General features: G+C 38.3%; 2 protein-coding genes across 16 annotated transcripts; one reads left to right on the top strand and one right to left on the bottom strand.

Annotated features, from left to right (window-relative positions):
- Positions 1-12253: 12253 nt before the first annotated feature.
- On the bottom strand, positions 12254-34091 carry DDX24 (DEAD-box helicase 24). Of its 13 annotated transcripts, XM_087872774.1 has the most exons (12): positions 33923-34079; positions 28916-29030; positions 28248-28387; positions 27086-27792; positions 25800-26165; positions 23657-23810; positions 21570-22085; positions 19079-19154; positions 17574-17762; positions 14940-15069; positions 12968-13036; positions 12254-12626 (listed from the first exon to the last, which is right to left on the bottom strand). In XM_087872774.1, exons 4-11 carry the CDS (start codon positions 27783-27785, stop codon positions 13008-13010), a joined length of 2160 nt encoding a protein of 719 aa, XP_087728900.1. In that variant the 5' UTR covers positions 27786-27792; positions 28248-28387; positions 28916-29030; positions 33923-34079; the 3' UTR covers positions 12254-12626; positions 12968-13007. The 13 variants fall into 13 exon arrangements, with proteins under 13 accessions (XP_087728900.1, XP_034274283.2, XP_087728869.1 ...); XM_034418392.3 differs by lacking the exon at positions 12968-13036 and having other exon boundaries at positions 33956-34091; XM_087872743.1 differs by lacking the exon at positions 12968-13036.
- Positions 34092-53257: 19166 nt separating this feature from the next.
- PPP4R4 (protein phosphatase 4 regulatory subunit 4) lies at positions 53258-125392 on the top strand. 3 transcript variants are annotated; one of them, XM_060687334.2, is made up of 25 exons: positions 53258-54909; positions 55893-55966; positions 86064-86166; positions 89024-89171; positions 89973-90046; positions 92848-92954; positions 94815-94922; positions 96082-96203; positions 96320-96442; positions 100289-100458; positions 100802-100921; positions 103863-103940; positions 105228-105311; positions 106980-107162; positions 109230-109335; positions 109955-110102; positions 112052-112196; positions 112615-112656; positions 112742-112816; positions 113915-113990; positions 114786-114866; positions 116486-116579; positions 117950-118017; positions 118317-118459; positions 125196-125392. In XM_060687334.2, exons 1-25 carry the CDS (start codon positions 54790-54792, stop codon positions 125271-125273), a joined length of 2670 nt encoding a protein of 889 aa, XP_060543317.1. In that variant the 5' UTR covers positions 53258-54789; the 3' UTR covers positions 125274-125392. The 3 variants fall into 3 exon arrangements, with proteins under 3 accessions (XP_060543317.1, XP_034274290.1, XP_087728761.1); XM_034418399.3 differs by having other exon boundaries at positions 118317-118467; XM_087872635.1 differs by lacking the exons at positions 53258-54909; positions 55893-55966 and having other exon boundaries at positions 86094-86166; positions 118317-118467.
- Positions 125393-127839: the final 2447 nt, after the last annotated feature.

The following is a 127839-nucleotide window of genomic DNA, read 5'->3' as shown; positions in this document are numbered from 1 at the left end:
TAGCTTTACTCCTACTTAATCATCTAGATGTAAGGAAAGGATTTATGTAATAAATTGTCATTATACCATCCACTCCCAGACTGAAGTGATGATGGGGTGATTATTCTTTGACAGGTAAATCTTTGATCATCTTAGAGACTCAGTGTAGCTGCTTATCCCCATGATGCTGCTCCCTTTCAGAACTCTTATCTGCGCCCTCAAAATGCTTGAATAAAACTTATTCCAATCTAAGCCACTGTCCCATACATCCTAGTCAGTGGAAATTAGTCAATTCATTTAAGATTTTTCAGCCAACATTATTCTAAACAGAAACCAACAGACCACAGACCACTTTCAACAATACTGTATTTTTAACATGGGATCACTAACTGCCTGACAGTTTCTCCATTACACTGTTCAATTCTCAACTTTTTTCAGTTAACTGTTTTATGTGTGGAAAATTATTTTATGAGATTTTAAAATGTGATAAATAAAATAAATGGTCCATAATGAAGCGGGTTACTTATGTTCAAACATGTTGCTTATAAATAATCTAAACCTGTATATTTTAAAGTATTTCAGTAAGTGTACATTAATAGCAAAATTTAATAGAGAATAAAAAATAATATACCTGGTACTTGTATTAGCTACCAAGATGTTACTGGATGATAATGATATAAATATTAATAAAAACAAGGAAAAGTGTTTTTTTTTATAAAAAAACCGATCAGATCTTTATCCTTTCTTGTGTACTACAGTAATGCCTACATCTGTTATTCTGTTTTGCACAGGGAATATCTATGGGAAGACCATGTACAGTTGCAAATACTGATAGAATTGCTATACATTTATTAATTATAAAGAAGGGCAAATATCAGGAGATGCATCTTTCTTGACCAGTTCTAGCTATTACAATTCTATATTTTAACCAACTCTCAAAGCTGCAGAAATATATTGCATCTGGCCACCTTACATATGGATGGTGTTTCCGCTCCGAAATGAATTCTGCCGGATTAAACACAAATTTAAAACTTTAAATTAAGTAGCCTAAAAATCAGATTATATATGAAATTATAATCCATGGCCATTCAGAATTCTCTTGTCTTCACACATACACTTCACCCAGGGGTGGGTTCTACTTACCTTTACTACCGGTTTGCAGGGGGGCTGCAAGCACAGAAGCTTCTGTGCATGTACAGAAGCGTTTTGATGATGTCGGGGTCGGTGGGCGGAGTCTCCCACCGGTTTTACTACCAGTTCTATAGAACTGGTGCGAACCGGGGGCTTCACCCCATACCTGATTATAAGAAATGTCTGGATTGTTTTTAAACCACAAATACAAATGTAATTTTTTTTATGATACCGTTTTTTAAAATACCAACTTAAAATTCATGGAATTACTTTGCAAATGTCTATATCGTTTCTCAGTAATGAAATGAAATAATATATCGGTGAAACGTCTATATCATTTCTCAGTAATGAAATGAAATAATATATCGGTGAGATGTTCGGGATCAGTGACTGAAATGTCATAGAGAAATATCACTTCAAGATAGCTGATTATGCCATACCTTCACAAATGGCCTTGCATTTGCCCCAAGGTACTCAATTATGTTGCAGGAAGTGGTGAATAAAGAGCAAACATAATGAACAGGAAGTGTAATACCAAACAATGTAAAGCAATGAGGTCAAATGTCTATTTGAGGAGTGCTTTAAAAAAAATAATAGTGTTTATACGCTTGCAGCAAACTGGTGAGATTAATGTTCTGTATTTACTGCTGTACATATTGCTTTTCCACACTTAGTGCATTGCAAATAGATATGTATGGTAACTTCTCTGCAAAAAGATAATTCTTACTTAGGGAAACCTTGAATAAATGCCTGCTTTATTATAAAGATGCATTGAGTTCTGTCTTCTCAGAATGACAGGTCAACCTTGAAGGGCAAGCTTCTCCCAAATGAAATGGACAGTATAAAAGTATAATAGCCAGGATACATTTGCCATATACAGACATACAAGAGTTATAGAGATTTCTCAGTCTTACTGTCACTAGAAGGCATCGGATATAGCTGTGATGTCAAACCTATGGCACATGTGCCACAGGTGGCATGCATAGCCATATCAGTGGGCACACGAGCTCAGCTAGGAGTCTCTGGGGACAGCAAAAAACATCACTTCCTGTCCAACCAGAAGTTGGGGAACAGGCCGTTTCTGGCCTCCGGAGGGCCTCCGGGGGGGATTCACCCTCCCCAGACTCATAGAGAGGCTCTGGAGCCAGGTGAGAGAGAAAAATAGGCCTACCAGGCCAATGCGGGCCAGGAGCGGGGGGAGAGCACGCAGGGGTGGGGCACATAGAATTATGGGTGTGGGCACCCACGCACATGACCCCCCCCCACCTGCCCCCATCCTGGCACACGATGGCAAAAAGATTGGCCATCACTGGGATATAGTGTTGCTCTTCTTCTCCCAACATATTTAACTGGATCAATTAGAAGCTTAATACATTGGAGAAATGTCAAAAGGGGATTGATTCATACACTTAACTGATTCCAATGGGATGGAATTGAACCCTAAATATACTCAGTCATGCACAGGGTTAAACTAATGCTACTTGGTCCTGTTGTGGAATGACCTAAACCAGGAGTTTCAAACTCATATTATCATGTGGACTGCTTTATTCACTAAAAGGCTGCAAACACTAAAGTCTTTTTCATCATCTGATGCACTCTTCATTTTTTACTCTAGTGTATGTTTACTATATATAAAGTATGCTTACTTTACTGGTGTAAACATAAAATGCAATTAAATAAAGCAATCTTGTTAAAGGCTAAATATCTATTGAATAAATACAATCTGTCACTGAGAAAAAACGCTTGCTGCTATTGGATGTTTTCCACTTATAATCAGTGGGACGCACAGAGATTTCAGATCATTTTAAGATTTGAGTATAAGCCTTGCCTATCTTGCAGGGCTATCATGAATAGAAAGTGGCCAGTTAAATGTGGAACTTTGGATTAGCAGCTTTGTGATGCATGGGAGTAAAAGGATGGTAATTCAATATCAAGAAGAGGATAGGCAGTCCTGTCTGAACACAGCTTCTGGGTGACAAGCGAAAGAGGGTTATGAAAGATCAGCAGATATATAATCTCAGCCTTCACCTGGCAAAGTTGGATGTTTAGGGCTGTGCCAGAAAACATCTTGTTCCTGCCATTTGGGCTGAGATGACCTTCCATCATCCACAGATGATAGAAGGCAGCAGGGTAGGGCTGGTGTCACTCTGTACTTGCCTTCTGCAGCTACTAGTTGGTGCCTGAATGGGAAGTAGTGGTGATGGGGCATCTCTTAGCAATTTAGCCAGGAAAGGTGTATGCCTCTTGGTACAAGGGTACCAGGCAGGGTTGCAGAACACTGTCCCTGCCCAAATGATAAGAATAAAGATGTGTTCCTGCTCTATCCTCTGCAAGCTGTAGCTATAGTGAGTTGATAGTCCTTGATCTGAGCTATGACAGCTTCTTGATGTGGTTATGGGCTGTGCAAAAAAATCCAGGAGGCTGTATGCACCCTTCCACAAGTTTGAGATTCCTGATTTACACCCTACGCTTCCAAAGGAATTATTAAGTCAGAAGCTCTGATTTAATTTCTTCTAAGTCAGGGGTCTGCAAACATGGAAACTTTAAGACGTGTGGACTTCAATTTCCAGAATTCCTCCATGTTGGCTGAGGAATTCTGGGAGTTGAAATCCACACGTCTTAAAGTTGCCAAGTTTGGAGACGCCCTGTTCTAAGTAAATAAAATGACTTGTTGAAGGCTTATTGAATATTGTATTCTAGTAGTAAAGGAACAAGTTAAATATTTGGGGGCGCAAATAAGTAAAACCAGTAAATAGGCAGCTCCCAATAACTGATAAAAGGAGGAATACAGACAACAACAAAAATCACTTCATAAGTGCATGGCACAACTCAGGTGAACAAACACATTATGACTAGATTTAGCAGTCGACAGATTAAAATACACAGATCACTCTTTTGAAGACAACAAAGTCCACATTTTGGACAGAGAGGACGGCTGGTTTGAAAGAGGGGTCAAAGAGGCCATCTATGTCAAAATTGAACAGCCTTCTCTTAACAGAGGGGGAGGGATATGGCATCATTTATCTCCAATCTACAACACAGTCCTTTCAACAGTTCCAAGAAGGCTCCACACCCATTTACACCACTCAGGTGACCCTGATAACACAGATAAACCTCCAGATGACATTTACGACTCGCTAAAAGAATGCAAATGACCAGCTGTCTGCAAGGAGTATAAATCCTTCCATTTCCCATCATCCAGTCAGAACTGAAGAAGTTTCTTGGATGAGAAGTGAAACATCTTTAAAGAAAAAAACCAGAAAGTCCAGTTGCCTCTTGAAAAAACACCTTTGGGACAACCATAACCTGGATGACTGAGAATCTCCATAGATATATATAGACCACACCACTCTTCTCACCAGGTGCTAGACAAAGCAGCCTCCTGAATGAACCTCCATCCTTGGCCCAATGCTTGGGGAAAGATCCAGATCTTCATGACTTCTGGAAGGCTAAAAGAGTAGGCATCCCTTGAATCTCAGGTGGGAGACTATTCCAAAAGACTGGGGTGGCTACAGATTAGATGTGCCTTCAAGGTTCTATCAGTTAACAATTAAGTGATGAGACTTGTAATGGAAAGAAGGAAAAACCTTTGAACAGGAGGAAAAGCTGTAATCAAAACAACAGGTAGATAAAAGATATTTGAATCTGGGGAAATATGTAATTTGAGAAAGTGCTTCATGTTTGCCCCTCCCAAGTTCTCACAGTAATAAAGAGAGGGAAGAGGAAACATATTCACACTTACAAGATTCTGTTATTGTTATCTTGTAATAAAAATAGAATTAGCATTCATAATTTCATTTTCCTGTCTGTCTTCTTTGAAGGGTGACAGGACATCCACCATTTCTGACCTAGTGGAATGGGCAGAAATCCTTGGAGAAAGGCAGACCTGCAAATAACCTAGTCCTCTTGCACCTTTGAGATTCAGTATTTACAAATGTTTGACACAGATAAAATGTCTGGCATGTCTACTAGGAACAGAATACAAAGCTGAAATTTTGTACCATATTTCCCCCCTTTTAAAAAAACTGAAAATGAAATTTGATGGGAGAAGTCCATTCCACGAGAAAGACCAACAATGATTCACTTTCAATTTTTGTTTTAAGCATTATGTGAATAGCTCTGTAAATATTTTCTACCCTGTTTCTCCCAAAATAAGACATCCTCTGATAATAAGCCCAATCGGGCTTTTGAGTGCATGGCAATAAATAAGGCCAAGCGCTTATTTCAGGGTTCAAAAAAATATAGGACAGTGTCTTATTTTCGGAGAAACACTGTAGTGATCTATTATGAAAGCTGTAGATGCTAACTGTTTGCTCATATGTTTCAGGAGTGTGCAACCTTACAAGGTTAAGGCTGAATTAAACCTTGATTAGGGATTCATTCCAGATAATTGGTAGGATTAAGACAGAGATGTAGTACAGCACAAACCACACCTGATTTCATTCATCCACACATCTGATAAATTTTTAAAATGTAATTATATCTATATATTTGAAACACAACACATAATTTTAAAAACTGTTTTCTCTCATAATCATAGTCTGAGATAAGTTTTGAAGAGTCTCTGAAAGAAGAACTTAAGGTTCTTTAGTGGCCTGAGGATTCATAGTTATGCATCTCTGTTTTAGCAATGATTTTAGTAACTTTCCTCCAGTTGGATTTGTAATTAAAAACAAATGCCATAGAATGTGCCACAGAAGCTCTGAATTATCTCTTTCCAAGAAAAACTGAATCTGGATAGATATTGCACAGATAGAAGTAATCACTAATGGATTTGAATAATGGTATATTTGTTTTCCTTTTTTCTTCCTTAACTCTGCAAATATTCACACCCTCAAATACTTCATTTGTTTCTGCATTTGTGTGAATCTTTATAGTCCTAAATTGGTTTGGATAATTCTGATGCTCTGCACCCCACATTTCTATCTCCTAAAATTATAGACTATGGTTCTTTCCTCATTACTGAGTGAAAGTGCTCCCACTCCTTGAATTGAAAAAAATTATACCAGCCCAATATATGCTGTTCCCATTGAGAATCTTTCTCTTGGCTTCATTGCCTTTGTTTCAAGTCACTGCAATTTCCTGATATTCCTATAAGGCAGTGGCTCTTTAAGCTGTATAGACAGTCAATAAAATGGCTGAGGAATTCTGGGAATTGAAGTCCACACATCTTAAAGATGCTGAAGTTGAGAAACACTGCTTTAAGGCAACTGATAACAAAGTCAAATATACTTTGCACTTGAAACCTCCTTGAACTTTGTCAGAATAGGAGGAAACTACTACTGTAACATTAACCCAGTTAAGATTGATGTAAGCCTGTCTGACTCATGGCCTGGAATGCGAGGAAGTCAGCATTGGGGAGCCCAGCAGAATTATTTGTGGCTATATTGGGGGCATGATAGGGCAAGGTCTTAAAACAGGATTCTTTCAAATTTTCTTTTATAAAAACATGACTCCAAACCGGAAGTGGAAGTTAATATTAATAAAGCTCATGATGCCATAAAGCCTTGTACTTAATAATAAAGCAGACAAGCCAGAAAGGCCTTATTAAATATATTTAAAAAGATACCAATGGAAAGTTTTTCAAATGCAGCTGAGGATTTAAATGCATTGACCTAATCTCACAAGTTATTCGGTGAGAAAGGCTGTTAAGATTGTTTTTCTGATGATAAATAGAAGAGATAAGGGAAACCTGCTATTGGAAACATAAATCTAGAAGCCAATTTATGTTGTGGTCAGCAGATTTTTCTTCCATTTTTTTTAACTGGAGGAAAATATAGAGATTCACAAAGAGAAGAGATACAATGAGATGGTCAGAAGGGAGGCCAAATCCTCTATTGGCCCTGAAACTCTCTGAAAATCTTGGGCCAAATCCTCCCTATCACCAGATGGTCTCGTTATTACAGAGAGCTCAAACAGAAATTTGATATGCAATTATATATAACATGTTATTAAAACAGATTGTTATAATTACATAATTACAAAATTGAAAGGCAGCTGGGTGACCTTAGGCCAGTCATCAACTCACCTCACTAGGTTGTCATTGTGGGGAAAATAGAAGAGAGGATTAAATGTTTGTCCAACATCAGTTTTTTCATGAGTATCAGAAATGTAATGCTTTGATGCCATCTAGTGTTGATTACATCACAGATATCAAAATATATTGATATGTAGAGCAGACAATCAGTATGGCATAGTGTTTTAAGGAGTTGGACTAGGACAGGGGTCAGCAACCCGTGGCTCTGGAGCCGCATGTGGCTCTTTCATCCCTCTGCTGTGGCTCCCTGTTGCTAGTCAGCTCCACAATTGATAGGGCTTTCGGTTAGGACTGGTAGAGGAAAAAGGATGCAGCGCTAGGAGGAGACTATGTTGGGGGAGCCGGACTTCTGGTTGGCTCCAGAATTGAACAGGGGCTTCTGGTTAGGACCTTTATGACTCTTTGAGTGTTTAAGGTTGCCAACCTCTGGACTAGGAGCAGGAATCAGGTTTTAGCCCTCCTTTAGGTATGGAAGCTGTTGGGATAGTTTTGGACCAATCATTGGGATGTTGAAAAACACATATATCTAAGAATCTGTAATGGATAGTGGGTTAGAGTATGGTTCATAATCTTAAATGTTATGGTAGGTTGATTTAGGCTCATACTACAGTAGATATACAGTAAGGTTATGCAAAATCTTCTGTGGATGTACTGTCTTGGGGACAGAACAACTGGTTTATAGGAATCTCTGCCTGAATTGAAGGAATATTTTGAGGTGTTTTGGATTGTTCATGGAAGCCGTTTTCTTCTGAACAGAAGTAATTCATGGGAGGAAGTTGGAAGGGGTGTGGGGAGGGAGATAGGGATAGCTTACTGGAACCAGAGAATGTTCTGGGAAGTTGTATAATTGGCCAGTCAGTAGGATAAGCTAAACTGAGACATCTGTGAAAGAAGGGAGGAAAGCTTTGTGAAGAATAGGAGGCTGGTGAGCCAATGGAATATGCTGAATTGGGACATTGTGGCCGTAACTGGGGAAGGGAAGGAACTTGAAATGCTAAAGACAGGGGGGCGTGATAGCTGAAGGGGGAGGGAAAGCAAGACACCAGCAAAATGGTTGGTTGATTGGTTGGTATATGCCATCCTGGGAGCCGCTGGCGGGAGGACGGGAGAAGGTGACATGGATTAGGTAACAGGAGTTGAAGTCCAGAAATCTGACATTTGCCAAGGTTGAGAAGCACCAGGTTAAATCAAGTCTGGGAAACACTGTGCGATCTGAAAAATATTAGACAAAAGGTTGCTATCCCACCAGACTAGATTGTAGGGAAAAGGTTACTTTTTAATAAAAAGAGCTACCTTCTCACCAATTTTCAGATAAAGCTTACCAATCATGAATAATAAAAAGCACCTTATGTGGGACACTTAGGACATCTGTTTGGGAATTAAGGATATTTTTCATTCCTTAATGTAAGTTGATGGAACTACTGTTACATGTAAAGAAATAGGCTTCAAAAGAAATATTGGGTTGTAACATTCTAATTCCATTCACTGCCAGAAATTGAATGGCTGTTAGAGCAGCTGTTATTGCTGTGCTTGAGTCTTTTGCTGTTCTACTGCTCTTATAAACCCTTGAGTACTACTGGTAATTCTATATCGGTAACAATATTCATTAGAAAGTATAAGCGGCCTAGAAAATAGTACCTTCCATAAGTAATTTGCAGTCTCAGGGGCTCAACGGCTGCTTTACATAAGGGCAATGTTAACTTTAGTGTACATTGTGTTCACCCAACACTCTTAACCAAGTCACTTAAGATCTATAAGCTGTATTTATACAACACGCTAAGCTTGAATGATTTTAAACTTGGTTATTTTTTTCCCTTTGGCCAGTCTATTTCATTTATGATGCAAATTACAGTGCAAACCACAAAGCTGGAGTAAATCAGAACTTAAATATATTGTCTGTATAGACAGACTATAATAGAGAAGGATAAATGATAAAATAAATAACAGAGTTGAAGATTTGCAGAATTAATTTTACATTGATATTAAAAGACAAGAAATTTCTGGGCTGGAAATAATAACAATGTTATGTCACAATTAATTTCAGCTATCAAAGGAGCAGGGTCCCGTTCAGGAAAGAGGTAGCAACACTTTTAGTGAGGATGGGCATAGATCAAGAAGTGCAAGACTTCGAATCGGTCAGTATTATGAGATTCAGGGATTTGAATGTTCAAGACTGAAAGATGTGGTGTCAAATTCTCCAAAATGATACAGGAAAGAATCAAAGGGTTAGGACTTTATGCGCATGTGGTTCTCTTGCATTATCAATTTATCTTTAATCTGCTTTATAAAGGGTTTGCAGCATTTCTGGTTCAAAAGCAAAAAAAAAAAAGCAAGGTCAAGGTCCAAAGCATGTGTGACCTCAAATATAAATTGATGCATAGCTCTATTTGATATAATCAGTGTCATCTTGGGTATGAAATGTTACAAATTTAACTGATATCCTAATGAAGAATTACTGTATTTTTCAGAGTATAAGACGCACCTACCTTTTTTGGTGAGGAAAAATAAATCTCCCCCTATCTCTGCTTCTGAGCAATTTTGCCTTGTTGCAGCAAACAGCAGAGCCCTGCCCAAAACAGCTGAGAGCAAATCAGCTGAGTCGGGAGGCCGATCTAATCAACTTGTGCTAATTAGGCTGTGCTGAAGCTGAAAGGAGCTGTTTTTGCTTGCTGTTTGCTTGCAAGGAGGTAACTGCTGCGAGGCAGAGGCCAAAGGGTGGGGGTGCCAGTGGGTGGGTGGGGCTACATTCAGCGTATAAGACGCACCTAAATTTTCACCCCCTTTTAGGGGGGAAAAAGGTGTGTCTTATACTTTGAAAAACATGGTATTCTGCATGAATTAAAACTGCAAATACCTTTTCTGCTTTTACTTCAGCAGAACTCAGATTATTTATTTAATTAAATTTATATACTGCCCTTCTCAGTACCCAAAATGACTCTTGGAGGCTTACAATGGCATAAAAGCATAAATATAAAAGCTATAAACAGCACGAACTGGTTGGGTGGGCTTTGTCTCCCACTGTCAGGCACAAAGAATCAGGACCATCAAGTTCCAGTTAAAATTTATTGCTCAGGCCTAAATACAGGAATCTGGTCAACTAACAGCACTAAACTGGTGTTAGATAGAGTCAGATGGGCTGGACTTGAGAGTGTTTGCAGACTCCTAGTGATTCTAGGCTGAGTCCATTCCACCTCTAAGCTTTGCCTCTTCTTCTACACTCAATGAGCCCACTACAGCCAGCCTAACGCTCCCCTATTGAGGCCCAACAGGCAGAGCTAGGTTTTAAGACTCTTCCGGAAGGCCAAAGGCAGATCTCACCTCCAGTGGCAAGATGTTCCAGAGGGAAGGAGTCCAGGTAGAGTTGTGAGAGCTCCAGGCACAGCATCTGCCTGGGGTAGTGTAAACCCATCCAGGACCAAAGATGATAAATCCTCAGATCCTAAGGCTCCACATATTCACAGCTACTCTATTTTACCAGTTTACCTAAAGCCTGTTGTCCCACATCCAGATACCCAGTCTCCAGGCACCACAAAAGAGCAGACACAACACTTGGGTTATCTGGGATGGAAATGTAAAGTTGAGTATATCAGCATACTGATGATACCTCATCTGGTGGTGTTGGATAATTTCACCCAGCTCCATGCTGGTGTTAAAAAGGAATGCAGAGTATTGAACCCTGTGGCATACCACAAAGCAACAGCTATGGTATATAATGTAATATACACGAAATGAATTGTAGCACCTTACAAAGGAATGTAACCTACTGATGTTTCCTCTGTCCAGTCATGTCTTACTCTAGGAGGCAATGCTCATTTTCATTTCTTAGCCAAGGAAGCCAGCATTGTCCGAAGACATTTTCGTAGACATGTGGCCAGAATGACTATACGCTGAGGTCAGGGGTGAAATTTACTTACCTTCCCTACCAGTTCACCAATCTGTGCGCGCACTTGTCTACACACGCGCAAAGCCAACATCATGACGTCCGCACGAGTGGGCGGAGCCTTCCACAGCTGCCGCTACTGGTTTGCCCGAGCCGGATAGAACCAGTTGGATTTCACCCCTGGCTGAGGTGCACAGAACGTTGTTACCTTCCGAACCTGGGCTGTCAGCTTTCCAGCTGACAAACTCAGTGTCTTTAACTGCTGAGCCATCACGTCTCCATTACCACAAAACCTAAAGTATTTTGTGGAAATCTGTGCCTCAACATATCCAAAGAACTTGTTCACCCTGCATTTCTAGGGCTAGTGCAGAAGATACAGTACTACTGCTGCTGTTACAGTAGTAGTATCTAACTATTTTCTAGATTTACCCATATTCTGAAATGCTTTATTTCACTACTTTCGTTTATGAGGCTGCCTTTAATAAGTAAAATATCTAATTAATATAATTGATAATGGCATCACAGGTATATGTATACTTCTTTGGAGAATCCAGGTTTAATATTCCTTCCACAAACAGTGCATAGAAAGAGATGGAAGGTTATCCACAGGAAGATTATCCCAGCTTTCCACGGCATGGTAACCTATAAATACGTTTGGAGTGCAACCTTAAGAATTCTCCTTAAGAATGGCCAACAATTTTGGGTTGAAACTCTGGGAGAGTCTTTCCTAATGTAACTGATGGACACCAAACTGGAAAAAGATGGATTATATTTTGTGTTTACCATCATTACTGCTTCTACATCAAAATGTATCACATGTAAATACTATTAATTAATGATGTTTTCTTTTGTGTGTGCTAAACACACAACTGTCTGATCAGGTGGGTGGAAATCTTTATGCCAAGGATCAAAAACATGGCAATTGCGAGTCCTCTAGATCAGCACTGATAAGTCCCATTATTTTTCCAATTAAGTGCTTTAAAATGCCTAAAGCTTCAATCAAGTATGCTAATATCTCATGAGATTTCAATCTTCTTGCCCGAGATCTTGAAAGATAAGACCAAAATCTTTCAAGCTTTCACAATCTTCGAAGATCTGAGCATTTTTATATGAATGTTTATACATATCCTTGGGATACTGTACTAGATCTTTCGATGGTGCCCAGGGCATGAAAAAATTACCAACTCCTGTTTTATGTATCTCCAGATGATATGGCAATAACAGTAGCAGATTATCATAATCATTTATTCAAGATAGATATGTGCATGAAATGAACTCTGAGTAAGTCATGTCTACAAAAGGGGGAAAGAAACATTTTCTATCTTTCATCTTCATATGTCCTGTCAATTGTTTAATAGACATGTGTCTATTATTGTTTCTTCTTTACCTTCTTCACTTGTACTTTTGATACAGCACTCAAGGCAGACTGAGAAGGCTGGCCTATGTAGTCAGATAGAACTAATTTCCCCGACTGGGTTGGGTATTTGGTTTTCATAAGACCTTTAAATACTGGCTGACTGAGCAAGTGCTTAAGCTGCTTCTTCATCCCCTTCAGCATCCTGTGCTTCTCGCTCTCTTCTTGCTCAGTGAACCGGCCTCCTATAATTTAAAAAAAAAAAATCCAGAATAACACATAAAAAGAAAAGGCCAAGTTCATTACTGAAGTCATTATTTTATGATTAAAAATATCCCGGCCCTCAAGTAGAAACACACAATGTCCTTTGTAGTTATATATAACCCATATAAATTAGCAAGGCTGTAACTCAGGACTCAGGACTCAGGTGTATAATGATCTAATTTGACATCCCAGTTTCAATGTTCTCCATTCCTATTTAAAACAATCAGTAATGTTACTTCTAAGTATTTTCTATCTATCTATCTATCCGATGTTACTTCTAAGTATTTTCCTCACTTAACTATAGGATAGACAAAATACGTACAATGGCAGGGCACATATTTTTCATGGAGAGGGCCTCTGGTTCAATCAAGCTTCTCTTTCACAAAGATCTCTGATAATGGAGTTGGAAAACAACAGTGTCTCAGATCTGGTGCCAACCGCAGAAGACAATGTTAGATGTGATTTATTTATTTATTTATTTGTCCAATTTATATGCCGCCCTTCTCCGTAGACTCAGGGCGGTTTACAATGCATTATAGAAATAGCCTGCATACTTTTTTGTATATACCTACTTATTAGGGCTTTTGCCCCCCCCCCCCCAAAGTGGTGTTTTTCTATACAAAGTTGGTTTATTGCCCCCACAATCTGGGTCCTCGTGATGGCAGATGAACTTGTACAAGTCAATAAACTGTATTAACATTCATGTATCCTTTGCATCTATTCATTTGGGAAGGATCCAGAGCAAAGTATGCCTATCTATCTTAAAAGGCAGAACATTATGTTTGAGAGATTGTGGGGGGAGAGGCATCTCTCAGCTTCCAAGAGAGCTGCAAGAGACTTCCAACTTTCCAGAAGATTGATGGCAATAGCAGTATCAGTGGAATGACAGAAATGGACCAAAAATGGGGTGCACGGAGGCCGAAAATGGGGCACACGGAGATGGCGATAGACAGCAGTGGTGATGGGCAGAGACGGTGGCAATGGGCGGTGGAGATCCCCACGGCCTGGAACAGCTGATAGGTGGTATTCCAGGAGGCCGATCCAACCACCAATCAGCTGCTTCTGCTAAATCAGGCTGTGCTGAAGCTGACCAGGCTGTTTGTGGTTTGCTGCAAGGAGGCAAATTGGTGGGAGGCAGAGACCGAAGGGTGGGGGCTGGCGGCTGGGCAGGGCTTTGGCAACATTTGCTGTATAAGACGCACACACATTTCCACTCACTTTTGGGGGAGGGGGAAAATGCGTCTTATACACCGAAAAGTTAGATTTCGGTAACATAATTTCCATCCATTTCTTTCTCTCTCTCTCTGTATTAACAGTACAAATAGAAGTAGTTTGCCTCCTAGAAACCTCCTGCTCCTATTAGCACCTTTAAGTTTGGAGAAAAAAGGATAAAATATTGCACTACTGAATATGAGTAGTTTTGCCATTGAATATTGGTGATATTAATGCTCTCTGAGCTTGGTTGTTTTCTTACAAATGTTTTATTAACCAAACTAGATTGGGTAATGGAACATCTGCAAGAAAACAACCAAACTTAGAAAACACCAAAAACCCTTCATTTCAACCCAGAGCTGCAAATATTCTCCTTTAGTGTTGATGATATGAGTTAAGTGCTCTGAAGGGGTTTTAAATTAGGGAGCAGGGTCTTGTGTATTTCAATATCAGTCGTCTACCCATCATAAGAGAATTTCCCCATTATAAGAGCAATTTCTGCCCTTCAGTCACAATAATAATTTTGCTGGTATTGCTGGAGCTGCTGTCTGAAATGCAGTGATGCCACTTCTTGTCGTTTTAAGATAGGAAATGTATGGACATTTTAGTTTAAGTTCTAAAATAGCATGGCATTGTATTCGCACATAGCTTTCCCTACCCCAAATCTCTTTCTAAAAGAACATGGACAGGGAAAGAAAATGTGGATCCTGGCTAACTGCAAACTTGCAATTATGGTTGCACTAACTGCAACATCTTAACTCCAGGATACAATCGCCAAAAAGCTGCTCATCTCATGAATACCTAAATCGCTCTTACCAAGTTAGAATGAAGCCTGCAGCTGGAAACTTCGTCCTTGCCCCCAAACAGCTACATTGATTTTAGATCAAAAGAGAGACCATAACCACATGGGCACCCCCTAGAACAGGAGCAAATGATATCACAGATTTTGTATAATTTGTGAGACGATATCATGTTACAACCAGGACTTTCGGGCATATGGCCATTCCTTATGACTGCATCCTGGCTGAGAGAGAAGACATCATTTGGAGACCTCCACAGCCTGCACACTCATTCCTACTTGCCTGTTAGCTCATCATCGTCCAGATCAAGTTCAAGTGCTTCTGCAGCTTGCTGGAGCCATGAGTTTTGGTGCTTGGCTCGGCTGTTGAAATACTCAATCTTCTCAATCTGTCTTGCCAAATTCACACGCTCCTGAAACAAAGGAAAGAGGATAACTAAGCTATCAGGTTATGTACGTGTGTGAATCATACAGGGACAGAAATCGGGCACATGAGAAAAGCATCCTAAAGCCAGGTAAAGGTGACTGAAATGGCAGAATCGAAAAGCTAGGCAGCACAACCTGCATAATGTGTAGCTTTTCTGCACTGTTATATAAAAGCAGTAACATAGTAGCTTGCTTAGCTTTGTGGGTCCCAATTGTGTACAGGTAGTCCTCGACTTACGACCACAATTGAGCCCAACGTTTCTGTTGTTAAGTGAAACATTTGTTAATAAGTAAGTTTTGCCCCATTTTACAATTTTTCATGCCACAGTTGTTAAGTGAATCTGGCTTCCCCATTGATTCTGCTTGTCAAAAGGTGGCAAAAGGTGATCACGTGACCTTGGGACACCGCAACATTCATAAGTATGAACCAATTGTCAAGCATTTGAATTTTGATCACATGATCATGGGGATGCTACAAAATTCATAAATGTGAAATGTGCCTGTAATGACCTACATTATGGGTGAAAGAACTAGCAAGGTGGAATATGGGACAGTCTGATATACCTGAATTTTACAGCTACAGATCTATTATAAGGCAGTCTTATATAAGGCATTATAGTATGCCTTATAATAGATCTGTAGTTGTAAAATTAAGATATACGAGACTGTCCCATATTCCACTTTCCTAGTTCATATATAACAGAACCCTATAAAATATCATTGAAGGATGAACGTCTATATTTTTGTTTCAAAAGATAAATGGTAATAGTTGTAAAAGTATATGAAAAGCAGGGAGATTTAGACCCAATGAAGCTGTCTGCCAATCAATGCAGAATAGACTAAAAAGCTTCTTTATATCTTGATTGAGTAACGAAAGACAATGACGATTTCTAGCTTAGAAAGCTTTTACTTGATACTTACATCAATTTGTGCTGAGCATCACTCTTCAGTGACTATGTGTTGCAATACTTAACTGGAATCACCAGAAACAAGATATTCTGATTAATTGTTCTAACTGTCAGGAAATTTCTCCTTAGTTCAAGGTTGCTTCTCAAAATAAGGAGAAATTTCCTGACAGTTAAAACAAGTAATCAATGGAACCACTTACCTCCAGAACTTGCTCCAACCCTGGAACTTTTTAAGAATATATTGGACAACCATTTGTCTGAATGATTGTCCAATAGAATGGTTGTCCAAAAATAGTTCCTTATCAAACTGAAATGAGGCACTGAGTAGGGTGTCACAAGATTCAACCCCATGGTCTCTACTCTTCAACTTTTTTAAGGTAAAGGTACAAGTTCCCCTCGCACCTATGTGCTAATTGTTCCCGACTTTAGGGGGTGGTGCCCATCTCCGTTTTAAAGCTGAAGAGCCAGCACTGTCCAAAGAAGTCTCCGTGGTCATGTGGCGAGCATGAGTAAACGCCAAAGGCGCACAGAACACTGCTACCTTCCCACCTCAACTTTTTTACTAATTAGTTTAAAAAAAACATGGGGAAACGGCTTATCAGATTTGCAGAGGATACAAAATTGGTTGGATAACTAATATTCCAGAAAAGAAAGATTAAACTATCGTGGCAGGGGTCTGACAATGATATATTGAGATGTAACTGTGACAATATGCATTTTTTTCACTTAAGAATATTAATTAAATGTGCAATATAAAATGTGAAATTTTTCGAATAGTAATTGTATTTCTGAAAAAGATCTTAGTCCAGAAGCTGAGTACAAACTGAATATGAGTCTGCAGAAGTAGTCCTCTACTTATAACTATTCATTTAGTGATTGTTCAAAGTTACAACAGCACTGAAAAAAGTTACTTATGACTGTTTTTCACATTTACAACTGTTGCAGCATCCCCAGGGTCATGTGATCAAGATTTGGGCGCTTGGCAACTGGCACATATTCAGAACCGTTGTACTGTCTCAGGATCATGGGATCACCATGTAGAACCTTCCATGGAGGCTTCTGACAAGCCAGGTCAATGAAAGAAGACAGATTTGCTTAACATTTGCAAGATTCATTTAAAAACTGCAGTGATTTGCTTAACAATCATGGCAAAAAAAGGCCGTAAAATGGGGTGCAATTCATTTAACAAATGCCTTGCTTAGAAACAGAAATTTTGGGCTCAGTTGTGGTGGTTAAGTCGAGGACTAACTGTAGTGTAATGAGAGGGCGGGTGAGCCAAGAAGACAAAGGCATCTTTGGTGTAGTATTTTAACAGATTTGTACAACAAAGAATGAATCCAATGGTCTGAGTTCCAGATTCTCTCTTATTACCTTAGGAGCAGATTCAGGGCCTTAGGCCATAGTCACCTCATGGAAGAATTCACAAAAATAAATGCCAAAACTATGTAACTGTTCCTATACACAGGTTCTCCAATTAAGTTCCCAAATTAAATTGAAATTACCTTTTGTTTTAAGATCTCCATGAGCAAGAAAAGTTATGCAGTTAAAAGCATAGTTAATTCTGAAATAAAGTTAAATTTTACCTTGATTGCTGTCATGTATTTTGCCTCAACTGGAAAGAAAGGAAGCTCTTCGTCCTTCTTCAGCGTTTTATAAATCTTTTTAAAATTAATCAAGTCATGGGGGCCAATCAGTAGCAAGCTCAGGCCCTCATTGGCAGCTCTGGCAGTCCTGCCACTTCTGTGAACGTAAAGCTCGGAAGTACGAGGAACCTGGAACAGCACAAGAGATGCAACAGTTCCACAGAGACAGGACAAAGTTTATATAAAAAGACAATCCTTTCTAGCAGGGTTGGATGGATTACAGTGTTGTAATGTGACAGCCGGAGTAAATTCACAGAGATGCAAAGAGCATGCAAGGTCAAAACTTCTGACTCTAGAACTTCTCTACAATTCTAAGTAACCACTGAAAAGTCACAGACGTTAACGCTCTGGTACCAGTGACTAGAATGACAGAGATCATTTTCTTTTTTAGGAAGACTTGTTTCTGGAAAATGGCTGGACCACTCCTGGAATGCCACATTGAGATGGATTAGTAAAGATCACTCTTCCTCAGAATGTTCCTTTTGGAGACAGAATATTTTATGTATAATGAAGCTCTTCTTTCCTTATGAAGAAGGTTAGAGTTAGGAAGCTATTATCAAGATTATGTGAAATGTTAATACCACTTTATAATGCCTTGGTAAGGCCACACTTGGAATACTGCATTCAGTTTTGGTCACTACGATGTAAAAAAGATGTTGAGACTCTAGAAAGAGTGCATAGAAGAGTGACAAAGATGATTAGGGGGCTGGAGGCTAAAACATATGAAGAACCGTTGCAGGAACTGGGTATGTCTAGTTTAATGAAAAGAAGGACAAGGGGAGACATGATAGCAGTGTTCCAATATCTCAGGGGCTGCCACAAAGAAGAGGGAGTCAAGCTATTCTCCAAAGCATCTGACGGTAGTACAAGAAGCAATGGGTGGAAACTAATCGAGGAGAGAAGCAACTTAGAACTAAGGAGAAATTTCCTGACAGTTAGAACCATTAATCAGTGGAACAACTTGCCTCCAGAAGTCGTGAATGCTCCAACACTGGAAATTTGGATAATCGTTTGTCTGAAGTGATGTAGGGTTTCCTGCCTAAGCAGGGGGTTGGACTAGAAGACCTCCGAGGTCCCTTCCAACTCTGTAATTCTATTCTATTATGGCAATGGAAAAGAATGGATGGGAAAGGGCAAGGGAATACAAAGTGGCTAAGTCTACCACCTGAAGATGCTTGAACCTTTAAAAAATGTATGTGAAGAGAAAATGTTATGGACAGCAACATCAAACTTCACTGCCTGTCTTTCTACATGACAATGCCTCAACTCTCAGAGATGTATATTTCTCCTCTGTCAAGTAATAGTCTAACTTATGCATCAAATTCTCTTCCTTTTGCCATTTTAAAACTCACAAAGAGACCATAAAATCCACCTGGTGTTTTAAAAATTGCATAAACCATAACTTGCAAACAGTAGCTGGAGAGATACACATTTTGTTTTGGTACCTGGTAATGTATGACATGCTGTACATAAGGAATATCAAGACCACGAGCAGCTACATCTGTTGTCAACAGGGGACAGCTGAAATTACAGAAGGACAGCAGCAGTTTATTAAACAGAACAGGGTGGGGGAAAAAAAAACTCTCTTTACAAATGTTCTCATCCGCACTCTACCAGATGGCCAGGTGGGTTAACCCAGCAAAATAGAATCTGTGAGTATGTCACAATGAAGATAAATAGATTAAGTTAGAGCATAGTGGACCAAGACAAACAGAAGATAATCTTATAATATATGAATTGTTTTTAAAAAACTTTGGCTGGGTTCTTCTAAAATTTCACATTAAAACTTATTTCCTTAGTTTTCATGCTTGAATGCACATGCTGATTTCTAATGTTTTTTGAATCACAATTATACTCAGAGAGATAATGCAAAACCCTTCAAAAAACCCGGTCTCTTGTACCTTGCCCTCCCTCAACCACACATAGCCTGGCAGTTAGATCCTTGCTAGCTGTTCCAAATTACAACTCCCATTCTCCCTAGTCACTATGCCTATTGAAAAGAATTAGAATTCAATGCATCTAGATGTGACCATATTAGGAAAAGTTGATCTATTTTTTTTTTTTTACCCTGACCCATTTCACAATAAAGACAGGTCTAAACATGCACATTATCCATTAACCTCCAGACAGTGACAACTTTCAATAAGAGCAGATAATTGTACAGAGATGTGATAAAGACAGAGAAATGATCAAATTGGAAAACTCGCTGGGCACAGGCTTGCTTGTGTATCAGGACGGGACAAATGCTGGGAATGGGAAATCTGAAAATAGTAAATAAAAAACAAATAATAAACAAACCCTAGAGTAGGCTGGAAATCTGGATCCTGGTCCCCCCACCCACCCACCGAGTTTCCATTGTACTAGTATCACATACAAAAACACTGGAGGGTTTGTTAGATGAACAAGAAGTCTTGTGTTTAACAAATAAGCCAATTTCTGCTATCAAGTTACCTAAACAAAATATTTGTGAATAAATTAAAATTTATTGGCTCAACACTATAGCTCCTAATACTGAAACTACTCTAGGCTGTGAAGATGAATTTCAAAGTATATGAGAAAGGAAGATTCTCTGTCAGTTTACACAATAGATTAAAATAGTTTGCTATCTTAATAGAAGAAGCAGAATAAAGCAAATAAATCAGTCAATTGTGACTAATGGATATAATTCATTCACACTGTAGTAGATAAATACAGCTTTAGAAAGGTAAGGCCTTTGTTGAGTTAAGTACAATTCCTGGTTATTCCACAGGGACATTTATGTAGTTTCCACAGCAACAGAACAAAATAGGTTTTGCCGCTGCCTCCTTTTGGGATGGTGTTCAATTTCCCATTCTAGCCCACAGCCAGGGTATTTCCTGGTGATCTCCCAGCCAAAATTTGATCAGCTAAGGTTGGCTACTGATTCTATTGGCATGGATGAAGCCAGCATTTCTTAAAACAAAAATAAGAATTATTTTAAAAAGTAATATAAGGTTATTCGAGAGAGAGAGAGATTCTAGCAGCTTTTGACACTATAGCTGAATTTTCATATCCTCTTTTTATTCTATTTACTTCATTTGTTTGTGGAGAAGTCCTGAACTTTCTTGTTCTCTCTATGCTTGCTTTTATTGGACCTAACACAAAAGTGATCCATTTTGGACAATTCATATTTACCAAAGAAACAAGCATATAAACTAAATTTAGCATGTGTGTGTTCATGCATGCATACTCACACATATTTATTTATATTGCATAGAATACATAATTATATTGTTTATTCTTTATCAGGGTGGATTTGATTTAAATCGAGTTGATTTAAATCACAATTTAAATCATGATTTAAATCAATAGTAAAAAGGCTTGATTTAAATCAACTCGATTTAAATCATAATTTTTAAAGAGCAACTGTCATCTCTGCTACTCCTTTGACCCACTGTTGACTCACCGATAGTCCCACTGTTGCAGAATATACAGCTCATGCTACATAATTAAGTTCCATTTCATGCTGAATAAACTAAATTATTTATGTATCTTAAATAGAAAACTATCTTACAATAGAGTTTTACCCCAAAAGTTTTTTATTAAAATCGATAAAAATCAAAAAAATCCGATTTAAATCAAAAAAATCTGATTTTTTTTTATTTTTTAAAAAAAATCATTGATTTTTATCCACCCTGTTCTTTATTGAATTATTGGTTTAGTTTACATTTAGAGAGCCACTTCGGTGTAGGGGTTAAGGTGCTGACCTAGGAACCACGAGACTGTAAGTCCTAGATTTGTCTTGTGCATGAACACCAGTTGTGTGACTTTGGGCCAGTCACTCTCCCTCAGCCCAACTTACCTCATAGAGTTGTTGTGGGGAAAACAGGAGAAGGTATATTGGTATGTTCATGACCTTGAGCTGTATATGAAAAGAAAGCTGGGATAAAAATCTAAAAAAAAGAATTAGATGCTGACCTGTTCCGTTCGGCAAATCTCTCCAGATTTTTTAACCTTTGCTTCTGGTGCATGTTTGCATGAAGAGGCAGTGGATTGCAGTCCATAATGGTCAAGAGGGCAGTGAGTCGTTTGATACAATCTATGCTGTTTGCAAAAACCATGCTTCTGCCTGGATGTTGCAGCAGAAAATAATAGAGATAGTAATCTTTCTCTTCTGTATCACAATGGATTCTGGTCTCTGTGAGAGTCTCCACAGTTGCCTCTTTTCTGGTCAAATCTATCACTTTGGGCTTTCCCTTGATGCCCACTTTTTGCATCAACATTTCCAGCTTGGTCTTCCTGTCGATTTTGACAGCATTTTTCTTCTGCAGAACTCTAGTGGGAGCTTGATGGATTAAAGTCAGGGTGGCAGAGAAGACAAATGTCTGACGTTTTGGGTTATACTGTGAGTCGCTCAGCATTTCCAGCAACTGAGACAGCTCTAAGTAATGTCCCCTCTCCACCATCCGGTCTGCTTCATCAATCACCAGGCATCTGTCAGATGGATTGCAAGACAGTTTGAAAGTTTTTATACAAGATATCTGGAAATGAAACAGGGTTCAGAAAAGCCTTTTTTTTTTTTTTTTTTTTTGCCATAGCAGCTACAGCAGGTCCTTAGCTTGATCCATCAAGACATTTTCAATGTTACACTGATTATGTGCTCACACTTATTTAAAATACTCTCAAAACAGGATCTTCCCATCAGATTTTATGATTATATATATCTTCTTTGCACCTATCAGCAGCTGTCAGATTATAAATGGGTTATCAATTTTTGTTGATGTACAACAAGTTAAGGGAATGTCCTAGAAAAGCACAGATATATAATACAAGAATGTGCAGGTAGTCCCTGACTTATGACCACAATTAGGTCCAGAACTTGTGTTGCTGAACAATGAATTCATTAAGTGAGTCACATCTAATTTTATGACCTTATGTTTCCCAAGGTCGTTAAGCAAATCTACCAGTCATTAAGTGAACCACGTGGCTGTTTAGCAAGTCTATTAAGACTAGATTTATGCAATATACTGTACTGTGCCATAAACCATACCAGCTGAGTTTATTTATTATGCTAAACAACAATCAGACCCATTGCACAACTCATTGTAACTCCAATTATAGTTAATAGCAGGACAGAAAAATATTTAAGACCCTAAGGACAGGAATAAGGAACCTGTGATTGCTGAACCAACTAGCATGATCAATAATAAAAAAACACTGTGTACCTTGATACAATTAAGATTAGCTTATCAGCTATTACTTTCTGAGTAGATCAATACTTTAATTGCCACCAATGGATTACTATAAGGCATCCGGTGTGGGCTTCTCTTAAAAAGCAATTGGAAGTTGCAATGGATGCACAATGCAGCAGCCGAACTGTTAACAAGCATATTTATTTGTTTATTAAATTTAAGTGCTGCCCATCTCACTCTAAAAAGCAATTCTGGCCAGTTTATTCTGGGCAGTGTTTATGTTTATCATTTAAATATAATCATTATATTTAAATCATAAATATGAAAGACATTAAAACATTAAATATGATCATAGTATCATAGAATAGCCAAGTGCTTGCAGGGATAATTTAAGCTGCGATTAGCTCAGAGAGATCTGATTTATCAGAAGGATTGCTGCTTTTTCAGAATAATTTTCTGATTACTACAATCAATAAGAATAGCTCTGGGAAGATGTCAGAAAGCTTGAAGGATTTTTTTTTTTAAAAAATCAACAGAGCAATAGAAATAATTTAACCTAAACTCTCCCAACATTCACAAAGGAAAAAGCAAATTTTCATAATCAAGGATAAAACAATTAAGCATTTTTAAAATCACAAACGTACTTCTGCAGCTGTTAATGATACAAATGCTATGAAATCACAGAGACCAATCTCCTAGTTTGATTGCAATATTACTTCATACTTCCTTTAAAAAGCACCTCAATTGTTAACGTGACAAGTTTGACAGGGGCAGGGAAGAGTTTCAACGATTCAGCATAAACCATATTTTCTTAAGACCCGGAAATATGTAAGTACGTCAAGAGTTTCAGCCTTGAAGAGACCCCTGTAATACCTGAGCTGCCGTAGTTTGGAAAGATGGGGCTGCTTTTCCTGGATTAGCTCCCACAGGCGCCCTGGGGTTGCGATGACAATCTCTGGCTTCCTCTTCAGCATCCTTTGCTGCTTTTGAGGAGCCATTCCTCCAACAAGAATGGCTGTTTTAATATCTGAAGCAAAGAAATGAACATTTAAATGTATGAATCACTGCTCTTGCTATCTTACATTCAACTCCAGGATATTTCTAGCAGAGGAATAATGGCCTTTACTTTGTGAGAAGCCACTGGGTGATGGACAAGTAACTTTCTTGCAGCCAGTTCAGTGTCTGAAGGATATGGGGCACATCACTGGGAATGTCACCTTGTCTTTTGCAAACGCTTTGCTCTTTAACTTCCCCATGATGAAAAAAAATCAAGCTCTCATCACATATACAACTGAAATTAGGGGATTCTGAGCCAATCTATATTACTTTACTTTTAAACTGAATTTCCTTTGCCGTAGTTTGACTATTGATATCTTCTAAACAGATCTTTCTAGAAAACATTTTGGTTTTAGCTGTGTAAACTTGATAAGCCCACTTTTTACCTCTAAATCATGACTTTTTAAGAAAAAGTTTAAAAATAGAATTCTCTACATAGGGCTGTAGAAAGTCAGCTTTTAACTTCCTCCATTGACAAAGCTGATTATTTACCCCTACTCTTTGCTTCCTTATTTTTAACCATTTAGCAATTCATAAAAATTCATCTAATCCCATGGTCATTAGTTATTCAAGAGCCTTTGATGAAGAACGTTGTCAATAATTTTTTAAAAATCTATGTATACAACACTGAGTCATTTCTATGAGATCAGTAGCCCTATGCGTGTGATAAAAAAGTAAATAAACATTGTGTCCAAGTTGATATCCTCAGTAAAAATGAGGAAGACCAAATCTAGTTTTGATTGTTAATCTATGTATAAATTCAATTTATCATTGTGTTAACTTATTCAAACATTCAATAAAAAGCTACAATATGATATGCATGTTTAAAAGATTATTTGTCAGAAAGTGTGACTACTCTCAAATCATTTAGATAATCATCGATCAGAGTTTAAAAATATGGCACTGTCAATTTATTGCTATGTTTCTGAATATGTGATTGAAAACATATAATAATATTTCATGGAGCAAGACAAGAGGTTTTAGATACTGCATTAACAGGCAGAACTATTTATAGGGATTGCCACTAGTATTCCCTTGCAAATACTTCTAATTATACTGCTCATAAATAAATCAAGGAGATAATAGCTCAATTGTAGGCCAGGGTGCTTTGACTTGTAGACAATTATGGACTAATTGGAAAAATACTCTGACCCGGCATGATAGTTACCTATATTCCTCCCTGATTTAACAAGGATCAAGCTACTATACACTACTTTGTCATAGGAAAAAAGAAGAAAAAAGACCTATTAACAAATCTTTACAGGTAATCAGAGGTAGAATTAAAATGAAAAATCATATAAACCCAACTCCTGTCAATGCAGAAAATATACCCAACTATGTCAGATAACTGCTCATCCAACTTCCGTTTAAAATTCCTCACAAAGAGAAGACTCCACATCTGGGAGCTTGCAGCTTGCAGTGTCAGAAAGTTCCTCCTGCCATTTAAATGGACTTTCTTGTAATTTAAATCCATTCTTTCACATTCTGTCTTTAAGAGCAGCAACAACAAAAAACTAATCTGTTTCATTACGTGTGAATGGGCTTTACACAGAATATAGACTGCATCCATATCTCAATAAATTCATAAATAAATTAATAATCTTCTGTGTTCTGAACATGCTTTGCTTTTTTTGCTACTCGGGGTCAGGAAAAGAAGCTAGCAAGGCAGCAAAAACTTGGCTCTAGTATTGAAAGCTTTAGTTTGCTATATTTTTAGAGACTAAAAAGAGCAAATTGACCAAATTCCCAGCATGTTCACAGCAAAAATGAAAATTAGAATTTTTTAAAAAAAACAACCAAAGATCATCTCTCAGAAAGCTGGAACTGCATTCTGTATTATATTCTATACTTTCCCTGGAGGGAAGGGAAAAAAGTTCTGCAGAAAAATTAAATATTAGGATAGGAAACCTGAAGCAATATTCTTACATTATGCACAATGCAACCCTGGGAAAAGACGTACCTGTGAACTTGGCCACTGCATCAATATGATGCTTTACTTGGACAGCCAGTTCCCTTGTAGGGGTCAAGACCAATCCCAGAAGAGGATTATCTTTAAAAGAATTCTGTTTTGGGGAGCCCATATCAAATTCTGAATCCTGCAACAACTCCATGGAGTTTACTGCCACAGACTCATTATCATCTGCAGAAGCATTAGTTTCATCCATATCTGAATTTAGTCTTGTTTCTTCACTTGTGTGCTGCTTTGCCATTTCATCTTCACTGTCCGCTGTTTCTTCAAACGTGCCGCTTGTCGTGTTTTTTGAGCTGTACCACTGTAGAATGGAATGGATCATTGGAATGGCAAAAGCAAGTGTCTTTCCACTCCCTAAAATGCACACAAACACCAATGTTAGGACATACGGGAAGTCAATGTTATGCCATAAATTGTCCCTCTGAACCACAATTGCTACTACACAATTCACCCAAGGGATCTTTCTGATCTTTTTAGTTATTGAAGATATTATAAAAGGAAGGGTCTACTTTTGAGTGGCCAATGACCAGACTGTGAGATGCCATGTTTTCAGGGCTGTGCTCAAAAAGTAGATGAAGCTAGGAAAATAACAGGATGTAAAGTAATATTTAATTCATTAAATACATTAATAAAGTACATGTCATTTGTTGAATAATGGCCATTCAACTAGTCTATCAAGGTTAAAAAAACTTAAATGAACAATCTTTTTTTTTTTTTTAAAAAAAGCAAGCTCCACGCTGTAGGTCCCTAGGCTGTGAAAGGCAGCATGAATGAAAGGAGACTATATTAATTTCACTTAACTCCTTAGACAACTAATCAGTCACAGCAGGAAATAGAATAGTATCAGTTTGATTAGTTTGTACTGATTGGCAATTATTTCCAGAATTTTAGAAACTTCCTTTTGATCAATAATGAAGCACATCAGAGAAACTACCTTGCATTGTTCCCAAGCAACCCAAATTTTCTTCTGCGGGCTAAATTCAGTTATTTCAATAAGGTTATACACTACACCTATTTTGCCAGTGATGGAAATGAATAAAGTCAATCACTGCAGTCCTTACCACTGATTTCACCCTCTCTAGTTTCTCCAGGCCCTGTTCAAATATTTTCAAAGTTAACTCTGCATTCTCAAACAAAAAAGGAATGAGTCTTCACACTTTTGCTGTGCATTTGTCAATTCAGCAAATACAAAATCTAGAACAGTAGAATCGAGTACACACAAAACCAGTATTTTTACTATTTGTATTTCCATGTTTTAGGGTATGGGGGCATACCTGTTTCAGCAGCACCAAGGATATCCATGCTATCTCGAATTGCAGATGGTAGAGTTAGTGCTTGGATGGGAGTTGGTGTACTGAACCCCAATTCACTCAATGCCGAAAGGACAGGCTTAGGAACAAAGAGGCTCTTCCACGCAGTAACATCCGTTTTGTGATCTGATTTTGTGGATAAGACTTTGGCTGCCCAGTTATTAGCTTTTTTGGAAGCTCCAGTTGGTTCAAGAACATTTTGGGGAGAACATTTCTTCTTTTTCCTTCTCTTCTTTATCTTTGTGGGTTTTCTTTCCAGGCTTGTCACCTCCGTTGGCTCATAATCATGTTGCTCATACTTAACAAGGGCTTTTTTGCAACTGGCATCCTGTTCAATTACTTTTTCCTCTACTTCAAGTTCCTCTTTCTTCCTTTCTCCATGTTCTAATTTTTTCCCTTTTTTTCTCTTTTTGGGGAGAGTGGCTGGACATACTTTTTCAAGCTCGTCATCATTACATTTTCTTTTTGCAGCTTTTTCTTCTCCTTCTTTCAAGGAAGACACCAGTTTGTAATTGGTAAGCTCTTCAAAACATATTATGCCTCCAAGCTCTTCATCTGCAAAGAGATTTGGGTCGATCTCAATGGGTTTCCATGGCCCTGTAACTTTGATGCCTTTTTGTTTTGGTTTAGATGATGCTTTAAACTTGTTTCTTTTAGGCTTCATAATGGACCTTTAAATAAAGAAAAAAAGAAACACTGAAAGTAAGGCTAGGAGTTTATAAAACCAAGCCAGACAGCTGAAGATGATTGAATTACTGCCCCATCAATATGGCATTTTCATTCAAGAGTCTTTAGCCTATCTGTCAGACTGCCACATCTCAATCTGTCAGAAATTACTCAACATGGCAAGGATAGATGAATATTTACTACGTTAAGATGAAACCAGTGAGCTAAACTGCTCCCTATCAATGTGGAGACCCTCCTTATACTCATAGTAATTAATTATTAATTATAACAGATATTTAGTTTTTTTGCTTTTCAGTTTTGGAGTTATATGACTGTTGGTTGCAGCCAGCATTTCTACTTTAAGAAATGCAACCTCCCTGTATAATCACGACACTTTCCCATTTAAGAGTGCTCCTTACTAAAGGATTAGTTTAAAAAGTAAGGAATTAAAATTACTCACTAGTAACATCTAGTCGATTTCTCCTTCTACATGGAAGTGGAATTTAAGACATAAAACCTTTTTTTTTTTTCTCCAGAGAAGTTTTATTTGTCCTCAGAAACTCTTGCACTCATGCTGGGATCAGATAAGGAACAATGATGCTGGAAAAATATTCACAGATGGCAGCTTTGATTAAAATCTATCTTAGCTATGCAGTATGATTTGTCTTAATTAAGCAATTCATGTCTTCAATTATAAATGCAGGGCTAAATATGATGAGGTTGAAGTACAAATATTCATTCTCCTAGTTCATTTTGGAAAAATAGCAAAATTTGAGTTCCCATCTTAGGTTTCCATAATAGGAGACTGTTTAAAACTTACAAGCTTTAAAAAATAACTCATTTTTCTGGTTAACTATACAGTGTGATTCCCATTTCCTCAGCAACCTTCAGACTCTTTTCCTGCCTAGGTACAAAACTGCCACCTGAATACACATTAGAAGTTGACTTGTTGAAAAAGCCATGGATGCACCTTGTTCATTATTGTTTTCTCTAAATTACATATTTCACATGTAATCCCTCACATCATTCTTCACCATTGGGTATGCATTCCCAATGAGAACTTCAGCTTTTCCATTTCTGTGTGAACCCAAGTACAGAGAGGAGTTTGTCAGCTCTATTTTAAAATACCTTGGTTTTAACTGAGGATTTTCTACATGCAGCCATGTCCAGTTCTTGACTTATGGTCCTGCCTTATAATAACCGTTATCCTCTTCATGAACTGCAATTTCTAGATACACAGATACTGGGAACAGGTAAAAACGTAATGGCTTAAAGTTATTTTTGAGCTTCTCATTGACATCTCAATAGCCATTATTAAAAACAGAATATTAGATGTGTAGTCTGGTACAACCAAGTACAGATATTCCTTGACTTACAACCACAATTGAGCTCAAAATTTCTATTGCTAAGCAAGACAGCTGTTAAGTGGGTTTTGTACCATTTTGCAACTGTTCTTGCACAGTTGTTAAGTGAATCACTGCAACTGTTAATAAAATGGTTGGTAAGTAAATTTGGCTTTCCCATTGACTTTGCTTGTCAGAAGTTTGCAAAAGATGATCACATGACCCTGGGACACTGCAACCGTCATAAATGAGTCAACTGCTAAGCATCTGAATTTTGATCATGTGACCATGGGGATGCTGTAACTATCGTAAATGTGAAAAGCAGTCATCTCATTGTTTTTCAGTGCCGTTTTAAGTTCAAACGGTCACTAAACAAATTACTGTAAGTCAAGGACAACCTCTAGTTCCCTCACAAGAAAAGAACTATCATCATCCAAAACTATTTTCATCTAAAAAAATAAAGCATAGCTCAAATATATTTATATGTCCCTGCATATAGTATAGCCCAGTGGTGAAATGTAAAATTTGTTACTACCAGTTCTGTGGGCGTGACTTGGTGGGAGGGTAATGTGACTGGGTAGGCGTGGCCAACTTTTTTTTTTTTTACTTTTAAAACCATTTTTTCTGAAACCTCTTTGGCTGAAGAGGTTGTAAAAAAATACTTTTAAAAGCCTCTGACGATCCCAGCTCAGCCGCACGATCATCAAAGGCTTTTTTAAAAACTTTTTACTTTTTTGGCCCAAGAGGTTGTAGAAAAAATGCTTTTAAAAATTTTAAAAAAAGCCTCTGATAATTGCGCAGCTCAGCTGGGCGGGAGGGGGGGCGGGTGCAGGGATTTTGCTACTGGTTCTCCGAACCATCCGCTGCCACTGCTACCTGATTGCGCGATCCGGTCTGAACTGGGAGCATTGCACCCCTGGTATAGCCTAGAAGGTAGAATTCTTTATTGGCTACGTGTGATTGGACACACAAGGAATTTGTCTTTGGTGAATATGCTCTCAGTGTATATATAAAGAAAAGATACATTCGTCAAGAATCATAAGGTACAACACTTAATGATAGTCATAGGGTACAAATAAGCAATCAAATCATACTAGGAAACAATCAATATAAATCGTACGAACAACAAAGTTACAGTCATGCAGTCGTAAGTGGGAGGAGATGGGTGATAGGAACAATGAGAAGATTAATAGTAATAGTAATGCAGACTTAGTAACTAGTTTGACAGTGTTGAGGGAACTATTTGTTTAGCAGAGTGATGGCGTTCAGGAAAAAACTGTTCTTGTGTCTAGTTGTTCTGGTGTGCAGTGCTCTATATTGCTGTTTTGAGGCTAGGAGTTGAAACAGTTTATGTCCAGGATGCAAGGGGTTAATTCTACACTACAGTACTACCGATAGAAGTGCCAGTCTGTATTTAAAGTGGTTGACAAAAGAAAGATTGCAAACTACAGTCTTTTTTCCCCTACTTTAACTTTAGTGCCAACGCTTAAAGAGATGTTAAATGTTATGTAAGGCACCAATCTAGAAAACTGGGAGATTGATTTCTAGTGCTGCCTCAGGCATGAAGCCATCCAGTTGGGTGACCTTGGCCTAGTCATTCCCTCTTAGTCGTAGAAAGGAGGCAATGGCAAACTATTTCCCAAAAATCTTGCCAAGAAGAATGCAAGAAGTAGGCCAGGCAGTTCCCAGCAGTCAGCACTGACTTGAAGGCAACAACAACAACAAATTCTAGAGCCAATTTGGTGCAGTGATTAAGACATTAGGCTAGAAACCCAGAGACCATGAGTTCTAATCCCACCTTAGCCATGAAAGCCAGCTGGGTGACCTTGGGCCAGTCACTCTTTCTTAGTCCAACCCAACAGGGCTGTTGTTGTGGGGCAAGGGGGAGGAGGAAGATAAATGGGATATGTTCACCACCTTGAGTAAAATTTGTAAAAATAATAAAGATGGGAAAGGAATAAACAAACAGCAAGAGATCTTGAGTTCTAATCCTACCTTAAGCACAATATCAGCTGGGTGACCTTCACTCACTCTCAGCCCTAAGAAGCAGGCCGTGGCAGACCACTTCTAAAACCTTTCCAAGAAAACTGCAGAGACTTGCCCAGGTAGTTAACTAGGAGTCAACACTGACTTGCAGGCACACATACTACAGAGAAATCCTAATGCAGGCTAGGCAATCTACAAGATGAAGGACTATGTGCAAACTTAAAAGACACTTAGAGTTGAATAATTAATGTGGCATTAAAATATTTGAAATATATGGATAAATAAATAAAACCCCAGAACATTGTTTGTCTGCGCAACTGTGGGTTTCAAATTTTAATGGTGGAATGCCTCCAAATCAGTGGCACATTGTTTGCCAATTTGAAATGGTAAATATAGAAACCATAGTATCAACTCTAAAACAGACTTAACACAGGATGTTTTCTTTTTCCACAAAGACAACTCCTCTCCCAGGACAGGAGAAGTAAATGCCACAGTTGTTGAATGAATCACTGCAGTTAAGTGAATCATATGATCCCAGGATCCTCATCTGTCATAAATTCTTGGCAGTTGCCACCTGTCTGAATCCCCATGACGATGGGGATGCCGCAACAACTGTAGGTGTGAAAACTGGTCATAAGTTACTTTTCTCAGTGCTGTTGTAATTGTAACAGTCACTAAACGAATAGTTGTAAGTCAAGGAGTACCTGTACACATTATGAGCAGAAATTATAGTTTATCTTTAATAGTACTGAAAGTCCATTTTTTAAAAACGTAATAACTACTGGAGCTTTATTGTTAATAATTCTCTTAGGAAGAAGAAAAAAAATCTGTCCTATGAATACTCCTACTTCAACAGGCCTCAATATGGCCTTCATATGCCTATGTTCTCTTCTTTGTTTTTGAACATTTGGTTCTGCATATTTTGTTCTGTACAGCAATCTCCTCAATTTTGGTCTCAGTTGTAGATTTTTAATTGCAGGCATTATTCACATACAATTTATATAATTACTGGCAACTGTACCCTGGTCTAAGGATTTAAAAAGTTGGTGGGAAACAATGAACTGAGATAAAAAAAAACAGAGTAGAAAAGGAAAACTTTTAAAGTATGCATATCAATTACACAGATAGAAGTGGAAGAAATATGTTTGGAATGAATTCCCTTATAAAAGGGATTTTATATACCAGTTTAAATATACCAATATACTAAATACCAATCAAATATTAGTGAAAATTAAAAAGGGATTCATAACAAGTATGACAATATTAATTTTATAGCTAGATAAAATAATGATTTAGGTTGGTAAAACTATAAAACTGACAGGATTTCTCCAGTATGCCAAGCGATGATTTGTCTAACTATGGTTGACTGAATAATGCATAATTGGCTAGCTTCACCAAGCTAAGCCATAAATCAAAATGAGTGGTTATATAACTTACCAAACCTCATCATACTTAATATATGTATATTCAGTCATTAACTTCTTAATTTTTAATATGTTATTCATTTTCATTTTTATTCTGCCTTTTCTCTCCAGAACACCCAGTATTATGCATTGCCACTTCCAACCTTATTTTCACAACATCGTTGTAAGAAGATGGTGTATGTATGGTTATCCCAACAATTTATTAAATATCATGGCTGAGTGAAGAGTTGAATTTAGGTCTCCCACACTGATAATGTCCTCATCAGGAAGTGGCTTTTAACATTTGAGATTGCTGTGTTCTTGATTGCCTGCAGTTACAACATGTTATGAATAAAAGAAACTCTAACACCTGAAAAGTAAAGGTCTAACTCTTGCCACTGTAAACAATGAAATGTATCTTGACATTTTTTTAAAGGCTGTGCTTTTTGGGAATACATCAATATCCTTCCCTGACTAAGGTGGCTAATCATAACTATACCCTTTAGATATTTTACAACTTCAAAGTTCTATTGTAAAAAATAGAACTATTTTTCTATTGTAAAAATTGAAACTGATCTACTTTAATCCAGGATTCATTTGTCACAATAATTTTTAAAAATGCCTCTGGAGTCCTCAGAAGCAGGAGGTGGAGGCACATCCTTCCTCTCCTGTTGCTTCCTTAAAAGTGATAAAAATTAAATGATAGCCTTTAATCAACCTTTCTCTCTCCCCTCCCCCCATTAGACTTATCCAATCTTCTTTTAAAACTGACCATATTAGTGGATGTTACTGACTGCATGGTACTGCACATATTGTGTAAAGAAACCCGTTCTTTTTACCTATTCTAATCCTCTTCCAATCAGTTTTAGAGGGGTTTTTCTCGTCCCAGAGAGGGAGACAATTTTTCCCCCTGTCCATTTTCTTCATGCCACGCAGAGTTTTTATAAATTTATAAAGCAGAGTTTTCAAGCTAAACTGTCCCAAATCAAATTAGAATTTCCACCACCACCACCCCTCCAAAACCCCCCGCTATCATTTTGGTCACCTGTGTAAATCTCCCTGGGCGATTTTGAGCCAGTTACAATACCTTAGCTTAGCCTAACTTCCGAAAATGCCTACTGATGGGATAGTAGTATACGAGATGGGCGTGCGTAAGGCTAAGTGTGAATTCCATCCCGAGGCTTCTAAAAGATCGGTATTTTAAGTAGAAATAAATGTGTTTTAGGGAGGAAGCCTTACAACGCGGCTTCATGACACGTGGAAAGCAGCTTTAGTAACATGATCAGGAAAAGGAAAAACGGTTCTATTGCTCTATCCGCCGCCACGTTTGTAGCTGCTTTTTTTCCTTATCCTTTTAACTACCTCTCATCGGATGACAACCCTTCTCCCCCGTGTTCCTTTACCCGTTCAGACGGTAGTTCAGATCGCTTACGGACCTAAAAGCCGCTCAAAACGCATTTACACCGTCCGGAAAACTCTCTATCGAAGCAGCCTCTGCCGAACTCTACTCCGGGGCTTCCCGGAAACTGTACCACGTGGAGGCTCCTCGGGAGCGTCCATGACAGTGACGTCATTATCCGGCGCCCACAGGTTCCAAAGCCTGATTAAAAGCGGTGCTCATTTCCTTTGCAAATAAAGGCTGCAACATCTTGATATTTTTTAAAAAAATATTATTATTATCGTCATCATCATTATTACCATTACTATTATTATTCCCACCTATCACCACCAGTTCCCTGCATTGGTAATACGCCCTGAGTCTTCGGAGAGGGGCGGCATACAAATTGAATTAATAATAATAATAATAATAATAATAATAATAATAATAATAATAATAATAATAATAATAATAATAATAATAGCGATCAACGAGAGATTCTAAAACGCGAATTGAGAAGGAAGGAATCTTGAGTTGGATGAGTTTGTCTGTTTTGTTTTGTTTTTTAAATTTTTTACAGCGCTTATAACGACTGTTAACACGCAATGGATGCAGTGGTGGGATTCAGCCAGTTCGCACCACTTCGGGAGAACTGGTTGTTAACTTTCTGAGCAGTTTGGCAAACTGGTTGTTGGAAGAAATCATTAGGGCAGAAAATCGGTTGTTAAATTACTTGAATCCCACCACTAGATGGATGTTACAGCCAAAACAGAAATGGGTTTTTCGCTGAGGTTAATTTGTATTTGGGACTGGATGGGACAAGATTTTCAGCAAGTAATGAGATGTTTTCCCCATACGTTCCTTTACTATACTACTAATGAAGAAGGAAAATTTGGCATTATCGGTTGATGGCTACTAATAGTAACTATATCGACTGTGTTTAGGTGACTAGAGCTATAGCCTATAAGGTAAAGATAAAGGTTCCCCTCGCACATATTTGCTAGTTGTTCCCGACTCTAGGGGGCGGTGCTTATCTCCGTTTCAAAGCCGAAGAGCCAGCACTGTCTGAAGACGTCTCCATGATCATGTGCCCGGCATGTCTCAACGCCAAAGATGCACAGAACGCTTGTTACCTTCCCACCAAAGGTGGTCCCTATTTTTCTACTTGCATTTTTTACGTGCTTTTGAACTGCTAGGTTGGCAGAAGCTGGGACAAGTAACGGGAGCTCACCCCCTTATGCAGCACTAGGGATTCGAACCGCTGAACTGCCGACCTTTCCATCGACAAGCTCAGCGTTTTAGCCACTGAGCCTATATGTAACCTAAAAAAATTAGAACAACCAGTAGATGAAAGCAAGGAAGTTTTTGCTAGCATCTTTTGTCCATCTGAATCTTCGCATATTCATAATTAAATTAAGAATAGTTTATGCTTTTAAACTGATGTTAAGGTGTTTAGCTAACATAGGCTAATCTGTAAAGGATTATGAAGGAGCATCTGGGAATGCTTGAGCAAGAATAGAAAATTTTAAAAAATCATGGAAGAATGCAGTGGCAACCTATTTCCCTACAATGTCAAGAAACTAGGATACTGACCAAAAATTGAGAGTGAATTTGAGGGCATCTTTATTTAAATGTAAACACAGTACCCCCTATGCTAATTCTAAGATTGGAAATGAAATAGCATCTGGAAAAAGAAGAAAAATTGGCCTAAGTGCTTGTAATAAAACACTTTCAGTAAGATTTATTAAAAAAGAAACCACAACTGTCTTCCAGCAATCTAAAAGCCAATTTTACAAAAGCATATTATTCAACAGATATTTCCAGCAAGATGGAAAAGCTCTTTTCAATTAATAAAACCAGAATTAGTTCCCATTGCAATTCAGATCCCAAACTCCTTGCAAAATGTTACTTAATTGCAGATAACAATATAATAATACCATGAACTCAACAGTATTCTATTTGATTTTGTAGTGAAAATATGGATTTAATGGATTAAATTTCATAAATAGAGCTGTGGACTCAAATTTATGTGATTATCACAGGATACAAAACATCCCAAAATATAAAAAGCAAAAGACAGTAAAATACTTTCTGTTCACATGTTGATAACAGCTGAAGAAAGGACTCCTGCGGAAGCAATGGCAAACTAAAGACAGCTCCGTAAAAAGCGGAGTTGACAACCATGGTGAAAAGGAAATGGGTGAAGGAATCAGCTGCTTGGATTTCTCTTGGGATAAAGGAGCACTTGGGCCTGCTCACAGGGCTCCATATAGTTAGTCCTCGACTTACAACCACAATTGAATCCAAAATGTCTGTTGTTAAGTGAGACATTTGTTAAGTGAATTTTGCCCAATTTTACGACATTTCTTGCCACAGGTGTTCAGTGAATCACTGCAGTTGATAAGTTAGTAACCTGGTTGTTAAGTGAACCTGGCTTCCCTATTGACTTTGCTTGTCAGAAAGTTGCAAAAAGTAATCACATGACCCTGTGACACTGCAATGGTCATAAATATGAACCAGTTGCCAAGCATCTGAATTTTGATCACATCAGCATGGGGATACTGCAAAGGTCGTAACTCTGAAAAATGGTCACAAGTCACTTTTTTCAGTACTGTTGTAAATCGAGGACTACCTGTATAGGTTATGACCATGACAGGAACATAAATTTAGCAATCTCTCCCAGGTTTCAGAGCTCTGGGAGCCAGGAGAATCAGCTTTGCTAAAGGTGCAGTTTGGAGCTTTCAAAGACGCACTGGATTTGTCCACTTCATTTCTTATCACTTTTATTGGAAAATGGCTCGTACAGATAGTCCTCAATTTATATGCACAATTGGGACTGGAATCTGTCTCTGAGCAAAAGTGGTTGTTAACTGAGACATCACGTTGAGTACCCACATGACTGCTTTGCTCAACAACCACAATCCTGGCACTCCTTTTTGTGTTCATTAAGCAATTATGTGGGTTAAGTGGATGGGGGCCTAGGTAAGGAGCATGGGGTGCCTCAGGAGGGTGAGGGAGGATCTGGGAGGCTCTACTCAGGAGCTGAAAATCCCCTCTGCTGAAATCTTTGCAAGTTTTCAGTCTGAACAGAGAGACACACTCAAGTGTGGCTGCACCAGGTCTTCCATCCTCCTGAGATACCTCATGTTTCTTTTCTTACTGCATTGCCTCCCTGTTCAGGAGCTGAAAATCCTCCCAGCCAAAATTCAAACAAGTTTTTCAACCCCTGAGCAAAGAGAAAGTTGTGTGCAGCCTGCACCTGGCTTCCCTCACTTGCCTGATGCAAAGCACCCCACTTTTCTTACCTTACTACCAATTCTTCCATCTAGGATTTCAGCCCCATTTGTGCAATCTACTGCTATGGACTGTGTTTATAGTCCGATGCAGTTACTAAAATGCCCTTTTCGGCCCAACTATACTAGGCAGTAAGTGCATGTCTGCCTTCCATTGATGCTTAATTACCCTAAAATAAAACTTTTGATTAACACCTAGTTTGAATTATTGAAAGGTTGCACACTGCACACCGCAACACATATCATTTCTCCTTTACATTTTTCCTATTCTGGCCCAGAAATATGAATTTAAATGCTACCTCAAGTGGTTTCCTTTCCTTAGCTATATTGCTTTCTCCTTCATGTTTTTTTATCGAGAGAAGTACTTTGCTTGGAGTAGCCCTGCACTGTAAGGAGATAAAGCATGTCATTTTCTCTTCTGTGATTGAAGGCTCTTGAGAATGGATCTTGGCAAAGAAAAGATGATGGTGGTTTTTGAGTTATGTATGAAGACAGACAGATGGCTGAAACAGCTTCTCTTGCAATGTGACACCCAGGCAGAGACTGCAAACGAGATTTTTGGCAAAGGGAAGGTGGGGCCAAAATTACTGCAATAATACAGTTGATTATTTCTTTTATCTTACTAAATGGCTGCCCATCTCCCAGACAAGTGACTCTGGATGGCGTACAAGAAAGCTAAAAACAATGCAATATGTACAAATACAATATTATTTTTATTAAAAATGAAGAATTAGAAAAGGCATAAAACAAAAAATATATATTGAGTGAAGAGCACGTGTTAATGACACTGGAGCCATCTCATTATTTCACCAATTCCCTAGGATCTTCAGGCCTAATGACACAACCAGGTCTTAAGGGGCTTCTAGAAAATTAAAAGGAACGAGGCCATCCTCACTTCAGAGAGAAGGATGTTCCATAAAGCCGGGGCAACAGCAGAAAAGGCCCATCGCCTTGGACCTGCAAAGTGAAGCTCCCTAACTGACAGGACTCACAATATGCCCTCTCTGCTAGATCTGGCAGATGTAAGCAGGAGAGGAGACAGTCCCTTAAATAACCAGGTCCTTTGCCACTTAGGGCTTTAAAGGTCAAAAGCAGCACCTTGAATTGGATCCAAAAGAGACTGCTAACCAATGCAGCCTTGGAGCAGAGGGATAACATGTTCTTTTGGAAACACACAACTGCCTGTGCTGTTGCATTCAGTACCAGTTGTACAAGCTTCTACATTCTTTTCAAGAGCAGTTCCATTTAGAATTTATTATATTAGGATGCATTACAGTATTCCAACTGGAGGTGACTCTTGAGTAAAGGCCACCGAATGGGTGTAAATTAACACACAATACAATATTGAGTAAAAGCCCCCCTAGACACAACTGCTGTTTGCTCTTTGAGCAGGAGTTGTGAGTCTAAGGGAACCAAATTGTATAAAGAGTGTGGGGCATCACTAGAGATGGTATAGTCCTAGAACCAGTGGGCTCCAAAGCCACTCAGGGTTCAGTTGAAGCCTATTGTTTTTCTTCCAGAGTCTCACAGCATCCACAAGATGTCCACAGCATCACTTAATTGCAAGGGGCAAAGATGAACATTTGGGCACTATCTAACAAAATAAAATTCAATGGTGAAAATGGGTATGTCTAGTTTAATGAAAAGAAGGACTAGGGGAGACATGATAGCAGTGTTCCAATATCTCAGGGACTGCCACAAAGAAGAGGGAGTCAAGCTATTCTCCAAACCACCTGAGGGTAAGACAAGAAGCAATGGGTGAAAACTAATCAAGGGACATGGTAGCTCAGTGGCTAAGACGCTAAGCTTGTCAATCGGAAGGTTGGCAATCCAACAGTTGAATTCCTAGTGCCGCGTAATGGGGTGAGCTCCCGTTACTTGTCCCAGCTTCTGCCAACCTAGCCATTTGAAAGCACGTAAAAAATGCAAGTAGAAAAACAGAGACCACTTTGGTGGGAAGGTAACAGCGTTCCCTGCGCCTTTGGCATTTAGTCATGCCGGCCACATGACAATGGAGACATCTTCGGACTGCGCTGGCTCTTTGGCTTTGAAAAAGTGATAAGCACCGCCCCCTAGTTGGGAATCATAGTACATATGTGCGAGGGGAACTTTTACCTTAATCAAGGAGAGAAGCAACTTAGAACTAAGGAGAAATTTCCTGACAGTTAGAACAATTAATGAACGGAACAACTTGCCTCCAGAAGTTGTGAATGCTCCAACACTGAAAGTTTTTAAGAAGATGTTGGATAACCATTTGTCTGAAGTGGCTCCGTTGCAAACCGGTAGTAAAGATAGGTAGAACCCACCCCTGCTCTGCACCCCATTTATCACATGAAACAGGTCTGCAAAATGGCTATCCATAGATGCCATAAGGGTGGGGAAGTACTAATTCTTTGCTGCCTTTACTGCTACCATAGCTCTAAGCTATGTCTGGTCAAATTTGTTCTTTGTAGAACACAAGCAATATCCTGAATGTTTCTCTGATTTCATCAGTTTTAACTGCTTCATAAACATAGGGAGTGGTGGGATCCACATCCAATCCAAAGCCTCCGCTACCTTCTTATTTCAAGTTGTGACCAAGTGGTCATCAAGTGGTGATGAACATGCAGCAGACCAGAAGGAACAATCTCCAACTCCCTCTGAAACCCATTAAGGTGTGTCAGTTGCCAGGGCAGGTTAATATAATGTGTTCGGCCTCTCTGTAATGGATGGTGGTGCCACAGAATCTCATAGTGATCAGGGCATGATCTGACCACGACATCAAAAACTCCCCCCGTTTCAGATTATATGGCCACTGTTCCAACAGGAATACCAGATCCAGTTTGTGTGACCACTGTCCTGTGTCAGGCTCCAGATGATTTCGGATAGGCCTATGGCCATCATGGTAGCCATGAGCTCCTTAGCATATCTCAGACTCTACTTACAGATAAGGCAAATTGAACTCCATAAGTCTGGAGAATTCCACTGCCAACCCAGAGTTGGAGTCATCTGAGGCAGGAAGTTGGTATGTAGCAGGAAGGCTGGTACAACAGCAACAATCCCAACCTACAGCCCAAGTTAATGAATAGGGTCACCTCCAGTGAACTGTAAATAGAGCAAGAGCTATAGTAGATGGTGATAATGAGGCAAAAGGGGACTCATCCAGATCCAGATTTTGTTGCTGGTTTTCTTGTTTGTTTTTTGGAAAGAATGATAGGTTTTATTTTTTTTATTCTTGTTTTCTAAATGGTGTTAAATTCATTTTAGAAATTGCACAATTTTCATGTTTTTTTTTAGAAAGTTGGAGAACAATGCTGATAATTTGTAACAACTGCAGTAGATGAAGCCCTGTGGGCCACAGGAAACCTTAGGTGCACCTCCTTGGATTTTTAATACATAAAACCTTTTGCTGGCCAATCCAGAAATATCAGAATTAAACCTAGGAATTGGTTTGATAAGAAACTGCATATAAGCCATGTGTTCTATCACTAGACCATAGTCATTCCTAAAATGTATAATCACATGCCACAGATTAAGTTGTTACAGACATAGTTGCAGTGTGTGCAGTGTATAAACATAGCATACAGTATGTGAACATGGGAAAATTTGAGATTTGTGATGGCAAAATGGAAATGATGAACCATCCATGATTCTGGTTTATTATTTCTTTGGTTTGAACGTGGTGCTGTTCTATATCATTCACTGGCTGATAATGACTCAGATAAAAATAATTAAAAAAATAAAATCAATATCCTAAAGATGATTTAAAAAAAAAAAAACAGCCATAAATGTCTATTCAACAGAACAATTTTCTTCTGGCTAAAACAAGCTATCAATTACTCTCAACTGCATGAAAGAATGAATGTGTCTTTACAGCCCACTTAAATCCATAAGGAGATGAATTGCTTGTGACAAAGAATTTCATCACTGTAGTGTAATAGCTCAAATGACATTTTTTTTTCTACATTGGCACACATTTTATTTCTCAGATGGGGGGAGGTATAGGTTCTGCAGCTAACCATGCTAGAATGACGGATAAGTAATGATGTCATGATAGAAACCAGACGTAGGTGCAAGTGAATTAAATTTTATTTGCTTCTGCCCCTCATGTCTGATTATAGTGTGTGTGTGTGTGTGTGTGTGTGTGTGTGTGTGTTATTCCTTTAATATGGTTCACCATATAATGATTCAGGAGATTTGCTAGGTATACATGTATGCTTTGCTGTGGTTGGGTTTTGTTACGTTTTCTCTTCTTTCATTCTCTAATACATATTCTCTTACAAAATTTGGATTGTGCTATCTATGGCTTGCTGTAGATCAGCGGTTCTCAACCTGGGGGTTGCGACCCCTTTGGGGGTCGAACGGCCATTTCACAGGGGTCGCCAAAGCCCTCTCTCGCCCCCCCTGCCTTCACTCACCCTCACTCTCTGCTCTGTTGGATCGACGGCCGTTTGTTTACCCCGCCCACTCCCAATCTATTGCTGCCTCCGATGGCTAGAGGAAAAAAAACTGTTTAAATTTTTGCCGCGGGGCTTCAAAGGGCCGCCCTAGAGCCAGTGGTGCAGCCGAACCCTTTGTTAAATTGCTGACTTGCCCCGCCCCTCCGCACCACTATTTATTGCCAATAAATAGTGGTGGGCGAGGGGCGGGGGAGCCAGCAATTTAACATAGGGTTCGGTGTTTTTTTGTAATCTTATTGGCCCGGGGAGCTTCAGCATAGGCTAATTAGCCCTTGCTTAGATTGGCTCCCGACCCCCAGCTGATTTGCTCTCAGCTGTTTTGCTCAGGGCTCTGCTGCTTGCTTGGAAAGAGTGCAGATTTTTTTCCCCCTATCTATGCTTAAAAACGAAACTGAAACTGCTTTGCTGTTGCTGCAAGGTTGGATAATTAGGCAGGCAGATTTCTCTTCTTTTTCCTCACAAAAAAAGATAGGTGTGTTGGAAGAAACTTCCTTCTAGGTTCTGCTCCAAGTGGGGAAAACAGACACTGGAAACATGGAGACTGCTTGGAAAGATGGTTTAATGGTGGACAGGATCACATGGTTTGAGTTCCTGAACAGAAAAGGGCAGATACAGCGAGTTTTTCAGGTTTTATGCTCTCTCTGGCTTTGAACTTCCTGGGGCCCAGAAAGAGTATCCTGATTGGTTGTCAGACTCCCAGGGGGTGGGGGCCTTGCTGGCTGATGGTCACATGTGCTTCCCAGGTCACATGTGGTGAGTTTCTGCTGCTATTGTGTAGAGGGCTAATCCTATCTTTGGCAATTCCTACTATGGCTCTGCCTGAAGGAGGTAGATCTTTGTTATGTAGAGTAGACTGGCCCAGGCCTTAATGGCCCATTGACAAAGAGTGGGGGCAGGAAGGTGGGAGCTGCTTTGTCTGTAAAATATGCTTCTCATATTTCTCATCCAGGGAAATATAATATTCTGCCTTTTTCATATTTCCTAAAATATTTCCCTCTTCCAGGAAAGGGGTGGGTGCTAACTTCCTACAGGTGCAAACAACGGAAAATTTAGGGAAAAAGAGGAGATTTTAAAACACAAAAGAAAAAAAGCTCTATTTAACTAGGGAATTGTAATAATTGAGATACTATTAATTGTATATTGTGTTGAAAGCAGAAATGGTTAAATTGTGGTTTGGAGGAATATATGGGGGAAATTATTTGGTTTATTATTATTGGTAAATATAATTAATTGATTTGTAAGAAATTGGATTGTATGGAAATAATTGGAATATTCATGTTCATATTGATTAATATACAAAAAAGATAGTTATATATCTAATTGATTTATATTAAAATAATATTGAATTTATATTAAACAACTGTAATATTACATAATTAACCAATGTGAGGATGGATATAAAAATAGATGACAATGAGAAGTGGTATAATATAGAATAGAAGGGAAAAATTGAATTTGATTAAGATTAGAGATGAGGATGAAGGGTAATATTGTTTTTTTTTTAAAAATAGATGAGGAATAAATATGGCAAAAAGGAAATATAGAAATTGTAAATTTAATTGAAATGACTAAACACTATTTAAATTTGTGAACTGGCCAAATACTCTGTTCAAAGAAAATACATTGTATGTTTGTATGTGTGTTTCTAATTACTGCTATTTATTCATATTTATTCTCTTTTATTCTTTAAAGTTTAACAATTCATTCTTTATCTTAATATCTTTATATTTGTTTGGGGTTGCCTTTCTTCCATTTCATCTTTTTTACTGTACAGCAATCTTTCTCCTCAAACCTACCACCTCTCTCTTTTCTTTCCTTCTTACTTTCTCTTCCCCCCTCTTCTCCTCCTCCTCTCTTCCTCCCTCTCTTACCCTCACTCCTACTCTAATTTCCCTTCCCTTCCTTCATCCCTCTCTATTGCTGTATCCTTTTATGCATTGGACTACTCAGAGGGCTGTAAAAGTTATTTCTGACTGGTCCTCGCACTTTTGACCAGTCTTCGAACTTACGACTGTCCTCACATTTTACGTATCTTGTCACCATGGTGAAGAGAAGCAGTTGTGAAATGAGTGACACATTGTTAAGAATGCTACAATGGGCATTAATGATGACCAGTCATAAGTGCGAAGACCGGTCAAAAGTGCGAGGACCTGTCAGAAATCACTTTTTTCAGCCCTCTGGGTAGTCCTTTTGTGCATATAGACTACTCAGAGGGCTGAAAAAGTTATTTTTGACTGGTCCTCGCACTTTTGACCAGTCCTCGAACTTACGACTGTCCTCACATTTTACGTTTTTGCCCTATCTTGTCACCATGGTGAAGAGAAGCAGTTGTGAAATGAGTGACATGGTTGTTAAGAATGCTGCACGGGCATAAATGTGAGGATGGTCATAAGTGTGAGGACCAGTCAAAAGTGCGAGGACCTGTCAGAAATGACTTTTTTCAGCCCTCTTGAGTAGTCCCTATACACATAGCCATGGCCACCCGGTCACATGACCAGCTAGCCACGCCCACCCAGTCACATGACCTCCAAGCCATGCCCACAAAATAAGCCACGCCCACAGAACCGGTAATAAAAAAATTTAGAACCCACCCCTAGTTGGGGGTCACCACAACATGAGGAACTGTATTAAAGGGTCGCGGCATTAGGAAGGTTGAGAACCACTGCTCTAGATAGATACAACATAGATGAAGGGACAGAAAGCTTCCCCACATGATTTCCTGTTTGTTTGATGTTTGAATTTGAACTCTCTATTAATTATTTTTTTTAGGACCAAATTAACAGAAACAAAAAGTAAGGCATTGGCACCCGCTCAACTGAAGATCTCTTAAAGGCAGGCCTTTTCTCTGGCCATACCTATTCAACAGAATGCCTTGAGAGATTTGAAAAACAACACTTCTGTTCCTTTGCCAATGAGTTGAAAAATGCCTTTCTCTCCAATATTACCACAGTATGCAGTTCGAAAAGAGGCAACCTCCTAATTTCCTCATAGAATTAATAGAAGAATGTATAGCGATTGCCACTTGCATTTGTTTCCATTACACCCTATTTGTCTGTTTCTCAAATGAAGTTCCCCTATAAGGCCTGGGGTCATCTTTTGCCTGTTCTATGTCTCTATGGTTAAGAGGAAATTAACATAATAGTGTTGCTTCTTGTATATCAGACTGCTCAGAGAAATTCATCATTTTGTCTTGAGAATGTCCAACAGTAATGTTTGTATTTACTATAAAGATCCAAGCTTCTCTCCAGTTGAATGCTGCAGTTTCCTTCTACGAATGGAGGAGAACTGCCTGATCCCCTTTAACAGGTAGTTCTGCCTGTTTTATGACCCTTTCTGCTACTTAACAACCACACATGGGAAAACCAGAATGCGGTCATAAAATTAGGTCAGGTCACATGCTGAACCTATTTACACCTGCTATGAGTCATGTCCATAATTCTGGGCTCAATCGTGGCTGTAAGTCAAGGACTACCTGTAATATAAAATAGTAATAGCAATAGCACTTAGATTTATATACCACTTTACAGTGCTTTACAGCCCTCTCTAAGCGGTTTTACAGTCAGCATATTGCCCCCAACAATTTGGGTCCTTATTTTACCTGCCTCAGGAGAATGGAAGGATGAGTCAACCTTGAGCCTGGTGAGATTTGAACTGCCAAATTGCAGGCAGCCCCGACAGTCAGCAGAAGTAGCCTGTGGTACTGCACTCTAACTACTGTGCCACCATGGTAAAATGGTCTTCATTTCTGGCTGCTCATTGTAATACCTGTCATCAGGTTATCAACTCTCACTGAATTTGGTCACGATTGTCTTCACTTTGGGGTCATTGGTATTTAATTGAAAGTATTTAGAATGCTTCTAATTTTATACTAGGACTTAATATGTATAATAACTAGTGGAATTTAAGGTGCATATTTTTGATATACACCAAATAACTAGGACGTTTCTTTAAAAAAATTGAATCACATAATGCTGCATCATAAAGACACAATTCTTCGCAGATATGTACATTCCCATAGAGCATGGGTGTCAAACTCACTGTGTCACGTAGCTGTCACATGATGTTTTGCAATGTTTTTTCCCTTCGTGGACCTGGAGTGGGTGTGGCCTGTGTGTGAGACGCATCCAGCCCACGAGCCACCAGTTTGACACCTCTGCCATAGAGCTTAATGGCATTTACCTGCCCAATTGTGATCGTTTTCCAAGTGTGGAATCATCTAGATGTGCTGGAAAAAATTCCTAGCTGTGAAAGAAAAATATTAATGCCAAACCTCTGAAGTTACCAGGTTGTGGCAAGTGACATTAAAACTTTCCTGTAGTATCTAGAAATAAATTCAGGTTGCTCTTGGTTTGGGTTTTGCACCATCAGCTTAATTTCTTCTGTGACAGAATAATTTCAATATTTAGTAATTTCTATTGTACATACAGAGTTAATAATTGCAAAATGGCGTTACCTACTTGGTGCACCTGTCTGCTGAGTCCATTGAAACGCATTGACTATGTTTACCTACACACTGTCACATCATGCTTAGATAACCAAGATTGACTCTATATGAAGCTACTCTAGAAGTCCATCTGGAAATTGTAATATCTCTGTTGCAGGTGATGCATTGGCCAGCACATGTCAACTCAAAGGGCTAGTAGTTACCAATAAAGTCTTACAGACTTCGATCCTAGGTATTTCTGAGACTGTCTACTCAGAATAAAATCTGCTCACCAATGCAAAGGAACAGACGGGGCATGCTGCAAATACCCATGTTAAGGAAAATGGAGAGGTAAAGTTTAAGAAATGAGCCTTTGCTCTGCCCTTTTGCATTTGCAGCAGCTTGCCTCATATCAGGGTGGCTTTGCCTTACTAATATCCAGGGAGGCAGTGAAAATACTACTTTTTAAGAACTTTTCAGGCATGTTTATGGTGCAGGTGGTTGTGTTAACTGGTGGTTATATGGAGTTTGATTATTATGCTGATGCTAATTGTGAATTAATTGGGGAGCACATGCTTGATTTCAACTTCTCTTTACAGTACATGATGATAATGACAGATTACATTTATAGATCACTGATTCCCTAAGGACTCTCAGGGGTATATAAATACAAATAATTATACATAAGAAAAATAAAGAGTAAACAATATTAATGAAAGACAGTGAAGGATGTTAAATTAACCAAACCAAATAACTATGGGGTCAATCCCCCTCCGTCAATTGGATCCCTCCTATTTTTTTTTCTGGACAGATTGGACTGATTTAATCTAGAGAATGCATTGCTGCAGATAAGTAAGCAGCAAGCTATGTAAAACTAGTTTGAGATTGTAGATTAGAATCAGTACTATAAAGGCACTCAAAACCATATGGTTACTAATATAAACCCTGCAGCATTGGAGTAATGTGCTCCTATTGGTGAATGTCAGTCAGCATATGGGCCATTGCATTCTGAATCTACTGTACCTGAGTGAACTTAAAGCAACCCCATAGGTGTGGGGGCACCTACCCTCTGGAATCAGCTGCCTCCAGAGATAAGGAGAATCCAAGACCGTGCCTTCCACCGTGCCCTTAAAACCTTCTTTTTCCAGCAAGCTGGGCTGGCCTAACACTTTTAAAAATGTTTTTAATTGTTTGTTATTGTTTTTAATCATGGGGCCAAATTTATATATATATATTTAATTGTATTTTAATGTTTGTAGTTTATGTTTTTATTTGGCTGTTCACCGCCCTGAGTCCGCAGGGAGAAGGGCGGTATACAAATTTAAAAATAAATATATAGATAGATAGATAGATAGATAGATAGATAGATAGATAGATAGATAGACCTGGCCAAGAAATCAACTCCACAAGAAATCTAAATCTGATTGAGCTGTTTCTCCTCCTCCTCCTCCTCCTCCTCCTCCTCCTCCTCCTTATAATTCAGTGAATTAGAGGCATCTCCCTGAGCAACTCCCAAATGGTAACTCTTTGTTGTGGTCTTAAAACATGCTTCAGTGTCCTTTTCCTGGATTACAATTCTTGCATATTTCCATCAAGGTCATCTTCCTTAATGTCTACATCAGGTGTTGATGAGAGCATGAATCATCACAGCAAGATCATCCTGCTCTATGTAGAGGTGCAACTGGTGCATTAGCCAAAGCTGTTTGCCATAGGCTCTACCTGCTGTTCTAGCAAGAGCTGTGAGTCTAGAAGAGTTGCCAAGTCACAAATCTGCTCCTTCATTAGTGCTACTGTAGGATATATTTATAAAAATTTCCTTCATCATTCTGGCACATGTGTCTTCTCTATTTCTGGGCATCTATCAGAGGCCTGGGAGTTTGATGTTCTGTATAGTATCTTGGCCGTTCCTATCACTGCTCTCTACTGGTCATAGAGTTCTGATGTCATTCCTGGATTCTGTTGGAGCCACTTTCCCAGTTGAGAAGGCACAGCCTCAAGTGCTTCTAGCACCACCAGGACCACTTTCACAACGTCTCTAGTTCCTCCTTCAGGCTCTGGTTCTTCTCCAGCTTCTCATAATCCTTCTTTCTAATGTTACTGTCACTTGGCACTACAACATCCATCACCACTGCCATCTTCTGGTCCTTGTCTACTACAAGGTCTGGATGATTGCCTAGTACCTGCCTGCCTGTCTGTCTGTCCTACAGGATGCTAGCCCTCCTGTTTCCCATGACCTATGTAATCTCCCTTCTGGAGATGACCTGGGTCTAGTCAATATACAGTATTGTGCAGATCTTCCTGTACATAATGTCAGCTACTTGGTTGTGCCGTTTAATGTATGCTGTTCTTGCCTATATCCAGGGCCGGATTTTCCTATAGGCTAACTAGGCTTCAGCCTAGGGCCTCAAGATCAAGAGGGGCCTACACAGTGGTGGGATTCTGGGGGTTCTAGGGGGTTCGGCCGAACCCTTTGTTAAATTGCTGGCTCGCCCACCCCTCGCCTCCCACCCGCGCGGTGCCAGCCTACCGTAGCCAGGGGTAGGCAATTGTGGCTCTTTTACAACCTGTGGACTTCAACTTCCAGAATTCCTGAGACAGCTTGGCTGTCTCAGGAATTCTGGGAGTTGAAGGCCACAGGTTGTAAAAGAGCCACAATTGCCCACCCCTTCCCTAGCCTGAGTTCCGCTGCCTGGGATCCACGTGGGCTCCGGACGCAAGAGAGCAGGATGGAGAAAGCAGCTTCCCCGCCTTCACTCACCCTCACTCTCTGCTCTGTTGGATCGCCGGCCGTTCGCTTACCCTGCCCACTCCCCATCTATTGCTGCCTCCGATGGCTAGAGGAAAACAAAACTTCAAATTCTTGCCGCGGGGCTTCAAAGGGCCGCCCTACAGCCAGTGCTGCAGCGGAACCCTTTGTTAAATTGCTGGCTTGCCCCACCCCTCCGCACCACTATTTATTGCCAATAAATAGTGGTGGGCAAGGGGCGGGGGAGCCAGCAATTTAACAAAGGGTTTGGTGGTTTTTTTGTAATTTTATTGGCCCACGGAGCTTCAGCATAGGCTAATTAGCCCTTGCTTAGATCGGCTCCCGACCCCCAGCTGATTTGCTCTCAGCTGTTTTGCTCAGAGCTCTGCTGCTTGCTTGGAAAGAGTGCAGATTTTTCCCCCCTAGTTATACTGAAAAACGAAAGAGAAAGTAAAGCAGGCTGTTGGCTTTGCACGTTTGAAAATTAGGCAGGCAGATTTCTTTTTCCTCGCCAAAAAAGGTAGGTGCAAACAACATGAAATTTAGGGAAAAAGAGGAGATTTTAAAACACAAAAGAAAAAAAGCTCTATTTAACTAGGGAATTGTAATAATTGAGATACTATTCATTGTATATTGTATTGAAAGCAGAAATGGTTAAGTTGTGGTTTGGAGGAATATATGGGGGAAATTATTTGGTTTATTATTATTGGTAAATATAATTAATTGATTTGTAAGAAATTGGATTGCATGGAAATAATTGGAATATTCATGTTCATATTGATTAATATACAAAAAAGGTAGTTATATAACTAATTGATTTATATTAAAATGTTGAATTCATATTAAACAACTGTAATATTACATAATTAACCAATGTGAGGATGGATATAAAAATAGATGACAATGGGAAGGGGTATAATATAGAATAGAAGAGAAAAATTGAATTTGATTAAGATTAGAGATGAGGATGAAGGGTAATATTGGTTTTTTACAAAAATAGATGAGGACTAAATATGGCAAAAAGGAAATATAGAAATTGTAAATTTAATTGAAATGACTAAACACTGTTTAAATTTATGAACCGGCCAAATACTCTGTTCAAAGAAAATACACTGTATGTTTGTATGTGTGTTTCTAATTATTGCTATTTATTCATATTTGTTCTCTTTTATTCTTTAAAGTTTAACAATTCATTCTTTATCTTAATATCTTTATATTTGTTTGGGGTTGCCTTTCTTCCCTTTCATCTTTTTTTATTGTACAGCAATCTTTCTCCTCAAACCTACCACCTCTCTCTTTTCTTTCCTTCTTATTTTCTCTTCCTCCCCCTCTTCTTCTCCTCCCTACTTCCTCTTCCTTTCTCCTTCTCCTCCTCCCTTCCTCCCTCTCTTACCCTCACTCCTACTCTAATTTCCCTTCCCTTCCTTCATCCCTCTCTAATGCTGTATCCTTTTATGCATATGGACTACTCAGAGGGCTGAAAAAGTTATTTCTGACTGGTCCTCGCACTTTTGACCAGTCCTCGAACTTACGACTGTCCTCACATTTTATGTTTTTGCCCTATCCTGTTGTTAAAAAAATTGAATCCCACCACTGGTGAAAGGGCCTCATAAGTGGAATAGCCTAGGGCCTCTTTTCATCTAAATCCGGCCCTGCCTATATCATATAGCCTGCCACTATGTGCCAGTCTGTGAGGCCTCTACATACTCTCTACCCCAAGTCCTATCTAGTGTGGTAGACTTCTGCTTCTATAGAACAGGCACCTAGTGCTATAATTTTGTTGCTATGATGAATGCCTCCATGATATCTTTTAGTCCAGCCCTTTCCAATATCGGCCACCTCATCTATCTGTTGATGGCCCATCCTAGGCAGGCTCTGGTTTAATCATGGTGTTTCCTCTGCTTAATCTTCCTCTCATGTCTGTTCCTGCTCAGGTATTCTCTCAGCAGTTCTTCTTTGGGTGCCATCTTATTGATATACTCTTGGATACTCTGGGTTTCATTCAGACCAGTGCTTTTGACACTCATCACCCCTTGCCTGCCCTCTTTCTGGTTGGTGCATAGTCTCTGAGTATTGAACTTGGGATGAAAATTTCCATAGATGGTGAGGATTTGTAAAACAGGTGGTAAAGAAGGATGATTAAAGAGAGCTACTGTATCCTCTAAATCTAATATATTCCTTCAAATTGCTTTATTCCTTTTGGGAGATGGGGATGATTATATTTAAATCCATGCACATGTTTTTGACCAAATAATACAACAAAATAATTTGTGCTCTTAAAAAAAAAAGGTATTTTGAGGATTTTTTCCATTAGTTTAACTGAAATTCCTATTTAAATATGTTGTATAAGACTGCTAGTTTTTCTTGAAGAGTAGAATATTTATCTTGAAAAGCAACACAACTAAAAGCAGTATCAAGTTTTGATCTATAAGAACATCTCCTATAAATAAATACCTAGAATACAGATGCCAAACTGTCAATTTCACAATCTTTGATTAAAAATATGACTACTACTTAATACGGCTTTCAGTTTGTTGCTAAGAAACTGCTGCTTCATAGTTTCATTATTATCATTTGCAGAAATGTTTTTGCTTCCTTGTATCTTAGTGACTTCTCATTATGAAAGGGTAATATGAACAAACATGGAATCAAATAACAAACCACTTTATTTAATTTATACCTCAATCTTGGTTCTGCTATTAGATTTTTTTTCTAGGACAACATACAAGAGGAAAAGAGATACAGAAGCAGTGTTCTTATCCTGAAAATAACTGAACTTCTAAGAAATACAATAATGACAGACAATCTTTACTGGAAGATACCATCAGCATTGGAAGGCTGGGCTTAACTGAGATTAGATAACGTATTTAAGGTTCAATATAGTATATAGTTATTATTGTTATATTTTAACTCCAAACAGCTTTAAATGTAGTATATTCTCCATGTTATTCTCACAGCAACCACACACGAAATAGATTAGTCTGAGAAATGACAGATTCATTTGGTAAGTTTAATTGAATATCATCATGTAAAAGACAGGGTCCTAATCAAACTGTATATCACTTGTGACCAGCTGCAAGATGAGGGCATATACCGGTCCTGATTTTTTTCACAAAAACGATACTGTGCTTCAATGGTTAGATAGCCTAGACATTGTATCTGAATATAGAACTTTTTAACATTTATATTTTACTGTGTTTCTAATCAAGGTGAAATATTAATATATATTGCAAGTCCATGTATGATATGCCATATGCTAAAATAAATAAATCAATGTAAAAGGAATGTAAGAGAAACATTTTTCATGACTTAAAGGGAACAGGTTTTCTTTACCTATTTGTTAGTACTGAAATCCACATCTCCAGTGGAGCTGTATGATGGAAGAACTATAATATGAACCACATGCTAGAAGCCTCAGAAAATATAATGATGTCCACCACCGAGGCAGATTTGAAACAGCTACCAATTGCAATGTCTATATATTGCTTACACATTTAGAATGTGCTGTTACTGAAGAACAAGAGTGTTACTCTGTTCATTCCAAGAGGCTCCCCATTGGGCTGTGATTGACTACTGTGGGAAAGGAATGTTATACCACATGGAACTTTTGTCTCTTTCAATTGATGATACTTTTATTATTAAAACCTACCTGAAATAAATAAAATTACTAACAAAGCATGGTCAAAATGGGGCAATGTGATAGATTTCTATATACTAAGCTGCAGAAGGACTCAGAAACCAAGCAAGGTCAAAGCAGGCTACGGCTTGGAAGGGACCTAACTAGCAATCTTAAGAGCTACCCTTATAAGGTCCTTTGGGAAATAAGTTGCAACATATATAAATGAAAAACCATTTCTATATGTTGCCAGGAAAACTAAATGGATGTGCCCATGAATCATTTAGGAACTGAGCTCTGCTGGAAAGAAACATAACCTTTACTTTTTGGGGTGGCTGTTTTTTGGCAGGTTGAGAAACAGCCTGTATTCATGCATTTGCGTCATGCCATGATGTTAACTGGATTGGTTTTGGCTTAAGGTGTGAATCCAGTCATTTTATGTTTAATAAGCTAAACTATGTCTAAGCAAGGCTGTACTTGGCTGTATATGAATCCTGCTATAAAGAACCTGGCCCAAAGGCATCAAGCAAAAACCGCAGCCCCCCCCCCCCCCCCCCAATCTCAGCAGCAGGACTCAGAAAAACGGCAGCAAATAATCAGAGTAGATTACTACTCTGCAGTCAAAACCACAGGGAAAAATCGACATTTTAAAAAACTCTTGACTAATAACCGCAGGGGTAGAGTTAATGCGTGGGCCTGCAAAATGACCCCGGGGCTGGACTAAACGGGGAGAGGGGGGGGGGTGAAAGAGACGGGACACCCCGGGCCGCGGCAGCCCTCGTCCTCGCTTAAAGGCGTTCACATTCGGAGAGTCCTTTTTGCCCCGCCGCGGCCCCGGTAGCTGCTTGTTACCCTGGCGACGGGCTCTGCGCAGCCACTACCAGCAAGAGGCGAAGGCGGCTCCTACTCTTTCCGATCTCCGCACGGCGGCTTTGGGCCTCGCGAGTCGTGCGGGGGTTGGTGGGGGGAGCAAGGAGTCTGCCCGGAGGGCCCGCTCGTTTTGGCCGCGGAGCGAGAATAAGCTTCCAGGGCCCATGAAGCCGGACCACTACAGCGGGCCCTAAGTGGCCCCATTGCTAACGCTCCCTCTTTCTCTCTCTCTCTCTCTTTCCCTACGCCTCAGCTGGGGCTCAGCCGGTCGGTGAACAGATTGGCTCGCAAGTCCCTCCCGCCCGTCGTCCCCTCGCCTTCTCGGGGAGGACAGCGGGCCGTCTTGGGGACGAAGAGGAGTAGAACCTAATACACACACAGACACACATGTAGCAGCTACTCTTAGCACGAACTATCGCAGAGAAACCTCTAGAAAGCTTATCTTGGCGCCACGCACCCGATACAACGTCTGTTCTCCATCAGAAATTCTTGCCCAGAAGATTCGTCCCCCGTTTTCTCCTCCGACGTCCTCTTTCCCCGCCAAAGTTCCCCCTCCTGCCTGGGAATCTACGAATAGCTCCTCTCCTCGTAACTAAGCTGCTTTCTACATTTTCTCCCCCTCTTTCGATCCACCACACCGTAAAATGACTGGCTAACTGTACGTCCTTCCCTTTTCAAAAGACCCCCCCCCTCTTTTTTTTTTTTAAGATTTAAAGTTTTTGGGTTTTTTTTTTAAGGATACGGAATTGCTCTTTGCCTCGCATGTCCTCTCCATCCCTATTTTTGGCTTCCTGTAGGATTTTGCCGGCCGCCTCCTCTTCCCACTACTACTACCACCATCATCATCACCGCCTTTGAATTGGACTTGAACGCCTAAAGCTGCCTCCGATTTCATAACCAGGAGAAAAGAAAGAAAGAAAAAAAGAAAGAAAAGTTGCCACCTCGGACCAGAGCCTTCCCCTCCTCCCTCTTTTTTTTTTCTTTTTTTTTCTCTTTTTGCTTCTCATCCGCCCACCCCTCCACCCCCAACCCGCCGGCCGACGAGAGCAAAAGGGAGAAGAGGGCGTGTGTATGCGCGCGCGCGTGTGCGGAGGTGGGGAAATGTTGGTGTCTCCTTCTCCCTGGAAACGGCGGAGGAACTGAGGCGAAAGTCAAGCAGCGGGAGAGAAAGTTTCCTTGCCGAAACCTGGGCCGGGTAGCGAGGGATGCTTTCAGAGCCGAACGAGCATCGGCGGAGAGCTGTGGTGCTGCCGCATTGTGTTTGCTGAGGATCTTCCCGCCTGGTGGGGGCTCAGCTTCCTACGAGGAGGAGGGAGCAGCTGGAGCGAAGCAGCTTCTATCGCCCACCTTCGCTAGTACATCTTTTAGAGGAGAGAGGTCCTCCGGGTTTTGTTTTGTTTTATTTTGGGGTGGGTTTTTTTTGCTCTTTTTCGGGCCTCAGTGCAATGTGAAGCGTGCCCACTAAAAACCCTGATTTGCCAAGGATTGGAGCGTCAACCTAGTACATGCATCCGATAATCATCTTCTCATACAAAATGGATTTTAGCCAAAACAATCTGTTTGGTTATATAGAAGATCTGCAGGAACTTACTATCATTGAAAGGCCGGTGCGCAGGAGTTTAAAGGTATTTATATATGTGCTGTATGAATCTATCGGGTTTTTTTTTTTTAAAAAAAAGAAAAATAGATAAATCAAATCACAGTTATTTCAGACCCGAACCTCTTAAACAAGGTGATGGCATCTTTTTCTGCAGGCTTAGCATATTTTAAATTGGAAAGATGTTTTGCATAGATAAGGTAATGAATCTCAGCAGTGGTTGTAATGCTTTCAGAAATGGCATTTGAGATGTGGGGGAGAGAAATCCTAGATAGCAACTGCTTTGATTTCAGCAACTTTTATGGTTATATAATTTTTATCTTCTATTATAGTGACTGATTTAAAATGTTAATTGCCTCATTTTTGGAATGCTATCAGATTATGAGAATTAAAATTAAAGGCCTTAAAACTATATCTGAAACCTGTCATAGGCTTCCAGGAGACTGTTCCAGAGAAAGTGGCTTAAAAATTACTGGCTGTCATTCTGGTTCAAAAATTGAGGAGGAGGACAAGTGGTAACTCATATTTGTCTCTGGTTCTTTTCTTTCTATTTGTAGTTTATCAAATAGCAGAGCAAAGGCCCTTATTTAAGGCCTTGGAGAGCAGTTGCCAATTAAAATAGATAACACTGGAGAAAATAGTCAGCAATCTGACTCATAGAAGTCAAATACATGACCAATTTGAAGCTAGCACACTTTTATCTTCCATTAGTATTTCTTTTAATTACATTTATTTTCATTTAATTTCTTGTGTTTCAGGCAGAATTCATACTTACTCTGGAATAAGTAAAAGTGGCCCTGGTGATGAATAGTACAATCCTATGCATGCCTACTCAGAAGTAAGCCCCTTTGAATTCATCGGGACTTACTTGCAGGTAAGTGTGTGTGGGATTGTAGTATAAATATACTTGTGGCATTGAACGTTCAAATTTGAAAGTGGAGATAGTTGTTAACAAATTGAAGTATGGAGCTGAGATGTCAATAATGTTAATTTCTGTATCATGTCTGACAGACACCAGAAGAAATAGAGAGACTGACAGTTGATGAAGAACTCAATGATATTGAAAGGGCTGTGTATCTACTCAGGTATAGTTTAGATACTATCATTTTAGTACCTTTTATTTAAATGTTTCCTTCTCCACATTCTTAGTAATTTTATTTCTTGAGTTCTGAGTTGTAATGATACTGTAAAAGGAAGATTAAAATAATGTGTGACAGTAAGACTCTGTTAAACCTACATGGCAATATAGTCTTATACGAGAATGGTTGCTAAGCTATTTTTGGGCCTTATACTTTAACCTTGCTCTTGTTTGAAAGTTACAAAACTGAATGATGATATTAATAAGACTGATACTGATTCACTTTATATTTATAGAACAGTTTTTACTATGATTATGCAGGAATTCAGATTTTTGTCTCCTTCAAAAGCTATGTAGTAATGGAAACTTTTAAAGGGTACGTTTTTAGGATGAGAAATATTTAAATCTGTATTGGCTTTTAATCATAGTTTAATTTTTTATCTGTATTTCCTTATAAAATGTATAGTTGCTTTTGCCTTTTAAAATGCATACTTAAGCACCATTTAATTGCCTAGAGCACTATTTGCCTAAAAGTCAGATTTTTGACTTTTTGGAGAAGGTACAATGCTGAATGATTTTGATATAGGCTGGCCCCTTTACACAGTGTTAACTGAAAGAGGTGCCAGCTGTAAAGTTTCTTTAAATTTGAGCAGTTATATTTAGTGCTTTTGAGAGTCATGTTTTTTTTGAAAATGAAGCTTTTACTTTGCTAATAGCTACCACTTTTTTCAACCTTTTATATATTTTATAATTGTCCTATCTATTAAATACCTTCATCTTTCATTGGTTCTTTTAAATATCTTATAGTAAACAAAATGTTATTGTAGAATACTTGTTTGGAGTCATTATGTCCTTTTTCAGTGTTAATATATACTATTTGTTCAAATGTTGAATAATTACAAGGAATTTATTGAGGTGGGTAGAATGGGTAAAATAGAATTTCAGCCCTTCTAAACCTAGACACAATCTAGCAACCTATTCTAGCAGCAAACCAATATTTTATTTAAAAAAAGTTATAAAGTTCTTTCTGACCCTACAAAATCCATTTCCAATATCTTCATTAAGTAGGCATAGGTTGGAAGAATGTCGGCTTGCTCGACAGAGTAACAGAGGCCATACTCATCGTCATTGGTGACTCATTTGATAACACCTACCTTTTTCTTAGTATGTGGTTGCTATAAAGATGCAAGGCAGGTTTGTGCTACTTTATTTCTCATAAGAATAAATTTGGTAGCTGGCAAGGGTGGATAATATATTTTCACTGGATGCATGTAAACCTTAGATGCTTTTATAAAATTCAAAAATTTCATGATATGAGGTAATAATAACAAATGTGGATAAGGATCATTAGATTGATTTTTATGGTTTTGTGTTTTCAGGGTTAGGGTTTATTTTTATTCATTGATTTTTTAAAAAAATATAATTATAGTTGTTACTCTTTGAACAAATTGCATATGAGTATGAATGAAAAGCAAGTTCATTCAGCCCTTGTTAAAAACAGATAATAAAATACAATGCTCTGTAAAATGTCATCTAAAAACCCTTGTGTTACCAATATGCAGGTACAAGCTTTTCTTTTTTACAGTTTAGAAAATAAGTTACTGTGCATTGCCGGTTTCTTGGAAGTGATCCTGGTCTCAGATTCTCTTTGGGTGTTTCTTATACATTCCTGGGCTTAGAGAGTATTTCTTCCAGACTAGATTGTATAACTTCTGATGCAAAGTAGAAATTATTTATTTAATTTATATACAACCCATCTCATTCTGAAGAGCGACTTTGGGCAGCTTATAATTAAAATCATAAATATTAAAAATATTAAAAACATTAACTTCAAAGATAATAATTTGAATGAAGGCAAATGAAATATAGCTGTGTGTTTATTTTTAAAGCTTATGAACATAATAGCATGACATCAGCTTAAGTTTCCTTATATATTGTCCTTTCCATGTTAAACTCCAAATAACCTTCTGTTGGAGGTTACACTTTAGTACAGAATCACAAAGTGAAGAGCAAGTAATATCCATATTTTTGTTATTCTGTTATCATATTTGTCGCCATATATTACCAGTAACCAGGATGTTACTGATTTGACTGGAGCCTATTCTTTGCTGTAATATCATCTCCTTTAGTTGTTTTTAAATTGTGGGCTGGTTTGGTCTAAAAATATATTGTATGTAGTGTGCCTTGTCCCTCCCATGTACATTTTATAGTGTGCCTTGTTCCTGCCGTAGAGTTTTTGAACAAATTAAGCTCTATCTTGTGATAGTGTGCACAAATAAATCTTGCTTTATTGTAGATATTACAGCAATGAGGCCTACTTGATTATGTATATAAATGTAAGATATGTAAATTTAAGGCTGCTGCTATGTTTCCAGTATAAGTGTACTCCTGAAGGGAATGTGAAGTGATCCAATATAAAGAACTTGTTTCTATATATATTTGTTCCATACCAAAACTATGCAATACTTTAGGTCAGTGGTGACGAACCTTTTTGGCACCGAGTGCTGAAACGGGAGCGTGCCCACGCCTGTGTGCCAAAAACCAAAAGATCAGACTGGCCACCTGGTCTTCTGGTTTCTGGTGTGCATGCACACGTGAAGACCACCTGTCCGGTGTACTATGCACTATTTTGGGAGCTATGACGAATTGAATGAGTTCTCGGTGGCGCTCCATCTCCAGTCTGGAGCTATTCTGTTAGCAGTGGCAGGGGGCTCTGCCTATCAATGTCCCATCGACCTGTTCAAAATGGATGGGGCGTGCTAGGGGTCTTGTGCCTATCCCTAGCTGTTGGACTATGGGGAGGCTGATAAGACATCTGGTACAGCTTGTGTCTATGACAGCTTCTACCTCCCCTTGGGTTCCTTTTTCTGGCACTACAGCCTGGGTTTTAATAGTGAAGGGGTGGATGGCTTCACTTACCATAGGGTCGTCTTTGCTGCTGCTGTCTTCGGCAGAACCCAGAAGGGTTTCTCTGGCTGGAGTGTTTCTCTGGCTGGAGTTTCCTCATCCCCAGTTGGAAGGAGAGGAACCTCAACAGCCTGTTGGCAATTCTCCCCTTGTCCTGTGGCTTCCTCGGGGTTCTTTTCCCTCAGGGTGCAGAGGGGGTCCGGACCTGAGGAACTGGCGCTGGGGCCAGGCACTCTTACACCCTGTGTCCATGCTGACTGCATTGGTAGCACTTGATCGTCCCAGGCAGCGTGGGCTGCGGCACGTTGGTTAGCTTGACTGGAGTTCAGCGGCCTAGAGTTCTTTTTGCTGGTTTCTCAGCAATTGGCTTCTGATGGGGATGGATTTCCAGATCCATGGCCACTGCTGTGTTGTACCAGGCTTGTATACGCTCTGGAACTCCCCTGACGCCACAGGCTTGTCTGAGGTCCGGATCTAGGGCCTCTTTGAAGTGGTAGATGAGAAAGCATTCAGGCCAGTCTCTCAATTTTCCAGCCAGTCTCCAGAATTCCCACACTAATTCTTTGGGGGCCGGCCTGCTTGCTTCAGCACTTTGATCTGGCCTTCGGCTTCTATCCAGTGGGCTGTACCATCAAACCGGCCTCGGAGCAGTTGGATGAACTCATCCGCATCTTCTAGCTCTGGGGCTCCTTTATCAGGTAGTTCAGCTATCCATTCTGCTGCTTCTCCTTCATTCATGCCATCTGCAATTGGTGAAATCATGTCCCGATCGGTATGATATTGGTCCCCATAGTGATCAATGTGGGACCAGACCTGATTGAGGAAGTAGGCCAGTTTCCCTGGGGTCCTGTCGAACGTTGCTCTAAAAACTGTGGAGGTGGAGTGGCTGGCAGGGCTGGTAGCGGGGCCGGTGCTGGCTGTGGGACAGGCGCCTGTGGCAGGGCCGGAGCTGGCGTCCATTGATATTGAACTCACCCCTGGCCAGGGTAGAAGGCCCAGCCAGGGGGGATCTGGTCAGCTGGAGGCAATCTGAAGACTAGCGGCTGAGGGGAGGTGTTAGGCCTAGGCCCGTGATGGCAAACCTATGACACACGTGCCACAGGTGGCACACGGAGCCCTCTGCGGGCACGCGAGCCATTGCCTAGCTCAACTCCACTGCACATGCGCATCCTGCCGGCCAGCTGATTTTCAGGTCTGCCCTGCAAGTGGCAGGCGTGGGGAGACCTACCTTTCTCCTCACTTTCTGCTGCCTGTGCCTTCCCAGATCTCCAGAGATTCCCCTCCCAGTGATGTTTTGGGAGGCGAGGCTTTTTTTCCTCCTCCCAGCCGTTTTGGAAGCTAACCATGGCTCAGGGCAAGGTTATCTTCGAGACCGCCTTCTACCGCATAGCTCCCAGCAACCGGTAAGATCCCACAGAGTTGGTCTCTTCTGGGTCCTGTCAGCTAAATAATGCCGGCTGGCAGGCCCATGGGGGAGGGCCTTCTCTGTGGCTGCCTCAGCTCTCTGGAACCAGTTACGTCCTGAGGTCCGGACCATCCCCACCCTATTGGCTTTCCGAGAAGCGGTGAAGACCTGGCTTTTCCGGCAGGCCTGGGGCCGTTGATCTCGCTCTTGCGATCCGGCGAGATCCGGCCATGAATGGTATGAATGAGTTTTAATGTTTTTAATGTTTTTAATTTTAAAATGTTTTTTATTAGGATTTTAAATGTATTGTGAGCCACCCTGACTCTTTGGAGAGGAGTGGCATATAAATTGAATTAAATTGAAATTGAAATTTTTTCCTCCTCCCAGTCGTTTTGGAAGCTTCCCCCCCCCCACTCCCAGCCATTTTGGGAGGCAAAGGCTTTTTTCCCTCCCCCCCAGCCGTTTTGGGAGACAAAGGCTTTTCCCCCCCTCCGAGCCATTTTGGAAGCTTTCCCCCCCAGCCCAGCCGTTTTGGGAGGTAAAGGCTTCCCCCCCCTGTGCTGTTTTGGGATGTGAGGCCAAAAGGGCGGGTTGTGCGCACATGCAGGGGTCACGCGTGCATGCCGGGGGGTTGCGCGCATGTGCAGAGGGGTGGGGCATGTGGGAGAGTCATTGCATTATGGGTGTGGACACGTGCATGTGCACAATAGCGTGCGCGTGCATGCTTTTGGCACCCGAAGGAAAAAAGGTTAGCCATCATTGGCCTGGGTAGTCCCAACGATGGTCCTTGTAGTGCTGGATTGGATTGGGCCAACGGACCCTGCTGCTGCCCTGTTCCTACTCCAGCAGGAGCTGTCATCCCGGTAGACCGGGCCCGATGAGGAAGGCTCAGTTTGGTGCCGACTGGAACAAGGCTGATACCTGCTGGGCATCACTGTGATCCCCTGGCCTAGAAAGGTGAATGTGGGCTGAGTCAGAATCCAGCTGGGTGGGCCGGTACTAGGAGGTTGCGCGAAGCCCCCCCGCTGAGCTGGTTGAACTGCTAGCGACTGGCTTCTTATTAGCTGCAGCAAGCTCCACTCTCTGGAGTCACTGAGATCAGCCGGTTCTGGTGCTCTCCACTCGAGGGCCTGGGTCTGCTCCACTCTGCTCACCCCCATCTGCTGTTCCTGCAGCATCGCCCCGGTCATCAACTCTTGAGGTGGCGTGGGCTTGCAGCTTCACCCCACAGAGAGGGATCTAGTTGAGTAGCTTGCCAGGGCACTGGCTCTTCGGGCTGGGTGTCCTGTCGGTGTTCTGCTTCAGCAGCCTCCACTGCCTTCACTACAGATTCGGAAGGGGAGTAGAGGGTCTTGATGTGGACCATTGAACTAGTCCCAATGGTTCCCTCTGTGGTCGCCGTTTTCTCCTCCATCATCCCTGAGTCTTGACGCTGCCCAGTATTGGGTCGGTGCTCAGGGCTCAGGATCCCGGACAGCACCCCGGAGATCAGGGAGCTGGTTGAAGTTTTAATGCAGATTCGGGTTAATGTCAGGGTTCCAAGTAACGCCCTCAACGAAAGAAGACTTTGAGTTCCTCAAAGTTCCATTTTATTAGAGATATCATATTGGCACATCTGGGAAAATCCGAATCTGAAAGCTTCCAGGTTTTCCCCACCCAAAAGAAAGTCCAAGTTCCTTCCCCCTGCACCCACATGTCCATCACATGGTCCAATCAATGCACCATCCCAACTGGAGATGTCTCCCAGTCATGTCATTCCAGGTGCAGGCTGGATTTCCTTGACTCTCAGAAAAATAAATGTTATTACGGCTAGATATCTCTGCTACTCCATGCAATCCCCCCTCCTAGTTTTCCACAGCACTAAGTGTGGAAGCCCTGAAGGTCCAAAGAAAAAGATGGCCTCCGGAGCCGACAACCACCTGGCTGGCATGCCAGAAGAGCAACCGACGACGGCTCACGTGCCCGGAGAGATGGCTCTGTGTGCCACATCCGGCACGTGTGGCATAGGTTCACTATCACGGCCTTAGGTAGCCTCATCTGAAAATTTGATCTCTAAATTTTGTTAATATTCAATAATGAAATGTTTTGATGTGTTTTTAAAGTTTGCTTTCTGGACTATTTTATACTATATAAAATTTATATTGAAAGTAATCTCGTTTACAATTTTTAAACTGCCCACAGTTGGGTGGCATATACATTTAATAATTAATGTAATGTACATCTAATAAGTAAATAAACATTTAAAAATTATTTGGTAACTCTGCTATCTGATTGCATGAGAATGCTCAATCTGTGATCTTTAATTTTCTTTTTATTATTCTAATCGTCCTAAATCCTCTGTATGCTCTCAATTAAATGAGTGATTACTACCTCCTGTTGATAGAAGTATTTTCAATAGTAGAAGGCCTTAAATTGATTACTATGATTACTATCACAAGATAGTAGATCCACTTATATTGGAAACAATTTTTATTCATACTCAGATTGTTAAATAAATAACATATAGTTATTAGATTAAAATATCCAATTTTTTATTTAAAAAATAGCACTTTAACTAGTGAGAATTATCCTTGATGGAGTACAGAAATTAAAGAAACTGCACAAAATGTATCCTGTTATTAGTTATAGATAAATTTTCAAATCTTTAAAGATACAAAGAATTCAATTAAAATGTCACAAATGTTAATCATCCCCCCTAACAAGGAATCATCCCCAGTTTTCAGAGCAATGGTGAAATAGATACATAGTTAAAAAAAAAGGGCAAAGATGCTTTTGGGGGGGGGGTCCCATGTTATGCCATTGTTTTCACCCAAGTTGGGTTTTTTGTTTGCTTGCTCTTTTGTTTTTACTTTTCAGTCAGGCCAGCATTCCCGGAGTTTCCATCCAAATACTGATTATAGGAAACCTTAGTTACCTTTTGTGATCAGCCAAGATTGCCCAAATATTGCCACCTGCTGAAATGTAAATATAGTATTGTAAATCTGCTTCTGAGAAGAGATTAGGATCAAATGAGTTTCTTGGAGAGTGTTCCATAAATTCTGGACCCCTGTAAAAAATACCTTTGCTCTTCTTAAATGATATTTTACTTAGTGAAGGACTGGACATAAATGCCATTATGCAATGATAGGATCTTGAGTTTGTGACTATGTAATGTTATGGATTTCTTTATAAGAATGACTTAAAGTATTGTAAGGAGAATATGAAGATCTGAAGCCTAAATAAAGTTGATTTAGCTTTCAAAATAATTATTTCAATTTTGATCAGATTTCCTTGCAGAGAGGACTTCAGTCTACAAAAGCTTCTGCTCAGTGTATTAGTTGTTAGTGTGCAAAGACTTTGGAAGTGCTATAACACAGCATTGCTACCTTTTACTTCATTGTTGTGTTATGTTATCAAAGTCTACCTTTCTAAGCAAGCCAGGAAAAGAAGTTTTGCTTTTAATAATTGAAAGCCCTTTTTTAAAGCTGCAGTATGTAATTTAGGGAGCCAATTATTATCAGGGGATGTCTTATTTTGGGGGAAACAGGGTATGAATAAATAAAGTATTGTCATTGTAGTCCTGGTGTCAGTAAAACTCCATTAAGGGCTGCCAGGAATAAGCCTAACCCAATTGTAACCTTGATCAAATAAACCAACTTTATATTTCTTCCTTTTACTTATAACAATCTTAATTTTAGTCTGTTCAAATAATGTTATAGAACTTGATTTTTTTTCATTTCTTCTTTGTCCCTTATAAATGAGCTTTAATGATTCTCTTTTGTAAATACAATTTAAAAATATATATACCCTACTCTCTTAGTTTATTGTTTGTATGTCCCTTTAATTATTATTAATCAGACTCCTCATGCGGAGCAATTACCTGGAATACTACAGTAATGGGTGATCTATGATAGTCTACTTTATCTGGAGAGGTTTGAAGAGCTAGTCTAGTTGCTGGTACTTCATTCTTCACCATAGTCATCAGTTCTACTTTTTGCAGAGCTAATCTTCAGTTTTGGGTTTCTTCTTCCAGAAGTCACATTCAATAATGAGAGATTCTGAGAAAATGAGGAGATAAAGGTCATAGTGAGGGAAGCCCAACTGTTGTAAATGGTTGTAAATACAATACACTATTAGGCCTGAGTTAGAGAGGAGCTATCTTATTTGGGTTATCTAGTTTTGGAAATTTAGTTATTGAACTTTGATATTGTTAAATTTTAATGTCATATACCATATATTTTTACACTGTTATTTCTGTAACTGTTTGTTTTATCTTTCCCTTTTTTTTTCTTGAAAAGGCCTTAGGGCTATTCAATAAAAATACACACTACACTGTTAGGATTTGTAGATAAATTACATTGGCTGCAATAAGCAAAGAAAAATAAAACAGAAATGTTCCACAAATGAGAATAATTGTCATATAGAAAAATGTGTGGACAGAGATAACATATGGACATTTTCTCTTAAAAAGTCAGTCATTTGAACTCTTAAACTAAATATCTTGAACATGAAACAGTTTATTAAAACTATTTGACATTATCTGGAACCCTAGTAAGTAAACCTATTGTTGGAAGAAAATTTCCTGAGTTTGTTCCCAGCTAAGTAGTCACCGATGCTGAGAAGAAATAGACAGGAAAGTCAGCTGCCAGAAAAGGGATCCTTTAATTCAGGAAGGCAAGTAAAGTAGTGACTCAAGAGTTCCTGGCTTGCAAGCAAACTTGGAAGTGTGACTCTGAGCCTTTTATGCTTAATTCCCCTTTGAAGCTCCTGCAGTTTGATGGGTTTCTGATTGTCCTGGATTTTGTTTTACTGGGTTAATCTTGGTCTCAGGTCTTTTGTTTTTCCTGTCCTAGGAGTTAATCCTGCCAGGGAGGCAGGAAAAAGGGAGTTTCAGTTTACCTTGGAGAGTTTATTTTTAGCCTATTCCTCTTATCTTAATGGCTCTACTTAAGTGTTCCTTTCAGCTGGTGCTTCTGCCTGGATTTTTCTTAAAAGGGGGAAGGGCTGGCTTGAGTCTTTTGGCTGTTTGACTGTTTTCTGAGGTTTCTGGTGCTGTGAGGTTTCTGGTACTGTCCTTTTGGGGTATACTTCCCACATTTATAAAAGCAAATAATTCTGTAGCAGCTTGTCAATGTCAGTATGTAAGTTTATTTCACTCATATTCCAAAGATGTAATAAATTCAGAAGAGCCTTATATTTTTACCTCATTGTGTTTAATCATTAGGGGAAAAATGCTGTATAGCAGTATAAGAAAAGTGATTTTGTTCACTTTAATTTTTAGTGTTCACACTAAAGATTAATTATTGCTTCAGAAAAAATATACTAGAACAGGGAAAGAAGGAGGAGAACTAAAGTGCTCATTTCTGCGATGTATATACATTGAAAGTATTACTTAAATTGTCATGCTGGCATGAAGACAATATAATTGGCTTTAGGGAAAAAAAGGGAAGGGAAACGCTGCTGATGTTGATAAGCTTTTGAATCAAGGAGCTTTGCACTAATATCCAGCAATGGATGAATACAGATTTTTTTTGATAGTTGCAAACAATTTTAATATGCTATTTTGATTTAAGAGTTTGGGTGCATAATTAAGAAGTTCTGTGAAATACAGTATGTTTATTCTAGTTGAATTGTGTGTTAAAATATGTCGGGATGTACCCAACAAAAATCAGCAGTACACTGTTTCAAGATGGAATATTGTGCTATGAACAAAGCTGTTTTCAAGGATACTCTAGTGCAGAGGTATCAAACTTGAGGCCCAGGGATCCGGATCTGGCCCGTGGGGTGCTTAGATCTGTCCCTCGGGGCTGCCCTGGAAACAGTGAAGGAGCGGCCCTCAGTGCCTCTGCCAGTGAAAATGGAGCTCAGGAGGGTCGCCCACTCTGTTTTTGCTGGCAGAGGTTTGCAGGAGGCCGTCGCAGCCAAAAATGGAGCTTGGGAGCCCATTTTCGCTGGCAGAGTGCTTGGGCCACCACAGGCGCCCCCAACACAAGTGACATTCAGCTGGCCATGACCATCCTGGACTCCCAAGATCAAATACAACCCTAATGTGGCCCTCAATGAAATTGAGTTTGACACCTGCTCTAGTGTGTTATTCTTTTCTTGGGTTTTCTATTCTTGTTTTTGATTTGCTTTGTTTCATTCACCCAACAAAAGTCTGTATCTTTTGGGGATGCTATTTTGTGACTTTACAAAATTCCTTTGTAATTTTGTAAATCATGGAATTCTTTCAAATCTGTGTTACCTAAAAATTATACTGTTCCAGCAACTAGGAATAATTTATTATTAGAAGTTATATATTATTTATATCAAAAGAAGGAAATATTGAGTAGGGAAAAATAAAAGAATATAAATAAAAATTTCTTACATGTATTATACATTTAAATTAACATTTTCATTGTTATTATTCCCAATTTTAAATATTATAACCAATTTATAAGTACCTTAAGTATTTTTGGTGATATCTGAGCTCCGTTGTGAAATCTTATTTTTTAATGAACATTTTATTATTGTAAATTATAATTTTGTTTTTAAAATTTATTTATGGATTTATATGACCATACTGGTCAAGTAGCCACTTTTAATGCTTTTTACATTGTTTCTTACTCTAAGGGGTCACAGTATTATCTGATTATTAAATCACTAGCTTAAGCTTTGTACAATGGACAGAGATTTAATACAAACACTATGATCAGTCACTATGATCAATTTTTGTTCATAACTGTAGATAGATAGCTGTATATAATTATAGACTTAATTTTCATTTCATTTAATGTTTCATGTTTTTTAATTTGGGTATTTATCTTTCGAATAAACATGCAATTGCAATATTTAACTTTTTTCCCATTACTGCTTTTTTCTTAAGGCTCTGATAAACTCAGTTTTAATCTTAGTTTTATTCAGTTTATTAAGAGAGGTAAAAACCACAAATGTTGCTTTGAATGTACCATTGAACCAATATTAGATGCTTCCTTATTTAGCTGCACCAACAAGCAGGAGAAGTTAATTGGCTAACAGGCCTTGCTCAAGAGAGTTTTGTATTATCGTTTTGTCTTATTGTTATATCTGAAGTCAACTGATATCTTTATAGTACTACAGTGGGGGATTTCGTGGGTGCCTACCAGGGGTAGTTTCTACTTACCTTTACTACCGGCTCGCAATGGGGCCGTGCGCGCGCGCGCTCTTCTGCGCATTTGCAGAAGCGTTCTGATGACGTTGGGGTCGGTGGGTAGAGCCTCCCGCTGGTTTTACTACCGGTTCTATAGAACTGGTGCGAACCAGTGAAAACCCACCACTGGTGCCTACATCTGTCATATGCTTGTAGTTCTGAGTAAATGGAAACATTTTACTTTTTTGATAGGTAAAACTCACTGTCAATTTTGTGCTTTAGAAGATAGTTTTATATTATTTCCCCCCTTTGAAAGAAATGAATATAAATACTGCAGAATCTATAAGTACACAATTCTCTCCCTCCCCCCCCCCCCCGCCTCTCTCTCTCTCAGGGTAATAGTGATTTAAAGCTGACCAACTCCTTTAAGACTGAGGATGAGTCAGCAGGGTTATTGCCCTTTAAGAAGCTGCCTATATAAGGGAGGCCATTAGAGGGCATCTCTCTCTCCTTGTGTATCTCTCTCATGTTCTATCTCCATTGTAGTTCTCCGTATATTATCTATCTGTGTGTGCTTCGTGTTATAGTTTGAAGATTGATTGATCGATTGCCTGGCTTTGCTTAGCACATGTATGTATATATATATATATAACTTGTAGATAAACCACTGTTTGAAAAACCTCTGTGTACTGTATTTTGCTCCTGGGTTGTCTCAAAATAGTAGTCACACTGTGCACACTCTGACAATATTTATTATTTATTTATTTATTAGTTCGATTTATATGTCGCCCTTCTCTGGAGACTCAGGGCGGCTTACAATGCATTAAGCAATAGCCTTCATACTTTTGTATATACCTGCTTAGTAGGGCTTTTTGGGGGCCCCTGAGCGGTGTTCTATTTTATACAAAGTCAGCTTATTGCCCCCACAAACCGGGTTTTCATTTTACTTACCTCAAAAGGATGGAAGGCTGAGTCAACCTTGAGATATATATACATATACCCAGACATTCAAGTTACGATGGAGAAAGAGACCAATAACATGCTGGCCTTTCTGGATGTGCTGGTCAACCACAACCCAGACGGGAGCCTTGATACAGGTGTATATCGAAAAACCACGGACCACATTTTACATAATGAGAGCAATCACCCCATTGCACATAAAGTCAGTTGTATTCGGGCACTGCTCAATAGAATAGATACTCATTGTAGTACACCAACAGCTAAAGCCAAAGAGCGGGCATATCTTTATCAGGTATGTAAGCTCAACGGTTATTCAATGGACTTTACCCGAAGGTGTACTACACCTAGGGTTTGACAGCCTATTGAAGGTGCCAGTGGAACTGCTACGTGGAGGGTGCTCCCATATATATGGGGGGGGGGTATCTGAAACTGCCGCATGCGTCCTCTCAGCACATGGAATCAAAGTGGCGCATAAGCCGGACCAAACTCTGAGAATAAGAGTGATGCGCCCAAAAGCCTTGGTAGCACAGTGGTCTAAGGCACCCTGTTATTAAGCTGGTTATTAAGACCAGTTGCCTGCAATTACTGCAGGTTCGAATCTCGCCAAGGCTCAAGGTTGACTCAGCCTTCCATCCTTTCTAAGGTAGGTAAATTGAGGACCCAGTTGTGGGGGCAATAAGCTGACTTTGTATAAATATACAAAAGTATGAAGGCTATTGCTTAGCGCATTGTAAGCCGCCCTGAGTCTCCGGAGAAGGGCGGCATATAAATCAAAATTAAAAAAAAAAAAAAAAGAAACATTACCTAAGGAGGAGGCATCTTCGATAATTTACCACATCAACTGTAGTAACTATGCAAGCAATTACATAGGGGAAATGGCCAAGCAGCTACAGACCAGAGTACACAAACATGAACTGGCTGTCCGACGCAAGGAACAGCGCTCCCAGATCTGGACTCGTATGAAGGAGTACAATCACACATTCAATTTTCAAGAAGCTGAAGTTATTGCCCACGATAGGACTAAAGGAGGATGCCTACTAAAAAGTTCTCCAATAACAATTCCATCAATAGGCATATCGAACTGCCACCGGCCTACCAGGCGTTGAGACACCAGGAAAGACCCTGCAGAAACTGCTTCCCATCGGGGAGCAGAGACCAATGGCACCCTCCCCCCACCCCTGAGCATGCAGATTCAGCCCATGAAGGCATAGTCAGTCCTGACCAAATACAAAGCAACCCGGCAGAGTTGTCTCAAGCTATAACAGACAGGATTAATGAGAAACAAACCGCACCGACCACAAGGTCACAGACAAGACAGCAAATTGCAATGGTTGACAGGCTAACATCATCCCCACAGACAAGCAAGCTAGGAGGGAGGAAACAGTAGGAATTAAACCTCCATCAAACAGCATTACAACAGCAAAAACAACACAGCTAATACAAGTGGGAGATGATTGGAAGGGCCTATTACACGCATAATGGCCAAATTGACTAATGATATATAAAGGCCAAGATCTCTGTAATGGTAGTTTAATACTCTGACGATGTCAGCAGATGGCTGACGAAAGCTTAGTAGAATAAAATTTTAATTATTTTAGTTCCAGAGTTCGCAGAATGTCTGTTTCTTTCTTTACAAGTATACCTGGAACTCGTATTTTTAGAATAGTTTGATATGTACATACACCTACACATACATACATACATACATACATACATACATATATACATACATATTGTGTGTGAACAGAGTTGGTTCTGGGTATCATTCATATTAATCTAATTTGTAGTAACAATGTTAGTAATCTCTATCACATTTATCAAATTTAAGCAATCCTCATTATATTGTTTAAACATACATAAACAAAAAATGCCCAATTCCTCATTTTTATCTCTATCTTCATCTCTCTTTCTTGTTCAATCTGAACATTTCTCTATTGTGTATAGGCAAAGTTGTTTCTGCGTATCATTCATATTAATCCAATTCTCGCTAAAAATGTTAGTAATCTCTCACATTTATCAAATTTAAGTAATTCTCATATTATTTAAACATACACGAGGGAAAAAAACCTAACATCTGTAAACTTCTAATCTTTCTGTCTATTATTTGTATTCATTCTATAAAAATTATATTCTAATATTTCCCCTAATTTTATTTTTGCCTCTTTTAGCTTACAACCAGGCTTCTTTAATATTTACTGGGCAGTTCTTTCTATCTCTTCTCCTTTGTAATGCTTTAATTCTTATCCATTTTTTAATTTGCCTCCCACACTCCTCATCTTTATCTCTATCTGCCTCTATATCTTTCTTGTTCGATTTAAACATTTCTCCTAGTACAATCTTGTACTGCTCATTCTCCCAGATTTCTGCCCATGCCCCAGTCTCTTATCAAAAACATCTTCCTGTCTCTCTGATTATCAGTTGGTCTGTTTTATTTTCTTCGGTCTTTCTTCCTTCAACAGCTGATATGTCAGTCCTATTTTTTAGCTCCAGTCCTTGATTTATTTGTTGATGTGGTCAATCCATCTGTTCTTTCTGCTCCTTTTGCTTGCCTTTTATCTGGTCTTCCTCTTCATCGAGCTGTTGCTTCATTTGCCGATTTTTATGATCCGTATTTTTTTCCCTGTTCGTATTCAATTTGCTTGCTTAAGTAGTCAATTTCATCTAGTCTTTCTGTTAGTTCCACCAGTTCATGGGCAGTTTGATCTTTATTCATTGTTCTTTGCAAAATGTTTTCCATTTTCTCAACTAAACCATCAATTGAATCCATAATACTTTGGAGCAACGAAGTCATTTCATTAAAGAGTCCTCTTATTTCCACAGCTGTTCCTTCAACTCCAGTCATAATAGCAATAAATGTGAAATAAACAATAAAAGCCACAATCTAGTTCAGAAAGAGTCCAAATTTCCAATTATTAGTAGATGGACCTCTCCTCTCAAATTTTCATGCTGCCTTTTTTCCAGCAGGTATTTATTTAACTCAAAATCCATTCCTTTCAGAACAAAGTCAATTATTTAAGTGAGCCAGTTTACTTAATACCCTGATGGTTCAAGGTATTTTCCAAGTTCTTTAAGTCTGCTCTGTGGTTTTAATCTTTTATTCTAGCTTCCCAGAGTCTCTTTTATAAAAATGTGTTTCTTATTTCCACTTTTGGTAAGCATAGGACAATAAACAATTAAAAGTCACAGCCACCAAATTTCCAGGAGTCTAGGAGTCACTTCCCTTTCATCAGGAGATGGTGCTCTCAACTTACTCTTCAGCATGGATCTCTTTATCAAAAATGTTTTCTTTCGCCACTTAAACAGTTATATTTTTAGAACCTTTTCTCTAGGATTTTTTTCCCCATGGGGTAATTTTTAAAGAAAAGAAAAATCATCTCATCCAGAAACAATCTCTATTCACTATTCTCTTTGCTCCTGCACTTTCTTAGGTACTCTGACTGTCCCCAGCTTCATGGCAGCCATGTTGACTGCCGCTGCTCCTCATCTTCGGATGAGGGGGATTTTCCAAGTCAGGGAGGAGAGATGTGGCTCTCCTTGACTTGCAAGGTGCCCCCCTTTGCTTCACCACCCCTAGAGGGTGGCTATGGCTCCTTTCAGAGCCCTCCAATGGAGAGAGCTCAGAGTGGGGCCATGGAGTTCACTGTCCTTGCCTCAAATGCTACCGGAAGTACAGCTGGAAGTCGTCATAAACTCAACTTTTATTCAGTTAAATGTAATTTGGATTTTCTGTGCTTGACAGTAGAGATTTATCTGTGTTCCTGAATTTAATTCATATATAAATATATACTGTAGTTAGATTTGTAAATTGGAAACATAAATTAAATGATTTCTCACATCAGATCCTCTTCTGTTGCCTATATTATATCAGAATGCCATGATTTGATGCCAGTCAAAATATAGTATGTTCAACATTACTATAAGTTTAACTGTTTTTTTATTTATATACATATTAATTACACAAATCAAGCCATGTCTCAACTCATGAAACTTACAAAAGGAGAATTAGTTTTCTTTCATATAATAACCTCCCAATTTGTGTGCATTCTGTGCTGTACCTTCCAAGGCTTCCCACCTCCCTGCAATAGTCCTGCACTCTTTACCAGGGATTCCCTTCTTTTCCAACATAACAACCCAAATGTCTGAGATTACAAAACAACCAGGACTGCTTGTCTTGCTGTCTCTAAGCAATGTGGCCATGTGACGTGCTTTACAACCACATTGTGTGCCTATGGAAATTCCAGTGCCAGTTACAGATGTAACTCAAGGACTACCTGTAATCCAATGAGCAGTTAAGGACAATTTATACCTATCAACTTGATCTCCCTTTTAAAAACCTCAGATAGCTTGTAGCTATTTCATCATTTGGTATACAACAGTTCTATTAAAATATAAATCCAGTTGGTTATAATAATATATTTTCATAAATCTATATCAGTGGCATGATTTAAATAAAACTTTTTCAAGGATTTAAACAATTTCTTTCTTCTGCCACTTTGTTCATGTGAAAAACAACTAGTGTCCTCTGTTGAAGCATTTTTTAAAAGTTAAATATTAATTAGTTTTTATAAGAAACCCAAATTGTTTCCATCATGGTATCCATCTGTACTGACATTAGGAGTGGGTGGCACAATGTTGTGCTGATCCTCCTGTTTTTTCCGTGGTCATTTCATTCAGTGTGGACAAGAGGGAGAGGTTGAGCCTGAAGTCCCTGGTTTTCAGGGTGGGTCATAGGCTTTGACACTGTTAACACATATAGGAATCTACTGGGTGAGGTCAACCATTAACATGGTCAAGTATCATAACTGTGCAGATGACACTGAATTGTATACCTAGGAGACAAGACATTTCTGCCTTGGCACCTATCTCCTGGAACATCATGCCTCCCAAAATCCTAATCCTTATGGCCTTCCAGAAAGCCCTCAGAAATATTTTTTCTGCAAGCTTGGGGAATCCCTTAGTAATTAGGGATCCTGTATATTGGCTGCATTATATATAATAACTTTCATCTCATGGTCTTATTTTATTCATGTTTATTATTTTTAGTAGTTTTTGTACAATGTTTTAATTGTTGGTTTTGTTGTGTGCCACCCTGAGTATGACATGAGTGGCAGTGGTAGGGTTTTACTGGTTCACCCCAGTTCGGGCGAACCGGTAGTGGCAGCAGCAGGAGGCTCCGCCCATCTGCCCAGACATCAGCACGGATACTCTGTGCATGCGCAGAAGGTTCTGATTCCGAACCGGTAGCGAAGGTAAGTGGAACCCACTACTGATGAGTGGCCATATAAATTTGGCAAATAAATAAACATTTGGAGTGCACAATTTAGGTCTTCCTGGATTACAGCACCTTCATAAAGAGCAGATGGCAGTTGTGTACAGGAAGGCATTGCACAGATCTACTTGGTGCATCATTTCTGAAATGTGAGTCTCTCATCACTGTCATTCACACCGTAATCACTCTGCAAACAGATATTGCAATGTACCACATGTGAGGCTGCATTTGAAGACAAATTAGAAGACAATTTAGAAGCTACAGTTGATCCAGAATGCAGCAGAATAAATAAACAATTATGGCTATGACTTGGCACAACCACATTAACACCTCTTCTATATAGGCTGTATTTCTTGCCAGTGAGCTTTCAGGTGCAATTTGTCATCTACAAAGCCAATCATGCTGTAATTATCTGAGGGACAGTTTTTATTCCATTGTTTCTGCCCAACCCTTAAAATTGATAGGGCTCATTTCTTACCCCTTTTCACAAGCAAGACCATCTGACAGTGTTTAGGAAATGGGCAATATCTGTTGTAGCACCTTATCCTTCACACCAGAAATTTGAACAGCTGCAAGGCTTTGAAGACCAGAACTTATGTTGGGTCAGTTGAAGTGTTAGTTTTCACATTATAACGTTTTCTCTCTTTTCTGGTTTAATGTGATGTTGTATCCAACATCTAGTAAATAAACAAATACTGGTGAGTTCATAGACCTCTATGAGAGTCCAGACCTCAATAATAAAGCCCAAGTACATAACAAATATATAAAGGCTTTTCTTCTACTGATATTCATGCTAAACAAGCAAAAATCAATAAACTGTTAATACCATTTGTCTTGAAAGTAGGTTTCTATAAAACTCAGAAAATAGGGAATGAAAGTATGATCTTTCGTACCATATATTCACAGGTTTTTTAAAAAAATGTTTTTGCCATATCTGAGCATAAGAGAGAAAACCTGCATGTTGTTACTTTTCTCATTTTCAGAGATGCTGCAATTCAAAGCTTTTAGCATGTCAGCTTGCTGTTAGGAAAGTAATCCTCTGTATGTTGAATTCATCCTGGCGGGCTCCTCATGTATGGTCCAGATTAGAGAAGACACAAGGACAGGTGTTTCTCGGGATGAGAGAGCAGCAAACAAAAAGCTACAATCTCTTTTATTAGTTACCCAAATACAGCGTCATCAGAAGGCGTTATTATGGCCTCACATCTCATATTACATACGAGAGATAGGAAAACAATGGTAAAGATAAAAAGCAAAACCTAACTCTGGCTGCTTGGTACCAGATACTACCAGGCGAGAGGCCCATCTCTGTTATCTGATTCTCAGGAATGTGTTTACAAAGAGATAAGAGATGTGTCTGCTTTGTTTCTCAAGAATGTTTATACAAGGAGATATCTTTACTTTTGCAGGCACATCCTATGTTATAAACAAAGAGAGAATGAATAGGGCCCTTCAGAGAGTATCCATATGAACCCGCTTTTCATAGTTTGATTATTTCGATGCTAAGCTCCATACAAGTGTCCAACCAGTTAAACTGGTCTATACATGTACTATGGCTACTGCATTCCCACATCTGTTACTGTATATTTTTTATAAAGAGTATAGGGTTAGGGATGTATATGTTTTTTTGCTAAGCTACTATATGGTTTGTCCGTAGCTTTGTTGTGTGAACCAAGTCGTTTGTGATTTAGTCAAGTAAACAGTGTTTAAATAAATCATGACTTAACATGTGTGAGCCAGGGATTTACTTACAGTTGTGACATTTTCTTTAATATTTGTTTTGTTACAAAAGAAGAAGTGATGCTTAAACTTGGTTAACATAAGCTATGAAAAAGAGGGGAAAAAAAGATACACCCAATTGAATACTGTCGCCCTGCCTATTTAACTTATATGCAGAACGCATCATGAGAAAGGTGGGGCTAAATGAATCAAAAGTTGGAGTTAAGATTGCCAGGAGAAATATCAACAACCTCAGATATGCAGATGATACCACTCTAATGGCAGAAAGTGAAGAGGAACTCTTGATGCCATGGTGGGCCCGGTAGGCCCGTTTTTCACTTTCCCCAGGCTGCAGAGCCTTTCTAGGAGCCTTGGGAGGGTGAAAATGGCCTCTCCCCCCCCCCCAGAGGCCCTCCGGAGGCAGGAAACAGTGTGTTTCCTGACTTCCGGTGGGCCTAGAAGGCCCAAAAATCAGCTGGCTGGAGCTGAGCTCGTGTGCCCACCAATATGGCTCCACGTGCCACCTGTGGCACCCGTGCCATAGGTTCGCCATCATGGGTATAGAGTGTCTTTGTTTTTATTCCAGTGAAATAGACTTTTGAGATCTTTTAATCTGAAAGTCTATTGGCTTTCAAAATGATTTTCTGATTCAGGTATGCAGAATTGCCAGAAGGATCATGGATTTCTTTTTAAAGTTCCTTTTGAGTATTTAAAAGTCACCTTTGGCACATGCATTTTTAAGCTGTGTTAATTGTTTTAAACTGCTGAAGTTTAGATGAAAACAAGAGAGCATTAGTCTGAAGGACTAATACTCTAACTTTTTATCTGTCTCTGGAAGATGTTACTTCAGATAGGCAAGTTGGCTTGCTGGGGGAAAGGCAAAATTTTACAGTAAATATGCTTCTAAAGAAAAATAAGAAATTATTTTCTTCAGTGACTAGCTTAAGTCAAGTAAAAGATACCGACATAGTAAATTCTGTTATTGTTCCTTGTCTTTATAGGATTAATTTACTGTAGTATATCAATATATAAGCTGTGTTATTGTCTAATAGAAATAAGTAGGTTCATACTTAAGGTGACCAGATTTTAACATTGGTAAAGAGGGACATTGTGGGCGTGGCTTATTTTGTGGGCGTGGCTAGCTGGTCATGTGACTGGGTGGGCGTGGCTAGCTGGTCATGTGACCAGGTGGCCATGGCTATGTCTATAGGGTAAGGTGAACAGATTTTAACATTGGTAAGAAGGACACCATTCTGGGCGTGGCTTATTGTGTGGGCGTGGCTTGGAGGCCATGTGACTGGGTGGGCGTGGCTACCTGGTCATGTGACCGGGTGGCCATGGCTATGTGTATAGGGACTACTCAGAGGGCTGAAAAGTCATTTCTGACAGGTCCTCACACTTTTGACTGGTCCTCACACTTATGACCATCCTCACATTTATGCCCGTGCAGCATTCTTAACAACCATGTCACTCATTTCACAACTGCTTCTCTTCAACAAGGTGACAAGATAGGGCAAAAATGTAAAATGTGAGGACAGTCATAAGTTCGAGGACTGGTCAAAAGTGTGAGGACCAGTCAAAAATAACTTTTTCAGCCCTCTGAGTAGTCCATATGCATTAAAGGATTACAGCAATAGAGAGGGATGAAGGAATGGAAATTAGAGTAGGAGTGAGGGTAAGAGAGGGAGGAAGAGAGGAGGAGAAGGAGAAAGAAAGAGGAAGTAGGGAGGAGAAAAAGAGGGTGGGGGGAAGAGAAAGTAAGAAGGAAAGAAAAGAGAGAGGTGGTAGGTTTGAGGAGAAAGATTGCTGTACAATAAAAAAGATGAAAGGGAAGAAAGCCAACCCCAAGCAAATATAAAGATATTAAGATAAAGAATGAATTGTTAAACTTTAAAGAATAAAAGAGAACAAATATGAATAAATAGCAATAATTAGAAACACACATACAAACATACAATGTATTTTCTTTGAACAGAATATTTGGCTGGTTCACAAATTTAAACAGCGTTTAGTCATTTCAATTAAATTTACAATTTCTATATTTCCTTTTTGCCATATTTATTCCTCATCTATTTTTTAAAAAAACCAATATTACCCTTCATCCTCATCTCTAATCTTAATCAAATTCAATTTTTCCCTTCTATTCTATATTATACCCCTTCCCATTGTCATCTATTTTTATATCCATCCTCACATTGTTTAATTATGTAATTATATAATACAGTTGTTTAATACAAATTCAACATTTTAATATAAATCAATTAGTTATAAAACTATCTTTTTTGTATATTAATCAATATGAACATGAATATTCCAATTATTTCCATGCAATCCAATTTCTTACAAATCAATTAATTATATTTACCAATAATAATAAACCAAATAATTTCTCCCATATATTCCTCCGAACCACAACTTAACCATTTCTGCTTTCAACACAATATACAATTAATAGTATCTCAATTATTACAATTCCCTAGTTAAATACAGCTTTTTTTTCTTTTGTGTTTTAAAATCTTGAACTCTCCTCCTAAATTTCCCATTGTTTGCAGTTTTTCACCTACCTTTTTTGGGGAGGAAAAATAAAAATAAAAATAAATCTCTCTCTGCCTCATTTTGTCACGCTGCACCAAAGACCCTGGTTTCGGTTTCGTTTCTGAAGCTTAGCTAGGGGGAAAAAAAACTGCTTTACACTGATTGCCTGTAGGGCGGCCCTTTGAAGCCCCGGGCAAGAGTTTAAACAGTTTTTTTTTCTTCTAGCCATCAGCTGGGGCTCAAGAAAAATCGGGACTTTTTTGAAACGCCGCGGGACGCGGGACAAATTGCTCAAAAGCGGGACTGTCCCGCCAAAAGCGGGACGTCTGGTCACCTTATTCATACTTCAACAATTTCTAATTAGAAGGGGAGAAAAAATTAGGGAAAAAATAACAGGAGGAATTTGTACGAATATGGTTAAATATACCCTGGGAAGTATACCCCAGGGGGATAGTGCCAGGGACCTCATAGCACCAGAAACCTCAGAAAACAGTGCCAAGAGACTCATGCAAGCCCTTCCCCTTTAAGAAAACCAAGAAGCACCAGCTGAAAGAAAAATACAGGGCAGCCCTGCTAACAGAGCTAACAATAGAAATAAGTAGAGATAAGGGGAATCAGGATAAAAATAACTCACCCGGAGCTCCCCTTTTCCTCTTTCCTGGCAGAATTTACCCCCAGGATAGGAAAGACAAAGCCCCCAGAACAGGATTAACCCATTAAGGAAGGAATACAGGATCCAGGGCAATCACATTAACTAGAGGCACACAAATAAACCCTTCAAACTGCAGGAGCTTCAAAGGGGAATTAAGAATAAGAGGCTCAGAGTCATACTTCCAAGTCTGCTTGCAAGCCAGGAATGCTTAAGCTGTCACTACTTTTCTTGCTTTCCTGAATTAAAGGATCCCTTTTCTGGCAGCTGCTTCCTCTTTCTTCTCAGCATCGGTGAATGCTTCCAAGTGGGAATGAACCAGGGAAATTTCTTCCAACAATACAAAACTGCAATTCTACCCTTACTCAAGTATTTTTAAATACAGGACCAGTTCCTGAGATGGATTGGCTGATAGAATTTGAACAGATGGGTCAGTGAAAGCCTTGAAAAAAATTAAAACAGATTTGAAAGAAGAAAGACAGCACTGTAGTATTTATACTTATTTATTTGTATTTGTATATTTATACTTATTTATTTGTATATCGCCTGTGTTATTTTTATAAATAACTAAAAGCAATGAACATATCCAACATACCTTTCTCCTATTTTCCCCAGAACAACAACCCTGTGAGGTGAGTTGGAGTGGGAGAGAGTGGACTGGCCCAAGGTCATCAGCTGGGTTTCATGGCTATGATGGCACTTGAACTCATAGTCTCCTGTTTTCTACTGTGGTATCTTAACCACTAGGCCAAATCTGGCTTTCTTTATGTAACTGTTCTATGATAGAATTAATTAATTGCATTATACTGAGTAGATTTTTATTTTTATTGGATGAAGATTTCAGTTTTAACTTTAGGTATCTATAATATGAAGAGCAATTCCATGAGTTATTTCTGCACAATTATTTTGGTTGCTGCTAGCCAATCAATTCTTTGTGATGAATTTCTTAAGTATACATGCAGATAAACCAAGCTAGATTCTTTCCCTTTAAAAGATAATAGAAAAACCTCCAGAGAATCTGGATTCGAAGGAAGACAGGGCCTTTCTTCATATGGCAATCATAGATTATTTTATTAATTGCATTTATAGTCTGTCTTTTTTCTCTGACATCAAGCTTTAATTAGGGGCTTTCCTAATTTTATTTCCTACAGCAACAAAGTAGTTGTAGTTGTAGTTGCAAAGTAGTTTGAGCTACAAGAATGAATGATCCAGAGTCACCTATTGATCTCTGTGATTGAATGGGACTTGGATCTGGTTTTCCCCAGCACATTGGATACATGGTTCGCCTGAATTTAAATTGCAGAAAGAAATACTCAGATTTAGTATTAGAGGGGAAAACATGTTAAAAAATTAGAAAAACTTCATAACAGTAGGAATTAAGAAGCTTCCAGGTAAAAGTTAAGAAGAGAATAATAAGTTAACAATGGAACCAGAGAGCTGTTGGTGTTCTTTTCACTGGATGCATTGAAGAAGCTATTAGATAACTAGTTCTTTTGATGCATTAAATTGCATTCCTCTACTAAGCAGTTGGACTGGTTCAGTGGTCTAAATTAGCTCTTCAGAGTGGATATAATTTTGTTTGAGTTTCAGGTTGTCCTTAAAATTGAACCAAGTCCTTTATTTTCAAACTGTTTCTGAAATTGTTGTATCAGTAGAATACACAGGTAGAGAGTGAACCCTCATACCTAGCTTAGTAAGGCAATAGGATTATATTTTCAATAATGCTTTGTTATGCTGATTTTGGTTGGATGTTAATTGACCTGTGGACCTTGTACCTGTTGATTCAATTGTGCTTGCTGTAGTGCTTTCAGAGTGCATTTAAAATGGAAGCTTTTAGTGAAGGTTGTTTCTTTACTTTTTGGATGAGGTGTATAGGCTCTATTTATTTCTCTTCTATCTTGTAGATGTTTGACCTGCATAGATTTAAAAACCTGAAATATCTACCTGTGTTTGTTTTGGTTCTGCTTAGCACAATGGTTGTGCTTAAGGTATTGACTCTGTGTTTCACTGTTCAGCTATGAATGCTGATATTGTTGGCAGAGCCTGTCAAAATAGTAATAGTGGGAGTGGGTGGTGTTGATTTCTTTCGTTTTGCCTTTGTAATGTTAATTAATGTTATTCATGAAGTTAATCAGAATCAGCTTTTTTTTTGTAGGTAGCATAGCCACCCCACTGCAATTTTTGGAAACATTTTAAAAAGTCATATAGGATAAAAATGCAGAGGTGCCTGTTTCAGGAATTTCTTTCAATTTTTCAGTATATTTGGTTTAAAGAGATGTTAACATGCATGCTGTTTGTACCTCCATGAATTCCAAAATACTTTTGGAGATGTTGGGAAACATTCAGCCAGGCAAGGAAGAGGACTCAAGTGGGGAATTAGCCTAGAATTGTTGCACAATCGCAAGAGGTCATACTAATCTTGTTTATGCATTTGTGTATTGTTTAAGTAAGATATAAGGACAGTAGACATCCTTAAAAAATCATAGGGTTGAAGGGACCGCATATTGAGAATTTTTATACAATTGGGGAATATGCATATATGAAGAATGCATACCAAGAGATACTGTCTCTTAGTAGCTGCTCCATGCTTGTGAAAGTGTTTCACCCTAGAATTAATTATTGCTTAATTCCTTCTAATGTTCTGGAAGCTATTCAAAATGGAACTTCTAAAGAATGTTTGGTTGAATAGTTCATTATCATAGTCTTTAGTTTATTTTACATTGAATTATTTATAATTTATTTTTTTCATTATCACTATTGTAATTTATTGTAACTTTCATTAGTTACTGATAGTTTGTAATTTGGGGGTCCTTCTTGACTGACAATTCCTATTCACTGAAGAAATGGCAGCTCTAGCTAGAAGGGTTTTTACACATTACATCTTGTGTACCAATTGTAGGCATTCCTGGATTGTGAGGCATTCCCCATCACCATGTGCTGTACCTTGAAGAACATTTGGAATTTATAGTTGATACAGAATGAAGGTGCCTGAGCAGTGTTAGGTATATCCTAATATATGTGAGTTGCCTGACTGGTTATGGTTACGCTGGCTGCCATTTGGCTTCTAGGTGTGATTCAAAGTACTAGTTATAATTCTTAAAGTCGTAATGACTCCAGATGTGCAGGGGTGAAATCTAAAAATTTTTCCTACTGGTTCTGTGGGTGTGGCTTGGTGGGGGGGTGTCCTGTGTCTGAGTGGGCATGGCCAACTCAATGTCACTCCCAACCATGCCCACTCAGTCAAGACCCCGTCCCACCAAGCCACACCCACAGAACCCGGTAGGAAAACTTATTAAATTTCTATTCTGCCGGCGTGTCCTTAACTTTCTTCCGCGGCTTTGCCCACCGCCCCATTCCCCAGAGTCGGGGAATGCACCATTCCCTGACTCCGTCCTTGCCGCGGAGCCCCTGCCTGCTCGCCCTTCGCCACGCGGCTCTGCCCACCCGCCCCATTCCCTGGAGTTGGGGAATGCACCATTCCCCGACTCCTACTGCTCACCTTTCTCCCGCGGCTGGCTGTCAGGGAAGGCAAGCGGCCGAAAGTTACCGGAGTTGCTCATTCTCCTTGAATGAGCCGCTCTGGTCCACGCGCTGGCTGTGCAAGCGCACACCCAACCTGCCGCTGATGAGTGAATTAAATAAACGGTGTGCGCTTGCGCAGCCGGCGCATGGACCAGAGTGGCTCATTCAAGAAGGAGAGTGAGTGACTCCGGTAACTTTTGGCTGCTTGCCTTCCCTGACAGCCAGCCGCGGGAGAAAGGTGAGCAGTAGGATACACAGCGTGGCGAAGGGCGAGCAGGCTGCAGCTCCACGGCGAGGCCGGAGTCGGGGAATGGGGCGGGTGGGCAGATGGGCGGAGCCTCCAGCTGCCATTGCTACCGGTTGTCCGAATCATCGGCCATCATCGCTACCTACTCGCCCGAGCCAGTCAGAACCGGGAGCATTTCACCCCGCAGATGTGCCTACAGATGGTCTTTGAGTTATGACAGTAATGGTCTTTGAGTTATGACAGTAATGGAGCCCAGAATTACGATTGTAATTCATGCTGGTCATTAATCAGATTATCACTTGACTTTTTGTGGTGGTTGTTAAGCAAATACACAGTTGTGGATTGCCATGGTGAATGCCATGGTCATTAAGTAAACCCATTGTCCACAATGAGCATTTTATGCTAGAAATCAGAAGTGGTGCGGTACATAGGGGCTGGTTGTCAAGCATCCAAAAAGTGTTCACATGACCACAGGGGGCATCAGAATGTCAAAACTGATCATAAGTTCCTTGTTTTGGGTCCTTCGTAACTCCAAACAATTTTAAAGTGACAGTTAAATTGAGGACCACCTGTATCTGTGGGACTGCTTTCTACTCTGTTCATCAGACAGACTGATCTGAGTAAGGTCAACTCTTTCCCCTTCATAATTTGATGGGGTTTTATAAGCTAACTTTCTCAATAGACACACCCACACTTTGAAATTCCCTTCCTGCACAGTTTTGGTTGTCTATGTTTCTTCTAAGCTTTAGGAAAGCTGCTAAAAACTGCCAATTCCATGTGGCACAGGAGGAGAGAATGCTTTGATTAGAAAGGAGATTGCAAGTATACGATTGCTATAACTTTCTGGTTTTATTTTTTATTTTTTTTACTTTGAACAGTTTTTGTTTCTAGGTTTTGGGGTTTTTTTTGTAATCAGAGTCTTATTTTATGATGAGATTAGTTTATAGTTAGTTAGTTTATGGTTTATTTGATTTGTATACCGCCCTACTCCCAAAGGACTCAGGGCGGTGAACAGCCAAACAATAAAATACATAGATACAAAAAATTTAAAAACCAGATAAAATCGAATTAAATCATTTTGGCCCAGACAGATTAAAACACCCCAATAATTTAAAAACAGATTAAAATTTACATATTAAAAAGAGGGAAAAGATTAGGCCAAGCCCGCCTGGTGGAATAAAAAGGTCTTCATAGCGCGGCGGAAGGTGCGCAGATCTGGGATCCTCCGTATCTCCGGGGGGAGCTCATTCCAGACGGTAGGTGCCCCCACCATTAGGTTTATTTACTTAGAGCTTTTTGGGATTGAGTACTATACAAATAAGTAAAGTAAAGTAAATAAATCTCATACGTTTTATGACAATTTTGTAAGCCACTATTAGTCTATATTTGTTTGGCAGTATATTTAAGTATACTAAGTATACTATACTATACTAATATACTAATATTTAAGTATACTAAGTATGAAATAAGTAGTGAGACATCAGAATTGGATTTTCAGAAACAATTTCTGCATTCAGCATTCAGTTATCCTGAATGCTGAATGCAGAATTTTTTCCTGAAAATCCAGTACTGATGTCTCACTACTTATTTCATACTTAGTATGAGGGCAGAAAATTAGTTTTGGACCCATGTTATGTTCTTTGATAAATGTTCATTTTTTGTAGAAGAAGGTATCTTCATTCCTATCTCATTTGCCAGCATTTTAAAACAGAAGCAACCTTTTATCAAGCAAGTAATTACAGCTTGTCATGCAACTGACTCAGTAGGCAAATTTGAGTTCTATTAATTTCACATAGTTACCATATAGATTTCTGTTTAGCCATATACCAAACTGGCATTTTCACTGTCCACAGTGTAACATCAGCCCGGTATCATCTTCCTATCTTCCTTCCCTTCCTTTCCTACTTGGTTTATATGCTGTCCTAGTTGAAATGAATTGGAAGCAGCTTGCATACCTAAATACATATTAAGATCAAAACAGTTAAACAAAAATAACAGCATAACAATATATCCCACAATTTGTCAGGGAAATATCAATCACATATATAATCCTACTTCTTTGTAATTCAGATCTTTCTTTGGTTTTGCTCATACATACGGACTCATCATGCTGTTGCTGTTTGAAAACAACATTATACACAGTGGTAATATTCTAAAGAAACTAAAGGCAAGAAATAAACGATAAATAATAAATAAAATAAAAGGAAACTTACGCAGATCTAGTTTACTTTATCAACATTCACTGTGTCTCCTTATATTTTTGTCCTTGCAAACTGTCTTTGTTTCTATCACATCTAAATACTACTTCATACACTATCCTTGGTTTTTTAAACTTATGACCTCTCTGTTTTTGAGAGGTCAAAGGATAATGAGGACTTCATTATCTTCATCCAGACAGCTTTTCTCTGTCTTCCCCTTCTTTATTAATTCTTTCTTTATATATTTGTTTTGCAATTCAGTTCTCATTCTATTTATAAACTATATACTTTTTGCATACTTGTTTCTGTTCTGTATCTGACCATCTTACCAAAATATTATTTTTGTGTCTTCTATCTCAATGCATTCCTTACCACTGGTACCTCCCCTTCTAAACTCTGCATCTAAGATACTTGGTTCAGAATTCAGAACATTATTTCATCTGTTGGATGACCACCATCCTTTCATTTTTCATACAGAACTGTGCAGTATCATTTTTAGCATCAATTGGGGGGGGGGAATAGCTTTCAAGGCCCATTTAAAGGATATGTTCTTTCCAGATTTCTTCAAATGGATAGCACCCATCATTATATTTGTATTTACTGAGCAAACAGCCTACTCCATTCCAATTTGTACTGTAGTCATTCCAATATTCTCCCAACCAAAATTAATTTCCCAATTTAATCCCGTACTATAAACTGGATCTCCACTCCCAGAAAGACACAACCATTAGAAAGGCTGTCATCTCTTTCATTCCCCTTCTCCAGATCCCCCTCCAGATAAATAATTTGCTGCTGAAACTTGTATATGAAGAGATCATGATGAAGAAGAGCTGGATATTTACTTCTAACTGCATCCTTTGAGTGGTCAACTATGAATTCACACAGCCCACTCCTCTACTTTGCTTGGTCTCAGGTGATCTTATTTTTCCTTCAGATCTGCTGTGTTAATTTTAAAATCTGAAAAGGTTCAGCTAATCACATTATATACATGGGAGGGCAGGACATCCTATCAAATCTTTTAAGTTCTGTAAGGTTTTGAATAGGACTTTGTGCAAGCACATTACCCATGTGTGTGAATTCAGGGAACCACTCAAAGAACTGCACTAATGGATACAAAATCATTTTTCTCAAGTCTATTCACATTAGATTATTATGTTCTAAAATATAATGATGTCAAAATATGTTTCTTATTCAAATAATAATTTGGAAATGAAAAATATTCCAAAACTTGTGAACTTGGGTGACTAAATCTACATTGTTATAAGCTGAAAATTTAGCTCAGTTGTCTGTCTAGAAACATGTTGTGTAAATCAATTAAATGATACTCTGAGGAAGGTCTGATAGTAAAAGTTGAAATATTTTCAATTCATTTAAAGCAAATCATAATGGTTGGTTATGTTTTACTGAGTTCCTTTTATTGTGTTATCTTAATAGTATGTGTAAATAATTATTTTTTACACGTGTTTTTATTTTCAAAATTGATTTATATGGTTTATGTATTTTTATGATATGAGGTTTCATTTCCTAGCAATTTTTCTTTTCTTTTTATTAAACTTGATCTCATAGAAAATGTATTTTAAAAATTGTTCTTTTTTAAAAAAATAAGTTCTGGTCAAGACATCCAAGGGACAAGTGTGGTTGCAAATCTTCCAGTCCTGATGCGACAGAATCCTACAGAGACACTGAGGAGAGTCTTGCCAAAAGTTCGAGTAGGTATAGCATGATTTCCTATTAAAGTATTGTATGCATTCCAGTTATACAAAGAACAAAACTCCAACTGATTTTAATAGCTGTGAATATTTTATTTTTAAAAAAATTATGTACAGGTAGTCAACTTACAACCATTCATTTAGTGACTGTTAGAAATTACAACAGCCCTGAAAAAAGTGATTTATGACTGTTTTTCACAGTTCTGTCTATTGCAGCATCCCCATGGTCACATGATCAAGATCTGGACACTTGGCAACTGCCTCATATTTGTGACTGTTACAGTGTCCTAGGGCCATATCATCACCTTTTGTGACCGTCTATCAATAGGAAAGCCAGGTTCACTTAACAGCTGTGTTATAATTTAACAATTATACTGATTCACTTAACTGTGGCAAGAAAAGTTATAAAATAGGGAAAAATTCACTTAGCAACTATCTTGCTTAATAACAGAAATGTTGGGCTTAATTGTGATCATAAGTCGAGGACTACCTGTATAGTCTTCGATTTACAACAGTTTGTTTAGTAACTCTTCAAACTTACAATGGCATTGAAAAAAGTGACTTATGATCATTGCAACATCCCCATGGTCATGTGATCAAAATTCAGACACTTGCCAACTGACTTATATGTATGACGGTTGCAGTATTCCAGCATCATGTGTCCCCGGGTCATGTGATCCCTTTTTGTAAGCTTCTGACGAGCAAAGTCAATGGGAAAGCCGGATTCACATTCACATATTACTAAATTAACTAAGGTTGTAAAATGGGGCAAAACTCACTTCACAAATGTCTCACTTAGCAACAGAGGTTTCGGGCTCAGTTGTGGTTGTAAATCGAGGACTACCTGTACTTTATTCAGATTAAATTTAATCTTCCCTTGCCCCCAAATATTCTTGGATAAGATACTCTGTAAAAATAATAATATTTTCTATGAAATTTAATCCCTCTCTCGTATATTGACCAAAACTAGTAATATTCCATATCATATTATAAAATTAATTTACTTATATTTAAGTCAGTTTATCTATCAATGTAATTGCTAAGTGCTGACACAGACAGTGGCACATGACTTGATTCTTGAACAACAAGAAAAAACTGGGAAATCAGATATCTATAAATAGAATATATTTTTAATTAACAGAAAAATATATATTCTATGTGTCCCAAATCCCTAAATAAGCCTCTGATCAAGTTCCAGTTGATAAAATATTCCCTCCTGAGATTCTGTTATTATAGCTGAATTAATAAAAGTAGCTTTAGGTCCATACTATATTTGTTTCCTAGTCTGGTCTAATTTATAAGGCTGGCATTGAGATTGAGCTGAAATTAGGAGAAAAAATTAGCTGGAATATATAGTCAGATTGTATGATCTAGGAAAAAGAAATGAAACAAGTTTATACCAATCCAAAGATTTATTCTGCTAAAATATTCATCAAACAAGCAAAATAATGTCAGAATGGGACAATTGAACATTGCTGCCTTAACACGCCCACTTCTTCCCGGGCACTCCATCGCAACTGATCTAACATGGGCATTCTTACTTGGCTGGCTGTTCACTGGCGCTTCTCTCCCGCCACTGCTCCGCCAGCGTTCTTCCCCTGCCTCTTTATCCTGGGCATTTCACGGAGGGATACTTTTCCATCCGGGCAACCAATCCGCGCATCGAGTGAGCGACCTTAAGCAGGGGGAAGTGGGGGACGGTGCTTTCTTGTGCATGCAAGGAGAGGGGGGGAAAGTGGCCCATTTGGGGAGGGGGATAGTTGGAGGCAGGGTCTTTCCCTTCCCAGCCTTTCAGGAGACTGCATCCCCCCATGCTGGTATAATGACAAGGTTAATAACGAGCTGATATGGCTTTACCGCTTAGCTGCAAAATACTGCAAAGCCAATATTTTCTTCCAAATATTAATGAGAAACAGCAATGCTGAAACAATTGTTGCTGATTCCCAGTTTCTTCAAATGGCAGACTTTAAAGGGAGAATCTTGAAATCACAGGAAGACAGAAGAGCAGGCAAAAAAGTCTGGCTAGTTTTGAGTGAAGGGTTAGAGCCTAACCCGCCCTCCCCCCTTCCAAACTGGCTCTCTCAACAGCCTCACACACAGACAGAAACCCATGTGAAGACTCTTAAGACCTTCACACCCAAAAACGTCAGCATGGGGGAGATGCGATAGGTGAGGAAAAGTGAGTATTTTTGCCTCATGGTGAGAAATTTGAATCTGGTCCTTGAAAGGAAGAGGTGAGTTCATCCCAAAACTGAAAGAACACAAGGGAGATCCCCGTTTCCTCCCTTCTCTTTTTTTTAACCTCCTCCAACTCTGTCCAGGTGCTGCTGGAGGAAAGAGTGAGAAGGGGGGAATGCAAAGAGGGTTTTTTGTACAGGCTGCTTTTTTCCCCTCTCCTTGCCTGCACATCAAAGCAATGTCCCCCACCTCCCCGTGCCCGAGGCCGCCCACCTCTTGGCATGCAGATTGGCTGCCCAAATGCACATTTATATGTCCCACACAGCCATATGGCTATGGAAAAATATCCTTCTGTGAAACACCATTGATGAAGGGGCGGGGAAAGAACGCTGGTGGATCAATGGCAGGAGAGGACCGCTGGTGCAGAGCCAGCCGAGTAAGAATCCTTGTTTTTGGTCAATCACAGTGGAGTGCCTAAGAAGAAGTGGGCATGTTAAGGCAGCCATGTTCAATTGTCTTAAAAGTGTGAGAAAGCAAAACTACAATAAAACACAATAATTATAAATTAGATTAAGATGTGATAAATTTTACAAACAATAAGCTGTACTCTTTATACCTGTTGTATTTGCTTAATGTATGTATATCTTTTGCTTAGGTATTATTTTTTCTGATTATATAGGAAGTTCTACCTGTTGCAGGTGTGGAAATGCAATTAACAGCAGCTGTTTCTCTTTTGACAATTCTTCAAGAGGAGTCAATATCCATCCATACTTACTCTCACTCATTCTTACAACTCATTCTACAGAATCTGGAGCATAGAGATGCAGGTCAGAGGAATGCCATGTTGCTGATTTCTTAGTTTGCTCTGCTTTTTCTTTTGATAATTTACTATTTAAAGCATTACGTGCAGGAATAAAATAAAATAAGTAATTACAGAATAGATTTGCTAGTGCTATATCATGTAGTTGATTAGCTTTTATTTTATTTCACCCTTTTTATTAAAAGAAACCCCTTTTAATAAAATTATAAAAAAAAGAGGAGGGAATTACAAGAAACTAAGCCGGCACACAATGGGGAAGACACCTCAAAAGGAATGAGGTGGTGCTGGCAATCCCAATAATGCTCAGGGATATTAAAACCGTGAGGGTGCTATACAAACAATCCAATGTATTCCCGCTTTGTGCCTACGTACTCACTTGTGATCCCTTCTTCTCCAATCTCTCATCTTTGCAAGGGGAAAACAAAAATAAAAACAGATCAGGCAAAAGACAATATGTATTGACTGTAATGGTAATCACATGACTGAGAGACACTACAAAGGTTGTTAATGTGGACATAGGTCTTAAAGTTACTTTTTCAACACTCAAAACTTCATATGATCACTGAACAATACAGTCAGTAAACTCCAAGGTAAGAGTCTAGGCTTTTATTTGGTGGGACTTAATTCCAGCCAAATTCCTATTTGATCTGTTAAATTATATTTTAACATATTAACTTCTATAACGTATACATTATATATTTATTTTAGGGTTACTGTTGTCATAATGATGTTAATTGAAATCATTGTCTAAAAGAATTTTACAGAGCTGGTTTGTGGTGCTTATATCTAGTTTATTTGTACTTCACAGGTGTCAGTAATGCTTGGCTGGACACACTTCTTGCTGCAATAGAAGCTCTTCCAAAAGAAACTATTAGACATGAGGTAATATTGTTTTCCCACAATATTAGTGGGAAGAAATAATATTGGTTCAGGGATGTATGCAGATCATGCTCTAATTGTAATATCCTGGTTTCAGAAATTATCTTCAGATGGAGGATGAATGATAGGTGTTACTTAAAAAAATACCAATCATATAGTGTTGCTTAAAAATTATAGAAATAAGAATTATTGTTTGTAAAATATGTCACAAGAGACAACTATATGGGAGACAAGTAAAACGTATATGAGAGGAATCTTAATAAGGCTTGCAGCAAATAAAAAAAGAACATAATAGAAATGATAATTAGAAGAGAGAATAAAAGACAGGATAGATTCATAAAACTAGTCTCAATCAACAAGCACTGAAAGAGTTCAATAAATTAACAACTAGATTTATTGGAAGTGATAAAATTTCAAAAGATAAAAAAGCAAACAAAATCATTTTGAAAATGCAAACAAACCAAGGAAACTTCTAACATGAAATCAGAAGAAAGAAAGAAGGCTGATACAGCTATGAAGAAAAAAAAACAAATTATTATATATAAGATTGGTAATAACAAAATAATATTTTGTGTGGAATTATATTCCAGGCATAAAATTACAGGAGTCATTCAAAAACATTTCTTGAAAACTCATCTTAAAGAATTTACTAAAGAATGTAGACAAATCTTAAGCAAATTAATATGAATGTAAAAGATTAGTTTAATTTAGTTTACTGTCATTGCACATGGTACAACGAAATTAAATGCCATCTTCAGTATATATTATAACTATAAAAATAAAAACACAAACATAAATTCTTTACATTCTATATAATTGAAATTGAAAACCCAATATTGCACTATATCGTAGAATTCAATATGGTTATTGCCCTGGGATAGAAGCTGTTTTTCAGCCTATTTGTCTTTGTTTTTATTATCCTGTACCATCTGCCAGATGGTAATAGTTCCAAAAAAGGGTGCCCAGGATGAGATGGATCTTTAAGAATGTTTTGAGCTTTTTTAAGGCAGCAGGAGCTATAAAGCTCTTCCAAAGAGGGGAGAGGGCAACCTCTGGGCAATGATGTTGACCCTCTGGAGTGCTGTCCTATCTGCCACTGTGCAATTTGCTAACCATACACAGATGCAGTAAGTTAAAATACTCTTTATGGTGCAGCGGTAGAAGGCCACCAGCAGTTTTTCATTCAATTGTTGTTTCTTGAGAAGTCTCAGATAGTATAATCTCTGCTGGACCCTTTTGACCAGTGCTGCAATGTGAGTGCCCCAGGTCAGGTCCTCTTTTATGATAACACCCAGAAACTTAAAACTGGCCACTTGCTCCACTCAGTCTCCATCGATAAGCAAGGGCTGGATGTCTGATCTATTCCTTCTATAGTCGACTATAAGCTCCTTGGTCTTATTTGTGTTAAGGACCAAGTTATTGTCCCCACACCATGAAAGCAACTGTTCCACCTCATCTCAATAGGCAGACTCATCCCCCCTGAAGATCAGTCCCACCACTATTGTATCATATGCCAATTTAGTAATAGTATTACTAGCGTGAGTGGAAATGCAGTCATGCACATAAAGAGTATAGAGTAAGGGACTCAACATGCAGCCCTGTGGTGTACCAGTGTTAAAAATAAGGGCTGAAGAGATATGATTACCTAATCTGACCCTCTGAGAGCGGCCAGACAGGAAATTCATAATCCAAAGGCAGATTGAATAAAAAGATGTATATACGGTTAATACATAATAACACAAATCTCAGGCATATGGCCATTTTCCTCCCTCGCTGCTCAGATATTCCACCGATTGGGATAATATCCACTGCCACTGGACTGACTGGGTGCCATTCAAACTTCCTCTACAGCCTGGTCACGCCCCTTTCTTCTGCGCAAAACTGTATATGTAAATCAGACATTTTTATTTCAAAAAGGAAAATAAAAGGTAACATTTGTTATAAATAGACTAAAATTTGTCAACATTAATAAAAAGAGGGCAGCTGTAATATTTTTAGACATGGACAAAAGCCTTTGATAAGTCAGAATGGACTTTTGTTTGCTAGAGACATTAATCCAAATGAAACCTGGAGCAGTGGTGGGTTCCAACTGGTGTTACCACTGGTTCCTTTCGCGCACGCGCTTTGTGTGTGATCACCGCGCGCTTGCTCACTTCACTCGCATGTGCGCTGAACTTGCGCTCCATGCAAGTGCATTACATTTCTGCCTAGCTGAGGCGTAGCAATCCACTCTGCTGCGCCTATCAGTTGGCCTAAAAAATGACAAATAAAGGTAGGTATAACGCGGGGGCGGGCAGGAGGGCCCAGCTCACAGTCATAGAGAACCGGTTCGCTAACGTCACATCATTACCACTACCGGCTCACCTGAACCGGGAGCAACCCATCACTGACCTGGAGTATTAAAAACTTGGCTCAACAACATATATTAACAGCAAAGATTAGTGAATGTTTAAGATTTATATGGAATGGGAAAAACCAAGAGTTATGTTTAAAATTGTACAAAATTTAAAAGACATTTATATTTTTCTAGATCCGAGAGTATAAACTTCAAGTTTATCTTAGTTGTTTTACTAACTTGGCCATTATGCCACAGGTTATATTTCTTATACAGAATTTTTAAAATAAATTTTATCAAATGTAGCCTATAATTTCAAGTATGTTAACTTGCTGCAAGGATGATTTGGAAAGCTGATATTAATAAAGATTTTAGTTTGTGAAATAGTTCTTAATGCATATTTTTGCTGCTTGACTTTTATTTATCTAATTCTGCATTTGTTACCTGAATATCTTCTTCTGTCCTATAGATCCTGAATCCTCTTGTTTCCAAGGCACAGCTTTCCCAAACACTTCAGTCTCGCCTGGTTAGTTGTAAAATCTTGGGGAAATTAGCTAACAAGTTTGAAGCTCATATGTGAGTAGCTTGTGTGTGTTTTAGATGTCCTAATGAATAAATGGTCTACAAAGGAAACAAGGTGACCTCATTTTGTTGCAATAGAAAAGAATACTACTTTCGAATATTGACAAACTGTATATTACACAATGATCCTAAGACACAATCCATAAAGCTCTGGTGAGCATCATCTTTTTTATCTAAATGGGAATAATTGAGTCTACATAGCAATTGTAGGTCCTGAATTGTATCCTCTATAAAAGGATAAATATTTCCTACAACTTACAATTATCATCTTTGTCCTGCACAGTGCCATTTCAGCAAATTTTATTCTTATTTCCATGATTTGCCCTACTAGTTGCCATTTTAGATTTTATGTTATTTTGTTTGGAAGTGTTTTTAAATTCGTTGTCATGACTGGTATGCCATATTGAAGGATATACAATAATTGCATGCCATCCAGCATGAAAGCAATTTCAGAAACAGTCAACCTCATTTTTGTTCAGAAATACCACCTTGTTTGCTCTTATAAAGGTATTGGATTTGTCTGCCTGTCTTTTAGTTTCAAAGAATATGATAGTGTAACTCAGAATAGAGTTTATATAAGAGTTGAGATTTATGAACGTTCAAGGTAGGTTCATTTTGATTTGCTTAATTTTCTTCAGACCTTGCATTGCCGTGTTGATAGGCTTAAAGCATGTTGGATATTTTATGTGGGTGTGGAACCCATTATCTTCTTTTTAGCTACATATGAATTCATTTTATTTTTTATCTTGCTATAGAGACAACCCCGCCCCCCTCTTGAGAATTTTCTGGTCAGGAAGTAAAGGCACCCACCATATTTTAACAATGATAGCCTGCATAACATATATGGGTCAGGGGTGGTTTTTTCTTACCTTTACTACTGGTTCGCAATAGGATTGCGCGCGCGCTCGCTTCACTCGCACACGCACCTTCTGCACATGCGCAGATCGCTTCTGATGACATCAGGGTCAGTGGGCGGAGCCTCCCATCGGTTTTACTACTGGTTCTATAGAACCAGTCCGAACCGGGGGCAGCCCACCACTGATATGGGTAGCTTTCTTGACTTGTCCCTTTTTTTCCTTTGTGCCCAAGGGAAAGAAGAAAGCATTGATCAAAATATGATTTGACTTCAGGATGATGCCAAGTAGTCAGTCAGATTTTGTTCTGTGATGATTCTATGAAAGCAAAGTCCAAAGAATGCTTGCCTTCATCCTGATGCCAATCAAAAGACTCCCATGAACAAATGAGGGAACAAAATGAGCAAATGAGAGAGAACAAAATGACCCATAAAGAAACAGATTTTCAAAATAAATTTTGTCTTCTCAAGAACCTTCTGTTGTTTCCAAAGTAAATTGTGAGTTTTAAAGCATTTGGTTCAACTCTAATAATATCTTGATTTTCTAGAAGATTTTTTCAGATCAGCCTGGTCTGAACAGAGATGAAATTCATGCTGTATCATTTACGTTGCCTGTTCAGAAATTTAGAATTTTTGATACATTTCCCAATTATGTATCTACTTACATATCTTTAATACTGATAAAGTAGTTAGAGTTTACAGTTCTATTTATTTGCTAACATTTGTGCTTCTAGTATTTCACTATTAAATATTGTTATGATGTTATAGTGGCCTATATGTTCTTAACATTTGAGAAGTGTAAATTATCTTTTATATGTATTGTAGTGTTGTTGTTCAGTCATTGAAAAAACATAAATACAGTTATTACATACAGTATTGTAACAATTATATAAATTATAATTATCAGGGTTTTTTACTCTTATTACAGTTTTGAAATATATGTGACAAAATTATGAGAATATTTTTTTCTATTACAATTTAAGTAACTGTTTCCTTTTTAGCATTAAAAGAGAAATCCTTCCCCTGGTAAAATCTCTTTGCCAGGATGTAGAATATGAAGTTCGTTCCTACATGTGCCGGCAGCTAGAACTAATTGCTCAAGGAATAGGGTGAGCAAAGCTTGATAATTCATAATTGATAAATCAGTGAAAATAATTCCAGTTAATATTTGTATTAATTTTTAAAAGATCACACAGTTTCTAAATTGGATTGATTTAATATGTTAAGTTGAATTCATACAATATAAGTTTCCAAATTACTTACTCCAATTATAAGTGATTTTCTTTTATGAACAACCAAGATATATTAGATATGTTAGGCAAAAATTTTCTTATTGCTGCCAAGCATGCTTTTCTTAAATTGCAATTGTTAATAAATTCATCTTTGAATCCTGGGCTATTTCTCTCACAGCCAATGTGATATAAAGATTAGAATATCTGAAAAAAAAATCCAAATTCAGATTATCACTAAAATGATCTTGGTCAATTAATAAAGCATGACTATGCTGCCATTAGGTGAATCCAGATTTAGTTAAAAAGTCATAACCCCAAATCAGTATATCAGTGGTTCTGCATTATGTTTAGTGCTTGAGTGCACTGAGTGACATACTGTAGCCCACTGTTCTAGTTTCTATGTTTTTCAACATATTTGTAAAAAATTTGGATGTGTTTTGAGTTTTCAAAATTAGAATTTCATTTTTCTATCGTCCTGTTTATTCTCTTGACTTTCCAGGTGATGCCATAATAGTCATGATTTTCAGTGAGCTTTGGACTAGACACACACACACACACACACACACACACACACACACACACGGTTCTGTCATAAAAGGACGGATGGAGTTATTTCAAGGGTTAGGGTAGAGATAGAGAAGCATCTTTTTCATGTGCTCTTGTGTGTAGCAGTTTACTGCTCCCACTGGAATGCCAACAATTCTTTGACTCAACTGATGACAAATTAGAACAAATCTCTACTGAAAGCATTTCAGCATTCAAATTCTAACACATAAATTTTGCTGTAAATTATACTGTTCTTGTGTGTGAAATTTTACTGTGTATACGACTGAGAAATTAAATGTAATAAACACTCTACTTAGTAGTTAGTCCCATTGATTTTAATAAACTAATTCGTTTAAATATATTTTTCTGTACAAATAGATTAAGAAAATATGCACATTGAAAGCCATCTCTTATTTCCAATGTATGGATACTATAGTAGCTGACAATTATGAGTAAACTCATAAACGGTTGTTTTTGTATTTTTTTGTAGAACGGAACTAACAAAAAATGTAGTGCTTCCAGAACTAGTAGAATTGGCAAGGGATGAAGGCAGCAGTGTACGTCTTGCAGCTTTTGAAACATTGGTAAATCTGTTAGAAATGTTTGATGCAGGTAAGATTCATTAGCTCTGCAGCTATTTTTCTACCTGTTATGATCTGTTTCTAATATGCTAATAATCATATGTTGATTATTCATCCCTTTCTAATCATATCTTTTCTGTTTTTCAGATGATAGAAGTCAAACTGTTCTCCCATTAGTGAAATCATTCTGTGAAAAATCCTTTAAAGCAGATGAATCTATTCTGGTTTCATTATCTTTTCATTTAGGGAAGCTTTGTAATGGACTATATGGTATGACTAAAAAGTTCTCAATACAATTTTAAGGGTGCTGCATTTGTTTATATTTGGTTGGAAACATTTAACACTGCAATCCTGATTGTGCTTACTTCTGGAATAAAGAACACTTAATATTCAATTAAATATAATAAGGAAATATATAATTAAATGACAAAATCTGCCACTTTTCCCCCAGATAATGTTTGATATGATAGTATTGGTATGAATTTTTAATCAACATTTACTTAAATAAAGGAGAGAAGCAACCTAGAACTAAGGAGATTCCTGACAGTTAGAACAATTAATCAGTGGAACACCTTGCCTCCAGAAGTTGTAAATGCTCCAACACTGGAAGTTTTTAAGAAAAGATTGGATACCCATTTGTCTGAAATGTTATAGGGCAGTGATGGCGAACCTATGGCACGCGTGCTAGAAGTGGCACACAGAGTCATCTCTCCGGGCATGCCAGCCATCGCCCCTTGCTCTTCTGGGTTCCAGCACGCACATGCCAGCTAGTCTTCACATGTGCAGGAGTGCTGGAAACTGGAAGAGCAGCTCCCTGGCGCGCACGTGTGTGCCTGGAAGCTGAGCTTCCTGTTTCCGGTGCACGCATGCACGCTGGCCAGCTAGTCAGAAACTGGAAGACCAGGTGGCTGGTGCGCATGCACACACTGGAAACTAGAAGTTCACTCAGTGCCGAAAAGGTTTGCCAACACTGTTGCATGCGCGTGCAACCCTCCCCTCCTACCCGCTCTCTAGGAGTCTCTGGAGGCTGGGGACAGCAAAAAACGTCACTTCCTGTCCAACTGGGAGTTGGGAAATGGGCCGTTTCAGGCCTCTGGAGGGCCTCCAAGGGAGGGGGGGAGGCTGTTTTCACCCTCCCCAGATGCTTAGAGACGATCTGGACCCAGGTGAGAAAGAAAAACGGGCCTTCCCCACCCCCCCAGGCCCTCCGGAGGCAGGAAACAGCCTGTTTCCCTACTTCTGGTGGGCCCAGAAGGCCCTAAAATCAGTTGGCCAGCATGTGCATGCGTGCCACAGCTGAGCTGGCGTGCCCACTGATATGGCTATGCGTGCCACCTGTGGCACGTGTGCCATAGGTTTGCCATCACGGTATATACTAGTATATAGTATATAGTATATAGCAGGGGTGAAATGCTCCCGGTTTGGACCAGATTGGACCAGATTGCCCGATCCGATAGCGATGGCGGCGGGTGGTTCGGAGAACCGGTAGCAAAAATCCCTGCGGGCCCCCCCCCCATGCCCAGCTGAGCCGCAGGATCATCGGAGGCTTTTTTTTTCTTTTAAAAGCATTTTTTCTACAACCTCTTCTGACAAAAAAATGCTTTTAAAAGTAAAAAAAAAAAAAGCCTCTGATGATCATGCGGCTCAGCTGAGATAGTCAGAGGCTTTTCAAAGCATTTTTTTCTGCAACCTCTTGGCCGAAGAGTCATTGGTAAAAAAAATGCTTTGAAAAGTCTTTGACGATTCCAGCTGAGTTTCCTGATCGGCAGAGAGATATTTTTTAAAATGCCTCTCTGACGATCCAAGTTGAGTTTCCTGATCGGCAGAGGCTTTTCAAAGCATTAGAAAAAATGCTTTGAAAAGTTAAAAAAAAAAATAGTTGGCCATGCCTACCCAGTCACATTACCCCCACCCCAACCAAGCCACACCCACAGAACCGGTAGTAACAAATTTTACATTTCACCCCTGATATATAGTATATAGTATATAGTATAAATACTTAGTATAATTTAGAAAATATACGATTTATCAACATTCACTTAAAAGTCATCCAAATAATTGAATACCAAATAAAATAGTGTCAAACGAACAGTTATTTCCTAGATACTTTTGAAAAAAAATTCTATTGCCAGTACCCAAACCAAAATGGATTTCTAAGGCGTTTAATTCACATCCTGCAAATTTTACATGGAGGGGGAATGAGCTGAAAGGAAAAGAAACTTGTTCTCAACAGGTAGAACTGTTCAGTGGATGTAAGAAAACCTGGTGCTGCACCATAGTTATTTACAAACACTTTGAATTGGGTCCAGAAGCTTACTGACAACCTACAGATAGTCCTCAACTTAACTACCATTTGTTTAACTCTTCAAAGTTACAATAGCATTGAAAATAGTAACTTACAACATATCTGTCAGTCAGAGCCATGTATAGTTTTGACTAACAGAACAGTTTGTCCATACTTGCTTGCAAAATACATAGACAGTTTCATGTTGGCGTAGTCTCTCTGATAATGACCATGTGTTAGGTTGTCTTTTAAATTATTGGAAGAAACCCTGAATATTTGTAATATTCTCTTAGCCTGTCTTTTGCTTCATTAGTAAGATGTGATTTTTTTGTGTTGCGTTGACACAGTGTTACAAGTTACTTTTGAACTTTTCTGCTCCTTCTAAAAGTAAGGTTGGAGTTTGGACTTGGATCATGATAATATTGGCTTGCCCTGAATTCAAATAGAGACAATTCTATCATGGGTATCCAAGTATTGACTCTGGCTCCTTTTTGTTAATAAGGTTGACTTTTCTTCTATGGTATTCTTGTTCATAATAGAAGCTTTGATGTCCTCTCATGTGAAATTGTCTATTTCAGTATTCATTCTTATGATAGACTTCATCAAGTTTGCCTTGGATCATGAGTCCAACATTCACTATACATTTTTTGCAGCATCAATTTATCCTTTTGATAATGATATCAGCAGCTGACTGTCCTTTCATCTTTAATTCAGCCACATCACAAAGACCAGTACAACTCAAATATTTGGTGTCTGCTTTTCCCCCAATAGCTTGCTATATACTTTGCAACCTGTAGAACTAATGTTCAGATGATATGCTTAATCAGATTTCTTGGTAAACACTGAAGGGGGTTACTATTTCCTTCGCCAGTGTATTTGTCCCTTCATGTATGACCGTGCCCATCATGGGTTAATATTTTGGAAATGTGTAACTCCCACAGAAGAGAATATACATAGCTCAGGGTTGAACTGTAGAATCCTTGGTGTTCTCTGAAGTTGCTTGTTTGCTTGCAGATGTTTCATTATCAAACCCGATAACATTTTCTGAAGATACACCTAATCTGGTAATGAAATATCTGCAAGCAAACAAACAAGCTTGGACTCCATGTAACTCCCAACAATGTACAGTAAATTGTATCATTGGCATGTGCAAACCTCTTCAGCAATGCAAGGTAACAATTCATGAAATGGGGAAATAGTTAGCTTTAAGGTTTTATCTAAAAGCAAATTAGAATGTGTTCTGTCAGGGCTTTTCCCCTCAGAGATCAATAATACATTGGTGATTACATACTTCTAGTATATTATAGAAAAGCCCTAAAGCAGGAGTTCATATATACTTTTAGAATGTAAGCCTCGTATGTTTGGAAATATGCAGGTGAAATCACATAAAATACAGCCACTCTTATCTTGATATTTTGGAGAAGTATTAGGTTGCTGTTAGTACTACAAATTGTGGATTTGATCAGTGCAGAGAGGAAAGCCTCAGCATATTAGAAGTTCATGGGGATTATTTTGTTATGGTTCTTTGATCGGCAAATGCTATATTTCAAAGTAATAGAAAATAAAATATTTAGTTTAATCAAATCTGTGTTTCTTCATATTAACATAGAAAGTGTTTTCAGATGTTATATTTCGAGTCTGTAAAGTTTACAGTTGTGTGAGACAACTAGGGAAAGAGGAGATGAGATTTGCCAGTATTGTCAATGAACTGCCTGGCATGGCAGAGATTTAAAGTGTTGAATTTATTATGTCTGCTACTATAAGCACAATGATTTGATAGGCTGTCAATTCATGAAAATATAATATTGAACAAGCATTTTATTTGTTTAAAGGAATTTTTACACCAGAGCAGCATTTGCGATTTTTGGAGTTCTATAAGAAGCTTTGTACACTGGGATTAGAACAGGAAAATGGGCACAATGACAACCAGATTCAGCTGCAAACCCTAGAACAGGAAAAGAAATACATATCAGTGAGGAAGAACTGTGCTTACAATTTACCTGTGAGTGAAACGCTCTTTTGTTTATATATCTGTAATTTGCGTGAAAGATAGACTTGTGAAACTCTTTCTGATTTTAAAGAGAGATTATTTGCTCTGAAACACATTTTCTCCTAAATCAGAGATCAGTAAGGTTAATGGGGCTGAACGTACTTTAACAAAGGATAGATTAAAAGGAGGAGGAAGGGTTGCCTGATTCGATGGCCATTGTCTCTTACTCCAGCTAAATGGACAAATTATAATTTCTATTTCTGCCAGTTATTTTTTGAGAGGATATAGGAAAGAGGAGGAGAGTAGACATATGTGTGCTAACCTTTATTATCTATTACATCCTTTATATTTCTAGGCCATGATGATTTTTGTGGATCCCAAAAATTTCAATTTGGAACTGTATTCTACATTCTTCTGTTTCTGTCATGATCCTGAAGTACCAGTTAGACATACTATGGCTGGTAGCTTCTATGAAGTAAGTCAGGAAATGTATGTTATGGAAACACTGTTTGACTTAATGTTAATAAATATTTTAAATATTAAATCTTATTTTGACATGTTTATAATTATCTAAAACATCACATTTTAACCTATTAAAAGTACTTCTTAAAAGATTGCCTCCCCTTAGAACCATGAGCCACAGTGGGGCAGTGGTTAGAGTGCAGTACTGCAGGCTACTTCTGCTGGCTGCCTGCAATTTGGCAGTTCGAATCTCACCAGGCTCAAGGTTGACTCATCCTTCCATCCTTCCGAGGTGGGTAAAATGAGGAGCCAAATTGTTAGGGGCAATATGCTGACTCTGTAAACCACTTAGAGAGGGCTGTAAAGTGGTATATAAGTCTTAAGTGCTATTGCTATTGAGTATGCAGCCTAAGATCAGTTTCAATGCCTTACCTAGGGTCCTTTTGATAGAGTTGCTTCATGTTGTGATTGTTGAGAGTAGGCCATCTTATTTTATTTATTTATTTAAAACATTTCAATAGCTGCAGTAATACAGTAGCAGTATCTCAGTTATGGAACTCTCTCCCAGGAGATGCTTGCCTAATTGCCTCTCTTCCAGGAATGCCCTGATTGCTATCTAAAAACAACAATCAATATAGAATGCAACAGCACATAGTGATGGATGAGAGCCATTGCAGCCATGTGACTGTATATTGTAGGTGCTGCATTGGTTTCCAGTAAATTGCAAAATACATTGTACAAGATGTTTGGTTTTGATTTTTAAAGAAATAGCTTCTAGCCACTTGCAGAACCTTTTCCTCTGTTTAGAACCAACTGATAGCAGTGTTCCAATATTTGAGTTCTGTTCTGTATTTAGTTTGCTCATTCCTGTTGAAATGTTGAAGGAAACTCACTTACAAAAGGTGAGATTGAGAATGGCAATGGTTCCACTTTCTATAACAATCCCTTACTGCAACTCTGATTTCTTTTCAAAAAGCCATTAATACAAGAGTTATTTCATGGAACATTTGGAAGCTGAAGTTGTCCAATGATGCCCTAGCATTGTCAGACCTGTATTATGATCATTGTTTGTTATTTGGATTCTTCTTTTTGGATTATGCTGGTGTTTTAATTGTCTGTTTTTAATATTTTTAATTAATATAAACTGCCCTCAGTGGTATGTAAATAAAAAAGTAACTATCAGCACCTTGAATAACATTTTTCAAAGTCAATGCAGCATCCATAATATGTATCATACTGCTAAACTGACTTTCTGAACCAACTGCAGTTTCCAGATAATCTTCAGGGGCAGTCCCAGGTAGAGTGCATTGCAGTGATCCAATGTAGAGGTAGAAGAATGTAGAAGAATACGAATTACAAAATTTTCTCTTTTTTAATCTCTTATTGTTTGTAATATATACTTTATTCCAGTGCTTTCAAGCCCGTATTCTGTAATAATACTTTAGCCCCTTGATTAATTTGTTAAAGGTTTATAACTCTGAATAAGCATACCTACAGCCATATAATAAATTCTGTTAATTTCACCTAATGATAAAATAGAGTCTCCATATTTTATTGATATCAGACCATTTTAACTGAATTTTCTGAAAGGGCTTTACTAGCCCATTTACCTGTGTATAAAAATTAGGTTTTTTTTTCATTGTATTATGGTAATTGAAAATATATCTTTAGGAGAATCCTTAGCACTCCACCCACTATCCTCTCAATGTATATCAATTGTCTATTGGCTTACTTATACACAGGGCCGGATTTAGATGAAAAGAGGCCCTAGGCTATTCCACTTATGAGGCCCTTTCACCTATAGTGAAAGTGTAATTTTAATTTTGCTAACAATTTGAATGTAGGCCCCTCTTGATCTTGAGGCCCCCTCTTGATCTTGAGGCCCTAGGCTGAAGCCTAGTTAGCCTATAGGAAAATCCGGCCCTGCTTATACAGTACCTGTGAAGAAAATAGCCCCTTGGGAAGATTTAATCACACTTCCCCTGTCAATAAAATTGCAGAACTGCAGTTTGCTGACTTCAGAAACCTGTCCAGAATTTTTACTACCTTTCACCCTCTGAGAAAGAATTAGCCTATTGATGACAACATACTCCAGATATATCCCCACAGTTCACTTAAGTTTTAAATTGTATAGGAGGTCATATTGGACTCAAAATGTTGCAGAACCTCGGTTTTACTACTGAAAAGTATCTACTAAAAATAAATAAAACCATATAGATCAATCCAACATGATGATATGGACATTAATGTTGAAAACTGTTAAAATGTCTAGGCGAGTTAGCAGAATTTCATTTATACAATTCTCCTGTCAAGCATTTTGATAAGTTAGTGCAGTAATTGATCTGAAATGGGTGTAAGTATGTCAGTCTTGTTGCTTACTTAAACACTTTACCCAGTGAAGAAAGGTTTGTTATTATACAATAGCATAATACAAAATGCCTTCTTTAATAATTTTTCCGCAGACTACTACCTTCAAGACGGATAAGACTGTTCTTTCTCTTAATGAACTTTTGGACTCCTAGAAAACATGGATAATGTTCATTTTTTCTCTATTTTGTCAATATCAGAAGACAGAATAATACTTAATACACCTGGGATTTATAATCTGATTAACTGTGTTTTACATTAGTAGGAAGTACATGGCAAAATGTATGCAAAATTTCTTTTTCAAAATATGTTTGGATTATATAAACTAGCAAACTATTTCTAAGAGTTTATTGTCATAGCACACAGTTGCTAGTATGTTCCTTTTTCTATGTTTATATCAACATAATATTACATTGCAAATAGTAAGGAAAGGACATGACCTCAATAGCCTTAAAGTATGGGTATTGGCATTTTAGGTTTTGTCTATGCCTTAGTTTCCTGTTTAAGGTACTATTCAAACTTTGTTTTAAAACATAAAACATAGGTTAAAAGGACTAATATCTGTATATTGTCTTGTAATTTTCCAGGTTGCCAAGCTTTTAAATACTGATGTGTATATAATACATAAAGAAATGATAGCCCTGTTGCAGGATGAATCAGTAGAGGTAATGACCTATTTGTTGTTTATATTTGATAATTCACAATTATTCCAAGTTATATTTATTAAAGGAAGAAATTCTTGATGTCTCAAAACGTAGGATGAATCATAGCTGTTTGTCTCATGATCCTAGACATAAAGGACAGAGAATGATGTCACTGTAAAGTCATCTGAAAGTGATAAGGGGTAACTAATGTCTAAAGTTGAATTTGCAAAAGAAATCACTCTTCAAAGGCATATGTAACATTTTGATCTCATTCCAGTTTGCTATGTCTTAGGTTGAATTAGTCTGATTAGTGCTAAGTAAGATTCCCTTTAGTCTGATAGGTTCAGTTTTGCTGCAGAAATCATATTGTTAAATGAGAATGTATGGGGTGAGAGAATAGAAGACAAAGTTATGCAAGGAAGGCATAAGGTATTCAGACTAGGAAATGGACTGGGAATATTCTGACTAGGAAAACAAAAGGGAAGTAATCTCTAATATTTTTTAAATGCTGGAAAGCAGAACAACTATATTAAGAGTACTATAGTATTTCCTCTTAAACTTATCTTCTCTGATGAATATTGCAGAAGTGTGGCTTAAATCAGAAAAGGATTAGATGAAGCGCTGAATAGATAAGTCACTCTGTGTGTTTATGCAACTAGGTTTCATGGAAGATTCTCCCCCAGTTTTAAGTGGGAATATATGATAAATAAGGACTCTTGACTAGTGGTGATTGGTAAGCTGATCCAATAGTTGAAACTGTATGCCACTGCTGCGAGGCATTTTAGAGGTGAACTGACACCTAAATTCATATGATAGTACATGAACCATCTCCATCGCTTCCTGGTATTTTACAGATAAGAATGGGTATTTCTGCAGCAATGGATGGTTCCAAATACCCTTTGTCAGCCCTGTTATGGAAGCAGACCAGGCCAAGAAATAGGCTCCATGGAAGACTAAGAAATAATTTTGTTTCAATTGGCTATAGTACCATGTTTGTGTTTCCCCTCCTCCCTTTTTTATATTCATGTAATCTAGGAGAGTGTCTGTCTGAGTTGTTTTCATGGTCCTCTTCTGTCATTTGGACTAAAGCAATAGTTTCCTTTTTATTGCTTTGTTAACTGATCTACTCTTTCTCCATCAAATTCATACTCTTTGCTATCTGCACCCTGCTTCTTCATACGACATTAACATTGCCTTATGCAGGCTGTTAGATCAGGATACTTTCCTCTGTCTGCAGTTCTGCACTCAAAACAGCTAGCTAGGTAGATAAGTTTTGGAAATGTAAGTAATATATTGTCTTTTAATTAGGTGATAGATGCATTAATAAATCACCTTCCTGAAATTCTTGAACTTCTGTCTACTGGAGGAGAAAACAGTGGATCAGAGAACAAGGTAAAGTAGATGAGTCTGCCAGCAGAATCATATTTTAAACAACAAGAATGTCCACTATTTATTTATTAAAATTATATGTCACCCATCTTGCCAAGGCGACTTTAGATGATTTACAATCAATCAGGAAAAATACCAATATAAAATATCAAAACAAATGTTTATAGACATCAAATTAGAATTAAAATTAACCAAAATGGTGAGGAAGCATGGAAGACATGCTCAAGGTAGGGGTGGGCTTTTATCTAATCCTATTTTATAATCTTAGTTTTATTTAAGCACTATCATTTTTCTTACCTTGAAAGCACCTGAAAGTTGTTACTATTCTGCTTTCATTTGTGAAGCTGTGATTAGGTTAATGTAGAGGGAGAGTAAACAGTGAGTACCCTATTTTCAATGTTGTGGGGAAAGCTTTGATAGTCTGTATGTCTCCCAGGACAGGTAATATCCTTGGGGGATTAGAGAAAACAAAATATAATTTAGAGCAATTAACGTGGGAAGGGATAGAAATAAACAAGTGTCAGAAGAAGTAATCCCAAATGCTAGTAGTTTTTTTATTGGTACTCCCTTGATAATTATAAATAAATGAATGATGAACTAAAAAAAGCTATACAGCAATATCTGAATGGACTAGTTCCTGAGGTTTTGAGGCTCTGGCATTCTCCTGCATGTTACAGATAGTAATAGCGACTGGAAACCCCAGTTTACAGTTTAGGATTAGTAACTCACATATTAGTTAAATCAGATGGGGGGCCTTCTATCAGGTCCGCCTGATACGCCAGTTGTGCCCCTTTCTGGATCGGGACTCCCTACGCACGGTCACTTAGGCACTCGTCACCTCTCGTCTGGACTATTGTAACGCTCTCTACATGGGGCTCCCCTTGGGGTGCACCCGGAGGCTCCAACTGGTGCAGAATGCGGCCGCGCGGGGGATTATGGGAGTGATGGGGCGCTCCCATGTGACTCCTCTCCTGCGTGAGCTACATTGGCTCCCGGTGGACTTCCGGGTGCGTTTCAAGGTGTTGGTGATCACCTTTAAAGCGCTCCATGGCTTAGGGCCGGGGTATCTACGGGACCGCCTCCTGCCACCAATTGCTTCCCACCGGCCAGTTCGCTCCCACAGAGAGGGCCTCCTCAGGGTGCCGTCGGCCAGGCAATGTCGGCTGGCGACCCCCAGGGGGAGAGCCTTCTCTGTGGTAGCACCCACCCTCTGGAACAATCTACCCCCAGAGATACGAGTGATCCCAGACCTCCAGACTTTTCGTTGGGCTCTCAAAACCTATTTTTTTCAGTTAGCCGGGCTGTCCTGATTTTATGATTGGTTTTAATAATTTTGATATGGCCTTTAATTGGAATGTTTTAAATTAATGGGCCAAATTTATTTAATTATTTTAAATTTATTTTAACTTTTGCATATAAAATGTTTTATTTTTTGGCTGTTCACCGCCCTGAGTCCAAAAGGAGAAGGGCGGTATAGAAATTTGAATAAAGATAAAGATAAAGATGTAAGTTTCAAAGATAATTTGAAAACTTTGATACAAAATTCAGTGATGTGGATATTGGAGTAGTTGAGAACTTGTATTACAACCATGTTGTATTTTGGTGATTCTGATTTAATATGTGTGATATATCTTAGGCTAACTATACCTAAAAATGTTTTTCCCCTTTCAGCTTTTAAATTTTCCAGAGTTAATTCCAGCACTAACAAGAGCTGAACAGAGGGCAGCAACCTCTTTAAAATGGAGGACACATGAGAAGCTACTACAAAAGTATGCCTGCTTGCCTCATGTCATCTCAAGTGATCAGATTTATTACCGCTTTTTGCACAGAATGCTGACAATCATTATGACAAATGTGAGTTCTCAATGATCCTTCTCTCTCTATTTCTTTCTAAAATATATGACATTGGCTTAAAACATTTTCCAAGAGATTAAAATATATACATTGCTACTGAAATAAATCTAAGTTGTGACGAATACATTAGCATCACACAAACAAGAACTCTTTAGTTTAATTTTATTTTTAATGAAAAGCCAGTGTTGTTTAAATTGAATACCTGTAGCCTGTTTTGCTTTGCATGTTTTCCATCTGATGCTTCCAAATAAGTCAGGATTGCAAATTCCAAAACTGAAACTTAAATATGAAAAACAATATGAACCCTTATACATTCTAACCATATTTGTATGTAGAATTGGATTTCTTTACTTGAGACAAAAAAGAATTTTAGGAGGTTGTCCTGTTTTTTCTGGACAATAGGTATCCCCATTTCCAAGTTTAGAAACCTGAAAAATCATAGAAAAAAACAATACTTCAGTTGAAAAAATATTTATGTGACTTCTGTATCGGTTGGCTTCTGATTGCAATTCAAGATGCTCACTGTCACCTTTAAAGGCCTTTATAGTTCAGGACCTGGATATCTATGGGACCACCTTCTTCTAATAAATCTGCCCACTTGGTTAAGATTAAGTAGAGTAGGGTTTCTTCATGTTCCCTGTCTCAGGGACTGTCAGTTGTGGGTTTTGCAGAAGCACACTTGCTTTATTGCTCCCCCTTGTCATTTGGCATTTCTTCTTTATGGTCTCTTCCTTTTTAATATTCAGATGGTTTATTAAGGCAGCTGTTCAAGTAGGTCCCGGGGTCTGAAATGTTTGTTTGTCACTCTAGCAGTGGAATTTTTTTTAAAAATTTGATTTATATGCCGCCCTTCTCCGGAGACTCAGGGTGGCTTACAATGGGTTAAGCAATAGCCTTCATACTTTTGTATATTTATACAAAGTCAGCTTATTGCCCCCACAATCCGGGTCCTCATTTTACCTACCTTAGAAAGGATGGAAGGCTGAGTCAACCTTGATCCTGGTGAGATTTGAACTTGCAGTAATTGCAGGCAGCTGGTGTTAATAACAGTGCTTTAGTCTGCTGCGCCACCAGGGCTCCTCCTTCTAATTTCTAATCAATTGCATTTTATTCCCATGATTATATATATGCAATTTTATTGATTATATTTAGTATGATCTGTATTTTAGCTTCATTTTTATCCCAAATTATGAAGGGGAAATATGCACTTACAGACAATTCTGCTTGCCATAGTGTATAAACCCAGTTAAATAAATTATAAGAAAGCAAGTGAATTTCTGCCCTGAAACTTAATAGACGCTTCTTATTGAGCTTGAATATGTTTATTTTTAACTACTGAAAAATCCAATTGATTTTACAAAATTAAATATAAAAATGTCAGTTGTTCCATGTATATAGAATATTATCTAAACTCTAATAATTGTCTAGGGTGGCAAAAAAAAAAAAACCATTTCAAATTTGCATCTAAATATACCGATTTAAAAAGAAGAATATGTACATCTCCTTTTACTGCATGCTGCATATTCCAGATTCACAAACTCACATACAGTACATTTGCTTATCTACAAATAATGTCATTGCAATAACAAATAAAATATACTGACTTTTGCATATGTATAATGTGTTCCCCCCATCACTACCCCATAACCTGTTTTAGATGTTCATTAGCAGAATAAAAACATACTTGTTTTTCCCTCTCATGGGATTATTTTCCTGAAATAATTTCAGGAAAAATTAAGTGATCTTAGAATGTGTTTGCTGGTGAAAGATACAAAGCAAGCACCAAAAGATAATATATTCAATAAAAACTAGACTAGCTGTCAAATGATTTGTTAATTAATAGTCTGGCTTCATACCACTTTTGAAAAAATACAAGTTCATACTTCAAATTTTGAAGATGACCAGCCTTAAACTGAATTTATCTCGACCTCACTTCTGCAACATTTTATTGATGCTTTATTATTTTGTCTTTTTACCTTCAATAATTATTTCCTCATAAATGAACAAATTGAATGTTTTATTACTTATATATATTGTAGAATGAAATATATTTTTCCTCTCTTGAAGAATGTCCTACCTGTCCAAAGAGCAGCTGCTCGAACACTGTGTATATACTTACGATATAATCGTAAGCAAGAACAGAGATATGAGGTCATCCAGAAATTGATCGAACGTAAGTCTTGAGGTCCTCTTTATCATGAGGAAGTTAGTGGAATATTAGTGAAAACCAAGGCTACTGTGTATAAGAGGGGAAGGCTGTTGTGGATGAGAGAGGAAGGCCCCCATTTTTACCATAGAATAGATGTTTTCCACGATAAAGATTTCAGCTGCATTAGCTTCAAATATTTGTATGCAAGTTTACCATGACAACTCATATTCAGGTGCTTCACAATAATCTTTAAAAAGTTTATATGATGCAGCACCATTTCCAGTACGCCAATAAAAATGTCACATTTAAATACAAATGTTTAACAGCTGTTCTGTAGGGTAGAGAGCATAGGCAGAAAGCAATTGGAATGCTAATGTGGGGAGCTGCTTCCGTAGTAGTGCCCTACCAAGAGATAGCCATCCTGTATGACTTCTGGTGGACTTTTCTGCTTCTTAGCTGTACAATTTAGAGCATTATAAAAGTTATCTAAAGCATATTTTATAATTACTCTAATGAGCTGGTAAAACACTATTACATTATATTTGAGAATATTAACAAGCATTTTGGGATAGTTAAGTACTGGATTTCTGTTCATTTCTTTATCAAAATAATAACCTATCAGTGGTAATTTTTTTTTCTCCAGAACTGGGCCAAGGAAAAAGCTATTGGAACAGATTACGTTTTTTAGATACCTGTGAATTCATCATAGAACTCTTTTCCAAATCATTTTTCTGTGAATACTTCTTTCTTCCTGTGCTTGAACTTACACATGATCCAGTAGCAAATGTGAGGTACTGTACAAGTTATACTAAATTAATAAAACTTGGATTTATTCAGATTGCTTTGTATTGCCATTTAATGCAGATTGCCCTCATTTCTGGAATAGAATTCATATATTAAAACTCTGAAGATTTGTATCTTATTCTTATATATATATATTAATATTTTAATATATATTTAATTTCCAAATTTGGTGCCTTTGTCAGCATGAAGAAGAAACTGAGCTGGAACAGGACTAAAGAAGAAGTTTATAGAGAGATGAATGGATTTATTTTTAGTAATGTTAATTGGAAAGCATTATAAAGCTATCCAAACTTTCCTTCATTAATTTTTTTAATGTTAAGAAAACAGAGGAAGCTATGAGAAAATATGAGAATTGAAAGATAAAGACAATGATATCTAAATTACCCATAAAATGTTGGGTTTGTGGCAGAGCAATTATACAACTAGAAATCTTTTGTAACAGTTTCCATGAAATTCTCTGGAATAAAATAAAAACATTGTAATTAACAAAAGTATTGGGACAAGAGCAAAACTTGTTATTGCACAGTAGCCTTAGGTTTTTGAGTACAAATCTTAAATTTCTTCAGTTGACAAGAATGCCTGTGATTTGAAAGAGGAAAAAGCTTCATTTAGAGACACATATAGTTAGTATCCTAGGAAGTCTGCTATGGAAACAGAAGGCTGAACTAAATATGCAAATGATACCACTTTGTTATATTAAAATAAAACAGATTTAGAAGAATCATTATGAAAGTCAAAGAGGAAACTGAAGGCTGTAGAAACTGATCAATAATTCAGTGGTCAAGAAATTAGGTCCAGCAAGCTTTGTAGGGTGGTGAGAGCACAAAGCATGAAGAAGTCAAAGCAGTGTTAAATGCCATAGTTAGTGAATTCATGACTGGTAGTAAAGAAGCAAAGATGGTAGATAGAATTGTTTTCTTGAGCTCAAGAAGAGATAATGATAAAGTGTGTGCTGGAGAACTACAGGAAGGTGGTGATGGAGACAAATTCAGGGTGAAGATATTTCTGTGATAACAAAAATCAAAATGGTTAAAGCAGTGTTTTTTCTAATGGTAATATTTGTCTATGAAAGCTGGACATTGATGAAGAGCAAATTAAAAAATATGAACAGATTTGAATTACAGGTTTGGAGAGTATCATGAGCAGTAAGAAAAGTTAATCAATCCTGATAAAATAGGTTGTTCCATTGAGGCAGAGGTCTGCAAGCAGAAACTCAAATATTTGGAGCATGTGTTGAAAATGATTGATAACTGGGGAAAAAGATTATTCTGTTTGGCAGTTAAAATCATACTTGACGTAAGAGTACATTTGTCTTCTATAATAGGAAAATGTCTTCATCCTAAAGGAATCTGCCCATCCCTAGTTCATTTGGTCCATCCAGCTGGGCGACTTTGAGGCAATCATACTCTCAGCCCAATTCATGTCACAGAGTTGTTTTGAGGAAAATAGGAGAAGGAAGGGGTAGATATGTTTGCCCCCTTATTTATAAAAATAGTAAAGGTGGAATAAAAAAATATAAAATAAAAGTATTTTTTAAAAAAAATCTCTAAAATGTTTAGACATATAAATATTGTACAATAAATGGTAGAAAAATGAAAATCTGATTTGCATAACCTTCCCTAAAGGTCCATGAAGGAAACAGACAACAGTATGAAGAATTTCTATACATAACAGAATCTGGACAATTCCATAGATAATATGAAGCCAACATGAACAAATGATCTCTTTCAGATAATAAGATAATTCCTAGTTATCAATCCTGTCTATTTTAGCAACTACCATTTTTTACTGGGCTTTAACTCTTCTTTTAAGGCTTTAGAGCCTTTATTTACTTCAATATTATTTATCACTTCACAGTTTGCATGGTTCTAGGTTTTTTTTAACCTAGTATATATCTTCAATTACAAAAAATATATAAACATTATTTCCCTTATAGAATGAAGCTTTGTTATTTATTACCAAAAGTGAAGTCAACTCTCAAGGTTCCCACAGACAAACATTTACTGCAGCAGCTAGAAATGAGTGTAAGAAAACTTCTATGTGAGGAAAAAGATAAAGACGTCTTGAACATTGTTAAAAAAGTATGTGAGGTTCTTTTGTTCATTCAGTATTTTTCTTATATTTTTATAATAATTCTTAAGATTTTTGAATTCTGTTCATGCTGAGATAAATCAAATATAATGATCTTACTGTAAATGTATAGAAGTGTATAGATATAATGAACTTGTGCTATAGCTGAGATGGCTCCTTTGGATCATATATAGTTCAAACTTGTGCATTTATAATTAGAAGACTCTTATATTATGTTCAGTAAACTTCTACTGAAAGAATGTTACAGGCTTCTAATAGGTAGGCATCCCAGTTCCCAAGTTAGCCTAATATCTTATCCTCTGGATGAGCCCATGTCCTTTCTAAAATTGCTAGTAGGAAATCCAAGCCATTTGAGATTCTTTTAAAACAGTTATGGCAGACCTATAATAATACTATTTTTTTTAATAGATGGTACTAGAACTTGACAGAATGGATACCTCTTTAGATGCCGTAAGTATAAACTAAAATTATAGCAGTAATAATATGCTGAAACCTCCAGCATGATTGCTGATCCTCTGGTTTCACATTTGAACAGTTTCAGAAGAGGTTTTATGAAAATGACCTATTGGATCAGCAGAAAGAAAGAGAGGAACAACTTCTTTTGGAAATGGTATGTTTATTGCATGAGAAAGGTGTTACTTGACTATCATACAAATTACCAGTGAAATTTTAAGGTTTACAATTATTTTTTATGAACATACATTAAAAACGCTCTTAAAAATCTTACACATTTATCTGATTCTTGAGGGAAAATGTATCCATGTAGATGTGGGGAAATGTTGGTGCAAAAAGACATTGAATGTTGGATGTAGCTTGCCTTGAACAGACAGATTTCAGATTGCTGTGAAGAGAAAATGCATTAGGAAGTACATCACCAAATGTTTGATACTAATAATAACTGATATGAGGTGTTAATAACACTTCACGTAATATCATCTCAATAATCCTAAAATGTAGTCAACATTATTCTCAAGTTATGAATGAAATCATAGTGGCTTGCCTAAGAGCAACATCAATTCATAGTCAGCTCTGGCATAGAACATTTCACTGTCTACTGTGGAGCCACAAAAAAATCCTCATCCCATGATATTTTGCTTCCAGAGTCAGATGATCAGATGCCAGTTTCTGCCTTCATATATTTCTTCATTTCATCCTTCAGTGAAATTAATTTACTTTGCTATTTAGGACGACTTGCTTTTTTCATGATAGGCATGATTTTAATAATCAGAAAATTGCAAAGTATAATTACACTGTCTATTTTAACAACTCTAGATATTATGCCATGTATCAAATTGAGTCCTTTTAGGTCTAAATCAAGGTTACTTTGGAGAAATTATTGGTCTCCACAAGTAGAACATCTACTCAGAGAAACAATTGGTTCTTCCCAATCTGGGTGCTCTCCTAGAATTTTACAACTGTGTCTTCTTTTTCAGAGAGAAAGCAACTAAACAATGTGATAGCATCAGAGGAGAGCTTATTTATATATTTATGGCTTTATTTTTAGGGGAGGTTGGCAGCTTCTGCACCAATATATATGGTACTATGAACAAACAATTCTTTTATCATTGATAACATAAAGCATTTCAGGCTGTTTCTTGAACCTAGGCAGATCAAAAAAACATGCTAGCATAAAAGCTGCAGCCTATTAATCCAGATTTTATTTTTCCATTTTTCCATTAACACTTTTATTACACTGTTTCCCTACTAGGAACAATTAGAAAAAGAGAAACAGCAAAATGAGAGCAGGTCTGCAAATATGAGTGATAAAATTTATGAAAAGAAGCGTAAGTGGCTGTGATTTTTGTTGGTTTGTTTCCTCGTCATAGGAGTGTGTACTTTTATAGATTGACCCTTAGCATATTTGAAGTAGGAACTGCAAACTTACAATATGGAAAAGACCCAATTCTTATTTTCTAGGAAAAGTTTCAACAAAAACTTTAACTTTTATCAAGAAACAAAACATAAAAATACATAATAAAAATAACAGTGCTTTAAAAATGAGTTAAAAGTTACAACAGAAAAGAAATAAAATATAACATTACATTATTTATATTAAGTATATTTTACTTTTGCACACTGGCACCTTGAAGCCATCATTAACAATGGGAGAAAGTTGAAAAAAATCACTCCAAGAAGTAAAAGAAAGAGAAATATGAGGCTAATTCCTTCTGTTTTGCATTATGATTGTCCTAAAGCCAGCATTAAAAGTACTTGTTTCTAGGTTTGCTCTACCAGCAAGCTGACCATGCCACTCTTAAGTGTAGAAACAAACAATATTGAGCTTATTTCATGCATCAGCTCTATGGATTAACTCTTCAGTTGAAAGACTTGATTGCTGATTGTTCTGATAAAGAACTTAACTTAAGCACTAAACATTGTATTAAATGATGGCCTATTTTTCTGCAGTATCTGTAAAAAAAGCATGTTACATTTTGGTGAGGCTCAAAATACGCAAATGTATCACTTGCTGATATAAGTGATAATTAATGCTTGTATTATTTGATGAATTGTGTTTAATTTAAAATAGTAGGAATATTAGTTTTGTTCTTGTACGGTGCATATAATAACTTTTGTTTTAGGTAGAGACAGTAAAACATCATCAACTTTAGCCAAAACTATCCCAATGTCTGTTCCTGGAAATCCTTCAGGCGCTTCAGCAAGTAAGAAACAAATATCTTCTGCACAATTTTTAAAAATCCAATCTATTTTGCAAAGAACATAAGGGAATAGGTAGAAAAACATCACAGTATATTGTCTCAGATGATCTGTGAAAGGCATTAAAGATATACCTGCACTGGAAATACACTTAAAAATTCAGGAACATATTCAGAAATGTATCTGCCTTGAAAGTAGCCCACATTGAACTATAAGCACAGCCAAACATTGGGAGATGACCACACGAAATGTTGTATGAAATGTTGTATTATGTCATAAAATGCTTGATGTTGATTTTTTTGTTATAAAATGTTCCATAAATTTGCCAAACTTCAATTTCATGTGAATCATGGATCCTGAATTTTGGATGCATTTTGTAAATTAGCCCATTTGAGCCCTAATGTCTCCAGCTGGAAAGATAATATTGAGTTTCTAGCAGTCATTGAGTAATTGAATGTTTAAAAATCTTCAAAATAGTTATCTATAAGAGAGTGCTTTTATCTACTTTTTATATGGAAGTTATTGCAGGAGAAACTTAAAAATAAGGTGAATGGAGTGAGAATATATTGCATAAAAAGCATGTTATAGTAAAAGTAGAGATATGGCCAAAATTTACTGGGGGATAAACAAATGTGGGCTGATAAGAAAAGTGAGTGACCAGTATGAAAAACACAATTGAGGTGTTTTGGTAATACAGAGAGAACAAATGGGGGTGAATTGTAAACAAATCTGTGGGGGAAACAATGAATAAGCCAGGACAAAGGAGATGACTAAGAATATTTTATTAGGCAAGAGTTGATGAGATCCTCAAAAAGAAAGAATTGAAAAGTTTAAAAGAACAAAAGTCAGCATAAGAAAATGGTGGAAGTAAGGATGATTTGCAAAGATAGGAAGTTATTGAAAGTTATGGATATTGAAAAAAAGATATAGATATATGAACTAGATTCAGTTTTTTCTTATCTCATACTTCCATTTTCCCTCTTCTGATTTGAACTCTTTTTCTGCACTCTATATAATACCTCTAAAAAGAGTAAATGATGGGGTATGTATATGTGTATGTATGTGGATGAATGTACTACTGTATTTAGAAATCTACTGATTTCAAGCTAATTTTTTTTTGGGGGGGGGTCTCTCCAGGTAGTACTGATCTCATTTTTGGTCCAGGTTTTGCAGATACTTTTCTCCTTCTTTTCTATCTTTAATTTCTTTCCTTTACTATTTTAATTCGTTGTATGTATTTTTCTTAAGCTTGTTTACCGTGAAAGGGGGAATTGTATGATGGAAATGTATATATTTTCCACCTTTTTCCAGGAGCTCAAGATAGTAAAGATAGCACAGTATAATAATGTAAATAATGGGACTTCAAATTCTGACAATCACTTCCTGTATGGTTAACTTGTATTCAATGAAATTAGATCACATGTCTTGTCAGAATTCCATAAATTAATAACTGGACCTTTATGTTCAGTGAAGATAATGGTTTTTGGAACATAACCATGGCTTCCAAAAAAACTCATACACCACATATTCATATCTATTAGCATTACTCATTGGCAGATTATGGATTGCACTTGCAGTTATATATTTGCTAAGAAAGAGCTATATTCATTATTTTTTATTTTAGGCAAAGAAGTAAAAAAGTCTAAATTGGTTCGAAGTCAGTCTTTCAGTAGTCAAGCTCTGCAGTCAAAATATGGCAACATTGACAAATGCCCCAGGTATATAATATTTTGTTTTCTGTAATGTTAGGTTCATAACTGTAATATACAAGTTACACTGTAGCTGCTCATTATGGAAGTGTAACGTTTGGTTTGCCAGTTCAAACGTACAGTTCTTTTGGTGAAGGAAGGGCTGAAAAAATTTGTTCTTTGAGTGATGTGCTATACTTTAAAAATTAAGTGGATAAAAAATCCACTTAAAAGCTAGCAAACAGATGTTTCTGAAGGCAGAAAAGCTAACATGTGGAGGGGAGGGGAACTCCTGTGACAGGCCCGAAAAGGAGCTCAGATCTTGAAGTTTCAGTTTTCCTTACTCTAGCCCAGTGCAGCAGTTCCTTCCTGCACACAGACAGAAGGAGAACCACCATGCTGGGCCAGAGAAAGAAGCTTGGATCCTGAAGATCTAAGCTTCCTTTCCCCAGCCCAGTTCAGTGGTTGCCTTCCATGAAGGAAGCGGGGAGGAACTCCTGTGATGGGTTGTCATGTGATTACTATTTACAACTTTCTCTACTGGCCTTCCCAGAAAAAATCAATGGGGAAACTGGCAGGAAAGGTTTTAAGCTATTGTTGCCTTCCAAAGGATTTCCCCCTTCCCTCCATTCATTCATTTCCTGGGCTGCAGAATACTGCAGAAATAAAGCTTGGATTGAGGGAGGGGAACTCCTGCATTGAGCTGGAGAAACATAGGCCAGGCATTCTTTTTTATGCACAGTGGGGCGCTCCCTGCCCACTTTTGGCAGGCAGCTATTTCACTCCGTCTGCTCAACAATCCATGAGGTCATTTATGATTACAACTGGGAGAACCAGGATTGCAGTTGTTAAGCAAAAAGGTTATGACCACAACTTATAACCAAAATTCCAGGTGTAATTGTAATGATAAATTGAGGACTATTACTATATAATTAGATTGTGATTGAGCTGAAGGAGTGCACACATCTATGTCTTTGAGGAAAGTCCTCTGTAAATTAAGGAACACTTTAACATGTTGGCTATTATTTAAAGCATTCTCAATTTTAGGGGCCAGGATGCTTGAAATATGTTTTTTTCCACACAGGTCAATGGTCCTACTGTGTTAATTATTTAAGGCATTACAATGTTTACCCGTGTCAGTAAATGCCTGAATAATTCCCGGGCAAGGCAGGGACTTATTTGTGGAAGGTTACAAATTTTCTTTCTCACTAGTTGCTTATATTTCTGATTTATATTGTGAACTTGAGGTTTGTTCCCTCTTTAACTTTATTCCTTATCATTTTACCATGTTGTGTAACATTGTGAATTGTCTTGAAATCTCTGAAATGAAAAATTAGAAAAAAACTTAATAACAATAAGTAAACATAACATTCCTATTATATATATTTTTGTTCCTTCAGCAAAAGTTCTTCAGTAGGCTATACTTCTGTGTCAGGAGTAGCAAAGAATTCTATGTTTTCATTTACTGGTAAGAAAGTTGTGTTACTTTTCATTCGTTTGTTTATTTGTTTTTTTTTTTTTTTTATATTTCATGTTTCTTAACTGCTCATTTCCCTCAAAATAATAATTTATTACAATTCTTTTAGTGGCTTCATTTTGTTTTTAAAGAGTCTAATGCTCTTAGTTTTGCCCCAAATGCAAGAAATTATATAAGCCAGCATGCTTGCTTGATAATCAGTTCACACAACTAACAAAATTTGTAGCTCTGAAACAAATTAATTTAATTATAACCTGACTTTCTGAAATGTTATATATATATTCTTTCAGACGATTCCTTCCGAACTCGTCCTACCAATGTCAGTGGCACTGCTGCTTTTAACTCTACTTCCACCTTACCATCTTCTTCTCGTAACACAAATAACACAGTTGATCAAAAAAGCAATGGGAATAAAGAAAGCCATTCACGGAAGGTTAGCTTGTAAGTGATCAACTAAAATTAGTTCAGAATTAAAGATTACAATAAATGACTGATTTTTCATGTTCATTTAAGTTGTTTCTCCTACTCAGGATAAAAATGAATACTGTTTATGTCATCAGTCCCATAGCTATGTTGACATAATTATTTATGATTGTTTTAACCACTATTTTAGCAAAAACAGAGAAGTAGTAGTTACAGATTCATTCTAATTTATCAATAAGACTAGACAACCCTTGAATTAAGTTATGGTTTAACTCTTCTGATTTAGTATTTGGGAGGCTATGAGTGTTTTGGTAAGCTATTTCATCTCAAAAACAATGTTCCTGGCCCAAATATACTGTACAAAGAACTAGAATTCCTATGATAGTTCTGGTTAGTATGATGACTAAAATAATCATTATTATCAGGAATAGCTGCAGTCGAGTTATCACTGTATGTTAAGGCTGCTAGATGTGGGTAAGAGAAGTGTGGAATTAGTATTCTTTATCTCTGTGAATCACACATATGACTTTGAACTTGTACTGATCATCATTCTGGAATAATCTTAAATTGAGCCATGGATTCAAATGATGGTCTACAGAGGTACAAATTCATATGTATGAATGTATTGATAAATAAAGAGTTTACTGTAGGCACTGTTATTTTGCAATTGGATTCATCAGCCCCCTGTATTTTTTGATATTACAGGTAATCCTCAATTTACAACTGGTTATTTAACAACTGTTTGAAATTATAGTTGCCTCAGAAAGAATGCTTTATGGCCCATAAAACACTTCTGGCCATCATAAGACGTGGTGGCGCAGTGGTTAGAATGCTGTATTGTAGGCTAATTCTGCTGACTGTCAGGGGTTCAATCCTCACTGGCTCAAGGTTGACTCAGCCTTCCTTCCTTCCGAGGACCCACATTGTTGGGGACAATATGCTGACTCTGTAAACTGCTTAGAGAGGGCTATAAAGCACTGTGAAGTAGTATATCCACACAACAAACCAAGTATACTTGGTCTGTTGTGTGGATGTTTGGGTGGTTTAGGGGTGGGGAATTGTGGTGGGTGGGAATGTGTTTGGGGATTGTTATGTGTGTTGGATCTGGATGTTGGATGTTAAGTGAATTTCGTTGTATGGTATACTGTGTATACACGTACAATAAAGTTATTTATATATAAGCCTAAGTGCTATTGCTATAAAACATTGTGCTGCTCCCCCTGTGATCACATGACCGCATTTGTGGCATTTGGCAACCTGTTCACACTTAATGACCAATTTCCAAGTGCCCTGTGATCATGTGATTGCCATTTGCAATCATCTCTGCTAACTTTCTTGGAAAGTCAGTGGAGAAGCCAGCAGAGAAGTTTGCAAGCTGCTACCACCTGCCAGAGATCTCTCTCTTGTCTCTGGGGGCTGACTAAAAATTGCTGCCTGCTGAGTGGACCTCAGCTCCTCTGTTGGGCTGCAGAAATAGGGCTTTGATCACGAACATCTGAGCCATGTTTCTGAAGCCTGGAGGAGGTGGAGCTGTTTGCACATAGAAGAGCATTGTGAATACAGGTAGTCCTTGACTTGCGACCACAACTGAGCCCAAAATTTCTGTTGTTAAGTGAGACATTTGTTAAGTGAGTTTTGTCCCATTTTTCGACTTTTCTTGACATAGTTGTTAAGTGCATCACTGTAGTTGATAAGTCAGTAACCTGGTTGCTAAAGTGAATCTAACTTCCCGATTGACTTTGCTTGTTGGAAGATCGCAAAAGGTGATCACACCACCTTGGGACATAGCAAAGGTCATAAATATGAAGCAGTTGCCAAGCATCTGGCTTTTGATCACATGATCGTGGGGATGCTGCAAAGGTCGTAACTGTGAAAAACAGTCATAAGTCACATTTTTCAGTGCCTTTGTAACTTTGAATGGTCACTAAATGAACTGTTGTAAGTTGTGGACTACCTGTACTATTGTTTTGAAAACTAGAAAGATGTATGATTGCATCCCAGTTTATATTTCAATGGTGTTCAACTGGAAGATGTGGGAATTCCCAGGTACCTGAATCAATTTTCAGTTTACAGTAGGCCTGTAACTTTCTTTGGTACTGCATTGCTATTCATAGGAGTTCATCCAGAAAGTGGTTTTACCCACAGGAGACCTGCATTAGGGAGTTTTTGAAACAGAACATATTCATTCCCATTGCTAGCAAATAGACTGTGTTCGATGAGTCATACTCAAATAGACAGCAAACATGAATCACAAACATGGGGAATTACAAAAGAAGTATGTTCTGCTACTGTGGTACTGCATTTGGTTTTATTATCTTTTGTACATCTGCTCATTGTGAAGAGCTTTAGAGATTTTCTTTCAACATAATAACTTATATTCTTACACTCCTTCACAAAGCATTAAAATATATAGCTAGTCAGGCATTGGTATTCTTAAGATGAATAATTTTAATGTGGGTTGGGATAAGTAATACTTTACCACGTGGGCATATACTGCTAAAATATCTACTAATGTTCTAAATAACTCCTTTAATTTAACATTAGTACTCAGAAATAAATATTGTTAACAAGAACACGGGAAGCTTATTCACATTATTACTCATCAAATTAAGGTATGCAAGTTACAATGACAGGCAGGTATGATTGTTCTGGCAATATAATTTATGTTAAAGATACCTGTCTTTTAACATAATCTTTCTAACAGTTAAGCAACAGTAGCAGAAAAGAGAGCCAGTTTGGTCTAGGGGTTAAGGTACCAGGCTAGAAACTAGATTATGGGTTCTAGTCCCACGTTGCGCATGAAAGCCATCTGGATGATTTGAGGCCAGCCACTCTCTCAGCCCATGATGTCAGGCTCAGGTGAGAAGCCAATTTGGTCAATTCCTGTTGCAGGCAATGAATCAATACTCGGTTGATCTGAAAAAAGTGCACTTGTGGGAAAATGCCAGGAAGAGAGGAAAAAAGCAATGAAAGCAAAATATGGCTGAAAGCAACATAAAGAAAGGATCCATACAAAGTGAATAAAAATAAATATATATTTTTTCATTGTGCTAGGATCTAACAAACTAAATTAGACAAACCCCCCCCTCAAAAAACCCCGGTTGGGCATATATTACTAACTTTTTTTCTTTAAAATAAATGTCATGCCATCATTCATGTCATGTTTTTAAAACTTCTCCATTTTCAAAAGTAATTTAACACAGTTTGAAGGACTGGAATAGATACCTCAAGTATATGAATTAATAGTAGGTAGTCCTCGCTTATTGATGATCCATTCAGTTCAAAATTATAACAGAAACTGTAGTTATGACCATTCCTTGAAGTTCTGACTGCTGCAGTGCCTCTATTGTCATGTAATTAAAATTTGAATGCTTGGCAAACTGGCCTGCCTTTACAATGGTTGCAGTACTCGACAGTCACATTATCCCAAGGAGGTAAATCTGGCGAGGCCCAAAAGAAAGGCCTTCTCCGTGGTGGCTCCCTCCTTTTGAAACATCCTCCCCATGGAGATTACACTGGGTCCCACTTTGACACTCTTTCACAAGGCCCAGAAGACCTGGTTTTGTCAATGGGTCTGGGGAATCAAGAGTGAGATGGAGCCCATCAGGTAGCTTGTTTGGTGGCTTGTTGTCGCCATGAGGTGGGAGTGTTATTGTTCTTACTCTTTTTATATTGGGTTTTTAAATTTTTTTGTAAGCCACCTAGAGTCACTGAAAGTGAGTGGGTCTACATATAAATTCTTTAAATAAATAAATAAAAAATATTACCCTGCATGAACTGCCTCTGCTTCAACTCCCTCCACCTGCTTATCTTCCTCTACATTCCATCCTTTTTATCACCTTGTCTATCCCTGCCACCACTTCTACTGTCCCTAGCTGACTTTTCTTCCTCACAATATTGGCTTAGCATCTAGGTGCTGGGATGTGTGTGGTGAATATAGCTAGGTGGTGGAGCCCTGTCTTCTGAAGAGAGGTCTCTGAGCTTGGCCAATGGAGGAGGCAGGCCTGTGGTGCAGGTGGAGCATCATCATCATCTGCCACCAGTGGAGGGAGTGATAGCCTACATACTGTGGATAGTACAGGAGGATGGGATGGTGGCATGCTCCATCACCAGGCAAAGCAGCAGAGGCAAGTGGCTCCCTAGATGAAGGTGGCGATCAAATGGAAGGTGTCATTCAGGGTAGGGCAGAACTGGAAGCAGTAGAGGAACAAGGGCTTCCCAGAGATACAGTGCATGTTCTGCAGCTCACATTGGAGATGCTCCTGGAAAATCAGCTACAGGAAGCCCTCTAGGCACTGGAGCCACTCCAGCAGGAGGAAGGGCATGCCTGGCTGAGGCCACTGCTGGCCCTCACTGATCCATCCATCTATTTTCTCCTTTCCACACTGCCACCCTGTCTCCTCTACTAGCTCTGTCCAGCTACTTCTTCCCTGGCTGGGCCTAGCAAATTTCTTTTGGCAGATGAGGCATCGCCACCCTACCACACTTGCTGCTCATGTCCCTGAGTCCACCCCTCACCTAATGCCGGGATCATGGGCAAGTACTGGGAGGAAGAAGTTGGCAATTCAGCTGCTGGCATTGACAGTGGCAGGGATAGATGACAAGAGTGCAGAGTGCCCAAAAGGGCAGAAAAGGGAAGAGATGGGAGGAGTTGAATCAGTGACAGTTTGCCAGTGTAAAAATTTCTTAGCTCCTGTAACTGCACTGAATAATTTTCTAGTTGATTGTAGGCTTCATTGAGTCACAATCAACAAGGATCTTCAGTTTGATTGAGTCACAATCAATAAAGATTGTCCCATTTTCAGGCAGTGGAAAATACATCAAAATTGTCCTATAAGGACAGATATCATATTAAAAACAGATTCCAATGTGAAATCCTGAAGAGTCCTTGGCGCTCTTTGAGCTTGTTTGTTTGCTTATTTATTAAACATTATTAAATTTATTTGTTACCCATCTCGTATCCAATGACTCTGGGCGGATTTGCCTGTAGACATTTCATTACTCAACTAGATAACATCATTGATACAAGTTAATGTGGGATTTGTTCCCTGTTTAGTAAATACAAAAAGGCTAGGGAATTGCTGGAAGCTTGGCATTCAGACAAATCAACCAATAGATACATTGAAATAAACCATATTTATACACTACTCAAAAGAGACACACTACTCAAAAAGAGAAAATCAACGACTGCACCATTCAACCCTGAGCTATATATATTCTCTTCTATTGGAAGCAGTTTCCTTTGTTGTTCAAATTTATTTGTATATTTAATAAATGTATAAAGCTTTCCATCTGTCAAAGGAACTCAGGGCAGTGCACAAAAATAAAACTTATCATCCAAGATTTACAAATCCATTAAATAGAGGGAGCCCTAAATATATCATTTTTAATATATAAAACTCAACTCATGCCAGAAGTCCATTGATCTTCTAGTCCCAGTCCTTGTCAAAAAGCTGGTCTTTGCAGCCTTCTGAAAGGCCACTAGGGTTAGTGTTATCTGTAACTCAGGAGTAGGCTATTCCACAAGACAGGCAGCATGACAGAGAAGGCATGATTCCTAGGGCCCACTGAAAGACATTCTTCAATGGGATCTAATACCTGCCTACACAGTTGGATTTGGTGGGATGGACAGAAACCAGAGAGAAGCAGTCGTGCAAGTGACTTGGTTCCATGCCATTTGGAAATTTAAAGGTAACAATTAGCACCTTGAATTGTAGATGGAAGTCACTGTAACACATGTGGCAGCAATATTGCATGAGGATTCTGTAGTAAGACCAATATTGCATATGCTGTTGCTTTCTGGACCACTTGAAACTTCTGAATGCTTTTTAAGGACAGCCCATGTAGAGCATGCTGCAGTAGTTCAATCAGTAGATGACTAAGGTGTGATTGACCATGAAATGTCTTCTGATCCAAAAATGAGTACAAGCTATAATTGTATGAAGATTTCTTGGCCATGGCTGCCATCTGGTTTTCAGACAAGAACCACAAGTCTAAGAACTTCCTCACATTGGAGACCAACTTTGCATAGGTGAATGATACCCTATCCAAATTTAACAATGGAAATTCACTGGGGAGAGGGCAAGTGCCAAATCCACAGCCATTCAGTCTTTTTAAGCTTGAAGGTGATTCTTCCCTACCAAATGCACAAGTATCTGAGCACTGAGGATGCACCTCGGTAGCATCTCATGGAAGGCCCAGGGCAGTTGTAAAACTGCATATTGTCAGCGTACTAATACCCACATGCTTATGGATGACTTCACCCACTTTTCTGTGTTGATCACTATTAAAACAAATGAGTCTGATTAAAAAAAAATATTCTATAAGAAACGTCTTTTAATATGTATGTACATATGTATGTTTTCCAACATACATTTTAACAGTTTAAGATACGAGTATTTTGAGGTCTATATGCAGATTTTTTTTATTGCATAGTGATGGATGGACAATTTCCACAAAAAGAAAATCCACAGGGTGTGTGGGATGAGTGGGAAGGAAGCCAATGGAGTTGGATGGCACAATGGATGGGAAAGTGAGTGCGCCTTGAATCAAGACTGTTCTTTTTAAAAAGCATCTTATTATTGGATTTAGAAGAAATAATGTTGATTCTTTTTTATTTATAATATATGTGTTTAAGATCACAACAGTTTTGGAGCTGTAAATGATGACTGCAAGAACTTAGCAGTTCTGAACACTGTTAATTTATTCTGCTCTGTGTGATAAGAGTGTTTTTGTTTCCCCTCAAGGAAAAACAGAAAATCAAACTCCTAGAGCTGGTGAAAGAAAGCATGCACACCAAAGACCACTGGAGGCAATGTGGCTGAAGTCAGGATTGGATAAAGCTAGAGTACAACCTTGAATTTAAGGACCAGGAAGGAGGGATTGATTTGATACCATAATGTTAACATCTTCTGTCAGTTAAATAAATTCCTATGTTGTAAAATATCTTCATAGAAATAATGTAATATGTGCAGAATGCCAATGTTGTACGTGAAGTGCTTAATTCAACGTTACTTTAGCAATGTGCTTTAAATCTGCTGCAGCTAAAGAGACAGGGTTTCCCTACTTCCCCCCTCTCAATTATGCCTTCTACTAGTTCAGGTTATTCAGTTTGGAATGAAAGTGCCCTCTACTTTAAAATATAGCTATTTACAAGCTTATGGACTCCTAATTTGCCTTTGCTATGGAAATAGGGCCATATGTGTGAAATTGCTCTGCGTATAAGAATTAACTGAACAAGTGACACTTTCTCTTACGAAAAAGCTTTTAAATATCGAAGAAGCTTCAGTGTGGAATCTGGAAGCATGAACAGAAACGTGGAGAAGTGTAGTCCTTTAAAATAAACTTATGCTATAATTTTAGATAATATTGCTTATCTAGTGTATAAAATGTCAAGAGGATTTCTTTTCACTTTTTAATAAGAAACAGATACCTCCAAATAGCATATGAATGATTTCTTAAATTTCACATTGCAATTTTATTGTACAAATACTTTGTTTTAATTTACCAGTATATCCTATTGTAGTTCCTCTTTATCCAACATTTTAGAGATGATTAATCTAGTTTTTAATTAGTAGTTAATTCAAGCCATCATGCTTTTAGCTCTATCAACATCATTCTGTTTGTATTCATGCTAACATTCCTATCAAAATTTGCCTGCAAAGTGCAGTTCTATTTAAAACATTCAATTTATGCCAATACTTGAGAGAGACTGTATGAAGCTATTGTCAGCTTCTCTACTTCACAAATGCAATCAGCAAAACTATATTGATATCAGACTATCTGTTTTTTTAAATATGTTGGTGTATGATAAAGATAATCTAATTTGTGAATGAATAAATGTGTGGTTACTTTTTACAATGTGAAATAATGAATGCTTTATGCACAATAAAACTTAGGCCATTAAAATACTGGAATGTTTTGGGTGGGAGAGATTTAATTTGCAGCTTTTAATTTAAATTAAAAAAAAATGGAGACAGTAATATTCTGTATCCATTACACTAGTGATTAATATGTAAGTCTAATATACATGCAGCATAGCAAAACTTCTCTGTTCCTATAGTGGCGAACCAACCCCTTAAAGAATAAGCTATTCACTTCAACACTAAAGTAGCAACACCAGTAGCTGGAAAGTGGAGTGGAGCATGTTTTCTGTTGAAGATCTTAGTTTCAATACCTGGTCTTTCCAGATGGGTCTGCAAATGATATCTGTTTGAAGCTCTAGAAAACTGTTGCCATATTTAAATGGTATTGAGCTCCATGAACCAGTGGTTTGCCTTGGAATAAGTGGATTTTTTGTATTCTTAAGAAATTTACATTCACAGTATCATGCGGAGAACATTCAGCAATCCAAATGTAGCAACTAAATTCCTCCGTGATATTTCTTTATCATCTCATCTATAGACACTGTCCCAGATTTCATCCAGTGTTAGTCCTTTTTAACTAACATCCAATATAGCCTTCCCTTATGATGCAACTCATACACTGTTTCCCAAAAGTGAAACTTTCCAGTATTTTGTGGGTATTGCCTTTTGCTGAGTGCTCCATAATTATAAATTCTGTGATAAAGTCTGTATAGTGGTCCTTTGGGTTCAAAGAAGAAGCACTGGTGCAATTATCCGTGGACACAGGAATGGCTCTGTAGTCCCAGTCTGGAGGTATAGAATCTAGCACAATGGGGGCACTGGAAACCCATCAATGTGGGCCATGGGGGGCTACTGATGGAACAGGCCACCTGCCTAAGACCACCCAAGGCTTCCCCGACCCACAATAAAATACCTCATGCTACCCACAATTGCTTTCCCCCCGATCTGCCGCGCTGGGTCACTTACCTTGTGAAGATCTAGCAAGCAGTCTCCTCATAGGTTGCCAGCCGAAATGGAACCTCCGGAGGGTGCATCTGGCCCTCCGAGGCTCAATTCAGCCCTCCGTGGCCCTCCCCCAGCCCATTGTAGGCAGAAATACAGCTTCCGGGGGGTGGATCCGTCCCACGGATGCAATGGGCTGGGGGAGGCCCATGAGAGCCTGTTGTGGTCTGCCAGCAGCGGAGCCGGACAATGAGGAGACTGGGGAGGACAATGGGCCAGTCCTAGAGTCACCGGAAGACCCGGACGAGGGCTCTGCATCGGAGGCAGAGATGGGGCCAGGGCCATCTGGGAGCGATGCGCAGACTTCGGAGCCTCCAGAGGCGGACAGCAGAGAGGCAGAGGAACAGGAGGAGCCTGTTCCTAGTGCAGGCATGCGAAGAGCTGCCAGAAGGCAAGAGCAGCTGAAGAAAAAAGGACAACTCAGGAGTAAGGCCAGAAGATGATTGGCCACTCCCATAAGACTTAAAAAAGCAGCAACGAGCCGTTGGCTTCTTTGTAGAAAAGCAATGTTGATTCCCATGCT

The sequence above is a fragment of the Pantherophis guttatus genome, chromosome 1 (genome assembly GCF_059756535.1).
Source record: "Pantherophis guttatus breed Tessera chromosome 1, ASM5975653v1, whole genome shotgun sequence".
Lineage (NCBI taxonomy): Eukaryota > Metazoa > Chordata > Lepidosauria > Squamata > Colubridae > Pantherophis > Pantherophis guttatus.
Note: the sequence above shows the minus strand (reverse complement) of the source record. Positions and strands in the feature narration are given on the sequence as shown.

Bases quoted from the DNA above. Each gene is read 5' to 3' on its own strand.
- PPP4R4 (XM_060687334.2), top strand. From the start codon at position 54,790: ATGCATCCGATAATCATCTTCTCATACAAAATGGATTTTAGCCAAAAC. The intron at 54,910-55,892 runs GTATTTATATAT...CATGTCTGACAG, and splicing joins CGGTGCGCAGGAGTTTAAAG to ACACCAGAAGAAATAGAGAG. The intron at 112,817-113,914 runs GTATGTTTATTG...TTTCCCTACTAG, and splicing joins AACAACTTCTTTTGGAAATG to GAACAATTAGAAAAAGAGAA.
- DDX24 (XM_034418392.3), bottom strand. From the start codon at position 27,785: ATGAAGCCTAAAAGAAACAAGTTTAAAGCATCATCTAAACCAAAACAA. The intron at 23,811-25,799 runs GTACGTCTTTTC...TCTTTGCTTCAG, and splicing joins TGCAGTGGCCAAGTTCACAG to ATATTAAAACAGCCATTCTT. The intron at 22,086-23,656 runs GTATTACAGGGG...TCCATCTGACAG, and splicing joins TCCAAACTACGGCAGCTCAG to ATGCCTGGTGATTGATGAAG.